Source organism: Drosophila montana, unplaced genomic scaffold (genome assembly GCF_035044405.1).
Source record: "Drosophila montana isolate Dmon_TW-CO22-7 unplaced genomic scaffold, ASM3504440v1 contig_3216_1, whole genome shotgun sequence".
NCBI lineage: Eukaryota > Metazoa > Arthropoda > Insecta > Diptera > Drosophilidae > Drosophila > Drosophila montana.
This window is the reverse complement of record NW_026998096.1, coordinates 1,227,890-1,372,068: the sequence shown is the minus strand read 5'-3', so window position 1 is coordinate 1,372,068 and position 144,179 is coordinate 1,227,890. Positions and strand designations below refer to the sequence as shown.

Below are 144,179 nucleotides of genomic sequence, written 5' to 3'. Positions count from 1 at the left end.
CTTGCTGGTAAATTGCAACATGACCTGAGGCCGCCGTCGAGTCTGAGGTTAATTTCGCAAAATTGTCGAGTCAACGAGTAGCTGGTAGCTGCCCGAGGCTCTGGAGGTTGGGGAAGCTGATTCGACTAGGATGGGGTCTCATGTGGAGCTGCTAAAATAGTTCAAAGTGTATGCAAATGTGAGGCATTGTGTGGTTTTGCCGGAAGGAGACCGAAAGGGAAGGAAGGAGATGCAGTCGCGCTGGTCATCTTGTGGATGGCTGTCCATTGTGCGATTTTAATCACTCTGAAAGCGTCGACAAAAAAGTCAACTAACTAGTTGTTCATGCTAATTGCTGTGGGCGTGGTCGAAGCTGAAAACCTCAAAAGGTACAATTAATACAATTGGGAGATGCCGTTTCTTCCCCTATCATAAAAGTTAAGCATGAGTTTATTTGTACTTATGATAAAAATAATCTTTTTGATTTGTTGTTACTTAAAAATTGAAAAGAAATTCTAGTTGTGAAAATATTTTTAATGAAAAGCCCAAATTATTTTATGCAAATTTCGGGCAAGTCAAATAAGAAGAAAAGAAAGCGGTTATCGAATATGAAATACCCTTGCTGAGATAATAGTTTAAGAATATAAATTTAATTTTAAGAAGATTGTTCGTATTTTAGCTACATTGGGAGCTAAATTTAACTTCTAGTTTGTGAGTTTTTTCAAATAATTAAGTATTTAATGTTGATAGGACGCTCTGAATTGAAAAGTTTGGCAACATCAATTTTGGATCTTTAGTTCCGATTCCGCCATTAGAAATTTCTGCAGTAAAAGCACCATGAACATTATATGAACTAGAATTTGATTAGCCCGATCAGGAATATATATACTTTATATGCTTGACAATGTCGTCTTCCTTTTTGGTAAAAGTCTGGACACTAGTATGCCACTCTCTACTAGGGTATCAAAACAAAAATGTTGCTAGATGGTCTAGTCCCAAACCGATTTTGCACCACTTGGCCAATGCTGCTGGCAATTTGCCTCAGTTTCAGTTTATTAACGCAAATTTATTGCAATTAGCGCTGGGAAATTGCAGCATCAAGTGGGGAGCATCAAAAAAAAAAAAAAGATGAGAATAAGTTTTGGAGGGTGAAAAGTTTTTAATTTAAGCAGAGCTTATTATCAGTTCTGCGCATAGCTTCGAATAGGTGTGGAAGTGATTAAAAAAGTTCTGCCAAACCGATTAGTAATGCAAAGTTATGCGCAAATTTAATTGCATTTGTTGTTTGCATGGACATCAGAAAAATACTAAAAAAAATTCGGTTGGTTTCAACGAACAAATGTGCGCGCAATTCTGGCTTTATTCATACCAAACATACTCGTAAAGTGAAGCTGCAGTAGCACCTTTCAAGAAAAGAAATTGCTCCTCCGAAAACACTAACCATTCAGCCATGAAATTAACAACGCTTTCAAAAATATTGCAAAATGCAAAAATATTGCTCAGGCTTTCAGGCAGTCACGTTGTCGAAGCTCTAGCGAGGACATTTTCAGTTACTTTTCCTATTACTATATATATATTTTAACTTTTTTTGGCGTGGCAGACACAAAGGAGCGACGAGCAACAAATTCGATAGGTATTTAAATGAAAATTATATGCACTTTGGCTCAAGTTAAGTGCAGCACCAAAGATTTATGGTTATTGTGTGTTTGAGTAAGGCTTCGTCGATGAATTGGAAAATATTTGTAGATAGGATTGAGTTGGCGTGCCACTCGGCTGTAATTGACTCCCGATCAGGCGAGGGCAGCGCTCCCTTCCACATTTCAAATGAGATTTCTTATCCCGCTCGCTCACAGCTAGACCAATTAAAATCCAAGCAATGCAATCAACTTGCAGTAATTTTCAAATCATATTTCATATACTCCATACAACATATGTATTTGCTGAAGCTTGCCCACCTCTGTGGCCATTGTGCGGCTGACTGGCAGAAAAATAAACTTGCTGGAGCCACACAACAACACACAAATTGCCTTAGGGTGCACAATTGGAAGATTTGCAGACCGTGGCAGAGGATGCTATCATTTTTTTCAGACAATTTGTAACGCACTGAAGCAAACAGCATTCCTGATCAGGAATATACTCTCAGTCTCAAAGTTTTCCAAATTAAACTTTCCGAAACTTTTACCGCAAGCTCTAGACGAGTTGCCACAGGAGATATTTAATCAAAATTGACTTAAATAAAGTCCAGATTATATAGCTGCAAAATTGCTAAGTTTGTTTAAGAGTATTGAGTATTCGGCTCTTAAAAAATATCTGTTCTCTCTTGCTGTATTTTTTTTACTGGTTTCTCAAGTGCTTTTCATGGCAAATGAAAAATTTGTGCTGCTATTGTGTGTGTGTGTTGGTCTGCGGATCGCAAGCTGCTGCACTCGAGCTCTTTTCATGGCAACATATGCGCAAAAATTGACCACGACCTGGACACTTAGCCAGCCATCGGCACTTGACTTCATAGGTGTACCACCTACGTATATTGTATACTTGAGAGCAAGTAATTGTGCATTAGGCAAAATGGCCCGACTAGAAAATAAATAATCTAAGGTTATATTACTAAGAAATAATTATATATCTAAACTATACTCGTTCTACTTAATCTATGTGTCCTATTGTTGCCTCAATTTGGTTAAGAAATGTAAGGCGCCATCGGAAATTTGTAAAAATACTTGATCTGCATAGTATACGAAAAACAACTTGTAAAAAGTACATTCTCTTTTGTTCACTATAAAATTTCTACACACTGCGATGAATGAGTCGATGCCGACAGACAGACGGACGTACAGATAAGCATAAATTTACAATGCATTCAGTTAATAATATATATATATACTCAAATCTAATAAGCTTACTCTTTCTGGGCTCGCGGAAACCAATTATATGACATTCGAGTATTCAAATTATCATAAAAAAATTATTCTTAATTATTCTCCTTTGTTTTACACTGTGATGCAACACTTTAAGCCTGCTCTTGCTGTAATTCAAGCAACGCAATTCGAAGGCCTTTGAGAACTTGAACAGCTGTCAAAAAACTTGTCTCGCTTCAAATCGAATTAAGTTCAATTACATTTTCTGGGGTCTTTCCGAGCCCCAGTAAGGGGCTAAACTGCTGCTGACGAGCTGTTTCCAGTATTTTTTCTGTTTTGGTGGAAATGGAAATCAACTCACAGAATAGAGGACATGTTACCGAGCATAGTAGACAACTCATCCATTCACCAATTCACACACAAGCACACATTTACAGACACAACACACATGTGTGTAGAATAGGGTGCTCGTGAAAAAAGGTGAGCCAAAGTGTGAAAACATTTTTGATTCATTAAAAATTTAAAAAGTTCAAAGTGTTTTCAGACGAGCTGTGAGCGAGTTGTCTATGGAAATGGAACTGCCAACTCGGTTTTTGCACCGACAGCCGAAACATAAGCAGCTGTGGAGCTTTAGTCACATTTAAACAGGCAGCTGTGTGCCACATTTGGATATTTAAATTTTTAAGGGGCAAAATAGCATCTTGGTGGCGTATAGGGGTTGTAATTAACAGATATATTTTGGGCTATAAGTTTGTCTTTATCTCTATCTGCCCTCTAATACAAAGTCAAGCTCGACTAATCGAAGCTTAGCACTGAACACAGACAGTTAGGGCCTCAGTTCTCAGTCAAAAGCACTACAAAACTTGGAAATCACCGACCACTAAACTAGAGCCAGTAGAAGAACCCCTCAGCAACCATTCACTGTGGTGGCACTTGTCACGCAAATGTGACCGGAAATTGCTTGGCATGAAATGCGCTCAGAAAGGATTTCGAGGGCAAAATTATTAAAACGTTGCTTTTCATTTGTGGCCAAGTACTCACAGAAATTCATGCAAAGGCGAAGACAGCTTGAGCAGCAATTGCAAGACGCCTGTGAGTGAGCCAGAAGGGGGCTGGGTCTGGAACAGGGTCTGGGATAGGAACTTGGCTTTGATCTGCTGTCGAGATTTTCGGCTTGCCTTCAAACGAAGTGCAGCCGAGCGGCAATAAGCACACCTGCGTACATCAAGATGGACGATGTTCCTGCTTTAGACTCGCCCAGTTGTCCTGTCGTCCTGTCGCTCTGTCGCCCTGTCGCCCTGTCGTCTTGTCGTGCTCGATGGGCGTGTAAGCAACGAGTGAGCGAATGAATGGGCGTTGTCACACTCACAGCTCACGGCTCACAGCTCAGCGCTTGCAGCTCGTGTCCTGGAGCTGTCCTTTTTTGGGCTGAATGCTGCCGTCGAATGCATTGAAGCATGTGACAAAACGATAAACACATTGCGGGCGGGTCCTGCCTGCATTGTAATCACTTTGACATTTATGCATATCAAGCAAAAGGCGAAACGACAGTGCCTTCATCAGGCAGGCGAGGTACGAGGGACGAGGACGAGGACGAGGACGAGAAGTACTCTGTCCTGCTTTACGCTCATTCAAATGTAGCATTTTTAATGATGTCCAAATATGATAATATACAACGTTTTGCCATATCTGCTTTCAGTTTCTTTTTATTTTTATGCTGGTCTGATTTTCATTTCATTTTAAATGCAAATGAACTAAATACGCATTTATCGTGTATCTTGACGAGGCATCTCAGTCTCTCGTTCTGTTTTCTGTTAGTAAAATGTAACTTCAAAGCGCTTTTGAAGGAATTATTTGATTCGCAAAGCATTTGTTTAGTCAGTGAAAGTTTTTAATACTTGAAAAAGGTACAAATTTGTTTAGATGGAAAACTGGAAAAAGGAATATATATATTATAATCGGATCCAGTGACTCAGATGTTACCTTAATTTAATAAATTATATTCATACTCTTTATTATGCTTCTTCTATTTATTTCTACCATTGTTACTATCATTAAGACCCTGAAGGTAGAGTTCCTGCTGCAGTCTCTGCCAAATACCAACAAGCAATTTGATGCTGCCGCCCTCTGACAGAGACCGTGTCTAACATAATAAAAGGGCGTTAAAAACAATGTAATGAAATAATTTCCATTGTTAAAATGATAACAATATATCAAGCAGACACTGCCACCAACTCCGATTAGAACAGAAGCTCCAGCTAAATGACATTAACAATGCTGGCAGCATCAGCGACACAAACAACAACAACACCCACAACAACAATAAGAAAAGCGTTCAGCGATGTTGGTTGCGGCTGTCTTGACAGTTTTACTGGGTTGTGGTGGGTGTGAGCTGCAGTTAAAGGCTTGTCTGCGTATGCTGAGAATTGTCTGAAGCACATGTTGGAGCTGACAAAAAACCAATTTGTTATGCGCTGTACAATTTAACGGCTTCTGATTCGGTCAAATTGGGTGGCTGCATCTAGAAAGTGCAGCGCAATGTGGAGCGGCACTAATTGCGCGTCTCTCAATGCCAAACACGTGGAACTTCTTTGGCTTTTTATTGCAAAAGTTTTGCACTCGGCTCAACTCAGTTGAGCGCAAAGCACGAGCCAAGAGTTAAGTCCAAGACCATTTGTACTGCTGTTGTCCAAACTCATTTGGTCTTGTTTATTCATTAATACAGCCCTTCCTGACCCACACGCAGCCAAACGCACACTGACCGCTTAGCGTCTTAGCAGCCAGGCTAATTGCCATTTTCATGGCATTTTACAGTCGCAGCTAGGAGGGAAACGAGCGAACCGGGCATCAAATAAAAGTTAAATTTCTGTATTACGTATACGCCCTGGTTTGTGGTCGGCTATAGAAAACTAATTCTCCGGCGCATTGCTTCCGCAATTAGGCTGGTTGCTTTGTGCTTTTGAAAATCGAGACCCAAACGAACATACAGAGCTCAACTTAGATTATTCTATTTGCCACTATGGATGGTCTTCATTGGCTTTGGTATCGCGTACAGTGGGTGCTCTGGAGTGTGCTTTTATGATCTCGAAGATGTTTATATAGTTTCGAAATATATGAGCTGCACTCTTTATGTTATAAGTAAACTCCATTCAATATTTTTTTTACAAAATAATAAAATACAATTCTATTAAATTAATACCTGCTTAAGATACGCTTAGCTAAAAGCCAGCATTGTTATAAATAAATTCTAATTGGTACTATATACTTCCCATAGTATATTCTTACATGCATGTTTAGTGTCTGTTTCTGCCTACTGTGCGCCATCTGATTTTCTGCTGATTTTAGCGCTTCTGTAATTGGAAAATCGTATATAAAATGAAATCAATCAAGTGTGCCAATGTGCACTATTGCGGATTGTGCTCCGCTTTAGACAGACAACGAGGGTTGGCCTATGCCGCTGCCATTGCCATTGGTATGCTCAACGCCATTTTGTCTAGCTGTTGAAATTAAGAGAAAAAGAAAAGTTTTTTTTTTTTTTGGGTTCTTTATCTCTGACCTCAGTTGATTTCCTTTCCTCATGTTTTTTCTGTTGTTAGTTGCAACTGATGGCGATGGCGTTGGCGTTAAATTAATTTGGCCGCTTTGTTCTTTACCGTACCACATACTCTTACACACACACACACATTTACTCCAACACACAGCTGTTGACGGTCTTTTATAAATATTAATGAACTGCTCGTTAAGGCTACATTTTCTTATCCAATTTATTTTGCATAGTTTCAAATGTTCGACAGTTTAAATCAAAATTAAAGCAGTTGCAGCTCGATTCGATTAGCTGCTCTTATAATTTGTAATTGGTATTGGCAGCTCGTTAGCATTTGTACTCGCACTTATTATCAATACTAGCTAAATTTGGACGGCGGGTCCTGGCAAAGTCACTTATAGAGAGAATATTAACTTTTTAGCGAAGCATGTAACTCATAGATGAAGATATCTCCAAGTTAGTATATAGATATATATTTTTGTTCGATATCAGCAGCTGGTCTCTATTAATTCAGAAAGTCTCTGAATCTGGATTTCATATGAAACTTTCATTCAACTGCTTATTTTCCAAACGTGGTCGTAGCTTTTTCAATTCTTAAGCACGTCACGTAAAGCTATTCAATTTCTCCAATGTGGCGGATTGAATAAAAGGTCCTTGACAATAGGTTTGAGAACAAACGGATGAAAAAGTGACATACAACTATTGTCCCTTATCCATTCATTTTTGACCGTTCCGTAAGTAATTATTATTAGATGATGTGTTCTGAGTTCGAAATTGACGAAACAACTAGCTTTGTTCTAGAACTCCTATTATTTACCTAGATCTTACGACCCTGCTGATAAGTCGTTTTTTATTGCTTTTGGGAAAAGAATATATCAAGTTCTTATAGAGCCTGAGATCGACGCGTTCAAGCAGACAGACGAGCTTTGATCGACTCGGCTGTTGATGCTGTGGTCGGAGACGCCCACACACACTTTTAAAGCATATTCAATGGGTTTGGTGCGTAAAAAAGTTCCTTTTAGGCAGCATAAAAGATGTATTCGAATTTGCATGTAGAAAGAAACTGCTTTTACTTATGGCACGCAAATGTTTTTTAAAACTTTCTGTCAAGTTGACGCATTTTTAATGAAAACAACCCCTTCAAACAGTGAAACAAGGCCAAAATCAACAGCTGACAATGGCTGGCAGCTGCCTATGCAAAAAACTGGTAAAATTGTCTGCAAATTGAAAGCGAAATTTGAGCTCATTTTAATAAAACATATGCGACACTCGTGCGGGGCCATGCAGGACCCACAAGAGCATACTCACAGAAACCGCATTGCTTGCCAATAATTCTTGCACTATCTTAAGAGACCTCATGAAAGAAGTGCATACAAAGCCGCAGTCGCTGTCCCAGCCACTGTGTCTGAGTTATGTGGAGGCACAGCAGCCATAGCACAGAGTTGGCCTCGCCCGCACTCATGCCCGCGAATAGACCAAGTGTGTCCGCAAAGTACACACAAAATTTACCAAAATGTGCAAACGACAGACAACATTGCCAGTGGCACAGTACGAGTATCTGTGTCCTATGCATGTTGCCTGCTTTTAGGCGGCGAGCAGTGCTCGACCAGAAACATTTTGCGGCCAACAAGAATAAAATAAAATAACTTGACTAAAATGCGACAAGAAAATTGTATTTCAACAATGGAAAGCGATTGCGGCGAAAAGTACAATAAAATGTCGCTAAATTAGACATGAAGAGAACCGCAGCCACAGCAGCGGGGCGGAGAGGGACGCAATTGCATGAAATTTGTGGGGTAAGCACTTCCCAATGAGTTCAAGATGAGTTGGATTTTTAAGTACTAACGGAAACGTTGGCCATATACATTAGTATAGCAGAGCCAACTTGCTCTTGTTCCAATTGAAGGTTTTCGAGACGGCTGCCCGGAGAATAAAATAAAATATAGTTATAGTTATTAAATCTAATGACTTCCGCCAAATCCAATTCTATTTCAATCTCAAATTTAATTGAAAAACATCAGATGTACTCTAAGCAGCACCTGTCCACGCAAATTATAGCCAAAGTCACGTGCACGTTTACAAAACACCAATTAGCAATACATTTTCGACAAATATAATATGCAATAAGAAAGTGCAATTCAATTGCCCTTAATCCTATTAGCTGGTGGTGTCCACGGTTCTTAAAAATTATGCGATTATCCTGATATTGCAGCGAGCAAATGAAATCCACGCTTGCCTCTTGAAGTAATATCAAAGCTCCGTTGGTCGAGTGGCTCGCCCTCGAGCAGCATCACAGTCGTCGCAGTTAGACGTGACAATAACAACGGTGACAACGACACAGGTCCAGACCAATAGTCGACATACAACAGAAGAGAGCAACTTTACCCACTTTGTGTGAAATAATGTCTAGGAATTTGCCCGGGTATTTCCCATTCCGTTTGCCTCTCCCCCCCTAAAGTTTAGTGTCAGATAGAAAAGCCTGCCTGCTGGTGAAACTTCTCAGATATTTTCAGCTCACCTGCGCGCAAAGCATTTTCACAGTTCGCTCGTTGCGATTTTAACAATTTTATTAAATTGAATTTATATCATTTACACGCTTGTCGACTTCAAGTCTAACGCGGCGCCGCCTTCACCACGTGCCTATTAATTTCGCGCTTACATTTTATGTGGCATTTGCAGGCTTTCCGACTCGGATATACACGTTCTCGAGTTTTTCCTAGCCATGCGGCCGCTCTGTAAATTTTTGCTTTCATGATTATTGATGCGGGTGAAATTTAATTGGTCGGTTCGAGCCAAATGTATCTGACTGTCATGCTGCCTCTCCGCCTGTTCGTCTGACTGGGCTGGCTAACTGGCTGTCTGGTAGTCTGGCTGTGTGAATAGAATGAGGCTCATCCCGGTAGACCTTTGTACTTTTGACTGCCTGTTTATCAGATCAAATTTAAGCCGGCTAACGAGTTGAAGTTGGCTCTAAGTACACAACACTACTTGGGAAAACCTTTGGTTGAATTGGGAAGAAGCGATTTCTTTTTACTATGCTTAAGTAAATCCACATAACTTGAGAAAATTGAGAAATATATGATCAAAGGAAGTATATTTTACAGATGAGTAAAAGCTCCTTGTGCGAGCTGAATGTTTTTTGAAACCAGCCTCCTGGGGAGAAAAGACTCTTTACAGTTTGAACTGATGTATGCAATTTTTGAATTGTGCATTCTTAAAAACTCGTTATCAGAGATCTGAAAATTCTCCCCTTTTGAGGTTGTGTTAATGAGCAAAACAGGCAGAAGGAAACACTGAAGACCCTATAAAGTATGAATATGCTTGATCAAAATTAACAGTCCAGTCGATCTACTCCTATCCGTATATCAGTCCGTCCACATTTCACCTTTCTCATCTAAAAACTACATATATGATTCATAATATCAAATTTGTTAAGAATTTATGTGCCTGGCCTTCACAAACATCATAAGAAACAATCCTATCGAACATATAGTACATCACAAATTTTTCAATTCACTTAACGTAATGTAATTTCTTAGTTATTGGAAAATTTGGTATATGTTCTCAGTACAACATGGTACTGGTAAAACGCGATATTAAAAGATTTGGTAACTTTTTTGTAAGCAAAACAATTTTGTGACAATTTTTATTTCCTTGCCGAGGATATGATAATTTTACCACGAGGTAAAACAATTATATACATTTATCAGTCATTATCAACAGGCAATATGATATAGCTATATCCGTCTATAGATTTGTTTCATTACAAAATAGTCTCATTTTATTTAAAAAAAAATATTGATTGAATTTTGAAATGTTACAAATCTAGATTCATAAATATTAAATATTTTGACTGATCTCATTTAAAGACAAAATGAAAGCACGCTCTGTGCAAGCCGAGTTTTAAAATATAAATATTAACTGAACTGTAAACCAACTAAAGAGGAAACTCGAGTGTTTTGTCCTAAAAGCGAACACAAACTTTAAACGAAATGCCATGCGTGCCTACGCTAAAAATTTGTTTAAATAAAAAACTTTTCTTATTTCACGCTAAGCGAAAAAGGAGTAAAACCAAAACAGTAGTCAAACAAATAAGTAAAGGAAAACTTTGACGCCGATACAATTTCGTAAAATGTCGAAAACTGTGATTGCACCGCCTCCACCGCACTTGCCCCATTTACAATTCAGAGGGGCGAGCGGGAAGAGAGAGAGAGAGAGAGAGAAAAAAAATACTTTCTTAGCAACCAACTTTGAGTAAAATGTAAATACTTTTTCGGGCAAATATTATCACAATTCCACGCGGCTGCTGCCAGAGATACTAAGTAAACCGTGGGCCACAGAGCTCAGAACGAGAAGTCGACGGAAACGTCTAAAATTGCAATCAGCGAACCCAAAGCGGATCAGGGAATGGGCATCAATATACTGATGCTCCATAATCTGCTCGAAGAGGTTCTCTTTTGTCAAGTGTTTACTGATCAAAATGGCAGCGAACGAAATTTAAGCAAAACACATGCCTGATTAAAGAGCCACAACGCCATTTTGGTTTGGTCGATTAGCCAGAAATTCGTTGCATAATTATCTAAAGCCCTACGCGATGCACACGGCTCGCATAAAAATTCATTGGCCCAATATTTCGCATACGCCGCGTGACGCTCGACAAACTGCAATGCGATAAACTTGAAGTGTCTGCAATGAGGACAACGATAATGGTGGCGATGAGGATGACCACATGGCCATTGGCAAGGACAGCTACATGCGGGAGATGGGCAATGACTAGAACATGCCCGGGATGGACATCGATTACCAATTTGAGACCGGGCTGCAGATGCGGCATTGGGCTGCCGTCTGCCATATTGCGCCTGTCAGTGGTAGGGCCGAGCCATATTAATCTGGTTAATGATGAAACTGAATCAGCATTTTAAACGAGCCACTGCACAATGAAGTGCCTGCCAGGATGACGTTCTCTGTGCTCTCTGCGCTGCTGTGTCGCATAGATGGTCGAGCCTGCAAATAAATTAGCTGTGGCTTTGCCTTGCCTCGGCCATTGGCAATAAAGTTGCGAAAATTTCTCCTTTTTTTTTTGCCCATCCATTCAGTTTTCCGAGCTGAACCTTAACGCAACTCCATACTAGCACATTAAGGACACACAGGATTCGGGCAGTCTTCAACGCTTGGATTTAGTCCCTAGCGACCTTTTCCACACACAACATTTTTTGAATGGTTTCGTTTAGTGGACTCAATTGTGATTTATGGTTATGAGAGGCCCATATAGCTGATGATACAGATGCCATATCTTAATTTGGCGATGGGTCATAATATGTTAATAGTTGTCCCTTTTTTTGTGCGTGAATTTTTCATTAAATTTCGCCAGGATCTTTAAAACAAACAGCTTGTTGAGGCTATATGCCCAAATTGTTGTGGCCCCCGCCATGCACAGAAAAATTGCTCAATTATTCAAACGAATTTCACGCATTTAATTGTGTAAATTTAGCCAGGCATGACATGAACGCCGTCTGGTCACCCCCATGGCCAGCTCCAGGCCCCAGCCCACTTTGTCGCCCGGTTCAGGTTCACATTCAGTTGCAGGGCAACGGCAAACGAGTGGGCTGGCTAACGGTACGTAACGTCATAATCACCCCGAAGCGCACGTAATTGGCCAATCAATTGTGTCATTGTTCGCATTTATAACGCGGCCTAGGCTTGGGCCGGCCGTGATTTATGAGCTGATGTGGGGAATACTGGAACTGAGGCCAGGCCTGGCGCTCATATTGCAAGCGTTGCAAGTGTTAGGCCTAACTGGAAGTTAGTAAAAAGGAGCGAATAATAAGAATGCACGAGTCGCTTCAGATCTTGCACAACAGAAGTTTTTATGCAGTTGTGGGTGTGTTTCTCTCTCTTTTTACCTCTCTTCTTCTTTTTTTTTTTTAATGTAACTTTGTAACAAATGCAGAAAACGAATGACAACTACCGTTTCCGGTACGTGGGGTGGTTGGGATGTTGGTGGTCTCTGCTCGCCGGCTGTCACATCGAAAAATTACATGCCTAGCGCAAAAGTTTTGCCTCTTCATTATTCTAACATCAAGTCGAGCTGGAGCGGCAAGTCGACACGAGTTGCGGTTTGCAATTTTTCTTTGGCTTCCCTTGCCGCATTTTATCCCGATCCCACTCTCGCTCCCGGTCCTGCATTTTAGCACAGTCTGACAAAGTGTGAAACGAGGCAAAAACTTTTTGGGCCGCACATTCTGGCTGTCTCAGACTGGCAAGGCGTGCCAAAAAATTATACACTGCATTTTAATCACAATTCAAATCAACGAAATCATCGTCGTTATTCCAACAGCAGCTGCCGCTTCGAGTTAAAACGCGAACGCCTGTATGTGGAAAATGGAAAAATGCCACTTGAGCAAAACTTTTCTGCAGCTTCACGTAAAGGCGATGCTGCTGTTGTTCCTCATTAACTTGCTGAGCGACAGTTGGTAACAAGGAGTGAGACAAAACTGTCAGCAAAGAGGCATTTGGTGTGGGAGTCTCTGAGTTGTAGAATTAACTGCTTTTTATTTCCCAAACTAGAAATGGAAATACGACCGGTATTTCAAGTGTATTTCCTTTTAAATAACGTCTTAGTTGTCTTTAAGATGATTTCAACAGGTTAAAATAGTCTCACTCTGACCAAAGTTTTATTTTAACAGATGAGTCGATCAATCTACAAGGTTCTTGGAGAATGACTGCAACATTCTAGATGTTATTGGGTTATAAATGTATGTGACAGACATTATTACTTATGACTCCATAAAGTAATAATGTTTTTGATATGAACGAAGAGCCTAATCGATCTAGTCGCAAGTCTACCAGTCCATCGTCCTTCTGCATAAACGCACAGATCCAAGAGTCTTTAACAAAGCAGAGCTAAAGACTTTAAATTGGAAATGTAGATCCTCGCGCTATTTAATTTGTTTATCAGATCATCCCTAGTTTGACAAATACCGAAAGATATCGATTTTTTTCAAACAGTTCTTTGATAAGATATGGGGGATTAAACGGGCTAAATATACTAAATTGTATGTAGATTCTACCCAAGGTATCATGTATTTTAAATACCACCCCGTGCCGTTCACAAAACTAAACAATTTTGGAAGTATAGTCCAGCAATCGGGCTATGAACATTGATGTTATTTAAGAGCAACATTTGTCTACTCTTAAGCTGAATGCAAAGCTTATGACAATTTTGCTTGTGGATGTCTTTTCATACGTTTGAATAGGGTATTACATTTTTTTCATCCCTCCGTATGATTGGCTGAAAATAAAGTTTCTTTTATAAAAAACATTTTTGTTATAATCAGGATCTACCTGAAAAGTCGGTAGAAAATGATATTTTCATAAAAACAACTCATTAGCGAACTCTTGAGAGAAAATCAGATATTGTGAATTTCAACTATGCTAAGCTTGGATTGATTGTAAGATGAAACTTAACACGACATTGAGAAAATGGTCCTAGGGGTATTTAATCTTTGTCACCTCGAATATAGCCTCGCTCTTGTTTTTTTGATATGTTATGTATCTAAGATCTGCACGTCCTTATTTACGGACAGGTATATAGACATTATTATCCATTCATATGAGGACAAGGTATGTGAAGTGAAAATTGAATGGAAGGGTAAAATGCACCGGTCTAATAATAATGTTGCTTTTATAGTCATATCTTTTCGCTCTTCACAGGTAAGTACCTATCAGCGTAATTAAATTGCTCCGGTAAAGTTTACCTTGTAGTTTTCTCACTCTAGCTGCAGCTCGGAGGAGCCGGGCGATAGAAATATGATAAAGTGCCGTTTTTAGAGGCGCCTGCAGTAGCCGGGCAACCAGGACAGACGCAGCCGCTGCCGCCGCAGTCAGGCAACATTTGCCGGCACATAAATTCAAAAAGAGCCGCTATTGCTGCTAACCAAATCTTAATTATAAATCTAAGGAAGCACTTGAAAAAAAAATTACCGCAAGCGCAGTGCGCTGTCCTGCTACCGAGTTGCAAGGGGAAAATGGAAGCACGAAAAAAAAGAACAAAAAAAATGAAGCGAGTACAAAATGAAATGATGATTTAATAGAATGGTCTGCGGGCACCGCCAGCTGGTTGGCTGAGCCGAATGAATGGGCAAGACGAGCCAGCGGAAATGACTCCATAAGCTGCTGCAACCATAAACCGGAAGTTAACAGACTTTTGCTGATGTGGCAGTTTTCGTGCTGCTGCTAGGACAGGACGAGCTGGAACTGTGGGACCTGAGCTGCAGAACGAAGCGGACCCCGGACACGCTCGGCGGGCAGTCTGCGAAATTGTGACAGCGCATGGCCGCAGGATAATCAAATAATTTTTTTCTCCGTTTTTTTTTTTTTTTGCTCATCGTCTTGCCGTCCTTCGCACAATTGCAGGCATCTTTTTTGTGGCTTCGTCCTAAAGGCTCCCGCTGCGCTGCTCTGGCTGGCTCGTTAAATTATTGTGCAACATTGCCACAAAATGCTAATTGCCGCACGATACGATCAAGGCACTGCACAGCCATCTTCATTCCCCATTTTTCACTCTCTGGCAAACAAAAAAAAACTTTTCCAAATTGCAGCTGTCAATGAATTTTACTTGGTTTTGACAGTTTCATTTTCTGCTCCTCTCCGATTTGCTGTCCTGCTCCTCTTATCGCAATGTGTCAAACTATGCTAAATTTTATTTGCTCCCTCCCAATAAATCATCCAAATTCGAGTAAACCAAAAAGTTGATCAAGCTTTTCTGTGCTGCAATACCTAATTAACGATATTCTGTTCTATTCTACTGCCGTTTTGCATTCTGAAAGCATTTTCAATTTTATTTTGCCATCATAAATTTCTGCTGTAATTTTACGGCTATTAAAAATGTTCACGCCATTTATGCAGCGAATAAATGTGCAATTGTTTGCTCAATTTCATTTGTATTTTTTACGCTCGAAAAGTTGTGAAAGCAATAATGAATAAGAAGTAATAATTGTTGACTTTTTAAAGTGTTTTAAAAAGCGACAATAAGTTAAGCATGCGTTAAAAAAATATTCAAATATAAAGGGATTTTTATTCTGTGCAAATATACTTAGCTGTGAACGGAGAGATCCGGGGCAAATATATTTCAGAGCACACGGAGAGATCTCAGAGGAACAATTTTTAATTTTTAAGTTACAATATTATAGTATACTATATATGTGGTAAAATAATTCAATTTTTTTGATTACCGGCTTAGGTATTACTTTCTAACCTATGATCTCACGTTTGTTTATGTAAATAGGTATATGCAAGTAAATAAAAGTTTTTACAGAGCATCTGCCAGTTGACCATTCATTATTGTATAGTGTATGGGCTAATGATTTATGACATTATAATATAATTATAAGATCTATTGTTCGGTTGAATTTTATTGGGTTGTCATCAAATACCTTATGACATTCTGGCGAAACAGAACTCGTTTGGAGCTAAAATATGCCTCGTGAAGCTAGAGTTATTTTAGTTATAGTTTTGATATTCTATGCTACGCAATTAGCCGTTGGTCGTAAGGTAAATTGTATTAAGTTTAGTTTCTAACTATTTATTTTCTTTCTTATACCCCCCCAGGCGTTTAATTCGCTGCACTTTCGCAAGGTTTTCACTAACTTTGGTCGCAAATATGCCTCAAATTATGCGGCACGCATTAGTCCAGATCACATGGCAATTAACATGACATTGGATATAATTCGAAACCTAACTGTTGATCTTTGGCTGAAAGTGAGCATCGCGCAGCGTGAAACGAAAAATACTTATCGAACGATATTTTCCTACAATATGAACCTGTGCAATTTGCTTGGCAAAGGCAAAGGCATCAACGTCTTCCATAGTTGGGTGCAGAACATCTACAGGTATACAAATATGCCTCGCAGCTGTCCGATTCAAGAGGTAAGTTGGAAATTTCTTAATCTGAATTATTGCTAATTAAGTTTCGTTAGGGTAACTATTACTGGAAGAACCTGCGACCCGATAAAGACAGCATTCCCGCTTTCATAATGACCGGTCATTTTCGCATTGATTCCTTATTTTATTTGCGGGACTGGGGCAACGGTATGCTTACGAATACCTCAATGTTTGTGGACATTAAAATGAAGTAGCAATACGTTGGCTTTTTATATGAAAATAAATTTGGTAATAAATCTAATTTTTGTTACCGACGTAAAGAGGATCATGATTTAGTCGGCTTTCTCTTCCAGTGTAGGGAGCTTGGATTTATTGTCCTACTATGGCACCTGAAAACTGCAGCTCCCCACTTCCAAAACTTACTCAAATGTTATTGAAGCAAATCAATTCACACACGAACGGATTATTTTATTTGTATACTTTGAATAAAAAATTGCAAGACTTTATAGTCCAATTGGTTTAGACAATATTGAACATAAACGCATGTTGGCTGCCTAATTTGGCACATTTAAGCCCCATGAATTCTTTATGGCCCCACGGCTATCGCTTCAATCTGATCGCTAACACAATTTTTCACTTCCGATTGAGCAAATCGTTGCACGTGCACTTCGCATAAATAAATTAATGAGCCTCAACCTGGCTCTGGTTGGATTTGTTCCGCACGCGACACGCGCGCTTTTTGTTGCTGGACAAGGATATGGATAAGAATACGGAAACAGACACTAACGGGGACACGGACGCGGACACGGACAGGGGTACGGGCACGGACATGGACATGGACAAGGACATGGACACGCAATTGAATGGCGGACAAGTGCAGCAGTTGTTGCCACTGCTGCTGTTGGCTGCGATTTATGCGAGTGGCAAACTAAGCGCAAAATAATTTAAACACTGACAATAACAGTTGGCCAAAGTATTTCCCTTAACAACTCGCCAAGTTTACCCGGCTCACGACTGGTGCATTCTGCACACTGCAACCGACCATCCACCCGACTCGCCATGCGGCATCCTGGACCCGCACTCGACACGTTCGCACGCGCTGGCAAGTACGCAACGTTTTCAGTGGCTTCTTTTCCTTTTCTGTGCTTTCATTTCCCCTGCTTTCATTTTGCTATCATTGCACTTCCGCTGAAATCAAGGCAAAATCAAAGCGTAATTTCTTGTATTTGTCGCCATCGACAAATGTAGGAAGCGTCGAGCACTGCTATTGAGAAAGTCCCGATCCCATGCACTGCAGGGCTTTCGGGAACATCTTTGAGACAAATAATATTGGGTGTGGCAAACGGGGGTACTCAAGGAAATTGCCATCATTATTGTTGTCGTGCTTTGTGTTAAATAACGTTTAGCGTTTGTTTGGCGTGAAATTGATTTACAGTGTGAAACGCTTTTGCGTTGATTTCTTATGTCCTAACTAAGTAAATGTTAACCGTACTATCAAGCAGAGGTTGTCGCGGCCTTAATACCTTTTATCCAATGAGTGGGATAAAGTTGTTCAAAGGTAGCATTCAATATAGCTTGAAGTTATATATGATTGATCAGGAAGAGTTTTCATTTGTTCCCTGTGTAAATATTGGCATACAATTTCGGTTTATAGAGCATATCTTGGATATTGCAGTAGTAGAATTTTCACTATTTAAATTGTTTAACTTACACCCTGCTGTATTTGTAGGAAGTCATTACCTGAGCTGCCCAAGCAGAATACAATTTCACGTTCTCTCCTTCGCTCTCTCTCTCTCTCTGCAATAAATGGAGCATTAGGCAAATTTTGATTCATGCCGCTTGAACTGAAACAGCCCAATTAGATGCCGCAGCAGGCTTTGAACTAATTAAACAAAGCTTACCTGAATCACTGATTAGCACTAGTCAAGCGGGCAGCTGAGATGGCCGCAGGCGATATCAGACGCAGGGCGTTAAGGAGGAGCCATCATTACATACACGCTATACATAATTATACCAGCGGGAATCATGGCAAGCCGTCTCTCTCACACACTCACAAGCAGCTCTGTTTGTGAGCCTTAGGCGAATCGCTGGAAAATTCTGTGAAAATTATGCCAGGCCGGACCGCCTGGTGAGCCAGTGACAAGTGCAGGTGGGCGGCAATTAGGAAGCGATAAAGTAAAAAGTATACACGCTATCGAGAGGAGGCGGAAGCAGCTACGACGAGAAGTAAAATGGAGTTAAAGAAGCCGTTACCGGCAGCTCCTTTTGCTGTGTGCGACAGCTGCCAAGCGTAGCAGACGAGGACGATGATGACATCGAGGACATTGTAGCTAAATTGAATGTTTTATTTTCGATTTTTTGTTCCATTTTTCTCCATCGATAATCAACAACGTTGCGTGCCACATGTTGCAGCCTTGTACAGGATATTATTATTATTTCTCGTGAGGCTCCTGGCTGCAACGACGCCGGGACTTGGATGGATAATAATAATGTGCGACCTGTAATGATTGCGATAGCAGAAGCGTCTGTTAAAGCCATCTTTTGATTTATTTAGTTCACTCGCTCAGTTGTACAGTATAGAATCAATCGTGAGGGTGATCACTCGATCTTCTGTTTTGGTTTTGTACTTCCCATAAAATAAATAGAGCTTGCCACGGTACTCGCCAGGATATAGAAACTGGTGCGTCATAGTGGAGCCCAATTTCCAATTGTGTAGATAGTAGTAGCCCACCTCCACCGGGCAGTTGTGCATGAAGTTGCCGTTCTCCAGCATGCTCTTGAACCAGCTCTTAAGCAGTCCATCCTTGACATTACTCACTGTGGCACATACATCAAAATGATGGCTAAATATAGTTTGAAAGTTCTTCGCGTTGGCCATTCGCAGTTGGTAGTCAACGTGGGCCTTGAAGCCTCGCTGAATAGGCCTGGCTAATTCCATATCCATGTTAAGGGTTTTATTCGCAATAGTAACGGTGAAGTTCTTGAAATATTTCGTATTGAAAGTATAGTTGCTGGCCAGAAACTCGACATGACGTTCCTGCAGAAATTTTAAAATTTTTAGTATCTCCAAATAGTGGCTATGCGAGACTTACCGCTTGACTAGGATAAACATTTACACATATCACCAAGCCAATTATTAACAATGCTAAACAACAATAAAAGCGCGACGGTAGCATTTTGACACGTACAGCGACCAATTTCTAATAATACGAACAATTGGTAAATTATTCAATATATCCACTCATCTGTTTAAATAACCCAAAAATCAATTAGACACACGCGGCTTCAATGCTTCAACTAATCATTTATTCAGCTCTCTACCGAAACGCTTATCTTAGCATCAGCTCGTTATGAAGCGATCATCGATGCACTTGTTCTTGTCACTGAATTGTGATGAGCTCCGCTCGCTAATGGCCGGCATGTGAGGTGAAGTCATAATCCAAATTTTATTTCACTTTTTAAACTGATTGACCTTCTGCAGATTTACAGCATAACACCATTTTTCTTAGGTGAAACATATCCTAAGGAACATAATCCCAAAGAAACATATTCTGCATACTTGAAATCTAACCGAGCATTCCAACTTTTAATCAAAACTTTCTGTAGAATCATGGCTTAAAGCTAGTTTGCTAAATAGTTTTTTTTTGGAAGGAAATCGTGCCCTAGCTCTTGCTGTCTCTGGGCTTCTATGCTTACTAGTCTCAGTCTTGAGCTGTGCAGAATGTCAGTATTATCGGATTACTTTATCATTATCCTCCAAAGGAATTGGTTGAAAATTGTGTTTGGCATAAAAAATCCAGTTTCGCAAAAAAAATTTTATTTTTATAGTAGTACGGATTAGCCAGAAACTTTTGAGATGCTCGTTCTGGGTTTAAGATCTTTCTTGCTGTGAAAAATGACTCTATACCAAACACAGTTGTCTTATCCTAACTCATCGTTTAGTATAGTATAGTTCGGAAACAAGCGTGTAATACATCGTATGTTGGAGAGTTAGGATAAGTGCTGGCAAGTTATTAGCACAGCCAAGAGAATGATGTTTAATATGAAGTAAAATAGGCTTCAAACGTTTCTAGTATCTGCTGCATAATTATTACATTGGGCCTTACCAATTTGCTTTGCTTGTCTACAAGATTTGTAATAGTAAGAATAATAGTTAACAACAAATTAATTCGTTTTTAATTTTGCATAAGCAGTCAAGTCTATTACGAATTCTTCCTGCTTTGACTTGAGTTTTCCATAGAAAAAGTAAAAAGTGACACGATAGTCGCCCGCGTACAAAACCTGAGGCACCAGTTGTGGATCCACCTTCCAATTGCGCAGAAAATAATGGCCCTCGGGCACTGGGCAGTTGTGCACGAAGTTGCTACGATCCAACATGCTCTGGAACCAGGCCTTGAATATGTTTCTTTTTACCGTAGAAGCAACCCCACAAGTGTCCATTGTGTGGGCAAAGACGCGTTGATATTGTCTGCTTTTGCTCAAACTGATCGAAAAGTCGACGTGTACATTGAAGCCACGGTCAAAAGTCTTTTTGGTGATCATATCGAGGTTGACCGTGTTGTTAACGATGCTCATGGTGAAGTTATCGAAGTACTTTGGGTTGTATTTGCACCCGCCAGATTGGACAATTACGCTAGACTTTATTGAATGAACATAAAGAAGATGTTATTTGTTGATGTACTAAACTATACTCACGGCTTTCGCAACTGGCAGATCGCAGATCGAACATAATAAAATTATGTTAAGGCCGTTTATACAATGTATGAACACTTTCATTCCGATTACAAAATCCAAATGACGTTTCAAATGTTATTTCTCATTAGAAACAAAATGCGGTGCTAATCTAATTTTAATTGATATTCCCAATCAGCATATGATAGTAGTCAGCCTCATGGAAAATGAAACAAATTGTATTTGTTTTAAACAAAACGTAGCTTTCTTTCCAGTCGAACATCTCTAGATTATAGTATGTGGCGCATATATATTAATTGAATATTATGATTTGGTTAATTGATGGTGCGAATGTATTTTTAATCAAGAGGCTTCATATGTCCACACTCATGTCCGATATTCCCGTGTTAATAACTGACAAAATAAAACACGATAAAGATGTATTACACACAGTATGTACCAAAGTATTTATTTTATTTCAACCTCCACCACACAACCAATTACAAAATCCTTACTTTTGCTTTGACCTTTACTCTGAATCATATTAAATTTCAGCCGATAAAAGCCAGGAAGCAAAAATGAAGGAATTTCGAGCTTATGCACTGTATAGTCTTTCATATAGTAGTGTTTCGGTTGAACTGGGCAACGTTTTTCGAAATTGCCATATGCCATAAATGTCGAGATCCATTTTTTCAAAATATTCCTATTTTGCTTGGCCAACATGCTGCACATGTCCAAAGAGTATTGATAAAAACTGTGAAAGGCTTCCGACTTTAGCTTGCGTGTGAAAAGATGCACATTTACGCGCAAGCCCGAGTGTAACGTTCTCAGTAAGTCCATGTCTAGGCTTAGCTTATCCTTTTTTAAAACCAAAGATACATTTCCAAAGTAGTTCGGATTATATTCGTCACAAGTTGGTAAGTTTAAAATCGAAAACGTGGATGTCTAGAAATCGTTTCGATTTTTAAAACTGAGCCTTTTTCATTTTTATATATTTACCATATTGATGTACGGAATAAAGCTTAAAACAATAATAAATCTTATTTGAGCGTTCATTTTTTTGTGGTCTTTTACTGTTTATAAATACTCTGATACAATAAATGAATTCACTAAAAACACAGCATTCATTGACATGAGTTTTGCATAATTATGTGGAAGGCAATTTGGGTAATCTGGAGGTAATAAGAGTAATAATACTTAAATATTTTAGAATTTACCGATTAAGATAAATGTCGAATGGCAAATTTCGTGCACACAAGCAAAATAGCTAGCTTATAACATTGCGTTAATGGCAGCATCAGTACTGTGATTAAACATACTTCATCAAATTTTTTATTTATTATTTTATTATTATGTTAAAACCACAAGAAATTATCAAGATTCGCCAGGATTAAATGAACAGTATTTAGAGAGAATTTTTCAAATTGCATTACAAATGATATTGCTAGCTAAGCAACTCATTAATGCTCTCGTTCCTGATATCAATTTTTAGTTAATATTGTTAGAATGCAATCTTTTTATATTTCTCGACGTTTCTCATTTGTTGCTTTTTTCTTTGTGAATAATAGCAAATCAAATTGACAAATAAAATTGAAAAATTTCTGCTGGACTTCTTGCTCTGTATGATTGCAAGCCATGCACTTAACACAAATGAAATAGAGTTTTGCAGCACGAGCACATCGTGCCACAGAGGGCCACAGAGAACCCCACGGCCCATGCCCATCTCTTTTCAGGTATAAGTACACAATAAGTAATGAATTTATTTTACTTCGATTTCCACCCCACAGCCAATTACAAATTCCATACTTTTATTTTTGTCTTGACTTTGAATCATATTCAATGTTAAGCGATAAAAGCCAGGAAACAAAAATGAAGGAATTTCAAATTCATGAATTTTATAGTCTTTCATATAGTAATGATTTGGTTGGACTGGGCAATGTTTCTCAAAATTTCCATATGCGTAAAATGTAGAAAACCACCTTTTGAAAATATTGCTCTTAAGTTTGGCCAACATCTTACACATGTCTAAAGAATATTGATAGAAACTTCGAAATGCTTCCGACTCTAGCCTACGTGTAAAAAAATACATATTTATGCGCAAGCCCGAATGCAACGTTCTGATTAATTCCATGTCTACGTTTAGTTTACCATTTTCGAAAAGCAAAGAGAAGTTTCCAAAAAAGTTCGGACTATATTCGTCACAGGTTGGTGTTTTTAAAACTAAAAATGTGGATTTCTAAAAATAGTTGGGAATTATACAATTGATCCGTTTTGTATTTGTGTATAGTTACCATATTGGTGTACGGTATAAAGCTTAAAACAATGATAAGCACTTTTGGAACGTTCATTTTTTTATGGTCTCTTGCTGTTTATGGATACTCTGATACAAAAAATGAACTCACCAAAAACACAGCACCCAATGAAGTGTGTGCTGCCCATTTATGTAATGGGCAATTATTTGGGTAATTTTATGGAATAGTAATTATAATATTTAAGCACTTGCCAATTCAGACAAATATGCTAAAACAGATTTCGTGCTGCAAAATTAGTTAGCGATTGCCGTAATGGTAGTTTTAATAATGTGGATATGAAAGTCAAATAATTTTAGTAAATACAAATATGTACGATAGAAAATTCTCCCGGTTTAACATACAAAGTACATTCGGCCTATAAAGCGAGTTAAGAAACGCAATTCCTTTATGTATATTTTTTTTTTCTTTATAGCATAAACCGTAAAACTTCTGCTTTATTATTTTTATAAAAAAATATTTTTCTTGTTCGCAAGAAATTAGCTAAGGAATGCATTATAATACATATGACAGCACTAAGTTTGGTAAGGATATCTTAATACACATAAAAGTTGTTCATACAAGAATCCATGTTCCGAGGGATCATTCCCATGGCACCTTTATGATATATAGTGGTCCGATCTATTACCTGCAACAGATGACGGACCTTTGCAAAGTTTCATAGACAAAGCTTTAGGACTAATCTGCATAGAAACAGAAAGACGACAATGATAGAATGCCCTCTACATGGATATCAAAATCACGCAGATTTCGTTTTCTGATCAACATTTTTGATTGTACAATTTAATACGAGCAACATCGATTACCAAACTGGGCATCAAAAGACTGTGATGCAAGCCTCCCAGTAATACGAAAACGAAATACTTCTTGACAGTAAGGGTCTTCCTGAGTGCCATTTCCGATCCTTAGTGATCGCCACAAGAAATAAGGCAAGTTGTACGAACCCTCAGAAAACAAAAAGGACATCCCAGCTGTATTCCGAGAAAAGTAGAGAGTGCCTAAACTAAAGTCTTTCCTACCAACGTCGCAGAATCTGGTAGGTAGGAGGTCGTATCTTTAAAGGACTTGGATGATCAATAGTCATAGGGAGTTCGGGATATGCAGATTCCATATGTGTAACTCCGTACTGAACGCGGTTTTCGTACACAATATTAATTATTGATAGACCAATCTCTCTGATTGTTGTGCATTAGAGAGGTGAGCTGTGATATGGCTGTTGAGTTCCTTTAAATGTTAAAGCCTAATCGTGAGCGTCATAGTGAAATGCGTCTGCAAGTATGCGGCATTTATTTGCTCAAATGGGCAAACAGAGAGTCAGTCAGTCAGTCGGCTGGCAACGCTCATCCGAAATGCAGTCAACGTGTCTTTGTTTATTTAGCGTAGCACGTTGGAGCCGCATCTCGTATTTATGTACACGAGCCGCACTGCAGAGAACAAATGCACGTAATTCTGCTTACTTCGTAACATTGCAACAATGCACGGGGGCCACCAAAGTATTTTTTAGGATTTTTTTCTCATGCGGTTGCGGTAGTCTGCTGGTCAGACAGCTAGACAGACAGACAGATAGAGAGACAGACAGAGATGATGCGCCGGCGAGCGACCTCTGGCCTTAATCAGAATCGGTCCCGTAAAACTAAGGCGCCATTTTCAATTGTAGTTGCGTCGACATTGACGTCGGGCGTATCCTTGTGAGCAAAGCAAAAAAAGAAATGTTCTGCTTGGTATTTTTGCTAGGTCTGCTTTGCTTTCACTCTGCGCCTGCATATTGCATTTATTTACATAGGCCTGGCTGGTTGCCTGGCTGGATGCCTGACTGGCTGACTTTTGATTTAAAGCTCTTGGCTCCTAACTCAATTCCCTTTCGACTTTGCAGCTGTCATTCCACCAGGTGCTTACGAGTATGTGTGTGCTAGTGTATGGGTATGGGTCTGTGTATGTACGTACGTGTGTGCGTTGCTTTTCCCTTCACATATATTTGCACATGCATTTACGTGCTCTGCCCCTTTGTGCTGTGCAAATAGGCACAGCGGTTGCAGCTTTCAGCCTCCAACATAATCCGTGACCATCATCCAATGTGCGCCCCAGCCTCAGGGTCTGTTCCATGTGACCTTTGTGACTTGAAGCTGAAATTATGTGGGCTGTAGAAAAAAGCAGCAAATGTATGTGGTACACTTTTAAGTTAAAGTAGTCAAGTCTTGCCACTGAAAGCATGTCTAAAATGTCGGTTTCATTAACAAGTGCAAAATAATTGTTGAGGAATATAGCAATCTTTTAATGTTCGTGATGTTTTCTTGTATAAATCAATTAAAAAAAACGTTTTATAGCAGTTTAATAAGCATATAATATAAATAGAAAACAATAATTGAGATGGAGAATATAAAAACCAATATTGTGATAAGACTTTTATGAAATATCGACTGCCAAACTGATTTAGATTGCTTGAGCATACTCGACTCCTCTCAAATGGGAATTGAGGCATCAATTGAATTCTCAAGCACTTGGTGTCCACTGATTGCCCTCCCAAACACAATTCGAAAAATAAAATGCCTATTCGACAATTTTGACCACATTTTTGATTTATCCAGATGGCAGACAGTTGGTTTTATAGATTGCAATATTTTGTGCTCTTTGCTTTATCACTTTTTGTGGCACTCCAATTTCGACGGCAATCAGAAGTGCAACGAAGGAAAATGTTTTCACACTTGGCTCTCTGGCACTGGAGAAATATTTTGCTGGTAAACATGATGACCCCAAAATAAACAAGAAGAATACAACCAAGCCAAGCCAAACCAAGCCGGTCGGGGCACTCGTGCGCGCCAAAGAAGACGTCATAATAATGCCCCAAGTGTTTCCTGGAGTTTGTTGCAGGAGGCAACAGCAGCTGCCTCGCAATCAGAGGCAGGCACCAAGGCAGAGCCGCCTAGAAATATGCAATGCGAAAAATCAACACAGCAAAAGACGACAATGACTATGGCTATGGCGCTGTCGACCTCAATTACCCTCGTTTTGCAATGCGAAAGGGGCTGTACGAAAAAATTAGTACATATTTACAGGCGTTGGCATGAAAATTTGTCACCTAGACGCCTGGGCCGGAGCCTGAGCAGGCAGCAATGCGAATGGCACTGAGCAAACATGTCTCCTTTGTCTGTGTGCGTGTGTCTGCCTCTCTGTGTGCTGCTGTGTGTGAGTGTGTGTTTGTGTGTGTGTCTGCATGTAATTGAGCCTACAGATATGCAACGAATGCAGGTTGTTGCTATTGTAATCGACACTTGGGCGGCGCCCATCGAGGCAAACGCTTGCCGCATCTCGACGTTGCGACTGCGCGCTCTTCGGGGTGCCTCCACCACGGTGAATGCATATTTGTAGGGGCAATGCTGCAGCGCGTCGCTCGGCTGCCTGGAAATGTGCAAAGCTTTGATTGGCCCACCCGAATCGTGCTCATAAAGCTTGCTAGAATGCTGCTGATTGGTCGAGCTCGGCTTAAGGGCAGCTTCCAGTGCGCATGCGGTGAGAGAGCGAGAGAGCCTCAGGGATTTGCTCAGCAAATAGTAAGAGCTGCCCCCTCAGTTATATTACATTTTGTTTATCCTCTTTTGGTCAAGTCTGCCTGGCTGGCTGGCTGGCTGTCTCTCCTATGGTATGTGTGTGTGTGTGTGTGTGCGCGTGTATATGTTACTGTCAGTGATTAAAGTTAAGCGCGTGGTGAAAAACTGTTGGGGAATCCATCCCAGCTTAAGTGGTGGTAGTTTTATATATGTAAATATGTTTGTGTGCGTGTGCGTGTGTATGCCTGTATGCACTAACTGCATGGGAATGCTGGTATCAGTCTGCTTGTATTCGCATTTTTTTTGCGGACTGCGAATTTTTACAATGCGTATCAATTCGTTAAAATGCTTAAGCCCTTCAAGGAACCCTTTCTATTTCTTAACAATTATTTGAAAGCTCTAACGTATTTTGGTTTTTGTTTTATTTGTAGTTTTATCTTTCCATTTAACATAGTTTGATTTTGTTTTGCTGTGAGCAAATAAGCGTTCAATTCGATTTACTTTAGCATTTCATTTTCATACTGACAAATCAACCCCTAAAGTTCTCTTAGGCTTTCGTGTAGACTTTGCTGTCTCGCTCTCTCTAAATATTTACTCTTTGAGAGATGCTTCAGAAAATCTACACAAACTAAATTGGAATTCGGCGCATCTCACCTGTACCCGATAGCTTTTATACACTGCAACAAATTGGCTCAAGCTACACATTTAGCATAATACGTAAGAGTCAATCAAGTTCATAACCTTATAATTTTTATTGAAATATTTCAAATGTTTTTCAAGTGAACGTATGAACGCATTGGGGGCTAAGTTGCCAAACATTGACATACTAATTTTTAGACCACAAATTACTTTCAGTGTATTGTGTGCGGCAAAATGAAAGCTTTCAAGCGAAATGCTGATAGGTTACTGTGGGAGTGTAGAATATCTTATAGGGATGTTTTCACTTGTTGCCATTACTTGTATTGTAGAGGAGAGCTTAACTTGCGGCGAATTCAACCGGGCAACATGTTTGAACTTGCCTCTTCAAGGATGCGCAAAACTATTGTTGTTACAAATGGTTTTTAAAATCGAAACAACAATCAAAGTTGCGTAAAATAGACATAAAAATATTATTTAAAATATAAAAATATTTATTCCATATAATATTAGTCTAAATCGAGAGTTGAAAACAGCTCAATTGAGTTAGGGAGTTGCTCCTCTCATGCGCTACATGTTGCATCCATGAATGCAACACATCTTCATTATTGGTCCAGGCCACGTCGGCTGGTTGCAATCGTCGTCAACTCGTCGTTATTTGCCGAGATTTGCACTTGGCCAAAAACAGTAAGGACAAGCGTATAGTTGTTGGTAACAAAAGCCGCTGTCTGCAGTCCCCTACAACTTGGCCGTCGTCATTTGCCGGCAGCGGCTCGTTGTTGCGCCTCGTGTGCCGACCTACTCTTCGGCGTTGTTCTCTGTCGGCCGTCTCGCGTGTGTCCTCGTGCATTTTGTAAGGTTCGTGCTCGTTGCACATTCGCATGGCGATGCCAAGCAGCAGATTTTTTCGGAATGCGTTAAGGATCAGTTTTGCGCGAAATACGGTTACGAAAGGTTGCTGACGACAAAGAGCCGGCGTCTAAGCAAACATTTTCCAATCTTTCTTTGTGTTTCTGTCTGTATATGAGAGTCTGTTTGCTGGTGTTTCGTGCGTTTGAGAACTTTGTGCTGCATACTTGCGTGCGAATACCATAAGATTGTGAAAGAAAAGTAATATCGCCTAAGCTAACTGAGAACTGACCTAAGTCAAGGCTCTTAGCGCGTTTCTAATAATGTAACTGACCTATGACAAATATAAAATGTGTATGCAAGGACCAAAAGGAAATACCGAACGCATTTAAGAAACATTTGCATATTTTTAGGCGTGTTAAAACGGAAGTTTTACAAAAAAAAAGACCATTTTTCGTTCGAAGAAACGAGGCTGGGTTAAGAATTTTAAAACAAATTGCCATAAAATTAAATAAAGCAATTAAAGTAAAAGACGCATAGAGGAGCGTAGAAAGAACTCTTTAATATCATCACAAAAAACAAATAGTCTATTAGTCGAACTAGTCAAACTAAAATACGTAGTGCGCATAACTATAACTATTCCCTTAAGAATATCATTTGTATTTGAAGTAATTGTATCAAAAAGAACCTTAGCTGTTCTCGAATTTTTTCTACAAAGCCATTCAAAATGACGCAAAGTTTTTGAATCGCTCGCTTAACTGATTATGGTTGTGAAAATATATGAAGAGAGAGAGGAAAAAAGAAAAACTCTAACGGAAGGATTTTACATCTAGCCAGTAACCATTTATGCTTCCCTAATAGTTGTAACAAATGAACTCTTCTGTAGATCGATAATTGCTCTTGCACTACACAAATTAATGTAAATTAATGTTATTTAACAGGTATATACAAATATTTTCATATCAGTATCTTATTAGAGTAACTTAACTTATTTGGACAACAGTTCGTAGTGTTTGCGATATAAGCATTAGAAGTGTGTTATCTAAGAAAACAAATGAAAGTGTAAATGGCGCGCCTCTTAAATAACCCGAAAGTTGATTTAGTCGAAAAGTGTTAAAACAAGTGCAAATATGTTGATTTCAAATTGATTGCAAATTCTCAAGCATATATATTGCAAAAAGATAGCGCTAATGGTAAGTTTGAGAACACAAATTGGCAAGAATATAGAATATAAATTGAAGTATACTTAAGATTTAATGTACAGCTTGAGGCGGTGATCATATTCCAAATACATTCAGTACATAATGTTAGATAATTTTTTATAAATTTTCAGTATTCTCAGTGACCATCATGACTTTTAACTTATTTCTTTGCATGATGTACTGTCAAATTTTCTTCGTACAAAAGTAAAAAATTATGTAACTGTGTTGAATATAATTTTAAGACCCTAAAGTGCAACAATATTGGCGTTTCGTGTTGTGATATTGATTTGCTAGCCTTTGACACTTCAGTGTCAATTAAAATTTGGCGAAATTACTATTTGGCCTACGATTGCAACGTCAGCAAATTTATCAGTCTTGCGACAGTTGCTAGGCAAACGTCAATATCAGCAATTTTAGAGTTGACTACACAGCACATTCTCGACGAGTGAAACTATTTTCCAGGCCGAGTAAGTGATTTTTGCATTGATCCGCCTAAATCGTTGTCGCCCGAGTTGTGCATGTGGCAATGTGGCATATGTGTGTGTGTGTGAGCGTGTCTGTGTGAAGTGAACTGCATGAATGTGCAAGCTTTTCAAGTGTTTTCGAGTGAGACGCATAAATCGCAGACTAAATGACATGCATATTCCTTTCTAGCATTATGTAGCATACTTTGCTGCGTCATTGGTTCAATTGATGAGCCTGCAGATGTTGCTGGCGAACAAAGCTCATTGACAATTGGCAGCATATTTGAAAATCAAATCAACTGCAAACTGATGCAGGTAATTTAAAGTGCATTTGAATGCCTTTGATTTGACTCTTTAAGTGCCATAAAACCAATTTACAATATTCAAAATCGAATCTGTTAAAGCAATTCTTTGGCACACGTCCCATGGTTAAATGTAACAAAAGAGCCCTGCAAGCTGTGGCTGAGGAAATAATCAAAACATTTCATTAAAAGCAACGGCCCAGAGCGAACAGTCCAGCTTAAAAAGCAAACAAGTCCGACAACAAAATGTTGACAAAAAGCGTAAAAATACGAACAGCTCAATAGTGTACAAAATGAAAATCACACAAAATGCAACAACACAGCAACCCAGAAAAAAGAACAAAAAACAAAAAAATTCGCCTGGCCATGCAAATAAATATGCAGTCAAAGGCAATCAAGGCATGTCGCTTCGCTCCTCAGTACGGCCGCAGTTGTCGATATTTGATTTGAAAACATTTCAAAAAATGCAACGAAAATGATTTTGTTTTTTATTTTTATTTTTATTTTTAATGGTCGCAACATTGCTTTAGGCATCCCTCGAAAATAAATAACGCCAGCAGCCCTAACAATTACGATTGGAGTAGACATTTTGTGCCATTGAAAGGATATTTTGTTTCTATGCCCTGTACACATAAAATTATGAAAAGGGGTTGCTCGATATTCGTGATCAGCAATAAAAGGCGATCAAGCTATATCCGACAGCTCATATTGATATTTGATATTATGTCCTAAATTCTCATTTTCCCTCAGTTTGTTTGGAAATTCTTTTATAATTCTTTTTGAAACTAATAATAAAAAATTGCGTTTTATTTATTTCATGTTTTTTAAACTTTTAAATAAAATACATTTTGGAGTAAAAAAAATAAAAGGTCTTTGGGTTTCGATAGATCATTAATTATAAAAATAATGCTAAATTTAATTTTGATTTTTTGGATACTCTCTTAAATATTTTTTTAATGTTGTAATTATAAAGGGTATTCCCTAGTCTAATATTCTTCGCAAAGAATTCTGTTGGTTCGAGTATTAATATGATTTTTGGAAGGTGAAATCTAGTTATTTTAGCAGGAATCGAAATATACATGGATTGGTATTCAAATTGTTTTTACAACAGGGAGTTTAGACATGGAAGAAAACATTTTTGATCTAAAATAATTTATTCATAACATATTTATTTACATATATTTAATATTTTGTACTAAAATTCATTTAATTATTAAATCTAGATAGAACTAAATTCTGAAAAGAAAATTAAAATCCCTTCGTGCTTGAGTTTCGTTCCACTAAGGAAGTATAATGCTCTCTTAAACCCTGAACCCAGTGTAAATAGATTAAATGGAAAAATGTGTACATGTATGAGCTCAATAAAGATCAAATATTTTTGATCAGGAGGTCAAAAGACAAATTGAGTCGATCTGGCAATGTTCTTCTGTCCTTCAGTCTGTCTGTCTGTGAAGCGCATCGATCTTGGTAACTTCGAAAGCTAAAGAGATTTTAACACTATATTCTCGTTTAGCATACGCAGAATGATTTTTTAATTTTTTTTTGAAGTATATCCATGTTGAGACCTGATTTTCTAACGACAGCTCGCGAATTATAAAAGCTATACAACATCTTTTGCAGGGTTTCGTATACTATTAAAATTAAAATTGAATATTTCACTTTTTCGAACTTAACCTCGTACCCCAAAAATGATAAAAATGGCGACATTTTCATAGCTAGAACTTTCTCTTTTGCCATTTACGCTTATTTAAGTGCCATATTCCCAAAAGAAAAGTGCCGTGGGGGTGTGTAAGTGTACTGAAACTTGTTTATTGTTTACTTATTTTATTGTTTATTTACCCACATTTGATGTGGAATATTTGTGGCATTTATTTTTCATATGCTGCTTAAGCACAGAAATTTATAAATTGCTGATCGTGAAAAAAATGTCTACAACAAAAAATAAAATAATTATTAACCCGAACAGTCCGCCAGAGTGAATATATTTTGTATGTTTTGAATAATATCGAAACATTTATGTTTTTATGATCGGTATAAAAAGTTTGATACAAAATTGTTATTCTAGAAACTGTTTTCTTATTTTCTTTTAATCACAACATTAACTAACAACGAAGTTCCTAGTATCGATTTTTTCTTTTATATTTATTCCTGTAATCCATGGAAAATGCTCAATAAGGTATTTCTGAGTTGACATTTCCCGTTGGCTCATCAATATCTCAAATAGCAAATCATTGCTAAACATTTTGTGCTTATTTTTTATTTAAATTCGTTTTTAAATTTTTAAATTTTTAAATAATTTCATTTTTAAATTTTTTGGGCTTTTCGTGGTTTACTTATTAAGATTATACATACCTTTTGCCTTATGTTTCTTTTTTCTTTCTTCGTAATTCGTAATATATAATGTCTGATTTGTAAACTTCCGAGTTTGGTTTTTTACGGCTATTCTAAGTCGAAAATTTTCTTTGAATATAACATACAAATAATGATATTTACGATACGAGCTATATATACAGTGTACACAATTATATCTAGATCAGAATTGGTAAACAATTTTTACTTTAGATTTAAATTTAATTTAATTTAAGTCAAATAAAAATGTCTTTAAAATGCTTGCGATTCTAAAAGTGCTCTTTTATATTTACGATAAATTTACGATTTATTTTTCTTAAGAGGTATGTTGACATGGGAAATACATGTGAGTCTTGGACAATTTACGTAGTGTTAACTTTTATTATGCACACTTGTAGTAATAAGAAAAATCTTGAGATATTTTTGAATTAAACTGGCTTGAATTTTTCTGGCTACTCAAACAAGTATTAGTCATACTGTTTTAGAAAAAAAAGGGAAAGGGAAACTCTCTGAACCAAAACTCAGACCGATCAAGAGTGCCCGTCTCGTTCAGTTGAGCTGGTCTTGCCATTGGTAAAATAAATTGCAGGCGGCGGGGTGTGAGCAGTTTTGGCACGGAAATCGTTTAAGCTTCTGCAGCCATATAAAGTTTAATGAGCCGCAATTAATCGTACATGACAACACTATAAAAACGTTTACGAAAAATTATATCCTTTTTTTCACCGTCGACTTCATAGTCGTTTTTTTTCCGCCCTCTTCTCAATTTGTGTGCTGCTGCCTCGTTTTTGGAATTGTTGTAATTGCTGGTGTCTTTGTTTGGCAGTCTTAGTTCTTGTTGGCATTGTGCGAGTCCTGCCGACTGTGAATGTCCTATCAGGGCACAAGTGCTGGGTGAATGAGTGTAGAAATTTACTGAGGGCTGCATGAAATTTATATCAAAATGCATTAAGTACATACTTAGTGTACAGTTGCCCTCAACTCCCTTTTTATTTGCATATTTAGGATTTTTTGCAAACACCTTTCTGATCAGTAAATTTGTTTAATTTGTCATCGTCGCATTGCAATTGCTTTTCCTAATTAACAATTTAAATAAATCGCGTAACGTTTGCAACGTTTGTTGCACAGTGAATGCAATTTAATTGGAAATTTAATTGCTTTTGTGGTCGGAATGTGCAGTGAGCGCCCTTTTAGCCATCCACCTGGACAGGGATATTTTTTTCTTGTTGTCGTTCTTGTCGTTGTTGTTGTTGTTGTCATTCATTCATATTTGTCGACCTTTTAATTTAGACGTGTCGTCCATTGAAATTTTGCCACCGGTTGCTGCCTGGTTTGGCTTTGTTGTTTTAATTATTTGCGGTTATATTTATTTAAATATTTACCAATTCAATTAGGGTTCCAGGCTTTTTTTCTATGGACAGTAGTATCGTATAATTTATTATTATATTGACGGGCTATTGGCGACACATTTGATGACTTTAATTGACTTTCGGATAGAGATTTTTATTACATTTTTAAAGGTCGTGTCGTTTGAGCGTCGATCCCATACTGACATATGATTTCAATTAATATAATGTCATATCTGACAAATAGTATCTGCAGACATCGCTGAAGGATCTAAAGACGCGACGAGCCAGGCAATAAGTTTGCTGAAAACCTCACAGACGTAAAAGTTTCTTTTTTTTGTTTCGTTTTTGTTAACATTTTTTTCTTACCATCATGAAGCTTCTTTTGGCTGGCTGCGTGCCAATTATAAAAGTGATTTTGCTGTAAGCTACACGTCCCAGGCAGACATAAGACCTCACATACACACGCACACACATGCCACACACACTTCCGTCAACGGGAAGTCATAAGACGTATGAACTTGTCGCCAGCCAGAGCCAGAGCCAAAGCCAAAGCCAACGCCAACGCCAACGTCAGCTCCAAAGTCGAAGTTACTGACGGTTTCTCTGTTTGCTTTTGGGCCAAGAAATGCGATAAATTGAATGACTGACGATGCCGTAAATACTTTTTAGACATGTCCCCGATTGTGGAGAGAAACTCTGCGTCCGACTCTTCGGCGTTGCAAAATCGCTTGGATCAATTTCCTCATGCACTAGACAAATTGCGCGTGGTTAGATTTTTCTTTTATAGTTGTCATTCATTGACAAGGTGCGAATACATATATAAGCTGAGCTTTAACTAAATGCGAATAGCGCAATGCCAAGTAAGTTGCCAAACTCTTGAGAGTTAAACGAAACCCCAGACTGAAATTCATTCCAATTGGGAGCCAGATCAAAATATGAAAATGAACCTATTCTTTTTTTATTATATATGTATATATTTTTTGTATATAACAATATAATATCAATCAGTTCTATGTATGCAACTGTTTGTCCTGACTGACAAACCGACTGACTGACTGATTGGTGAGTAACGCACAGCCCAAAACGTCTTAAAGCTCCACAACAGCAGAAAATGTAGATTCCAAGTTTTGGATGTTGATTCGATGGGGTTCAAACTCATTATGAAATATTTATGTAAAATTAAACATTAGATTGTACACATGCATTCAAGTTTTCCACGGGCGGACTTTGGGTGAAAAAGTTATATTTAAATTAGTCGCTAGTAATGCCCCTTACTTAACCAAATGTCTAAATTTTTTTTTTTAAATTTAGTTCTGGTTGTCTGTAGGAATGGACAAGATAAACCAAATTGGAAAGATTTCGTTTTAATTTTCGAAATTTGCCTCGCTTTCTTCGAATGGGCAAGATAAACCTAAAATTTTGTAACGCTTCGTTTTCAACTGACGTTTCACAAAATTCACAAATCACAAAAATTTTGTGTTTCGCATAAATTCTTGTTTAAAATATTCTAAGAGTTATGTGATGATAAAATTCATTTTTCCCTTTAGTTAAGTCTTAGTTAAGTATATATGCCTGCTTAAGATTCTAGTCAACTAGCGCGCAAACCATTTGAATTAAGGAAAATCCTTTGCATTAACTCGCTTTAGTCGCCAATCCCCGATGGACAGCATTGCGATACTTTTTCCCCCTGACGTGGGCAGTGCACTCATTGAAATGCATGAAAACTTACTCGAGCGTTGTTTGTGTTTGCTTAAAGTCTCGTTTCATAATTTTTGCACAAATTGCGGCTTTTTGGCATCGGGTGCCAACAGGAGCTACAATAACGTGGGCTGGCAACATCAACAGATTTCAAACGCTTTGGCAACTAATAAAAATTGAGCGCGTTGCATATGTGTAAAAATTTACACCACGTCCAATGCGGAAAGGCTGACGGGGCGCTCGGTAGTTAGTTGGTAGGCACGGAGTCTGGCCTGGCCCAGAGCAACGCGCAAACGTTGCGCCAATCCGTTAGCCAGACGCGGGCCAGGGGCGGTCAGCGATGTGCGGTGGGGCATCGAGCAACGGGGGGCATTCGGTGGCCATTTTGTTGCCAACTCGACATATTTCAATCACGTAAATTTATTACGTAAACATTTGCTTTGCTTTTTGCACACAATTATGATGGCCAACTGCAGGAGAAAGCCACAGAAGAGCAGAGCTCGGTTCTCAGACTGCAGCAGCACAATTTCCAATTTTAATCTTTTTACAACCGGGCCGGCAACTGCCTCCTATTGCCTCCACTACAACAGCCGTGGACTTTGGGGCTCATCGCTTCGATGCGAAGCTGGCTTTTACTCTCCCGTAATATTCATAATGGATTTGCCAATATGGTGAACAGTTTTTATTAATGCAGCCAGCCAGGGTTTGGGTGTGGCGAATGGTCAGTAATTTTTCTGCCAGCTTCTTTTCTCTGTGTCTATCAACAGCGGGCGGCAGCTGTTTGTGTGGTCCATGGGCGGAATGTTCAAATGTGTAGTGTGTATGTACATACATATGTCTGTGTCCTTTTTGACCATTTGGCCCAGCGGGTCAAATGGGCCTTTGGCTTTTTGATCTTTAAATGTTTGCACAACGCTTTGATGTTCGTTTGGTGCCCTGCAATCTGCATCTGGTTTTGATTTTTTTTCTACTTCTCATATTGCTGAGTTTTTTACTGCGGCCAATTTGTAACATTTTGCGTATTCCTTGCGAGTTTAAAAGACGCGTGGAAGGGTCAGTGGAAAATGCTAATGAAATTGGCAGTTGTTATTAACAACTTGCAGCGTAAAGAAGAATTCATAATTTAGTAAATAGCTTATTAATATTTATACCCTGAACCCATTATAAATGGGAGAAAAATGTATAACATAATAAGGTTTAATAAATGGAAAACGGATGGCAAAAGAAACCCTGTTAATGCTAGCCAGCACAATAAGCTATCACGAACTAGTCTGTTCAACGTATAAACAAGACCTCTAATTCAATAAAAACAAGTAAGAATATGGTAGTCGACTACAAAATCCCCTGTACCTCTCAATCAATGTAATACTCTGGTTTTATTGCCACACTTAGTATTCTTTAAATAGACGTAACATTTTTGGAAATTATATAGACGCGTTCATACAAACGGACAGGCAGATGGTCAGACAGACGATCATGGCTACATCTACTCAGATCAAGAATGTATAAACGTAATGGGTTTAGACATGCCTTATTTTGTCTGTTACTTACATTTGCAAATCATCATACACTTTATTACCAATTTGCAATCCGTTCAGGGTATGGCAAGAACTAATAGATATCTTCGGCACGCCGAGGAATAAATACCCTCGCAGACATTAAGCTTAGAGGCTTTTGTATGCAAAAAATAGCGAAGCCCGTAGCTAATGAGATTGGTTATGATATCGTGCAAAGCAAAAGAGTTTTCTTTTTCAACTTTAAATTTTATCAAGCTTTATGAAATAGGGTTAAGATGAGTTTGCATAGAATAAAACAGGCGGACAATCACATCGGTTGTTCATACTTATCAAGAGTATATATTCTTGTGGGGTCAGACACGCTCCTTTTATGTGTAATACATTTTGAGACTATATTAATATAAAGTCTCTGCAAATCTTATTTAAGACTATATAAAGCTTCGTTTTTTTCCCCGAAATCGCTTTCGATAATTACAAATCGTGATCATTTATCATCTCTGTTAGCCACTTCAGGTTTTAAAGAAAACTCTAGCAAATCTATGTAAAATATCAGTTGAAACATGTTTCAGCCATTGCTGAAAATCCACTCTGGCGGTGAAAATAGGGGCTAAAGATAGTACGGACAAGTTGAACTAATTCCTCTGCTTGGGCTGGAATACATTTTACAATTTTACAGTTGGATACAGGATATCCTATAATTCTCTAGATCTTCGCAATTTAAATGCTTAGCAATAATCTGGAGTATACCGCCATCAGCTATCACAATTTAAACATTGAATAATGATCAATGGATGGCGCTAAACTTCGTCTCGGGTTGTTGATAAGACAACTTGGGAGTCGGGTGGAAAATTCAGTGCCTGGTTTTGAAATTAAGTGGATTTCTGGCTCGTTGACAGGCAAACTTCGTAATAATCATGTTGAGGCAGAACCGACAGCGATAACAGCGCGGTAATAAGTCAGCCATGACGCGGATGGGATAAACACCTGGCCGCAGGACCAGGGACTTCGCCTTGACAGGGGATGGCAGGACCTGCAGACGGCGCGCTGAAAGTTCTGTGAACGCATTAAAGTAGAATAGGAAATTGAGAGATTGACACTCATGAATGGAAATATTTCTTGTCCCTGCAAATTTGCATAATTATTTTGTCCGCTTAAAGAATTTAATTAAAATATGAACAGAGCCCGAATTAAATTATTGAGTTGCTAAGCGCCTAGCAGAGGCATAGATGGGCGCATATTTAAAAAAGTTTTTAACACTTAAATACTCTGTGAAATACAACTATACAATAAAGAGCCATTGCACACGCCTAAAAGCACACCACGCAGAACTTTGCGTGGTAGTTGCCGCTTACTCGACTCGTAGTCCTGGGCGAAGTCGAAACCGGAGGCGGCGTCGGAGTTGAAGTCGGAGCCGGAGTCAAAAGCGGTGGCGGAGCCGCCAAGCCATATGAACATACAAAATATTCCCTACAAAGGAGTTGATTACACAAAGGAAAATTACGACGAATCATTTCCGCTGCTTGGCTGCTTACACGACCAGCGACTGCTCCACGACGCCGCGGTGCTGGCGGGGCGGAGCGGGCCAGTTGGTAAACGGCTGCAGAAACAAAGCGTTCCATGCGAGACGGCGTTAGTAAAAATCACAAGAGATATGCCAGAAAAAAGGGCAGCCCATATATATTTTTTTCTTCGTTTTGTTTTTATTTTTTAGCTCAAAATTACTAACGAGCAACAACCGACGTGGGCATTGCATACTTTTAGGCGTCGAATATGCAGTTGACGCTCTTGGTTGCCATTCTTAAAGCCCACACGTGACACAGACTTAAATGCTCACATTTATTAAATTGTTTCAACTGTTCAAGTGTTCTATTTATAACTCACTTTTCACGTATTCGCCGCAGGTGAGAAAATTTATACTCTTCAGTTTGATCATAATCCCCAACGGACAACTATATGATCTCAGGCCAGATCTTTAAGGTTAATTGAAGGGTAGAAAAAGAATTTGTTCCCGACAGTTTTCTTTCCATATTCCATCCATTTGGGGATTGTTTTAAATTTGTGCTTCACTATATATCACTAAATTAAAAATATTCTCCAGGAAATACGGTGTCAAGAATTTGTTGTCGATATTTAAAAATAGGATTGAATGAAGATGAAAGTTTCACGCAACTGTTTTTCGCACATATGACCTTGGGTATATTCTTAAAAAGCGAAATTGAAACCTTTCAATTCTTCCTCAACTGCAAATAAGTTCTAATCGATGCTTTTTATTATACAACCCAGCTATTGCTGCCTTATTTCTGGGCTCGAATCTTCACCTATATAAAGCAGTCTGATGCTTTAGCCAGACAACTTTTGGTCACATAAATTATAATTAATTGAAATTCTTTTTCGTCGTGTCTAACAAAAAAATTAGCGAGCATACGCCAAAACAGACAGCACACAACTTTTGCGTGGCCCATAAATTGTTGGTGTCAGGACATTAGCATACGCCAAGGCGCAGACCCGCGACAGCCATCGCAGCCCATTTCAAGGGAAGAAAGCAACGCGGACTTGTAAACGTCAACGATCGTCTAATGTTTCCATGCGTCATAAATTTCATTGAAAAGCGCTTCCGTTGCGCCATTTTGTGGCGGGTAGGTGGGGCCCATTCGTTGGTCGTTTGGTTCGTTGGGTCTTTGGGTCGGTTTACCAGGTATACAAGTAGCTTCGCTTCCACCTGATAGCTGCTGCCTTTGCCGTTGCCTTTAGCTGCTACAAAATGCATAAGGGAAATGAATTGCTTTACGGCCACCGCAGTCCCAGAAGGTTCGAGCGCCGACGGGATACGCTTAAGAAATGTGCAACTGTAAATCAACACCACAACTGACACACACACACAGACACACACACATTGAAATAGTTGTGGGACGGCCATTTTGTAGGCGTTTATAAGCTGTCGAAAGTAGTTAAGCGTTTTTCATAATTTATTTATGGACGATGTTGAATCACATTTAAGCATGTTTCATTTTAAGTGCGCAGTTTATGGCCCAAGCGGCCATAAAGAGGAATTAAGTAGTTGTATTAGTTATGTGTGAGGGTCTGAGTGTGTGTGTGTGTGAGCGGCATACTTTTAGGGTTCTTGGTTATGCAAATTGGGGTTTTCAAGTGTTTAATGTTGGGTCAGAGATAATACGCTCCACTATACGTATTCGCTTCGCATTACACTGAACTTTAAATTTGGGACTTCAGTTCGTGCCACAAAAGTTTCCCCGTTGGAGCTAGCCTCTTAATTGCCACAATGGTAAACTTCATTTACAATTAGAGCCATGTACTTCATCCCAAAGCACTTACTCACCCATTGGTAAACATTTATCCACAACTTTGGTTACTAACACGATTATAACATTTAGTGAAATAAAACTTGCCAAACAACTATGAGAAAGTGCAGCACAGCAGAGCGAAGCAACACAGAGTAGACGATCAAACTCACATACCTAACGACTACCAATTGAAGTTGTTAATGAAATAATTTCTTATAACGGGCGAAGTTTTTGGGAGTGCAGACTATAAACCAAGAAAGTGAAACTCGGCAATTCAGTTCATTTAAGTTCTGTGGCTGCTGATAATTTGGCATAGATTTTACTTACCTGCAGCAACAAATACAAAAAAAAAAATGGCCATTTCTTGACTGAGCGACTTGCCACATTCATAAGGCTAGCTCGAGGAGTGCACGAATTGAAGTTGTGGGTCCTGCAACGCTTTGTGCCTTGCTTCATTATGCGCAACTCGTTTTGTTTGACTTGGCTGCAAAAAGTCTAAACAAATTCTGTGTCTGTGCGCCTCGTCCTCTGGTCCTCTGGCTTGCACTTAACTTGTGTTTTATTGCCACTCAGCCTTCCGCTGTCCATTCGCACTCATCAAAGGGGCGCCCAAGTCTACCCCTGCCCACTCGCTCATTGTGGCCATTGTGCGCTTTGTTTAATGTTATGTAAACTTTTGCCTTGGCTACTTTTTGCCAGTCTCTTTTTTTGGGGGGTCGCTGCTGCTGCTGCTACTGCTTTGTGCATTTCTTGGCCCTGGCCGCACTTCAACTTGTGTTTCTATCTATTCAGCCATTCATTTGGCTGTGTTTTTGCGCCCATTCGTTATGCTTTGTTGTGTTTGCTTGAAGAGCAGTTAAAGCTGCTTAAAGCTAGCCCCCAAATTGAGTCAGAAAATGCCAGAGAATGGCTCTAAAGCATATAGTACTTAGGCCCAGCAAATTTCATATCACGATTTTCCCCGAGATGCTCGGCAAATTCTGCCACGCTGACAAATTTCGCGGTCTGCTAACTTCCCAGCCTCATGATTGATGACTTTTCAATATAGACAGTGATTTTTATATGCTACCAGCCATAACGTGTGCCAAAATGTAAATAAAGTGTGTGTATGTGTGTGCGAGTGTATGGCTGTGTGGGCTTGGGAAAGCAGACACATTGGCGTATCGCTTGGGCAGGCAACGTCCCCCCTTGGAAATCAACTTAAGCACTCAATCGTGGATTACATGCGTTTTATTTATGATTTTCCACGCTGGTATTACAAAATGTTTTGCCATGGTTTCATTTTATTTGCCGTTGATGTTGTTATTGTGCCGGAACATTTTGTATCGGGAGTGGAGTTTATTTGCAGAGTGTTGTTGCCATCGATTCTGGCTTTTGCTTCCTGTTGCCCAATTTTGGCTTGACAATTTTATAAAATTTTTGCCTCAACTTTGTGCTCTCAAACTTTTCTATGCGCAACTTTTTTGCACAACTGGCAACATTTAATTGCTCAGAAAAATACTTTCAAAAAAAGAATAAAATAAATAAATAACAAAAACGAGAAAATATTGTGAATTGTTGTATTTTATTATATTGCTTAAAAAGCAACCATAGACTGCGTGGACTGCAGTTTGAGGGTCTGGCGAACACTTCAACAATTTGTAGTATTTTATATTTTGTTGTCATCGAGTTTCAGTTTAAAACTTTTGGTCATCTATTTGAGGCAAAAGCAAGTGTTGCAGCCCACAATGAGCTTAAATTAAGGCAAATAAACTTTGGGGAAAATGTTAACAGCAAATTAAATAATGAAAAAATGTCGTAAAATATTTGAAGCGTCTACAAAATATTAACTGCAAATAAGATAATGGAATGATAGAAAAAAATACTACAGCATAGAAAGTTTCCTTAAAACTTACAGACTTGTAATTCGATATTTAAATCATTAGTTCATTATTTATTACAAATTTACCTAATTAATTCTTTACCTTCTTATGAACATACATGAATTGATGTCTTATAACTACTTATTATTATATTCTTAGATATCTGTATACACACTATATACTAGCCTGGGCACACACATCCGCACAATTTAGTTGCCTCATCTACTGACGGTAGCTGGTGTTGATTAAAATATTTACACAATTTGTACATTTATTCAAGCACTGCCAAAGGCACATCTCGGTCAGCGCTTTAAGCGTTTTTTTTTTTTGGACAATTAAAGCTGCTATAAGAATATGCCTTTGGAATATGTGTTTATTTTAGCAGTAACTCTGACGCAAATGCGTACAAAAAGAGTTATACTTAAAGCGCATTTAACCTCACACTCGGCCAGGCTGCAAGCTGAACTCAGTTACATGGCTGCTGCCACGCCCCATGCATATGAACGCTGCTTTGTGGGCGCTTTGTGTTTAGAGTGATTCCTTCTTTTGCTCGCCTGCCGATTGCTGATTCTGCTCGGCTCTGGTCTGGTCTGGTTTGGTCTGGTCTGGTGTGTGTTGCTTGCTGTTTGCTTGATGCACTTAATGTAATTAATTTTAATTAAAATCCAACATAATGAGGCGGTCCGAACTGACGCGAACATAGAAAAAATTGCCACAGTAATGAGCAAGTCGCCCGAACAGAATTTGGTTTTTTTTGTTTGGTGCATATCTCTTCGCGCCTGGAGATGCATAGAAAAAATTGTAGCATGCTTTTTAGCGCTGCTGTCCATGGATTAAGCGCAAATAGAAAGCACAGACGAACCACAGGCAGGCGCGCACACACACACACACACACACACACAAATGCATGCCGGCTAGTGTGTGTGTGTGTGTGTGTGTGTGTGTACGTGAAAGTGTGTTTCCGTGTTTGTTTAGCTGCTGGCCCGTAAATTTGCGTTACAACTAGGATGAAGCGTTCGGTAAACATTTTAAAGTTGGCATTTAAATTATGTTGCCGATGTGGCCTCTCTGCTGGTAGCCTTGCTCAGATTCTGCAAGAGTGGGTAGTTGTCCAAAAGGTGGAGCGGATGGAGAGGGAGAAACTTGAAGGATCCTATGTATGTGCGCATACGGCAAAGATATGCAACATAAAAACGTAAACAATTTGAAGTGCAATAAATAAAAGGCTCTCGCTATGACTAAAATACACTTCATAGTTATAAAAACTATCGATTGATAGACATTCGAATTGAATATGTTATATTGGGAAAGGTAGAATTCTATCGCTGAGAGTACTTGAACAAACACATTCGTACAAATATTTGTGAATTAGAATTAGAATTATTTGAAAATTACAGCTAACAGCTAACTTGGGCATGCCGAAAATTATAAATTCCAGTGTGAGAAGTGTTCTACTTTCGATAGATTATTCTTATGGAAGCCTTATAATGCAATGGGCTTTTGTCGATTTAGCTGCACAATTGAATGTTATCTGTACAAGATTGTGCTCGATATATCGGGCTGGAGATAAAATAATTAGTATATCTATCTCTGTCTGTCTGCCGTCGTAAAACAAAATATCATTAAATTTCCTTTGAAATTCCCGCTAAAGTATAGTATATTCAAAAGATTCTCACCATTATCACATGCCATTTTACTTGTAGGCTGAATAAAGCGAAACAAATTCTTTTCACTTTTTACACAATTTACGGCAAGGTAAACTGATTACGACTGCTCGTGCAACACATTTCAGACAGACAATAGACAAGACTTATATATATTTAAGCACACAACCATACACACTGACACACACACTCTCACTCACACGCACACCTTAACAAATCCTTCCACATAAGCTGCATTGGATGCCATGGCAAACTTTGCACGCCCCACAGGAGTATTGACAATGAGAGCTACAACAACACATAAGACTCTGGGCAGGAGGTTTGCTCTTTGGCTGCATTTGCTGCCTTTTAGCCGGCAGCTGTGTTGCACTTTTTGTGCCGCCATTTGCGCTATAAACAAATAAAGTGTTCCTGCTACTCGTATTTTTCTGTGTGGGCCTTCTGCCCAGACGTTGCATTTCTGCCTCCCACACCGATTCACGCGCTGCTGCACAAAGTAAAGTCGGCATTTGTTTGGATCCCTTTGCCCCACCATCAACTATACCACAAATGCGGAGTCTGTCGGCTCGGCTAAGCCCAGTGAAATGGGACGCACCAGATGAATAGAAAAATTCAGCAAGTGTTTTTTGTGCAAATTTAAACAGCTTTGGGCTTGCAGACAATTTAATGTGGTTTCGCTTACGACTAAATCTCTCAACTGCCTTTAAACTGATCCCAAGAAAGCGTGAACTTTTCGAACTCTGGCTTGCGGCAGCTCTCGCTAATCATCAAGCTCAACTAGCTGCCAAAGCAGCCACAGGCTAAGCAAATAAGCAACCAAAACCCCAAAACAAACAGAGCCATAGCCAAGCGGTGATTATGCCAATATGGATAATGCTGTCAATGCGATTTTGCCAAACGTCAACAGAAACACAAAATTTTCGAAAGCTGAGCACCATATTTGTGACACACACACGCACACCATAGACAGTCACACACACACATACACATAGTGGCCAAGAGCGGGCTCAACTTCAGCATCCAGGGAAGCTCCAGCACAGACGCCGCCTAATCACATGCAAAACGCCAGCCCGAAATGGGAACGGGAACGGGAACGAGTTGGTGTACGAAGTCGGGGACGCAGTATGGAACACAAACACCAAACGTCAGCTGAAACTGACAGTGGCGCAGTGTCAACCGGCTGCAGTTTTTGCGGCGCTTGACAAAAGTCAAGAGCCTGGAGGACAAGGGCAGCCCTGGCACTGGCGAGTGCCGTCAGAGGCGGTGGCGGTGGCGGTGGCAGCAGCATAACATTAATTAAGTTTGTAACGACAAATGCCAACACGACAGAGACGTAAACACACACACTCGTACACACACACACACACACACAGATCGTCACACATAAATCAGGCAAGCAAAACGCATACAAATGCACAGCGAAAGCTCAAAGGATGTTTTGGAGCGTGACAAGTGTGTAGGGACGAGAAGAAGGCGGTTAGTTTGATGAGCCAGACGAGGCGGCGAGGCAATGGCAACGACAGCGCTGGCTGCTTGAATGTCATGACGACGTTAATTTTATAAACTCTTCAGCTTTGGTCCCCCTAAAAATCTGCTAGGTACTGCGTGGAAATGAGGCTAAAACTATTTTGCCTTCTGTGTGTGTGTGTTTACAGGGTGTGTAGGCGCCCTTGCTGCTGCATCATTAACACTATTTACTGTCACTTGGTTAAAACTGTTTTATAGCTGAATTTGTATTTTGTTGCCCAGAATGAAATCGGGAAATCACACATGAAACATTTTCCTGAAAGGTTTATTATTAAAGTAGCCAGGCGATGCTTTGCCCTCGGACACCTGAATGACTGATTGACTGCTTGACTGTCTGATTGGTGATCAACGCACATTTTGGTTCCACGCGTGTTTCCGATTTTCAGGAGGTGTATCTCTTAAGATGTAAAGCTTAAAACATAAACTTAAAGTCGATCAGCATTAAATTTTGCTTCATCCCATACAACCTTTAAACCCCCCTTCCACCCAATGGGGTCAATTTTGGGAAAAGGGTGGAAACTGGTGATCAACGCACAGTTTGATTCTGCGCATGTTTGCAAGTTGCAGTTGTATTTTACAAAATAAACATTGTATTTAATAACTTTTCATGTAGACTCGATCAGCAATAAACTCAGCTTTATTCCACACAACCTTTGAACCCCTTCTCCACTCAATGAAGTGAATTGTGGAAAAAGGGTGGAACACCTAATTTCTATTGTATATAAATAGCTTTCAGTATAAGTCCGAGACCGATCGAATAAACGCTTTTTGCAATCGTTTTCCACCAAACTTTCCACAGCGTCTTGCTGTCCACTTACAGTTTTTATTACCACTAACGGGCAGTTGGTCATTCGCCAATCGGTTAGTCACTTAGGACAAACAGTCTAATGCATATTGCTGACAATAAGCTATCTAAATTTACTAAAAGTAAATCTGACAATTTGTTAAAGTCAACTGCTTAGTCAATTATACTTAAACAAGAGCAGTCTTGAGAGCGGCTTGATTGTTTACCCAGTTCATTCGACGCCGTGGCTGCTGTTTGTTGTTTGACTCAATTTAATGAAAATGTTGCAATCTGCAATTTACAAAACTAACACCGGTAAGACTTGAGCATATTTACACGACGCACCTTCGCCATTCGCTTACTTCAATTCCAACTTCAGCCTTAGATTGAACTTGATGCGGGCTCAGTTTTAAGTACACATAAACATTTCCTTTTTACTGAAAGTAAAACAAACGAATGCAAAAGGTTTTTTTTACGCTGAAGTAGCTGGAAAAAGTAAAAATTGTGCCACAGTAGCAGACATTGGAGAGCAAAAATAAACAAGATAAATCTGATGACGATGACGTATAGTCTCGACTGTTTTTTTATATAACAAACTTTTAACAAATTGCGTAAGTAATTTTATTATTTTTATACCCTGGACTCATTGTGTCTACTTTTGGTGCAAATGAATGTTTCAGGCGAAAGGCCTGAATATATATATTCAAGATATATTTTCTTGAAACCATCAACAGCCGAACATATCTAACTATGTGCGCCTGTCTGTCTGTCTGTCCGTCCGTCTGGCCGTATGTATAAACGCGTTAAGCTTGGCCTAAAAAATTGAATTCTATTGCCCAGAGTTATCTACGCAAATCAAATTGGTTTCGAATCTTCGATTACTTGGTTCATTGCCATAGAATCGATCAAAATCGTTATCGAAATCCCGTTTTTTGAACTTATCTCAGAGCTAGAGGCACCAAATTTGATATGTAGTCTACACAGATCCAGAATATTAAACCCTCCCCTATTCTGTCTCTCCTTTTATTGTAAAATATGTGCTTTAACCACTTTTATAGAGATCTGATCGCGCGGGTTAGGGTATCCTCTAGTCGGGCACTTGTTTGCATCGAAAAGAATATAGGTCAGATGGTGTCCTATAGAAAAATAAATAAAAGCTGCCTTTCGCATAAGTTTATTGTATTTTGTGTAAGAAACCTGATATTATGATCCATTTTATTACATTTTCTTATTTCAGATCTTGTTGGACATTGAACTGCTTTAAGCAAACTTCAATTCGTCTTTATGCGCATATCACTAATTTGAAATGATGAGTTATCAGAAGGGTAAGTAGAACGAAAGCATTTTCTGAATATGGCCCCACTAAATCATCTACCTTTCTGAGTATGACATCTACCAAATTGCCTATTTGGACTCAATCAGAAAACCTTCAGGTCACCCACAAATCATACAATCAACTGCCAAATAAAATCTAAGCAAAAATCAAATGCAAACGAAATCAAAAAATTAGTTCGCCATTTTGGGTGCCCCATCAGCCCATGACCCAATCAATTTATAAAAGTCTACTACATTCGGTAGCCATTTTTATGGTATGCTCAGTTTATCTATCGTTTTCTGTGGCCCCTGCAATACAATTTACAGTAAATCAACTAGAAATGAAATTTACGCGGGTCATTCTCAAACAATTTGCTAGCGCATTAACCAACGACAGCAACAAAAGATAAAATGCGTCGAAGCATTAACCGAAAACTTGGCCAGAAAGACGATAGACGACTTGCAGTCGAGAGTATTAACTGTCGAGTAGAGTATCCGACTCTGAATATATCCCGTAATACAGTAATGGGTAACAACAATAGCAGAAAAGAATCTTTTGGGGGATGGTTATTCATACGACCTTTTGCCTAATGAGCTTGCATGAGTCTGCGATTTGTTGCTGCGCTCCATTGAGCTGCCCTGGCATATGATTGGAGGGAGGGCGAGGATTTTGCCAACTAGTTTCGTATATAATTGCCGCCATTCGGAACCAAAATGGCGGCGCAGTGGCTTAGGCCGTGGCTTTCGTTGCAGCCATGCTGTGCCGCGGCGTTCAATTAACTTGTGCGACAATCCAATCAAAAGTGTATTAAAGGCCCGTTTACAGCCGGCACAACGAGGCCATTTGGGCGCTTGTCGATAACAGCAATTACATAAATGTTTTTATGGGCGTCAGCGTAAGGGCGTGGTGACTGTGGCCGCGCCTAACGCAGCGGGCCAACACCAACGGCGATGCGCTTTAATGGCCTCGCCAGCTGCAGCTGCTGCATTGAAGATGATTTTTTTTCTCGCAAAATATCCATTGACAGGCTTTCCAATTAAAGCTTAAATTCAAATTAACACGTATACGCCATGTGGGGCAGAGCTGTATTACTGTGGATTGGCTTAGTAGCGGTATGAGAGAGAAAGAGGGAGTGAGAGAAAGGGGCAGCGAGAGAAAAACGCATGTGGAACAATAAAGATTGCAACGTAACAGAAGAATGGCGTCCAAATAGAAGATATAAATGTTTACTTTCATCTATTGAATTGGGTTCATATTTTATTTTACAATATGCACAATGCAGACATAAAAGTAATATAGAAAAGCTGTAGGGTATTAATAATTGTTACGATATATAGTTAGAATCTTGTACTTGTAATTAAAGCGAGTGCTAGGAATTTAAAACTCAAGGAAATTTAAAAAATATACAAATATCAAATGACTAGAATACAAGTGTATGCCATATTTTTTTCTCTAAACAAAAATCTAGTTGAGTCAGAACTAATTCAAAAGCTGTTGAGAACCCAATGCCTCGCTACACTCTATGGCTTGGACACATTATTTACTTGCAACAATTAAAATAAAGCTGCCCAAGCTAGCTAATGGCAATAAGTTGTAGGAAACTTTGCCCAAGTCGTATTCCAATCTGAATAATGCTAAATAAATTAAGACGCATAGAAAAACAATCATTACAGTTGGCGCACATCGCAATTTCGATTAAAGATCCGCACTCCTTCAGCGCAGAAACAAAAGTAAAACTAACTTTTACTTACTCATTCATAAAGTAAATGGACAACGGGTGGACTTTGGGAGGCGGGGCTAATATATATGGCAGGTCTAGGCTGAATAGGCACGTATGAGATTTCTTATTTACGGTAAAGAGACACACAAAAAATAGCTAAATAGCAAAAACAAGAAAAGAAATTGCAGACAAAATGCCTCACTCCCAGAGCACTAACTGCTGCCCCAGCTACACACTTGGGAGCTAGTCAAGCAGAAAAAGGGCAGGCAACGGGGACACAAAACAAGCGCCAGTAAAAAGGCCAAATATTGAATTGTGCGTAATTTACGATAAAAAGGGGAAAATTGGAAAAGTTTCTGCGCCTCCGCCCACCGTCGACCCATACGGATGTGAGGAAGGCTTCAGGAGCATCTTTTGTCGTTCGCTTATTTATGTAGTTCGTGTCGAGATGGCAACGCACGTGTAGAGTAAAATCAGGTGAGGGGGCCACGGAGAGGGCAGCCTGAGTTTGGGTGCCAACCAAAATATAAATTGTGATTGCCTGAATTTAGGAGCATAAGTATTGTTATGTACGGGTCTGTGTGTGTGTGTCTCCCAAACCAATTGAGGCGTTCTTATTAAATATTACAAGTAGCCAAATAAATAAGATGGGTGCGTAAGCTGTTGCCTGGGATTCTTACATGTAAAACGATAATACAGAAATCGCTTAAACGAGCAGAAGTACGGCGGGGCAATTCGATTATTCTGTTGGCGTGTTTGAGACTGGCAGATATAACTTTAAATATGATAATAGCTTTTATTAATTGGTAGCCTGAAAAAAGAATGAGAATTGTTTCAATTTAATCAACATAATTAAAAACAACTGATTCTTTTTATATATTTTTGTCGATATTTAACTGAATTAATAGCCTCTACTTCAATTTGGTTTCTGTCACAATAGCAATATTTGAGAAATTACTTGATAAACTGCATGTTCCTACCAGATACCCTGTACATAACAAAGTAATTTTTAGCTATACATAAATACAAGCAAACACACGCCACAAAATGTACAATTTTCACAGCGCTTTTTTCTATACAATGAAACATTTTTCACGAACAATTTCTGAATTTATTTTCTGGGATGAGTTGTCGAAAAAAGCTAACTTTGTACACATTTTAATTGGGAAACAGTAAACCAAATTTGACACTATATAATTATGTCTGGATGCATTTGATGCGGACTGACAAAAAAATGGGACTTGTTAGATTAGCTAGTGGAATCGATAAAGAATATTTATATCTAATAGAGTCAGAGCATTTTGTTGCTGCCTGTTACATACATATATGTGCACAAATTCAGTATACTCTCTTTTATTTTTTAGCCATTTTCAATGGGTACTGGGTATAAAAAGCATGTATTAAAATGGTTGTTTCTGCTGCATACAAAATCAGTGTATGACAACGACCTCAACACGTCGCCATTTGGGTAGCCCTATGCCTCGTCTGGCCATACTCAAACAAATGCCATGGGCCGCGGCTGCTGCTGTACACACATGCACATATGTATTAAACTGTGTGTGTGTGCGTGTGTGTGTACGCGCCCAATTGTATGCAACGGCCTTTGTGTCAAATTTTTATGCCATGCATAGCACGCAAACGTGTGCGAATAACGTAGACCCGAAACTACAGACACTCTGCAGCAACAACAACAGTAAAAGCAACAACAGCAACAACAACAACATCAGCAGTAGCTTGCGTAGTAAATTGAAAGACCGAAGACAAAAATGGTAGACATGGTAGGTAGGGCATAGAAGAGTAGCATAGCAGAGCATGTGGAGTCGGCAGAGGAGCACACTGATTCAATTAAATCAGTCCAATTGAAGCAACTGACGAAATGTGTGTGTTGCGTGTGCATGGAATATTTAAGCTGGATGACGTCCTGCAAAAGGACATTTACCGCTTTGGTGCTGCAGTGCCAGTGTTTAAATTTGAGCTTAAAGTCTGATACTAGCCCTCTACCTCGGTTATGGCCACGAAACGGTCATTAGCAACAACTTCATTATCGGAGCAGGGAGGGCTCTGGCCAAATGTTGTCCCGAAAAAGTTGTCGCTTGTCGCATTTTATACAAATAACTGCACATTATGTTTGCGCAACACTTGCGCAATATTTTTTAATGTCTCGACACTTTTTGCCACATGTTGAAATCAGCGAACCGGCCAACAACAACAACAACAAACTGGTCCCATCGGCTGTGACTTCTGTCGGCTATCGTATTAATATCTCAATTTATAGCAATTTATAAAAATATGAAAAACGCCGATAGGCTTCAAAAATGCTGGACGGGGTGCGCGCCAACAAACGTCAGAATGATGCAAATAACATTTAAATGCATATATATATATATGTATATATGTACATATATCTTTTTTTACTTTCCGCTGTTTGCATCGCCAGTTGGAGCTAACGAAGCCAATGGAACCGCCATTGGGAATCGGAATAAAATAATTTAAATGCGGCTTGTCTGTTGCATGTTGTTCGCTTTAAATGTTTTGAGTTTAAAAATTTATATAACAATAGAATTTAGATTTGAAAACAGGGGCTTGTGCACATAAAGAAATTAAAATTTAAACCTTGTATCTCTCCAACTTTTGTTTAGAATTAATACACGTTCTATTGGGGTACGCGAATAGTTAGTTTTTTTCAAGTTTCAATAATTCGTACATTATCTAATTAATCTGAATAAATTTTGTAAATTTTTTTAAACACTCGGTCCCACTGTGCGCTGCCTTCTGCCTTTTGCCTTCGGGCGAGGCAAAACTTTTCAGCATCGAGCATTTTCTGTGTGAAAATCACTCAAAATTGTGTTTAACTAAGCGTAAAAATTATAAGCAAATTAATTTGCAAAATCACAACAACAGCAACAACAATAATAGTTAGTTGGGCGGTTCCAGCAAAACTTTACTGAAACAATCAGGCGAGCAGCCGACACTCCGCTTAGGTCCGTTGGGATCCATCCTTCGTTCTTCCTTCCTTCAACCTTTCAGCCCAAACAACTGACGCGGCGTCTGCAAAGCCAACCAAACGAAACAGAACGCCAACGAGTGGGACGATGGCAGCCGAGGAGTGAGCCGTGGGTTGGAAATAACCGACAATTTATCTGCATAAAAGCGCAGTGTGCAACTTTGATGTAGCCTTCGTCGGGATTGATGGGCGGACCAAACTTTACTGGCAATTAGTAAAAATTTAAGGCTGACCTCATGATTTATAAGGTTCTTGCATGTTAAAGTGCATAAAAACGATGTGAATAATCAGCAATCCGTCCATACTATATGTAGTTAAATTTAAATTTTAACATTCAAATATTTTTGATTCCCTTTAATACTAATTATCTTTTCAAGATTGGAATTAGAATCTATTTAAAACATAGAAAACATAGGATCTGATGTTGATAGGATTTTGCTTATATGCTTGAGGCATAGCGAAGCTCGGAATTGAAAGTATTTCGAAAATATCTGAAAAACAATATTTACAAATTTTATTTGCTGCAAATCATAATATATATTGTAGCTATATGATAACGTGGTTCGATACGGATATTACGCATTCAAGATTGGTTTTTTTAGACTTCATTTCTACGTACTTTTTGACGAACTTTTGTTCTAAAAATTCAGAAAATGTAGAAAAAATATAAAAACAATGTATTGTTATAATCCATTTAAGTTAAAATGACCGAAATTCGTTTTTCCACTCATAATTTTGTTTTTCATATAATTATAATTATGTCTTACATATTTATCTGTACATATTTATCTACATATATGAATGACTGATTGATTGATTGGCACAGCCGAAACCGTAATAGCTGGCAAGCTGAAATTTTCACTGTAGTTACCTTAGGTTATGACTTTTTGTTCATAGTTTGGCCTCTAGATCAATTTGGCCTCTTAATCTGGAAATAATATTCTTGGACAAAATACATGAACGAAAAGTACCCTAAAAAATCCTATATAGACATAGGTCAAAATTTCCCACCTCCATAATTCGGAAAAATCTCATCCGATTTTCACGACGTTTGAGTCTTTGTTCATGGCTTGGCCACTAGATCAATTAGGCATCTAAATCTGGCATTATTCTTCTTTTATTATGAATTTGGAAATGTATGGTCGGCACTTTGTTAAAATGTTTATTGGGTGATTGCGTTTATGTAAAAGTTGCATTAAACGAGGGCGTACTGTATATGGTAGAGTAGTCCGATGCGATATGGGTCTGTTACAAGAAGCATAGTGAAGTTAATAAATATATGTGCTAATAAAACATGGTAGGTTTGGTCATCTTTTCGTTAGACTATGTGATGTAAGTTGAAGGACGGGCTATTAAAAAAATGAGCCCAAACAAAGCCTTATAATGCCCGCTAATCCGTTATACAACTAAATAAGAATTTATAGAATTTATATATAGCTTAGTCTACTGATTTGTAAAGAATTTTTTGACTGGATCACCTGTCCCACATCAAACCCTTGACAATTGCAATTAAAACTTAGAAACATCAATTTGAGTACCAAAATAAATGAACCCACACCTTGATGCTCCGCGGTCGGCCCACAAATCATTGCCATCATTAATTTGCATGCATAACAAAAGGCGTGCAAAGTCACAGCCTGTCTAAAAGGGACCGACAGCTAGCGGCCACAAAGAAGGGAAAGGGGGTTAATGAACTACCCCAAAAAGTGCTTGGTTAATTGCTGTGTCGGAAAAAAGTTTCAAGAATATTTAAGGAAAAATTGCCTATTTTTGGCGAATGTTGTTTTTCAATTTCCAAAAATAAACACGTTATCACGAAGCTTAGCGCTCAGCTCAAGAAATATTTTGAGCCACATGTGGCAACAGCCAACCCAGAATAATAGTCAATAATTTGGTGGGCCTTCAAATGCCTGCGGCCAAGCGGCAAACAATTTCAAATTTATGCTTTAACTTCTCGGCAGGCTCGTTAGAAGCGAGCTGCGAGTAGAGAGCGTACCCCATTTGCATTTATAAATTGTTACCAAAGCAGCTGAAATATTTGACAAGCCAAGGGGCGCGTTTCTTGATGAAACGCCTGCCCCTAGCCACCACGCCTGGCCCGGCTGGGTGGCGGCATTGTCTGCGCTTAATTATGGGCACAAATAAATGTCTTTCATTTGGGTTATGTGGTCCAGTAGAGCGCTCCAGCTGTTGCAGACTTTTAATGAGCTATTGACATTGCTGTGGAGAAGATGCAGACAAGGGGCGAAGATAGCAGCAAGTCAATAAATAACATCGAAAAGCCGTTATAAAGAACTCTCAACGTGCTGCAGCAATGCAAGAAAGATACAGTTTAATCAATTCTGAGGGCTTTTCTGAGTGGCTTGTGTCCCTGGTAACCCCGATTTTCTCACTTTGCCGCATGCCTCGTCTCTAAACCTTACACTCTGAGCTTCACACCACTCCACTGGGGCACATTTAACGCCCCAATAATTAAACTCAATTAATGACCAAATGACCAGTCAACTGCACATCAAAGTTGTTGCATTGCAACGGCAATCAAAGCGACAGCCGATAAAACCCAAACTCCGAGCCAGTCGTTGACTCTGTCAGTCGCTAACAGCTTCATTTGTCTTTGTTAAGTCGTTGCGACAAACTCGTTTTGGAAATCCACTGCACCCACACCCTTAACAGGGCAGTATACCCGCCGAGTCAAAGCAAATAAAACCACATGCTGTGCGGTGCTTATCTTGACAGCAAACATTTACAAAAATACGAAGCCAGGGCCGAGCAGAAACACGTCTTTATCGCAACCAAACACAACAATTTCCAATTTTCCCATTGGCTTGCTCATCGTGGCTCCAAGCGCCCCTTGCCCTTGAGGCGCATCTTTCTTTTTAAATACTCCAGAGGTAGATTAATCATTGGCTTGCACGACTTTTGCCCCATCTAATAAGCCACCTGCTCTGGCCGTTTCTGAGGAGCAACTTCTCCCAAATCCAATTATAATTGCGCTTATCAAAAATAAGTTTTCGATACTTGCTCCCTTTCTGGAGTTTGGCAACCGTTGGAGTCCTTGTTGTCTCCACTTTGACACCGTCGCTGCCAATTTCGCCAATATGGCAATTTAATCCACACAATCGGTTTAAGGCATCACCATTTATCTTTTTGGGGGAGCCTTTTCTGTGTAGATGTACCTGGGTATATTCCTGCTGTGGTTTAAGCTTTTGTGCTGGGGTTTTTCCTTTCCATCCCTGTCAATTAACTCAAGTTTAATTGAAGGTGAAATTGTGTAAAAGAAAAGTTGATGTGGTCATGAAAAAGAGACGATATTTTCGAGTATATTTATATGCAGCAGTATTAGATCGTATATTAAGCAAAGTAAAATGGATGTGAAAATTAGTTGAAAATAAACTGTGGCAAATATGATATCAAATCCCTTAGAGCTTGTCACATTCCACTAATCGAGTTGCAGCTTGTTGCATTTAAATTAAAAATTCCCATCATCCAGCTACGGCTCGTGTAGGCCATACCCGAAGCTTAGCATAATTGGCACTTTCCTCATCTAGCCAAATACCGTCTTCACTATCGTCCCCGAAACAGTTCAATGACAAGCCTTGATTTAATTATACTTAAAATGTACATCCGGACTTTCACGCGGCAAACCACCCACCCCGAAATTGTGAAATAAATGGGAGGACTTCACTTTTCATTTCATTTTAGGCAAATAATAAATTTTCTCTTAAAATTCATTTCATTAAACAATTTCCATGAGCTGCGACATGGACACAAAAGCTGAGGGCCAGCTACGGAAATCTTTTGTTTATGCGCCTGTGCTCCGGCCCTCCTTTCCTCCGTTCCTCCGGTTCTCGTGCCCGTACTCCACCAAATTAAGCAGGCTGACAATTTTCTCTCTAAACTGTATAACAACTTAATGAGCCTGCATAACTCTGCGACAACACTGAGCGTAAAAGACTGTCTCGCATTTTTGGGGCGCGGGACTGATAACAAAAACAAAAAAAAAAGCTCGTAAACTTGGCCCGAAGGCATCGCAGCTCGACAACGATGACTACGACGATGCGTCGCAACGGTAAAAGTCATTATTCAGTGTACTAGAAACTGACTGCAGGCCCCGCCGTTTCAGCCCTACACTGCGTGCAAAAAATAATCAACTTTTCCAGGACTGTGACACGTTGTTACAGCCTGGTGGCAAGTTTCGCGCAAAGTTTTGGGCTCGCCGTGGAGACAACTTCCGTTTGGAAGGAGCAGGAGCACTCGCCTTGGGGCTATGTCGGTCGCATATGGCGTATGCCGTATGGCAATGGCCATATCCTGGCCATGTACTGACTATATCCTGGCCATGCTCCCTTACAAATGACGCATTAATGAAGTGATTTCGCCTTCGTCCTGGGGATTGAATTTTTAGATTTTCTTTTGCCAGCCCACTCCAGCGCTCATTAACTTCCGTTTGAGGGCACCCACTAAACCAACTCCACACTCCACACTCCAACACCAACATCAACCCCAACACTGCCTAAACCTGGGAGCTGTTTGTTGCCTTATGCAAATGCTATTCTTGTTTTTATTTCCCGCGCTGCTGCTGCTACTGCTGTTGCTGCCGTTTTTGTTGTTTTTGGTTTTATAGAAAAACACGCAAAGTAAACAAACTTGGCCCTCCGCGCTCCTTGTACTCGTGCGTCTTATACGACCAGAGTTTGCCAGCTTCCCGGCTTGTTTGTACATATTTTAATTACGCGTTTCTGATTGGAGTAACATTTGACTGAGGCAAGCCCGGAAAGCGTGGAAAGCGTGGAACGCGTGCAAGGCGTTGACAATTGTGCCCAGCTGTCGTCGGTCGTCTGAAGCCCGCAATTTTGGTTGTTCCAAGTGGTTGCCCAAAATTGATATTTGGATTGTGCTGAACGGGCGCCTAAAAGGGAGTACTCTTATATATATGCTTTATTATTATTCTCAAAATGTGTTTGTTTTGGGTGCATAGTTTTAATTTTTTTTCAAATGGTTATTTGTTCTTTTGTACCCACTTTAAAAACAAGCATAATGGAAGATATATAACTACAATGCGTACCCTTTACGCCCATTTTTCACCACGCAGGGGTGGTTTTTCCTCAGAGTGTGAAACATGACTCGAATGAATTCTCATAATGATCTTTGAAAATTAGATCAAAGCGGGTCGGATGCCAAATAAAAAATTCCATAAAACAGTTTTTCGCCAATTTTTCACAGTTAACAGCGTTTTTACACGTTTTCACTTAGGGTGGATTCTCCGGAAAGTGTGAAATTATGTTTCATTAAGATCTTTAAAAAGTTTGTTGAAACCGATTTCCACTCATTTATCACAGCTGTGGGTGGAATTTCACTCACATCACATGAGAAAATACGGACAAAAATTTTCATCTACATTTTTTTTATCGAACTGTATTCTGGCATGCGATGTGTAAGTGCAGAATATTACGGCACTTGAGCACACTTGTTGCCAAGAAATTAGCATTGATTAGGGACAAGTATGTAACATATTATGGTTGAAGGCAATAAACAACATACTAAATAAATTTCTTGGCGCAGAGCTCCATAAAAACAGAAAAGTGGCCACCCAATAAGCAAAACTGTCGACGTATTCATGCGAGCTTGAAATTCCAAAGAGCAAACAAATCTGAGTTGGCTTTTGCACAGTGTGCTACAGTTTTGTACTGAAATTCATATTTTTTTTGGCAGCTGCAGCAGCAAAATGGAAATCAACATTGGCAACATGTTGACTTGACAGACGGAGAGTGAAATTTCCAAGCAATTGACACCCTTTTTCAATCTGCCACTTCAAGCTGAAGTCAACCCTCGACGGCCTCATGGCTTATGAGGGCAATTTCAATAAATTTGAGGCCGCCCACACCGCCCTCTAGAATAGCTGTATACATATACGAATTTTTGCATAACTCGAAATCAGATTATATATTTTTATATTCATTTTTTTTTATTTCGCCAATGTGAGTGATGGGTTAGCTTGGGTTAGGGTGGTTTTTATGGGCTCGCGCGAAAGACTGACTTTTGCAATCAATAAATCGATGTGAAAAGTCATTAACATAAATTACAGCAACAGACAATTAACAATCGACCTCCAATCATCATCAACAATTGGCATAATCCACTCAATGCCCGCGAACTGGCTGCGAAAATTGCCTCGTTTTAAATTGTAAATAAATTTTGATGGCATTAAATATTATAAAGCGCATACATAAGCCAGGAACGTGCACTGTAATGGCATCAGTCCTGTTAATTGTGCGCTTAATTAAATTTTCATGCAGGTGTAATAAATGATTTTCACCCCTGATGTCTAATTAGATTTCCGTTTTTATGAGCTCGTGTCGCTCCCGTCGCATTGTCATTGACCGTTGACTGACATTGTCCTCCATTGTGTCAAATGCCTAAGGCCGTAATTATGTCCGCGCAACTGAACAATTGAAAAGACTGAATAACTGAAAAGCGAGTGACGGAGACCCGTAGACTTTAATATGGGAACACGCCCAGATTTTAAATACATATTTTCGATTCATTTGTAGACTGAACCTTTTAATTTAGATGTTTGAATACTGGGGACTGTAGTACTAGTCCCACTGGTACAACTTTCCCGGAGTGGGAATTTTATTGTTTCGTTTTTGCCGCCCATTCTTGCTGTCTTTGTCAGACTTAGTTTCTGGTTTCTTAGGCTGACTTGGCGGAGCACCCTTGGCAGGTCCCGCTGGCCCCGCTGGCCCTGCTGGTCCCGGTTGGCTCGCTGGCTTTGGAGCAGGTCTTGGAGTCGATCCAGCCTGAGGAGCATTCTTTGCAGCTTCTGCTTCTTTGGCTGCCGCTTCGGCAGCTGCCGCTTCTTTGGCTGCCGCTTCGGCGGCTGCAATAGCTGCCAGTTCCTGTTTCTTCTGCTCAACTAAATCAATGGGCGGCCTCATCTGACGGTGTGCATTCCTTAGATAGTACTGGTTTCCAAATAGTCGAGTTGGAGCTCCTTCCGGAATGTCAGGGTTGCCCTGGCTACGAGGGCTAACGGTGTCCGCGTAGCGATTGTTAGAAACATGTTTGCGGCCCAAAAGAAAGTCGCGTACGAGTTTTAAAAATGGCGAAATTTCACGGTGATTAGGCATTTCCAAATAAAAGATAACGTTTCACGTAAATATATAAATATATAAAATGTTTTACAAATATGTGTGGACTATGACTAAAAGATTTTCAGTAATAAAAAAAATTATGGTTTGTTGAATTTTTGTTTATTGTAACTACAGAACCTCAAAAATGATAAAGCCACAAACGGATTGCCTACTATATCCCGTTAATACCCTTATCGCCTACTAATGCTGTTCCATTTGTAGCGCATATTTTGTGCTTAAACTTGACGAACCATCCTGCCCTAGTCTTCCAGTAATGTCAATTCAATAAGCAGCAATCGCATTTGACTGTCAATCAATTGCGCAACAAATCTGGCGAACCGCGTCAATGAATTTTAATAATGCCACAGAAAAAAACAAAGAAACAAAAGGCACGCAACGGAAATCCAAGGGGAAATGAAGATTGGTGAATGCGAACTTGACTAAATGAAATTTTCGCAGTTTTGCGAGACAAGGCGCAAATGTCCAATTGGAATTAATAAAAACACTTCAATTTCCGATGCCAATCAGTGAATGCAAAATGAAGACCCCACGACAAGGGCGCTTCTGACGTTTCTGACAGCCGCACGCGCCAAGCTTTACTGTACTTTGTTTTCCACGTTTGGTCGTTGACGCCCTCGCATCGCCTAAGCTGTCACTTTGACAGCCCCATGGCCGGAAGTCTGCAAGCCGAACGTGTGAGATGTTTATCAGCTGCGCGAGATCCTTGGAACTCTGCTCACATTTCATCAGATAAGCAGCTTGTCGAGATTTACGAAATCGAGCTGATTATGTCTTTCTGATTGGCACAGACCGGGGCCTGGTCGCGTGTTAAAGGGTGGCCCAGCCCGATACAGCCTGTTTACCTTTTGGATTTTCAATAGCCTGGAGCTGTCGGACGATACATGGCCACGTGGGCGGGGGTTGTTTTTCTGAGCGCTTAGCTCTTGTACTACAAGCGGTACTGGCTATGGGAAATACATAAATCAGCTTGACTCCTCTCTATATTCGATTCTAATTTACGGCGCACGTTGCGCTGAAATCATTTGCGATAAGCCAGCGAATGTAAATATCAGGTTAACAACATTAACATTTCGAGAGCTGCACCAAACGAAAACTGATTTTCATGAGAACAAAACGGGGTTTGAAAGTGCTCAAATCTTGAGTGTGCCTAGGCGAAGGATTGGGCCATTATGAGATACTGATCAAGTATAGTTCTTATGGGAACTGTAAATATATAAAATGGTGCATTGCATGCTAGAGCTCGTAATTCTCAAGTTTGAGCTAGTTGTTCTTACAAGAAGTTTACCTAGAACTGCCCACTTCTAAAACCAAATACGTACACAACTATTTACATGCGTGTACACATATCGAGCTGCATAACTTAGTTGAAGTAATTTAAATACTTAGGCAAAATTAATTTTGCTTGCATTTCTCTTTCTTAAATGAGCCCACACATTTTTCAAAGCGCATCATGTTGCAGCATTGAAGTTAATGTGAATAAAGACGCAATGCTATAAATTAATAAGTATATTTTTTTTTAACAAACCAAATCGCTGAAATCCCCGGAGGGTTGTTCGGAGCGCTGAAAACTGAACTGAGTTTTCTGTATATTGTTTCTGTATTTTATGAAAAATGGCACGCACGACCGGGAAAACCTTAGAGATGACATTCGATGCGCCGCTGTCGTATCCTTAGGAAGGGGTGTGTGGCTTACAGGGTGGTGGTGTTGGTGGCACACATGCGGTTGACGTGTTCTCGAGTTCTGATTTAACTAATTGACACATGTAGCCAAGCATCTGTCTGAAATCAATTCGGGAATTCGGTAATTCGATCCACGATTGGGCAGCAGAACAAACTGTGCCTTCAACATGAGGGCAGAGAAACAGCCATGAAAAGTTCAAGCCAAGCTTTCCGCTGTGTGCTGAGCGTAATTCGATATGTAAACAGTGTCGAAAGGTTGCTTCAAATTTAAAGAAGCAAAGATACTTTGCGAAAAGTAAAAGTAGCGAAGGTCAACATCATCAAAATGTCTGGCTAAACTTGCGGGCAGGACAAACACACATGCCGCATGCCACACGCCCCCGAGCAGGCCGAGGAGTTCCTGCCCGCTGCTGGTGGCCGAAGGCCAAAGAAGCTGCGTCGAAAGAAGCTTGTAGTGAAAATGATAATGTTAAAGTTTACAACTTAAGTCGTCAAAGTCAAACACACTCTAGGGAAATTACAAACACATTCGTGACAAGGATGTGAGGTCGCCCCTGGTCTGGCTCTGCCGTCGGCACTGGCTTCCAGCTGCATGGGGAGGTCAAGAGCTGAGGGTGGCGCCTCGAACGAACTTTTCTGTTATGTGATGAAATGGACTCGCACTAAGTTTACCTGTTCAAATCTTAAGCTCACAATCCGATGTTGAGTTTGTTGTTCTTGCAGTTACTGCCTTTGCGCGCTCTTATGCTTTTACAGCGCTTCGGGGTGGTATTAGTGTAAAGCTCGCCCAGACGCCACTTTTGGTGGCTCAACTTTGAGATACAACAGCACGGCGGCCCCGCTTGTTCTGCTCGGCCATTAGCATAAATAAACGCTCTAAGTACGCCCCATAAAGGTGTAAATGCTTGATATTATTAGCCATGCCGCCAGCCGAGAGAGTCTGGGCGTTGGTCGAGAGTCTGACAAAACCGCCAACGGCCTCAGACGGGGGACTTTTGCTAGCGCTAAAATTTTATGCTGCTCCAACACATAAAATTTGCTCTCAAGTATTTCATAAAATTTTGTTACGCATCAAAATGAGTTGCATGCCGGGATGGACTTGACTTTTGTTGTCTCATCAAATGAAATTTTATTAAATGACCCCCCCAAGTTTTATCTGTGAAATTAGCAGAGCGTGTTGGTGTCTTTAACTCAACTGACGATAATGAAGCTATCCCATCTGGCTGACTTCGCAAATAGGTCAGCTTTAAGCACAAATACATACATAAAGACAATCAAAAGAGTATAGATTCCATGAGGACAACGCTTCCATCCAACGTTATATTTACACATAATCCTGTGACATAAAATAAATGCCCAATTTGTTGCCTCTAGCTTCTGTTTTCCCCATGATCGACGCGTTAATGCTGTAACATACAGTCGCACAATTGTGATATTCCCTATTTTCTTTCAACCGATTTTCAATAGGTAAGGAGTATTAATAATAGCCTCATTAAAATGCGCAAACGTTCTGTTTATGCACCGAAATTGCGTTTGAGTTTCTCTCCATTCAAGTGGCGCTCTATTCAGTTCGCTGCTAAATGCGCAGCCTTTATTCATTTCATGGCCACGTTTATTGTTTTTCAAGTCATTTTCGGCATCTTATCAATTTTACTCACAAAGGCAGCAGCTGGCTGCCACATCTCCTGCTCCTGCTCCTGCTCCAGATCCTGGTCCTCCTCCGCCTCCTTTTGCTGCTGCTGCTGGTCGTGGCAATAAAAGAGTAACCATTGTTTCCGTTCGGCTGTCATTGATAATGGAGACACCAGGAACATTGTCTTTGGGGAACGCCTCCCAGTTGATGGTGGAATACTTGAACTGGCTTCCGTGAAACGTGACTCTCTTATCAATGCGACTTACTTATTTTGAAGACGCAGCCGCCGTCGTTCCCCGGCCAGCTGCCCGTTCCAGGCGCTATCGCAGCGGCAATTAAAATTTGTAGCTATTGGTAAATGGAGACTACAATGGGGAGTTCCAATTCGATTTCGATTGCGCATCGTTTGCAAATCATTTCGCAATTGCCCAGAATTGGAATGGCTTTGGGGCGACTACTTCCGCCTCTTCCCGCCACTCTATGCTTCTTGTTCCCATGCCTTAGGTCTTCCACTCCCCGTCTGCGCCAACGACACGGCCTCATTTTTCACAGTGACAGCGCAATGGGCGTTAATTGCGAGGGTTTGGTTAAGGTTAAGATAAGCGCGCGTGATTTTCCTCCGAATTTTGCACCCAGCGGGCACAAACGCCCATCGTTTGGAGGGGTTGCTCAAATTTTGACTTGTTACCGCCAGCATGGCGGAATTCTTTCTTTCTTTTCTTTTTTTTTTTATCTGCATCTTCAACCATTCAAATGAGTTTTGCCTTTGGGCGTGCCGCTCGTCCTGCGATAAGAGCGCATAGGGCAGGAGGTCAAAGTATATTTTTTGAATTGGCAAAACGTGCTGCAAATGGCTTAATTACGTCTGAAGAGCCAACTTTGATCTTGACTTTTGTAAGGTAAAAAAAAAAAACTCAAGCCGTTGCATGGTCTCAGCTGTGTTCTGAGATAGAAAAGATTGATATTAAAATGAGCAACAATTTTGCCTGACCTGCTTTAAATTTTAAAGAAAATGAAGAATTATATTACGCTTTGAGGGCCTGCTCAATACAATCGAGAGAGTATAAAAAGAATGGCAATGTTAACAAAATGGTTATAGGAATTACACATTTAACACTTTTCACTGAGACACATCCTTTTTCGAATATCAAGAAAGCTGCGTTGACCTCAATCGATTTTATTTCGAATTATATTATCTCATATTTTTTGGCTAGGATCAATTTTTTTTCTACCACAAATAATAGTTGACTTTACGCCCAGGTGTCCGTATGCAGATCCACAATGCCCCAAACCTTGTAGGTATGCATGGAAGGAGGCCAGCATTTAAATGCACATATTTCACAGTAAACATGACTTGACAACATGTCTGCCTTTTTCGCATGGTCTAAATATGTAAACAAATAGTTTCGGCAATTGCCAAGTGGGGCATGTCAGGAGGACATGCGAAGGCCTCACCTCCACATGGGCATACAGGTCAGGTCCAGACCCGGACCCAGACCCAAGCGCATGCCCAACCCACCCGGCGACTGGCTGCATGTTGTGGCATGCGGTTGTGCAACGGCAACAACTTTTGCAACATGCAACCAACGAACCAGACGACTCGACTGCCTCTGCTTGGCTGGCTAAATAAACGAGGCCTTAAATCGAACTTTGTACACGGCTCGGGTCGGTCTGGATTGTTGTGGGTTGTTCCGGGCCAGGGATCGGCAGTCGCCGGGCCACAGGCAGGACCAAAGCCAGGGCAAGGCAGGTAGCTACAATGCTGCCGTCTCGTTTGAGGTTAACATATTTCAAGCCGCCACCCAAGCGGCTCTAACGACAGCCTGCGAGCCCGGCTAACTGCCCGGCCATTTAACATGTTGCCAACATGCGTGGCAATTTTGCAAATTATAAATTTTCCACCTGCGCAATATGCTGCATGCCTGGCCAATTGGGTGCAATCCGGCGCGAGGGATGCACAGCCCACATAACTGTTGTTTAAACTTTTAAGCGCACACGCTTCCTGCCCGCAACAACGACGACAACTATCTGACAATTGATCGTTGTTTCCGCTGCTGCTCGACCCAACTATATTCAACTTGGCTTCTTGCCGCTGTCTGCTAGCTGAAATTAAGTCGACACCGGCGCGGCGCAGCGTGTTGATAGTATTTTAACACAACACAGCACAACATAACAACGCTCGAATATCCTGAAACATGGGCTCTGTAAATACTCCTGGAGCTGTCTGTTGTTTCCGTATTCAAATAGTTGGCAGCACTTTTCCGTGTTAAACACAGCGTATGACGCATGTTTGCCCTCATTCACCACAAAAGTTGTGGCCAAAGTTATTGCACGAGCAAACTCTAGCCATTGTTTAAACAATTTGTTAAACAATATCATAAATAAAAGAGTTGTATGTGTTGATTAATGCTGGGATGTCAGCCATATGATAGTCATATTATATCAGTTTATCGTCTTATATTTTAAATAATTATTTAAAGCATATTTAAGTTCATGGTAAACAATTGAGTGCGGATTCAATCCCAGCTGCATTTTATCGCCTAGATAAATCAATTTGCACACATTTATTTAAATGTTCAATTTGAAATAAATTTAGTGAGAACAAGGTCCATCAATAATTCAACTGGGGCAAGTGACCCCAGTGCAAGAAATTTGCATTGAACAAAACGGAAAATGCGAGCAATTTGCGTAAGAGCAAATTAAATATTGTAACTGTAAAATAAATCTGATATGTATCGAAGCCAAAGTGCAAAGGACAACAGGCAACAGGACAACAGGACAACAGGACAACGGACAGCACACAACGAGACAGCAGGACAGCAAGACAAGAGTCGAGTCGAGTCGAGGATGCTTCCGTCTACCGACTGCATAAACAAGACTGCAGAAAAATATAAACAATATGCAAAACATGATGAAGACGTACAGTAAACGAGCGAACAAGCTCGGCAGGCTGACTCAAAGACTGGGACCTCGGGCGACTGTACCAAATATCAAGTATACGCACCGTGGCTCCGCTCTGGCTACATGACTTTGCATGCCAATGGCAGGCAGAGCGTTGCGTCTGAGTGGGCGGGCTGCGGTGGCAATTTGTAACAAGGTCAACATTTTGAAATATGCTGCCATCAATTTAACATCAAATGGCCATAAATCTTGGGCAGCGGAATATATATTGAATAACAACTGCGAAATAAATATTTAGTATACATAAGCTATATGTCGCATCAACAACAATCCGTACGTCAAATATTGAAAAAAACGCAAGCCAATAAAATTTCGTACCATCCAAAACGAAACAAACTGTGGAGCTCAGAGCGTTTATGTCCCGATTGCGACATCAATTTGCATTAAATGAACGCAACGGCAGCTAAATTAGAGCAAACGTCCCTTTTCAGTTTGATTGACGTTGCATCAATATCAATCGAAAGTCAACAGTGTATCAGACAGTGAATTCTTTATATAAATGTATATCGCATTTAAAAGCATTTTTCCGCTTCTTCATTTAAGTGAGTTTTTCGATTGTTTGTCTTTGCCTTCTGTTTGCACTCGTCGAGACACAAAGACAACGGCAACGAATTTAAAATATTGGACTGAAAATGGAATTCATTAAAAATATCGAAACAATATTTTAAGGTTGGAGCAGGACGCAAGGATAAACAGATTGTCGGTTGATAAGTTATTTTAAAAGTAAAAAGCTTTAAATTCTGGCCATGCACTCGTATATAATTTAAGCTTTTCCAAAAAATGTCTGCAATGAATTTTTATAAACACTTACAAACAAGTAAGAGTGCTCTAGATGGGAGGCTTGACTAGGAGATACTCTAAAATGAAATATGTAGAGCTTAAATATAGAAAACAAAACGTTTCATTGACTCTTTGGATAGGCCAAAAAAAAAGAACTATACGAGATCTTACATAGCTTATTTGTCGTATGTAGCTCATAGAAGCTCTAAGATAAGCTCAAATAAACAGGATTTCAATATTGCAGTCTCATGGGAACAGACAACCTTTTAATGATATAAAATAAAACTTATTTGCACGGGCCATAGGGAGACCAACGTTCCAAATTTCTCTAGTGACAGAGATCTAGCAGACATCGCTAGATGGACTCACCTGTTGATGATGTATATTCGTTTTAAAAATCGGAAACGACTTTTACCAAATGACTTATACTCATAATCATTATTCCAAATTGGTTGGGTCAAGGGAGGTTATTTTGTAATCTTTCCGTTACATTTTTAAAGTCTAGCTCTCAAAACAAAAGAGACATAGTATTGAACCAATGTACAGAAATTCACTTAGTGCATAGAGTAGAAAATTCCCATACTTTCAATTGAACTCCCGAAGTACGTCGCTCTTATTTGACACATTGTGCGGCCAATACATTACATGCCGACATTGTCTCTCTTCATGGAAATCGAATATTTCCATCGCACTGCTCCACTTAAATCCATTCACCAGACTCCCAGACCAAACATTTTTGCGGATCCTTCAGCAATCCGCACACTTAAAATATTTACGCAATCAAAATTAATGCAACTGTCATGTTTTGGCCCCCTCGAAGCGTTAAATGCAAATACACTTTAGAATTGTAGCCGACCGCATCAGGAAGCTGCACGCACCGTTGCTCCTTCTCACACGTATGCCAGCTACATTCCCCTGGCTGATGCATGTTTAAATTTAAACAGTAAAACCAAACTCATTACCAACAACAGGCTGAGTGTCCTGTGTGCTGTGCTGTGTGTCTGTCCGTCGTTGTCAAATTACCAAACTGTCCTTTTGCGTAATTTTGTGGACATTGAAAATCGCTTTGATTGAACCGCATGCCATGCTGGCAACAACAGCAGCAACAACAGCAGCAACAACGGCAGCAACAACGACTGGCGCACTACAATTGCCGCACATAAAACAAACAGACCACGTCCTGGCAGTGTCCTGGCCACATCCAAATCCACTCGCAGTTGCAGCTGTAAATGCGCTCCGCTGCACTTACACGCATCCCAGCTTCAGTTGGATGTGCAAATTGTCGATGCGGATGCCATGCGGATTGGGTATTGGAGAATTAACGATTGCGTATTGGAGGATTGGAGGATTGGGGTATCGGTTTTATGTCGCTTGCGCCCGAATGGAGACGCATTTTACTGCCCTGCTAATCTCCGAGCGATACGTTGCATTCTGCATTAAAAGCGAAACCAAACTCGGACAACTGCCACCCAGCGCACCAAGGGGCAGGGAGGTTTGCCGGCCCAGCGAGTTGACTTTGAAAATCAATTAACAACATCAAACAGACACTGGATGCTGACGTGGACAGCTGTTGGGTGAGGCTCAGGGAACTGCCACCCGCCTCCAATCGACTGCAACAGCCTCTTGCCGCCTCGCAAGTGTGTAAATTGCAACTGTAAATCAAATATGACAGCGCAGGCGATGCAAAATTTCCATGTGTGTCAGTCACATTAATTGTCCACGCCAAGTGGGCGGGTCATATGCCCGCCGAAGGGGGCGTATTTTATTGTTGCGTTAATGAGTGTGCATAGCATCGCCGTGGGCTCAGTCGGCTGGGTGTGAGGCAGGCATAGGACATGGTTTGCTTCTCTTCACAGACACTGACTGCAGTGTGCTGATGTGGCATAAAAATATGTTGCCATACGGCATGTTGCGCAAATTTTAATTAATTATATGTGCAAGTCGCTAGAATAAAGGGCATTAATTGGATATTAATAGCATAAATGACAAATAGTTGGCAGCATTGATTTGATCAGCACATCTGACAATTAAATGTTCAAGAATATGCCAAGCTTTGCTATCAAAACTCAACACTTCAAATCAAAAGCTTGGCCAGTTGGACAGTCGGAAATTCTTGTCGTAGACGGCACAAAGCATTTCCGGTCAATGACCACTCGTTAAAGAAAGCCATTTGCAACTTTCCTAATTAAACAAGCAACAACTTTGTTTAATCAACTTAATCAACTCGAAACGACAAGCTCACACACACACACACACAAACACATACCCAACAAGTATCCATTCCTTTTGCTTAATTCAGACACAAACTAATAAAATTATTTACCCAACAAAAAGTCAACCCTAAACTGCACAATGCAACAAAAAAAAAAAAATGCATGGAAAGTTATGAGCACGTAGATGACATAAAATGTGTTGGATCTGAGATGAGTAGCAGCTGAGCTGGGTTCGCATCATCGCATTTGCATGCAGCTCGCAGCGAACATGACGTGATAATTAACCCAACTGCCTATAACCGCAGCCATGCCCCCAGTCAGGTTTATTCGCAGCCCCTTCCCTCAAATCAGAGACAATTTACAAGATGCAAACATCAAATTTTATGACGTCTAGGCCATAATTATGCGCGATTTGTTGTGTACGCAGGGCTTGTGGATGGATTGGCCCATATAGTTGGTGAGTTGGCTTACCAGCGACACTTTTAATGGGCAATTTATGAGTAGATCTTAAGCGGAGAACTGTCAGGGTTGTAGGCAAAATAGTTGTGGGGCTTGAATATTAATGGTCTCCCCGGCTCATGTCAATAAAAGTTTATGAATTCGTGCAAGATAAGCATCTGAGATGAACTTAAATGGTTTATGGTCGAAGCTTGATATATTGAGGCCAATAATAAGCACTGGTTGTATACTCAGCCAATTCGATCTGAGCATGAGACGACTTTAATATGACTTACTTCAAAAAGTTAGTATTAAAGCTCTTGCTATCGCCTCATTCGATTCTTAATCCTTAGCCGGGTCTTTGTTGTCGAAAAAATGCCTGATGAACAGTGTCAGACTGAAACGCAAACCGCATTATCTCATTCTCTTTCCGCTTATCGCACTGTTTATGTGACTGGGGGGCCATCCCGACATGTCTGCGGTATGTGAAAGCATTTCCCATAAGACCTTTCATTGGTGCAATCTTGCCTGGCCGGCTAGACGCCATTAGATGCCACAAGAAGCTAAGCGTCGAGCTGTTGACTGCTCTGTGGTGATAGCTGAGAATTAATTAAACGCCGAATTAAATTAAAATAAAACCGCAAAGTCGCAAACTGCTTTCAAGTGGGGAGATATAAGGACTATTACGTCTATTAATAATGGCATAAGCGTTTCGAAGATATATTCAGATATACTGTTAAACAGTCAGAGCCCTTTAAAGAAAACTCACCCCTCAGCCCTTTGGGTTTTTTTTTTGCTTGAGCGTTTTGATGGCTCTGTCGCTCCGGCCTCTCTGACTACCATAGCCTTTGACGTCTGCTTCCTCTGCTTTTTTTTGCACTCATCGAAAAGGCACAACAATAAATGCACCCAACCACGACGACAAAAAAAAACGAAGCGAAAACTCCTCTGGTAAAGGCCTCAGGGCGAATGGGCAAAAGGGTGAATGGGTCGAGCGGAAGCACGAAACGAAACAACTGCAGCAAATGCAACTCTGGCTGGGACTTTCCACTTCCGCCTGCCCTAAAAGTTTAAATTCATTTCCGTTAGGGCATAGATTTTTGCGAAAAATTAATTAGAAGTTGCACAAACACGCGACTGGAATCAGTGCTTTTATCTTTGGGTTCGATCCCAAAAGGATACGTTTGTTTTGCCTTTTATTTTCGTCTTTTATTTCATGCCATTTATGTGGCACTTGCCCCATTTGGCAGCACCGGAATAATCTGCGACAATTTGTCGAATACTTGGCAGAGATCAGCTCTTGTAGTTTTTGCTATGGTTCTTAGCGGGAAAACTGATTAGTGTAGTTGCTTTTACTACGGTAAAGTGCTTGTAAGTAAAGTGCTTGTGCCAACCAACTGTTTACCCAAAACGTTTTCCAATTGCTTTTCGTCTTAAGCTCACCTCGCACTTCTCAACCAGTTCTAGAGACACGTTCCTCTTGTCGTTTTGTAGTATGTAATTAGTAGCAATTAATTAAGATTAACATTTGATAGCTTCTATTACGAGTGGGCAACAATGAAACGTGTCCACGCCTTGGCGTCGGGCAGACCAATGTCTACAAGTCTAGTGTGCCGACCAGACAGACAAATTTCCCACATAGGTTGCTGCCACCTGACAGAGATAAATGACTCAGTTTGCACTAAGTACACCACGATTAAATACAGCAGAAAAATAGGAAAAGTATTCTAGGTACCCACTTCCAAGCTGCCGTTTCATATACTCGAACTTGCTTCTACTAATATTTATATGAATTTTTCACGCTGCGCCCCACACTACAGAAAATATTTCTCGAATAATATTGGTTTTTACAGGTATCGAACAAGCACTTTGTGTAGTAAATAGTTCCTAAGATATGCCCTTTAACCTTTTCTTAGAGAGACAGGTTGTAAACATGCGAAGAGTTTTTTGGAGTGTTAAAGAGGAAGAACCAAGATACAGAACGCAGATACGCAAAAATGTTTTCTTGCATAAAATCAATTTTACCCCGATTGCTGGTATAACATATAATATAGTAGCCCGTATAGTATTGGGTACATATAAAACTTAAAGAAACAGAAACACAGGAGTTCCCTAATAAGCAAAATAGCTCGACTTTTGCTCGGTAGTTCGTATTACAGTTTTATTACTCAGTAGTAGCTCAGTAGTTACTGAGCTTGAACTAAATAAGTGCACTTAAAGATGTACTTAAACCTTTGTTCGTTTCGTTTCAGGCTTGAAAGATCCGAATTTGGATAGGCATACCAATAAAGGTAAGCAGGCGGTGTTTTTAATGGTATTTATTTCTTACGTTAATCCAGGGAAAATCAAAAATTTATTAGGGCCCTACTTAAGCCCAAATTGTCTAAATAATTGCAAACCAAAATTTGTTGCTCGGCACAAAGTCAAAGGGCACCACAATAACCCAAGCGAAACCCACACACTCAACCACAATAACTATAAATTCCCAGGCCCCATAGTTCGGGTGGAGAAGCTGACGAAGACACCAACCAGCAGCCTCTTTAAAACGCAATCAAGCTGAAAATTAATTAAAATTTTAAGCGGGATATGAAAATAATGTGCAGCCGAAAGGAATTACACTGGCAAACACGCAAACAAAACAGGAGCAAGATCTCACTGCAGCTCACCCAAAAACGCCCCACCTCCAAACTCTGAACCCCTTTCACCTCACTTGAGGCAGCGTTTAATTTAAAACTCACTTGTTACATTTTTAGACGCTGACTTCGACTTGAACATCCTCTGGATTCCTGCCACAGTCCCGGGCCCGGCCTTAGACCCCGTCGTTGTCCCAGTTGGAAGTCGTCTCGATTTCATTAAAAATGTTTTTATGCTCACATTATCCTTTTACTTTAGCGTCGACTTCACGTCTCGCTGTTTTAGTGAGCAATTTAATTTGACTATGAAACGGCAGCCGCATCCTTGACACTTTCGCTTTTCCGCCGCACCCCACCCTCCCTTTTTCATAGCCCTAGCCCTACCCCTTGCCAATGGCTTGTTTTAAGCAGCTTAAGCTTGTCGTTGACGTCCTCGTTACCCACGGTTGCTGTTGCTGTTAAAGGGCTCATAATTTCACGCTCCGCGCACACACGCGCCCCCCCTCATCGTGCACAGGTGCACCTGTGACTGCCACTCGTTCGTGGCCTTTAAGTGAAGAGTTCCCACTGAATTCTGTGTGCGTGTGTCGACACAATTTTCACCAACAATTTTGCTTCTTTTAGCTTTGAGTTTTCCTGCTTGAGTTGGAGAAGACCTCACTTCAAATCCAATAAACTTAAGTGCGCCGCCGCTGGCGTTGGCCTGGCTTGGCCTGGTCTGAATCTGCTATTGGTCTGTCGCATTGCCACCATTCTGGCTTGTTGGCATTGCATGCCACACGATCCCTTTCTTAATAGTTGCCACTGTTTGAACTACTCTAGCATTGAACTAAATGTTGTATTGGTGACTGACAATCATAAACTGTACGAAGCAAGCTCTCAATAGCTCATTGAAAATTGTACCTGTAGTTACCATTTTTGTTCTACTCTTTTCACTTTTTTCGCCATTTCTGTTGTCGTTCGACTTTGACTTCTTTTGACCCTCCTCCAGTACTCGTAGAATTAAATGAAACTTTCAATTGCAGACAGGAAAAAATCAACGAAACTTCTTGCATGCCTTTTAGCTATTGAAATGGTGGACATTAGCATTCTACATACGTTTGCTTGTATTTATGGGCTTTTAAATGGATTGGCCTGTCCGGCTAATGTGATGAATGGCCGTGTCATTGCACCCTGCAAAAAAGGGCCGTAATTATTCTGTAGTGACAAGACTAGCTCCTTCACCTTTCAGTACTCAGGGCTTATATTTCAGCTGCATAGTATTCCATAGCTAAAAATAAACTCATCTGCTGCTCACACTCTCATTCCCGGCTACATCACTTTAATTCCATAAATCAAATGCCAAGAACACGTTAAGAAGGCCATACGAGCAGCAGGGGAATGGCAGGCTTAAGGTAGACTGCAGACCGCACATATCATAATATTTAACATATTTCACTTAGGCAAACATTTAATCCTGTAACTTGTCTGGTCCTTGGCCTGGGCCTTGCTGGTATCCGCGTCTACCTTCTGGTTGCATGCACGCGGCGGCAACATTTTCATTTCCGTTGGCGTTTTATTTTTATTTCTTATTACACGTTATCAAATAATGAATATCAAATGTAATGCTTATCATTTATTTGCCAAGGCGAGACCCAAATGGATTCGATGGCAGCAACTTCTGCTGAAGCTGACCCAGCCCCAGCTCCTGCCCCAGCTCCAGCCCCATCTCGAGCCCCATCGCCAGCCAGGTGGCAACATATATATTATAATATTTACTTAATTTTCATTTCTAATTTTTCGCCGTGGCATGAGGCATATGAAATTGCTGCCAGACCTTGGCCATGGATAGACAAAGTGGAGGAAAGAAATGCTGCATAATAAGCGAGGCTCATAGCGAAAGTTGTTGTGGGTAAAAGTCAATTGGGGTGTGCGAAGCGAGCATGATTCCTGATGTGCCTTGCAGGTGGTTTAAGCCGGCATCTAAAGCGATAAGCACAGTATTTGAATTTTTAATAAAATGAAATGCGAATCCCTACAAGTTTGGTACGCCCCATTCTTTAATGCATTTGCCACTTGTGCAGATGCTGCTACCAGGAAAAAAAAAAATTATTCAAATTCAGTTCGTGGCTGCCGCCATTTTCCTGTCACTGGCTGTGAAAACTCACAGCTTCCCCAGCTGCTTCTTCGCATATTTCAGCTAATCTTTTGGTCAGCCAGCACTGACACCCACATACCATTGCCTTTTCCATTCCCATTCTCATTCTTATTGCCCATGACCGTCTGTCTCGTGCCTTGTTGTCTATTCGCTTTTTGAAATTCCAATTTGAATGCTTCGTGGTTTTTCCAGCGACCGCCCAGCCCGTCGTGGTTGTCCCTACGATTCAGTGGCTCGAACCAATATTATTTTATTCATGCCATCGTCATCTTATTTGTCTTTTTCGCACTGCTGCCGTTTTCGTTTTCGTCGTCGTCGTTTTCTTTATTGCACTTGAAAAATCGTAATTAGAATTGGTAATGTATTCAAATTAACTTTCATTTCCGTGTATTTGTTTTGCCTTCGCTATTCTTCATCAAGATTTTGCGCTTTTTGTGGGGGCGGACATAGCTCCCACCAGCTACCTGTGCAGCGAAAGCTTTAACTTGACAATTCAGCGATAAGCGAGAAGTGATATTATCTCAATATTGAGTACAAGAAGAACTTAGGCACCCTCATTCCATTTGGCTTCAAACTAAAATTGATTCTTCCTGCTAACATTGGCGTAACCTCTAAGCATAGAACTTCAAGCCAAAATGATCTACTGCAGCGGGTAGGCAGAGAATGAATTACTCGTACCATCTAGTACATACTTTTGCTACCATATTTCAAAATCTTTGTTTGCCCAGCTACGGAAGGAAAAGTTTTGTCGAACAAAAAGTAACTGAACGTGCGGCGGCATTGAAAACGGGAAAAGCTAAGGAAAATGTGAAAGCAAGAAACTGAAACTTTCGCAGGCGAAATCGTAAAGAATTCAACTAATAAAAATCAGCCACTCAAGTGCGAAAAAATCGCGAAAAGCATCATCAAATAATGTGCCACTCAAGCCGAATGCCAAGCGTGTCCAGCTCCATCCCCAGCTCCAGTCCTTATCCAACCGAAAGACAAATAGAAAACAAAAGTAAAATGTAAAAGTGAGTTGAAATAGAACTATGCTACGGGTAGCTGGCGAAAAGTTGCGCCGCCAGCCCGAAACCCCAAAATAATACAAAATTGGCAGGGAATGCAGCCACACGCCCACCAAAACGCCCCCCTTTGGATATACGTCATCAGGCAAACTTCGATGGGTTAGCCGAAGCAATGAAGCGCCATCTGTCTCCTTTTGATAGAGGCGGGGGGATGTGTGGGGCAGTGGGAGGGGTTTGCTGATGCGTTGGCCACATATTTCCGCCGCCACGAAGCGTGCTAGGTATTTACCCAGTTGGTGGAAGCGTGTGTGCGTAGCGGAAAAGCAATTTTCCTTTGTGTCGTGCTCAGGTTTCAGCTCGGATTGTTTTCGTCGTCTACGTTTTCCGAAAGAGTTTTTCGTTCGCGCTGCATTGAGCTGGCAAATTTGTTGCAACAGAAATAAACACTTTATTAAATGCATTGGAATAAACGCTGCCGAAAGAAACTTCTCTTGAGCATTTGTTTTTGTCTACCCCGCACATGTGGATAAGCTGTGGGGATAAAAACTTGTCGGGCTCTTGGCACAAAGTGAATTTGGTGCTAAGCTTCGCTAGAAGATTCATCTGTGCAACGCAGTAAATATAAAAGCAGGAAGACTAAAGAGTCGAGTCATGTTTTGTAAATATTTAATTTTAATTTTTCTACATATCCATAAAAGAAATGTTCTTTCAGTTTCGTATAATGCCGGAGTACATGCCTCAATTCAATCATTTCATCAATTTCACCGAGTATACAAATTATGATTTAAATATTTATTTACTTTTTGCATGAGCCCCCAACCCAAAGCGCCAGACTCTCTGATCCCGCACACTTAGGCACACAACTCACACATCTACACATAATCGAAGCCAGGAATCAAATTATGCTAGAATTGAGATTGATTTTTTATTCAATTTTAATGCGACAAACGAAGGCAGATAAACAGACACCGACACCGACAACAGAATCAACTCTGATGCACACACACGCACACACACTCTCACACATGTCCCATGGCTCTTGGCCCGTGGGCCATTGGCGTCGGTTTCGTTCCTGGGCCCTATATACCCAGTTACAGGGTGCTTCAAATCAGAGTCAAACACGTGGCCATGGCCTCAGCAGCTCCGAATCGGTGGCTGGAGAGAAATTATAACAACGATGGGACACGGGGGAGTGCCACTGGATTAGGTCGCTGCCGGCTGTCCTCATCGTCCTTATGGGGAACTTTTTGAATATTACAACATAAATCGATTAGCTTCCAACAGTCTGCATCACATGTGAGTGTGTGTGCGTATGTGTGTATGCTTCTCTTCACTTTGTGAGTCAGTGTGTGTGTTCGTGTGTGTGTCTTCTCACTGATTGACACTTGAAGTAAAATTTTTTGCTCTCCACTTTTTGCTGTTTGCTGTCGTCCATTGATATGCGTCTGCCACTTGACTTGACAACAGCCAACGATGGCACCGGCGCTTCATCTTCATCTTCAGCTCCAGTTCCAGTTCCAGCTCCGTTTTCAGTGTGTTCTGCCAGCGAACTTGTTTGACAGTGTATTTTGCTACCCAAACCCTCCTATGCTTTTGTCCCACTCTTTATTTTAGATGCCATGCGACGATGGCAGCTCATCAATAGCTCTTCATAATCATACTGGCAAATTGGCTTTCAGTTGGTGCCTTCGGCTTCGGCTCTCCGTTTTTGGCGTGTGTGGTGCAGTGCAGCAGCGACCTCGATTTATAGCATAAATTGGTAGGAAATTAAACATTGAGTGCAAGTCGAAGGGAATTAAGGGCCATATCTAGCTAGGCTTATTAATCGCTCAACTGCCGGAAAAAATTGCTATATGATAATTGTATTATGTCTTGGTCAGGCACAAATTGAATATTGATTTCTGGTGTCAGTGGGTCAAGCTAGCTAACACGGGAAATATCTAGTTACAACAGGTGCGAATAAAATGCGAAATAACACCAAGGCTGCAAGCCGGTTCGAACACATGTGAACCGGACCATGAGCCCGATTTCCGAAGCGGATCGTTTTTTTGTCATGAGCATAAAGGCTTACCATATTGAACATGAAAAGAAGTTCAACTTGTAATATGTTTAGTAGAAGTTACTAAATATTTGAACCAAAACCTGGATTCACGAACCCAGTCAAAGCTGGTTCGATTCCTGAACCGAAACAGCACTAGTTTGTCTGTAAAGAAACAGCAAGCCCGATAGAAACAGTTCTGAAATCGTTTGAACAAACATTTAATATTTGTCCAGCAGATTATCCCATTTCTGGCAGTCGCAAAATTACATTTCAATTTAGATCAGTTCACATCAGCATTAGCAACATGAAGACATCAAGTCATCAACACATCAGCCGAAACTCTCCAATGCAGCCCAAAAAGCATCCAAACAAATCTGCTGAGCAAATATACGCCCAATGGGCTCAACCTCAAAGCAGTCAACAGACAAACTGCAATTAGTGCACACAAAGAGCAAATACGAGCAAATTATTAGGAGAATACGAGCTAAGGGTGGCTTCGTGTTCGATTCTGCAGCTCTCCATCTGTAATTTTACACAAATCAATAGCAATGCGTCGCGAATTCAGTACCGAAAAGGTGTGCGTGTGTGTGTGTGTGACAGACAAATAGAGGGTCTACCTGGGTACAGGGGAAGGAGGTAACCGTCGAAATCAATTGTCTTGACAACAGACATCAGTCCAAATCCTATTGTGCAATATTCAGTCAATTTTTGCACTTTAAAGAAGAAGAAGCCACAGCTCTTTCGGCTTCCTAGTCCAATTAAATGCACAGAAGGGTTCGCTGGGAGATCCATTGCAATTCCGCTTGATTGTTGTAGTCCTTTCGCTTTTTTTGTTTTATATTTTTTTTGTGGCACGCTCTGGTGCGCTACCTGGCCGAGAATTGAGTTTCATGCTTCGCTGAGCAGCAATTTGTTGTCGCAGCAGTTAGCTTTGACTTTATCTCCAAGCCCATCATCATCTCGATCTCCATCTCCATTTCCATCTTTGTTTCCACTTCCATGTCCCTTTTCAGTTATATTTCCATTTGCACTTTCGCTTGGCACATAGCTTTAAGCTTTAACTGAGCACTTTCTCCAAGCATCGTGCAAATTGTTGACATTATTTTCGGCCTCATCATGACCAAGTGTTTTGGCTTTTGTTGTCCCTTTGTGCTCTCCATTCTCTACGCTGCGTGGGAAACTTTCTACGCCAAAGTCAAGTTCTCATCGGCAGCATCCTTGTCGTCCTGCTTGTCCTTCGGCTGGTCGTAATTATCACGCTAATGAATCAAGTGTACTCGCTTGTAACTAATTGATATGAGAAAGTGACATGGCTTTTTATTGTTCCTGGGGGTTGAATCTCCTAAACAACCAGCTCATCTAGTTTCTGGGACCCGCCGGTCATGTGTGTGTACTGAGCCGTACGCATCTGCACGGGAAACTGTGCACGGATGTTTTTTTAGACTTATTTGCATGTGAATCATTTTCTATAGAGCAGCCCCTGCCTGTAAGGTTTCCCCGGCCAAAAACTGTGTTCATATCATACCCATTCGATGCCACAACATCAATATTTATGCAGCTAATCAAGAGCACGCAAAATTAGACTAAAAGGCGTCTCGCAGAATGGAAAGAACAACAAACCAAAATCCAATCAAATCAAAGAGTATTCAGCGGCCAGGCAACTGGGGGAGGGCAAAAGGCGTGATTCAGTGTGAGGGTGGCAAATGGAGAAACTTCATTTGAAATACAAACGCGAATTTGCTTCTGACATTTTCATGGAAATGATGCTTAACTTTTTACTCGTGTAAACTTTGCCTAAATGAATTTTCACGATCTTCTGCCGTTGTGTTTCTTTTTTTTTTCGCTTCCAACTTTTGGGACGCTTTATTTTTATTTTTGTAGCTCATTTTTGGCATATGGCCCTAGGGAGTTAAGAGCTTGTTAAGCGACTTTCTTTCAGGTGTTGGCAATGATTATGACGATGATGACGATGAGTTTGTGCTCTGCGTCCGCTGTTGATTCCAGTTCCCTGGAGAATTTTGTCAGCAATAAATGTGATTGTTTTCGCCAAAGGCACAGCAGTCAAGCATCGTTATTTATATAAACGTTATTTAGCATAAACAACTTTGCTTAAATTGCACAAACTTTGCATAAGCCAGGCGATCTCTACATAGCTGCAATCAATTTCAATTTTAAGCCCTTTACGGCAGGGGCAGCGTTTTTAATTAATCGTCGGATTACCAGGAGCTGCCCAACGGCCACAACGTGGACGTGGTCGCAGTCCTCGAGAGCGATTTACGCTCTAGACTCCAGCTGTCCATTTTTTTCATTATCTGTGCCATTTATTCTATTTTTGTCGCACAACTCAACTAAACGAGCGACAAATTGCCAGAGCCTGTGGCTGCAGCGCGCGCTCGCCCGCTCTTCATCCTCAGCGATGATGAACTTTTATTGTTCCTGGCCGCGCTTAATCCTTTCACGCTTTGTGTCATCAATGCGACGGGTGCGGTAACAGCAATAGCAACAGCAGCAACAGGAACGGCGCCGACCGCACTTCTGATGGATTTTCCGAGCCCACGAATAGTTTGAATCCTCGAATCATGCCATATGGTCCAAGTTGGCACTCTAAAGCCATGGTGATGTGTTGCCCATGGCAAAGAACGCTAAAAAAAGAAGAAAATTGAACTCATTTCGTTTTACTCGCATTGTGGTTTGGTATTTTGCACTGAAAATCTGTTTTGAAAACCAATAAATCTGATTTATTGGCTGCCTGCCAGATATCATCTCCACCCATCAGCCGGACCGATAGCTCCTACTGTCTGGCTGCTGCCAATCGGGGCCCGTCTTCATTTGTGAGCTGAGCGGCGACTGTTTTTCTGTTATGATGTAGTGTTTCGGCTTACAATGAGGTTAGATCTATTGTGTGCTTCCGAATGCAGATGAGTGGATCAGAATTGGCCACAGAAATGATGATGAATCGGCGGGTGTTAATAGTGTCACAGTTGTTTCTTTGTCTCTTCATTGGTTGCATTTGATGTATTTGCTAATCATCAACCAACAATTTCTTTCCCGTTAGGCCCCACTTCAGATCCCACCCCTGCCTGCAGCTGTCCCCAATTATAATCAGAGTCCATCAGCGATAGCCAAAAGCAAAAGTCATAAATTACAGAAGGTGCTAAAAACCACACAAACACAAAAATTGTTAAAAATAATGACACATTTGCCACATCTCCGTTGGGTCATCAGCGAAACCTGCACATAAAAGGCAAGGATGGGTTCGATGGGAGATTGCTGTTGGGGTTGAGGCTGGGATACATGATGTTGCTGTCCATTGGGCAGTAGCCCGACGACATCATCATCATCATCATCATCATCCTCGGCGCTCTCGCAGTCTCGTTAGAGGCGTAAATCTGCGCTGTGGGCGACGTTATTGTAACAATCAACACCCGACGCGTTAAACATATACGAAATGATTACCAGGGAGGGACAAGCAGACCGACGCAGAATCAGAATCAGAGTCCGCATCAGGGTTAGAGGCAGAGGCAAGGGGTGGGAACTTGGCATCGCCTGTAGCGTTTCGATTTTGACCACAGCCATGGCCCATCGGGGTGTTGACAATTCAAACGCAATAATTGCGACTGAGAACCGCACGAGGCTCGACGGGATTCAGAAAAGGTGTGCCCAAGTCCCTCGTCCAGGTCGCGTGTGCGTCTCGCCTTTGGCTCGTTATTTCGTGTTTGACACAATGTCAACTTTGTAATAAGTTTTGCTTTTGCTGGCTGCGCGTAGTAGTACGCATAAAAAATGTTGGTAATGGCAGTTGCAGTTGCTTTGATCTCCCCCCAGCCAGGGGTAGTTTTTGCACCCCGGTTAACGAATGGTCGCGACGCAGTTTTAATGAACCCTCCACGTTTCCTTCGGCAGTGCTTGTTACTGATTTTTGATCCTGTTGCCATTGTGGCCATTGTTCTCGCACTCTCGCATTCATCATTTGCCTTTGAATTCACTTTTTGTCGGGTGTTTATTATTAGCCTGGCAAACACATCCGCACTCGCAGCCGGCGATCTCGAGCTGCCTTTCCCCCCGCTGCCTACCATTGTTGGGCATCTTTCAATGTTGGTTTAATGAGTTGAATATGTCAAATGTCGCCCTGTGCACAAACCATTTGGTATACCCATTGTTGGGTCTGCAGGCAGGGGCAGGCAAATGTAGTCATTAGCATTGGAAATTACGCAAAACATTCGAGAGGAAAAACAGGAATATATTTTACACTTTAACGCGAAGTATTATAACTCAAAGACTTCTCGGAATAATAGAAAGATCTTAACAGTTGGGCGCTTCCTCTAATCATCACACTTCTCATTTAAAGTGCTATCTAATCGCTGTATCTTAGTGTATCTTAGATAGTCATGTGGAAACTTGCTGGGCAGAACGCTGCTTAGCGGGAAATTCGCATAAAACGCATTAGCATTGGGATACTTGAACAGATGTTGCTGCATTTGAAATTCACAAAACTAAAAGCGAGGCGAAAACAAATCCGCAAAGGCAAAACTTGAAAAGACAAAGAGGATTGCTGGGTTGGCCAACACCTTGCCTTGCTGTATCTAGTACTCGTATCTAAGCACTCTGCACGCTGCCAATGACAGTTGGTTGTTGTCACCCTCTGGACAGAAATTCGCACAGCTGAGCGCTGTTAGTGGGCTGAATAATTCCATAGAATGCGACGAATGCAAAGTGCGACAATGCTCCCCAAACGGCTTAGAGGTGCGAGTCGAGGAAGAAGTTAGCAAAGTCTGTCGCGTCTCTAATGCACGTTGGCATTTACATAATTCCCCAGACACGCTGCGGGGCCGAGGGGCACTTGACTCAAGGCAAGCACCCAGAACCAAAATCAGAACCAGAACCAAAACCAAACCGATACCCAGACCCAAAATCAAAATTAGAGCCAGCCCAGCAGTGAACCAAGCCAAATATCAATTACAATCACGCAAACCAAAACACAACACGGACCACTTTAGCTCGGGGACAGCGGCCAGCAATAGAACAACAAGCAAATTAATTGAAATCAATGCAAATGTCCTGGCCCAACCAAGCAACCCTCAAGGGTTGTGTTGTGCTTCGTTCTGGTTTTTCAATTTCAATAGGCAATCGCATTTGTCAGCGGCTTAAGTCCGCGCTCTGGTTTCCACTTTCCAGTTTCCGCTCTCTAGATTTCACAACCCCCCGCCTACCACGGCACAGAAGCCCTGCCACAGTGCCATTGTTGTCAAACATGTCAAAGCAATGGCAAACATTTGGGCTGCTTTTAATTTATCAATGCAAGTTGATTCAGTCTTCTTCTATTTTTTTTTTCTCGCTGCCCGCTTGATCTATGGAATCCATTTCGCGGTTTGCTGAACACATGCAACGCCGCGGCATCCCTGGCATCAGCAGCAGCAGCAGCAGATAACGCGCCGATAATCAATGACAGTGTCCTTTGCGCAGCTCATCCTTTCTGGCACTCAGCGGCCTCTTTGTGTGATAAGTAACTCATTGGCTCGCTGTGTAGCTGGCGGCGTGCTATAGCATTATGTCATTCTGCTTTTGGTGAATCCGCGGTGGCTTTTGTGGCCATCGAGCGCTGCGGGGCATATGGTTTTTGCATTTCCTCGCTTTGCTCTTCAACATATGCCACAAAATGTGCGCATTTAAATCGTAAACGAACAGACTGTAAATTAATGTGCCAATGCATAGATTAGAACGTGGCTTATGGTGGTCTTGTTTTCTGTTTTGAGAAGCTGCCCGTGCCCTAACAAATTCATTGAAGTTAGCAGCACAACTGAACTCAAGCATTAAATTACAGCAAATATAGTACATACCCCAAGATTGTCTGTACCAGCCTGCATTCACAGCATCCAAAAGCGATTTGTATTATCTCAGCAAGTATTGAAAACATTTTGATATGCTCAATTTCCATATCGACTTGACTCTTGCTGCTAAGCATTTAAGATATTTCTTTAAAGGTCAGTTATGCCACAGCTCAATGCCAATTTCCGATACATCAGGAGCCATAAAATCGTTTGCCAGCACGCGTCGCGGTTTAAAAAGCAATGCCAATAAATTTTCACTAGAACGAATTTATTGGTAAATCCCCCAAATGGCAGCGAGGGCTTTTTGACAGGGCTTCAGGCCACGATTCAACTCGTTGACGTTGCGCAAATCGGCGACGCCTCTAAATGTCAATAAAGAACACATTTTGTTGGAAACGCTTTTTATGTCCAAGCCACACAGTCAAGGAAATCAGGCCCAAATAAGAGCATAAAAGTCTGGCAATTGCCAAGTGAGGCGCGCATCGTTTGGCGACAGAATAATGACACAAAATCGCATAATTTGTGCAACAGACGAGCCACGGGCCTCGAGCCACGAGTAACCCCAAAAGGTTAGCCAAGGGTTAGCGCCAACAACAATAACAGCAACAACAACACTAACAAAATGAAAGTCAAGGAAGCGCCTTTCAAATTGCCTGATTTACTAGTCGCTTGGGGCCAACGATTTTCCAGTTCAGAATAAAAGGCATAAAGTATGCTCCAAGGATATGCGAATACATATAGCAATTGCCCACATGTGGTGGCCCGGCCAACTAGCAACAACAAAGAAACAAAAACGAAAAAATATACAACAAAACAAGGAAATAAATATAAAAGTGCTTGGCAATAAAATTTGCGTAAATAGTCCAATTTGCATTGAATGTTGCCTTATTTATTTTTCGACTTTCTGGCCGAACCCCCTCTCCAGAAACGGAACCAAAAATGAATCACACTTTGCCCATTGTTATGCTTTGAAATTCTTGTTGTTGTTATTGTTAGTTGTGCGATTGTGTGTGTGGGTGTGTGTGTGTGTGGCTGTGGGTGTTAGTGAAGTGTAAATTTGGCAAATTTTGTTAAAAGCAAAATATACAAAAATAGCCCAGAGCCCATATACAGCAAAATGACGGGAAATGGAAATGTGCAGACATTTTTCTCTTTTTGAATTATCCACGCCCCATTTTGTGTAAGCAAATGGGCTGAGGCGTCTCCATAGATTGGCCGATAGAGCCAGAGCCAAGCATTGTGCGAAAAATATTTGGCAAGACTTTGTAGCGCAGAATGCTTCCAAGCTAATTATGCGACCCCCTCTTAGATTTTTAATTCTTTACGTGATATGCACGTATTCCAATCGTTCTATTGTTTTTTATCGAAACTTTTGCCAGACGAAAGTGCTTCAAACTTTTCACTTCAAGCCGAATCCAATGAAGCTCAGCAATTAACAATCGGTGCTTAAATTGCTGCCAATAAACAATTAACAAGCTCCCAGCCCCAAAAACGCAACCAACGAAAGTTTATTCCTTTTTTTAAATTATTAAGTGCGCATTCACGAGTCTTTTTTGTATATATAAATCCTAATAGTTATTTATGGATTCGAATATGTAAATTATATGCTATAATTTGAGGCCAACACGCATACTAGAATGTGAGGCCGCACAATCGATTGATGACCACAGAAATTCCTCTGGTTCTATTAGCCATTTAAATAAAGCGACAAAACAATTTAATTTCACACGCACAAAACGCAATTTAATATCGCCCACGAAAATGTTAAGCTAATTACACACACACTTGATGTACATAAATTAAGTGCTCCGATTGAAATAAGTTTTTATACAATATTCAAATTGATCTAATTAAACGTGATTATGTACTTGTCAGTCTAATTGCTCGGCAAAGAGATCGTGCAATTAAGATTTTATTAGTTTAATGAGGAATCCCAATATTGATTGTCTTTTTCATGAAGTATTTCGATTTTTAAGCGTTCTCTATTGCCATTGTCGGCTTGAAAAAGAAGGAAAACCATTTAAGGCAAACATACTCACATACCCACACACACGCCGGAACACATTAACTCATCAAAATTAACTAAGTTATTAGCTCGTTATCTTTCACACTTAATATTTACACAGTTGGCTGCTGAATATACGTGGCACATCAGCTGGTAACCAGTAAAATCCAATCACAATAGGTCAGAGTGCTCTGTGTGAGCATGCCCAACTGGGGAATACCCTCAAAAGTACTAACACACATATATTCTATCCGATTGCAAATTACAAAGTCTACAAAGAATTCACAATAGTCCGGATTGCTGATTGCTTTTCAAGAGTCGATGGCCTAATAACAACGCATTCATACGGGATGGCACGGCCGAAGACAAGATCGACAAATAGAGCGACTCGACTCCTGATGCTGATCAATGGAAAGATTGCTCGTTTTGTCTATAACATACATCGTGACAACTTTATCATAACCTCTGTAGGCACTTTCAGTGGGTAAATAGCATAAAATGAGCCTTGACAAAGTCATAGAAAGGAGGCGTACGGGGCAGTAGGTGGGCTCAGACTGTTGCTGCTTGTTGCTTAAAATTCAAACAATGTGTTGATGCCTTCACACCAACAACACATGCATAATTAATATGCAAAAGAAACAAAAAACAACAACAACAGCATCAGTTGAGGCAGTGGCAGCAACAGCGGCAGAAGGGCAAAACTTTTTGGCCGAACTGGAAAATTGAAAGGGTTAGCATACTTTTCGGGGCGGGATGCGGGCATCGTTAGACGACATTTTGCAGCTCTGCTGCTGCTTCATTATTACAGCTTCCGCGTCAACATCATTTCCGTAAACAGCAACAACTACATTCAAGCACACCAACACACCGACATACACACACACACAGACACTCCCGCAGTTGTTGGCTCTTTCAACGTTTGCTGTTGTTGTTCTTATTGTTGTTATTATTGCCATGCATAATTCATATGTGAAACGCAACAATAGGTGGCAAAGCAAACGAAGCAAAAACATAACCTCAAACCTCGTGAATGGCAGTGAAAATGGTTTAATTGAGGCTCACACAAACACACTCCCACACACTCACAACCACACTCACAACCACACTCACCCACACTCTATACTGGCAGCCCCTCGAAAATTTAAACTCAGACTCATGCTGCTGCCCTCTCAGGGCATTTACATATTTCAATGCATGCAATTAAGCGTGTAAGGGGGTTGGGTGGAGCAGGGGTAGGGGTAGGGATGGCGCCCTCGAGGTGCGGGTGGCGCTGCCAACTGTCATGACATGGCAAAAAGTTTAATTTTTTGTTCAAACTTTTTCGACGTTTGTTTTTTTTTTTCCTTTCTATTTTCCAGATAAATATAGCTTCTAACTTTTGAGTTGGCCTGCTTTTTAACCAAGGAGAGACAGGCTACCCATTTTCTTAATCTTTTTCTCTTTTTGCCCTGTCTTGCAGGAAAATCACGCCATTTTACGGTGAACGGTCTGAGCGCTAATAACACGCTTCAGCAGCAACAGTATAACCTGCAACAGCAGCAGCAGCTGCAGCCAGCGACTGACACACGCAACATCTACAACAATCCTTACAACCCACAGCCCCAACAACAGCAACCACAACAACAACAACAACAACAGCAGCAACAACAACAACAACGCACCGCACACCTATTTAAAGCGCTGGCTGCCTCTGCTGCTGTAAGCGGTAACAATAGCTTGAACCATCCGTACGACTTCTCTAACTCATCCTCATCGTCGAATGCCAACAACGAGCAGCAAGGATCATCATCATCGGAAGCCGATAATGCGTTTCTAACTCATAATAACGGTGAGTTATTAGTTATATATTATTCTATCTACAATACGAAGGACCTTCAAGCTGAAGGATCTAACGAATCAAATGCTTGCGAGAAAGGAAGCGCAATTATAGAAATCATAGAATTCGGCTAGTGGTTCGAGGCAGCTTCCTGCGTTAGGTTTTTTTCTTACAGTAAACCAAAGCTTTATAAATTGAACGAATTTTCGGTTCGATGCGACTTATTTGTTGAAGCAATTAGTTCGGTTTTAGGTTCGGTTGTAAGTGAAAAATTAAAGTTCCTACTCTCAGCTGCTTTAGTTAAAACCTGCAGACTTGGCAACCGGATTTAATTTGATTAGGGTCCTAACAGTTTCCTGACTGCTCTTATATGGCGCATCTTTGACGTTAACTCCCTGGTTACAAATTGAATTGCAGCTCGAGCAATTAAAAGGAAAACTTTGGAGCCTTAAGTAATATTTCCACTCTTGCATAATTTTTACCTCTGCTGGCACAACAAATCAAAAAACTTGCTCACCTGCCTGTTTGGCTGGCAGTTTGCCATAATTTGCACGCAATTTGCATTTCAAGTGGCCAATCCCCCAGACCCCAGACCCCCCGATCTCCGTTCCGGATCCTGCAGGAAGCTCCTCTCAATGCTCAAGTTGGCCACTAGCCTTTCCTTAACCTGCGACTGCCTTCTAATTACAGCACAAAAATGTACTTATGGCTCAGCCTCAACCCAAGTCCCAGTCCTAGCTCCAGATCCAGGCGGGCAAACTTGGCACCCAACGTGGCGGCGGCGGCAGCATGAAATTAATGTGAGAGCTCATAATTTGTTAAGGGAAGCGGATAGAAGACAGAGAGTCTCTCGTTGGGCATGGGAGAGTTTGTTTAGCTGCAAAAAAAAGCAGCTACAAATTACAGGGTAAAACGCTTGGCAAAAGGTGTGGCAAATTGTGGCTAAGATTTATGTGGGTGCTGCACCTTGTTATGGCCGAGCATAATAATGGAGGGCATGCTGAGCATGAAACAGTTAAACTAACTTCTTTATTTGATTCAATTTCAACTTGGAACTGCAATATTGTAAATATTAACATGGTGTCACTTGTGATTCAAATCTGATTTTGACTTCTTTAAACGGAGTATCCTCCCATTGGGTCTTAAGCTGGAAATCTCATATTCAAGTCGCCCGTCGTCACAGGCAGCTTAATGTGCGTGGCCCGAGTAAAGTTTCATTTGGCTTTCTCCTGTTTGGTTGCATTATCAACAAATCATTGGATGGCCGCCCGTTTGGGGTAGCTATAAAATGTGGCAAAGTGCAATTGCCGCACAGGACAATGGCAGACAGGCAAAGACGCCGCCAGTTATGCAGTAAAAATCATTAAAAAATATAAAAATGAAAGCGGCAAGCTAACCAGGCGCTTGTACCTACGTTGCCCTGCCTTGGATGTTGATGAAGCCATGGAAAAAATTGAAAATCCTTGCCAAGCAACGCGTCGGGTAACAAGAAACTAAACGAGCGACCAGCGCCATAAACTTAAATCACGATTAAAAGTGTGATTATCCTTGTGGCGCTACAAATCGCCGCTGCAGCTGACAGAGCACAGAGCAGGCCAGACGTCGGCCACTAGACTGGGACAACAGCGTCCTGGCTGCTGGCTTGTTGTAGCTTGTTTGTTGTTGCAGTTGTCTGATTTTATATCTTTACAACCAGGCGCGGCTGTGGATGAGTAGTCAGAACAATCTCAATCCCCGAGCTAAGGTTGGAGTCTGGGCCCGAGTCCTTGGTTAGCTGTTGCTCTGTTGCCTTTGTTATTCTGTTATGTTTATTATACCCTGCAGCCATTTATAACTATGCAAGAAAGGGTATAACGTTTTTGTGAAAAAGTATGTAATATAGGCTCTTTTATAAAACGTTTTGAATATTATCCCATAACAGAAGTTATACCCAATATTATTTTTCATAGTATCGTGTCATGAACTAACTATATATTAAACTAATTATGAAAAGACTGACAATAGTGTACGTGGCTGAGACAGGTACAGGGTATATACTACGCTGAAACTTTTAACTAGAGGCAACCCATACTTGTTTTGTTTTGGCTTCTGAATGGCCCGGGTATACAGCTCAACTCCAAGACCGTCAGCATGTGTGCACGCACACCACACAACATGTCCTAGTATCAACAGCCAACTATGAGACACACATGCACATATGCATATAGTCTTGTATATGCTTTGCGAAGAAGATAGTTGGCGGCGCTGAGAGTGTTAGACTTCAGACTGCAAAAACAAGTTGAAAATTTAAAGAGAAATCTGGGCAGATCGTCTGCCTAGTATTATAAAAATAGGTAATTGTTTACTTTTTTCTCTGCTTCCTTAGTCGAAGTAACGAAAAGCTTTTTACGCAATCAAAAGTTAAGGAAAGTATTATAAGGATTCGAAGCGATTTCGAACCCTTTTACGCCCCCGTACATTTACTTAACAATGGCAGCTGGAAGCCGAAAAATAGAACTACATTTAAACCGGAATTAAATTCTTTGCCATTGTCCCTTTCTAGGCTGTGTAGAATAAAGCATTATTAGCAGTCGCATTTTAAATAAGTACAAAAAATCAAAGCAAAGCTCCGTGCATATGTCCAGAAAGTCCATCAATTGTTTTGCAAGTCCGGCTGTCGCTACCCTAAGCTGTCAATTGTGCTGCAGACTTTTGCCAATTTAACGAAACCGAAGCCATCGTCCTGTTCCTGCCTCGATTTCAGTGCAAATACAAACAGGCAAATGCAAATAAACAAGGCGTAGAAGGCCTATAAACAAAGGAGCAATCGGTGGTGGACCCTCAACCCCAGACCTTGCTGTCCTGTCCTGTCGGACGGTCGGCTTATCACAATTCACCCATCACACGACCAAGTGGCTGCCCCTCTCTTGCTCTTTCTCTCTCTCTCGCTGCTGTCTGCCCGTCGGATTTAACCCCCCAACATATTCGGGCATTGGACAATTGACTCTCGTATTTCAGTGATGAACTTAACTTATGTCAAAATATGCGATAAGTAATCCTTTTTGGCTGCGACAGTCAGACAGCCCATCCGGCCTGCTCCACTTGTCCATGCACAGTCAATTCGGGCCTAGACCTGGGCCTGTGTAAATATTTTGTTTCTAGTAATAATATCGTCGGGGGGTAAGTTGATGGCCTTACCATTTTTGTACATTTTGTACATTTGTCACGAAATCTAAAACAAAAACTTTATATATATTTTCCTGAGTGTCCGTAATGAATTGTGACAGAACGGACGGATGGACTTATTGACAAGGGGAGTGCTGGAAAGTGGTCAAGGCGTCTTTTGTTTGTCCTTCATTTGGTGCCTGCTGTCAGAAAGTGGATCCAAAAATACCCAATTGATTTATTTTTGTAGTGAAAAACTAAAAAGATTCGCAAATATGAGAGTCAATGGTGGATTTTCTATTAAATAAATTGTTATTTAGACATCATTTTTCCACCTTGCTATAAATTCGTCCATACACATAATTTTTGCTATCGTCATTTCGATATAATTGCGACAATTTCATGCTTCCGCCTTTAGACATATCCTGCATCCTTGCACTGCGTCCAGAGAGACATGTATCTATATTTGACCTGTCTTATCGGTGGCCATCAGCCCCTTGGGCCATCAACCTAAGCCAACCCTAAGGGTTCTGAAAACCCCCAGTTTTACGCCGAGATTCTCAATTAGGATAATCTCCGAATGACTACGCAAATATTGGCAAAATTCGAAAATTCGCTGCAGACATTTTGTCAGACGTTTCGGGCAATGCATTCGACACGAAGTAAGACACTACACGACAGGGTCCTGGTTTCTGGTCCTGTTTGGTTTAGTCTGTGTCCTCCCAACTGTTTACATTGCCTTGTAACTGTTATTGTTGTTGTTGTTGGTGTTGCTGTTGTTGTTTTTGCATTTGTAGAGGCATTGCCGCTTTTCAGATTCGGAGTTTCCAGGCAAATAACATTTTCCGTATTTTCAGATGAAATGCGTCTCTTGGGGCGGCCTGCATGATTGGGCATGGTTGGGTTTTATGCGAAGGGGCGTGCGGATGGGTCAGCTGCCCTCTATTATATGCACATAAAAATAAATTCCAAGACTTTATTATGCCCATGTACTTGTCATTGTCGATGTGTGTGCAATGGACTGTGCTTTCATGGGGGAGGAGTGAAGCCTGCAACAGCAATTGCAGTTGTTTTTGTTCGGCGCCCGGACATGGGTACTGGGGGCTCGGATGTGGGTAATGCAACTGTGAGGACGCATTTAACATTTGTGCACGTGTACGTGTATGCTGCAGTCATATGTTTAATTTTTTGCCAATGCCCAATTGAATAACATTCGAACGCTTCATTGAGTAACATCGTTCCTGTAAACTGCGGAAAGTGCATAACTTTTATTTGGTAAGCCGTTTGATAAAATCCTTGAAGATTATTCCAGCTATTGAATTAAGTTGTGTTGTGTTTTCTTAGTTGCGCATGAACGATTCAAGTAAGAATGGGAATGCTCGACTAGGAGACGCCCAGAACCCAGCGTCAAGTTGTCGCTATAAATATTCCGAATTTCTTTTATATATTTAAACCCCCCCACACACACACTATAAGAAACGTAGTCTTCGTTAACTTTGGTGTTAATCGTTCGATCTTGATGAATATCTCAAGCATTATATATTGCAGACAAAAGAGTTCATATAGCAAAGCTCAAGTATTTATCTCTAAGACTGACTTTTTAACAATTTTAGTTTAAAAGGGGGTCAAATTCTTGTATTTGTGTGTACTAAACAAGAGTCCTCAAAGCAAACTTGCTGATTCAAGATAAAAATCTAATCTGAAAATCGATTTTTGTCTATATTGGTGGGGGAACAAGCCTGAATGCTGACCAAGAATATAGATATTTTATGGGGTCGGAGATGCTTTCCGCGGATTATTACGTGCATTTGCTCAAAACCATTTGAACCCATTTTGATTGGGTTGACGGTATAAAAACACGTAATCTTCGCTGCACTTTAGCTGACTTATGTTGACCCGATTCGCTTTGAGCTGCCCAATCGTGTGTGACTTGCCAAATCAACAGAGTTCATTGGAGCACAACGAAACGCCTACTCCAATCTTACACATACAAGAACCCACTTATTGACACAAACAAAATGCCAGTTTGATGCACTAAAAAGCTTCAAATGGCAGCCGACTTTCGGGCGCTGCTCTACTGGATACCTCCCCAGCAGGTAACAGAAACGTGCCGCCAAGATGGCTGCAGGACGCAAGTTTATCCGCGCAAAAAACAAAGTTAGATACGAGTCAGTAAGCCAAAGATGCTTATTGATAAGCCGAGTAAGTTTTCAAGAAACTGCGCCTGAGTGTCTGCCTTAAGTTTAGCCCATTTGTGTAGAATGCAATTGTAATTTTGTAATGTCGAGTGCGGACTCACAAAGCCCGAGCTTGAGCGCGCCATCTCATCTTCAATTCACATGAATACATTTTGCTCTTAAGTATCCAAGCACTTGAGCATGCCTTTTGGCCGCTGTCAAGTGGGAAGTTGTGGTCAGGCCATTATAACTTATAAGTCGGTCTGCCCACCCTCTGCCCGCTCTTACTGTCGCTCCATCCTGTCGCTCAAGTGGCGGTTGGCATATTTTTGGGCATGCCATTTTCTAAATGAAATTCAAACTGACATCGTATCAATTTAAATCAAATGAAGTGCACTTTTTGTTCAGCCCGGGTGCGCTCGAAATCTGCTGAAATATTGAGTGCATCAGAGCCACAGTTCAGGACAGGCCGGAAAGCAATCGAGCGTGTCCTTTAAGTGCTGAACCAAAAGTGGCATAAACTTTAACATAGTTTTGGCCAGTTTTAGCATAGTTACGTCACACGCCCATATACAAGCTGCAGTTGACATAGTTTTCAGTAGTTGCCTGTAAGCCAGCACGTGCGAAAGCCAGCTCTAGCTTTAGCTGAAGTTCGAGTCGTGTTGCCCAGTTAAAGTTGGCTCTGGTTGAGCTGCAGCTCATTACGTGGCCAGCAGCTTAAATGATGTGACAACTTGCAGACCAAATTAGAATTTGGTGCCAGAAAGGTGTGCACAGAAGTATGCAACAGTACGAGAGCTACCGGCCGGGGGGGCTTAAACGAGAAGGGGATGCAAACACCTGACCAATTTACGACCCCAACTACAGCCGGAAACGATGCCAGCAATTTAATGAGCTGCCATTTATATAAAAAGCAGCAAAGTGGCCAAAGGTGCCCAAATATTTAGCAACATTGCGGATGCAGACAGAGACAGGGACAACCAGAGAGAGAAGGAGAGAGAAAGAGTGTGAGTGTGTGAAAGAGACACAGAGACAGAGAGAGTGAAAGACTCCTAAGGGCACTTGGGGCACGGGTACTCACATGAGTGCTGCTGTGAGTAGCGGGTCCGTGATTCATGCAATTCGCACAGCAGTTGGCCATAAAAATGGCTTAAAATGATCATCATAAACGTTGAGTGAGCAAATATTGCAATAAAAGTAAATGACTGAAGGACGTCGTAAAATATTTATACGTGATGCACACTCTCACACACACACACACACAAACACACGTTGAGGAGCAGTCAACTCTCATGAATATCATAAAAACGGCGAGCAATGCTCAAAAATTAAGGCAACAACTGGAACAAGTTGAGTAAAATGTGCAAAGCAAGCAGAAAATGTATCTTCAGGGGGAGAAAACGAGTGAAATTCTGACCTAATGATGAGTTTTTACTAGCAGGTGAGCAAATTGGAATTAAATACGAACGATGTACCTGCAAGTGTGCTATTAATAAAGAGCTATTAGTAGAAAGTGTACAGTCAATTTATAGTTGTGTTTATAGTAGACTCGCTGTTATAAACTGAACTTTAAGATAGTTGCAGTTAACTCACACCAAAGCTCGTTCACTGAGAAAAGCTGAGCTATAACAGCCGGCAACTATTTGATGCCATAAAACTGTTTACAACAGGGCACGCTTAAATATAATTAACGACTTTCAATGTTTTCCAAATTGAAAAAATCTGAAAATTTGTAATATTTTAGTATCAACGGAAATTGAAATTTATATATAGGAAAAATTATAAAAAAATCATAAGAGGCTCTAAATGTTTGAAATTCCATCGCTCAGCTTGCAGTCGGTCGCTTAAATTCAGAACTTCCTAACATGTTACATGTTATTGAAAGTCGCTTTCTGTCTGCTACCCCAATTACTAGCAGGGGTTGACTGCTGTGCTCCCGCTCAAAGTAAGTGCTCTCTCATTTACTACCCCTTCTGTACTCTCGTCTCTGCTACTTTGCAGAAGTATCGTTAAGTTTTTAACTACCCCTACTGAGGCAGGGGCGGTTAGATAATGTTAAATAACATAAGAATATCTGTAAACGGCTTGATGCTATTTATGTTAAAGTAATGCTATAATAGTGCAGAGCTCATACAGTTATTCGCAAGCTGTAATACGAAGCTTCCAAAAGATTTGTTTTAAGGTAAGCTACAGTTGTAGCTGGCAAGGATTTTTGGATAATTCCTTACATATAGCTTTAACTCCATTAACAAACCAGATTTATAACAGCTTGCTTGCACTATAAATTTTATTTAACATACTGTTAAGAGCTTTTAGCTATAGCTTTAAGCTTTCGACGAACAGTCTAAACATAGCTATAAACTAAGAAGGGGAAACTGACCCTACATTCTGCCCCTATAAAAGAAAGCTTTGCGAAAGCTCTTCGACGAAAGTTCTGCCCCTAAAAGCTTGCTGCAAGCGGAGCGACTTACAAAGGTTGTTGCTCATTAGAGGCATCGGCAGCCATTTACACGTTCTCACACACATACACGCAGACTCGCACGCACACGTACACGATAACGAATTCTCATGCTGCTGCCGCCATTCGGGCTGCATTAGGTGCTGTCCGCTGCTATTTTGGCTTTTGCATAACTTTTATTGTGTGCGGCAGCCAGCCAAACACAGCTGGCGAATTTCGGTTTTGAGAGCAACAGCGAGAGCATTCGGAAGTGAAATCTCGTCTCTGCCGCTGCCAGCGTCGACTGTTGCTCATCTCCGAGTGTATCTGTGCATGTGTGCGTGTGTGTGTGTGTGGGCTTTTGCTTGTCGGCAACGGCAAGCAACGACAGCGGAGACGACGAAGCTGATGCTGAAATGTGGCCGGTAGTCGCATCGTCGCATCAGGCTAACGCCGCCATAACGCATCGCATTCAATGTGGCAAGCGCAACAATGAGCTGCTGCTGCTGTTTCTGCTGCTGCGCCTCTTCGCCGTCGACGTCGTCGCCATCGTCGTCGTCGTTGTCGTCGTCGTCGTTATCGTCGTCAGCGTCGTCGTTGTCGTTGTCGTAGTCGTCATTCTCGTGTCGTGTGTATACAATTTTGCATTAATTTTTGTTGCTGCGGCCAAGTCTTAACTGCAGTTTAGCGTACATTTTCAAACGACGTGCTTCGAAATGCCGTCCAAATGGCCAATATTGCAAGTGCAGTGAATATCAAGTATACGCCGCCAGTTGCAAGCGAACAATGTGTGCTGTCCAATTGCCTATAGGTGCTAAATCATAAAGTCATTTGGCGCCAAAAAACTCTTTTTAAGTAGCCCTCACAGTGCACTAGGCTTGTGTGTGCTTCAGTGACTGTAACAAGTTGGCAAACGAACCGCTCCAAGGAAAACCATAATTTTCATTGGTGTCAGTATGCAACAAGAATTTGGGCCTTTTTCCTAAGCGTTTTACTGGCTACTTGCTGCACATTTGACTAGGGCTTAGTGTGTGTGTGAGTTTGTGTGCGTGTTGAGTGTGTGCTGTGTGTGTGTTGTGTGAGTGTTGTGTGTGAGACTTTTGACATTGAAGGTTTCCAACTATTGCTTTAATTCATTTTCGTTTAACGTTATTTTCTATACTACTGTTACTTTAATTTTCGTTTCCGCACTATGTTGCGTATGCTGAACATTAAGTTTCCCAGATATATTTTGATTTTGAATCAGAAGATTAAATATTAAATTTTAAATTTAAAAGGCAGCAAGTCCTAGGTGATAAGTGTTGCAAAGCTTTCGCTACAAACTTGAATTAATGTTGCGAGATGCGCCTAAATGTAATGTTTAAAGGAATCAGCTAAGTTAACAAAAGCCCAGCGATTAAGCAATCGTATCAGTATCTCAAGCCCGCATCTCTTTCTGGTGATATGCATATGTCGCTCTCCGCTCTTAAAATGCAATACTTTCAATAATATAAGCAGCCGGAGGCGGGTAATAAAGTTGAGTAAGCGCGGATTCGACAGCTGCCACGCTCATAATTCGCGTGCAAATAAGACAAACCCTTGAAACTAAAACTAAGCAGCGAAACTTTCTCAAATAGCCGGCAGCGCCTTTTGTTGCTTGCCTGAACATATCCAAAATTTAAATTAGCAATCAAACAGATAAACAAATAAGCAAATAAACAATCAGCGCCTGCTGATAATGTGTAGGCAAATAGGGCGTGGCCGTGTAGAGTATAGGCGCGATTTAAATCTAAATGCCAAAAACTGATCTGGTTCAAAATAATAACATTAACAAAATCAATTGTATGAAAACTACTTTAAATTTTTGCTGGCCACGCGAGCGGATTTAATCACCCGAAACTACATGAAAATGTCGCCTGTGGCTCGGTTTACGTTTTCTCGTTGGCTGCTGCTACTAAATGTACAATGAAATTGATTGTCCCAAAGGTAAGTGGCTGCAAGTTAATACAAAGCTTAAGATCGTTTAACTGGTAATGTTTATGAGTTAAATATACTCCCTCAAATGTCTATGCGTATGTTTTTGTATATATCCCCCGATGCACCCACACTTGTTGCTCAAATGTATAGCCCACACAGACATATTTATATATCTACACTCGCATGGCCACAGAAAATGAGTTATTTTGTGGAGCATTCTCGCCAGACACTCGTTAAGGCGTTGAATGAAGGCTTTTAACGCATTTGCGAGACCACAAAATGAACGCAGCTATGAGGCCTGCCTGCTGCATTACTTATGAAATGAAATAAATACGAGAAAATGCTGGAAAATATTTAATCAATAATGCGTACACATATTTATAAAAACTGCGAAGAAAAGTTTGCTTTAGAATGCCGACGATTAGTTGCCCTTACACACATGCCGCTTTTTCTTAATGAAGATCAAAATTGTAGACCAATCGTTTCTATGGAGACTACTTTTGGCTACTGGTATACATTTTTCTAATAATTTTGATCGTAATCTATGAGTTTGGCTAAAGCCCAACACGAAACTCTGTCCATCCGTATAATAAAATGATTCGCAAATATCAAATCTCAACTTTACTGCAGAAAGACAGTCTGAGAAATGATGTAAGATGCTTACAGTAAGGGAACGAAAATGGCTTTAACACATACCCCATATGTATTATGACATAGCTGTAATACTAAGTGGAAGGGTATAAAAAAGAAGACCTGGGAAGACTAAAGAGTTTTCCCTATTGTCCTTTCCATTGGCTCTTTGTGTTTTAAACGCTATCTGTTGTGCTGTAAACGCTTACACAATAAATTCGTGAAACCATGCAGCAAAGGCCTGCAGGGACCCGATATATGATAATATACCGCACATGCTATACTGAAATGTTTGTGTATGCGTCTATACCCAAGTTTCTTGTCCATTTCGTATGCAATTTACATATTTTCATTTCTTGTTTTGAAAGGCCTCATGCCATGCATCATGTATCTATTAGTCTGCCCCAACAGAAGCTGTGGCTACTCACTTTAGCACCTCACACAGTTGGGGTGTTAGAACTATTTGAGCTTATTTGCCACATGATGACAGTATATTGGAGATTTGAGTGAGATATACACACAACTCTTAGAAAAGGCTGACACTGATTGAAGAGTTGAAATATGTGCACCAAATGTAAAATGAAGATGATTAAGAACCAGATAATGTATTCTCATTGCGCAATATCAAAACCTTGGTCAATAAAGCTAGACCCTTCTGACTGAATCTACACAGTTATATTAAAAAAAATTAAGAATTTTACTAAGTTTATCATCTTAAATAAAGAATATTATAACACCCTCTAAAAAAAATATTTCAAAAGTAGCTCAACAAATGTTCTTCCATTCCGTTAAACGAGTTTCTTTTATTTGATTATGCAATTATTATAGGAGTTACAGGGAACGTTTTGTTTTTAAGTGAAATATTAAATGAAGTAGTGAGACTCTATAGAACTCTAGCTTTCAGTCTCCACAACGCGCTCGTATAGGCAGACGGACAGGAAGATGGTGTTCAGTATAAAATTGTTAATAGGGATCGGATATGCATCTTTCTGCCTGTTGAACAGATTTTGGAACAACTTCTTTATCACCCCTTCGACCACTTTTTATTGCTTCGCAAATATGAAGCATTGTATTCGATACTCAAAGTATCTTAAATTCTCTTGGTTCAGCTTAGGGCATTGCTGGATCTTCTCCAATTTCAAATTCTTCCTCATAATGCTTCTTTCTTTTCTGTAAATGCTTTGAATTCAATAATAAACGTTGCATACTTGCAGACGAGTGGAGGAGGGACAGTGTCTCTTGGAATTTTTCAATTTCATTTATAGATGTATTTATTTACACACCTACATGCATATATCTATATATTTGTATATACATATAAATACAAAAATATATGTAGCTGCAAGGCATTTGTTGAGCTGCTGAGCTTCTACTATATTCGCTTTACAGAACATATACCTCATGTGTGTATATTTATATATACAACTAGGCGTTTATATACATTATTACATACATACGCTTATAAAAAGATGTATTCATACGCACGCCTAGTGCTAGTCAGGCAAACGAGCAGGAACCACATGCGATTTGCATAGGGAAAAATATCATCAAGTCGCTGGCGGTTAGTTTCCCTGTCTATGTGTGTATGTGCACACTGAAATATATGTGTGTGTGTGCGTGTGTGTCTGTGCACGAATGCGATGTTGCTCTAGTGATTGTCTCTCCTTGTTGCTCGATTCGCCTTTCTTTTGTTTGCTGCTTGCACTCAGCCTGCCGAATGGGCAACAACATTAAAAAAGAATTGTCTAGTTAAACATGCTCGACTGCGAAATACCCTGTGCCCAGTTGACAATAAGATCCACTTAAGTCGAATATAGTATTTGCCGCTTTTTTGACTCATAACCCCTATTTATTTGTAAGACATTCTTGTGCTCGTATGTTTCTTGTAACGTCGATTTCAACGAAGAATAAAGCTGGTCCCTATTTTACAAAATTAGGATATTCAAAGACTTACGCGAGGTGCACATAAAGGTTAAAGTTAAACAACAAATTGAATAAAAGCTACAAAGAAAGAGTTTTGAGCTCATGGACTACCTCCAAAAGAAGATTCGGGTACTTGTATAGCAGATCAAGTTTATCGAAGATGAGCGATATTAAGGATGGTTATGAAAACTAACAAAATCAAATTATACACATTTAAGAAATATTTGATAATTTGTCAAGCTTTGTAAGTCTTTTGAAATAGACCAGTATATTTCAAGTCAACATTCTGATAACCAGCTCAAAGCTAGTACAGGGTATCCCCTAGTCAGTCATACACAGAGAGATAGTAAGAAGGGACAGCAAATGCAAAGCCAACGCAAATGTGCTTTGCGTATGTGTGCTTGTCTGTTTGTGAGTGTGAGTAACTCACACACACACATACGCACACAGTTAAATATACATTTGAATTCCGTTTCAAGTTAGCGGCAACTGCGCAACAAAATAAGCCAACAAAATGTTGAGTGCGGCGACGAGGGAAAGCAGCTTGGAAATTATTTTTAAAGGTAAGAAAAATATGTAAAAATTTATCCTTTCGCACATTGTGCACGTGTAAGTATGAATGTGCTTCTGTGTGTGTGCTCGTGTGTGTGTGTGAAGAAAACGAAAAATAAAAATTGAAAAGCTGGCGGCATAGCCGGCAAGCCGTGGTGGAGGCCAAAGATGCTTACAAAAGGCGCCGTGGAAATAAAATAAAAATGTTAAAATAAAAAGCAGCCGCAGCAGCAGCTGCCGCCAGCAAAAGGATTTGCATGCGTGTATCTTCACGCGTGTGTGTAGGTGCGGACGTTTGTATAGGAACGTGTGCATGTGTGTGTGTACGCCATTTGCCTTTTTGCCAAAGCGGGACGCGGCAATCGGCGCTGGCGACTCTCCCCGGGGAACTATTGTTCTTATTGTTGCCTTGGATATTTTCTACGCTGTTAAGTTGACGTAAAAGGATCTGAGGATCTGCCTGCACTTGCGAGTGGCCCTGCCCCTGTGTCTGTGTCTGTGTGAGTGTGTGGAATGGTACTAAGCCGGAACAAAGCTCAAAATTATGCAACATATTTTTTATTTTCTTTCAGGGCTCCGAGCTGCTTTCTTGCCTCCATTTTCACTCCTTCCCTCGTTTTCTTTCTTTCTTACATATTTATAACGTATTAACGCAGAAGTTGAAGTGCGGAGGCATTTGCCTTGAGGTCTGCCTCGCCACGCACATAATTAAATTACGTACTTTTCATTGAGATGGAATTGAACTGATTATGGAAGCGGAATGCGATTTTATATTTTAATGCCGCTTGCTCAAATGTATATTCACACAATTCTCAATTATGAAAAACGCAAAGCAGTCATTCTCTTGGCCCTATAAAGCAATTTACATTTGTAACTTAAGTATTTCAGTTTATTTCATCTCTTGGAAGGACTATATAGAAATGAAAAGAAGCAGAAAGATGCCTTTATATCTCTAATTTTCGAATACTGTTGCGATTCATGAACAGCTTAACTAAAAGAGGGATGGTTGGGAGAAGAGTCGCAAGATGCAACTCAATTTTACTTTAAAGCTAAATTATTTGATTAACTGTTCAGATCTGACTGAATCTCTAGCGAATCCTATTTATTTTATATTTATTTCCACTTTAATTCGCTAGTTTGTGGTCAGTTTGCCATGATGAAACTTTAAAGTTAATGTCTCGAATTCCAAAACTTCTTTATATTCCTTACAACGTCCGGCTAAAATTGTTCTGTTATGTAGCTAAAACCAAAATGTCCAAAAATTTAATTAAAATTGCCAAAGTTAATTTTGCTGGCACAACAAACACAAAATATTTGCAACTGCAACAGCAACAACTGCAACAACAAGTGAAAGAAGCGTAAAATATCTAAATATTCATCCACATACAACAAGAACCCCAGCCAAGCTCTGCAATTTTTCACTGTTCCTTTTGGAGCAGACACACACACTCACACACACACTGAGGCACACACACTGAGACACACACAGTAAACATGAGAGGGGAAAGCCGGCAAGGAGACGAAAACTTTAGTTTCAGACTCTGCACTGCGTTTTAAAATAAATTTAATTCAATGTCCTTTCATTCATTCATACAATGGACAACGGCACACGTTGCCTGGCATTGTCCTGCATTTCGTTGGTTGCAAGGTGGAACTTTCTATGCGATCCATTCAAGCATCAGTTTTTGACTTTGGCTATTCAATGCTTATTTTTGCAGCTTTCAAAGCCTGCAAAATGAGTGAAAGGAGCCCCGCACCCCCCATCGCCTTCACCTTCCTCAAACTTCTCGATGTATGCAAATTGTTGGCGCCAAAGAAATGACCAAAAGCAAAACTTTTTGACACTTAATGAATTGCCGTAGCAGAGTGGGCCTTTACGCCGAAGGAACTGAATCTGGGATTGCAGATTAGCTGCCAGAAAGTGGAAGTGCTTGGCCAAGTCGCATGTTTAGTATGCACGAATACATATACATATTTGCTTTGACATACTTTTAATTGGGCTTTGCTTAGTGTATGGACCAATGTTAATTTCGAGTAAAATGTTAAATCTCAAACGATTTCACACATAAATTATCACGGCCTTGCAGTATTTAATTAATTAATATTAATAACTTACTTTACGAAACGAGCCCTTAAATCAAGTTCGAGCCTTGGTTTTCAGTTGCTTACAATTTGCAATAGACCAATTCAATTTAAATTATATTCAATTAATTGGTTTTGTTTGTTAAAGAAATAGCTAAATTGTGCATACTTGTCATAACTCCAGTTCAGGTTAAGACTCGACAGTTTCTACTCAACTCTTCCGTATTACCATTCGATTCAAATCGAGTTTGTAGCTTTATATTCATATTTTGTTTGCAATAATTTATTTTAAAGATCTTACACCTGATCATAAAAAAATCCCTGTTCTTCCTCGTACTTTACAGTGACGCATTTTAAGGTCCGATGCAAAGTGCAAGCTGTCTGTGAGCTATATCTTTGCTACACCAGCCCAAAGTTAGAGCCAACCAACTTTCTGGCAATCAAGTTCACATTCATGCTCGGACCCTGCCCGGCTGGAAAACTAACAAAATGTCTAAAGGCATATGGTCGGTCTTGTATGAGGCAATAAAAGACAAAGCGGCGCTCAAGTTGCCAAGCTGCTTAGCATGGAGAGACGAACTTGGCATTCGTTTCGTACAGTTCGTCCCACTTGGCATATGGTCATGCATATTAACAACCTATTTTTATAATGCCAGACGGCGCTGGCTGCCTTCTCCTGCCTCTGTGTCCTGCTGGCCGCAGCACCCGTCTAACTGACCAGAACGGCTTTCACAAATGCCCAGCGCCCATTAGCATGCGATGGGTCCATAGAAGGGGGTTCTGGGGCGTGGAGCAATGAAATCTTAGCAACTGGCCCTCATGACTTACTCAAATGCACATTGGCAGGCGTTGTCGAAAGCAGTTCCAAAAAGGAAATGGGCTTTGCTCGTCGTCACCCTCGCAACTGACATTTTGGCCATGGACTTTGACTTTGGGTCTAAACTGGAAATCGAAGTCGCAGTCGCACTCGTTGGCCGTGGCGGGGGGGGAGGCGGAGACGGAGGCGTAGTCTAAGCTGAAGTAGCTGGGCATTTAAATTCAATCGTCGCATTTCTTATGAGTTTCCTTTTCTTTTTAATTTGCTTGTTCCATTTTTCTTCCTCTTTCCCTCACATCCTAACTCTCTCTCTTTCTCATAGATTTTTTTTTGCCATGGGTGTGTCCACATTATCCAAAACCACACACACACACGACATCACATGTTTGACTAAAATGCTATTTTTCTTTGCTTTGACTTCCGTTTCTGTCGCATTACGTATACATAATATGTGTATAAATGCGTGTGTATCCCTGAGTATGTGTGTGTGTGTGTATGAGCTCTATATGTATATGTTCTGCGGATGTAATAATTGTCAGCAACACTTTGCGTAGTTTAAAGGCAGGCCACACCAAAAGTCGGCAGGCAGGAAATGCCAAAGTGAATTTTATGCTAACACCAGCACGAAACTGCCCCCTCTTCCTCCGACGCCTCTCGCCTCCTTTTTCCTGTCTGTGTGGCCATATGCAAATCGTTTGCCCAATTGAATTTTAAATGTTTTTGTGATGCTTTTTACTGCATAGTGTTGCATAGATTGCGGCGATTGGCATATGAAATGTAATTGGCCATCAATTATTTACCATTACTGATTAAAACTATCCATTATTAGAAGGTGCGAATAAAGCTTTATTAAATCAGTTAACTAAATAATAGATCCCTTTATGTGGCTGTGAGAGAACTATTTGTTTTTTTTGTTGTTATTGAATTCACGCAACATCTTTACTTGTTAGTTCCACGGAGATCAGATAAACGATTTTATTTTTTTTAACTTTTTAAGTTTGCTAAGTTTTCAATTGTTACTTAGCGTGCACTTAAAGGAACTCCATAGGGAAACTCCTTTGGTCAGCTACAGTTATTACTTTCATTAAAAACACTGCTAATTAGCAGTCCTTGATTTAATTCAAAATGAATCCCTTGCTTGCATTTGTGCATGCGGCGTATTTAGTTGATATAATGAACATATTAAATTTCCTAATAAATCAATTTTGGTGGTTCGACGGTTCGAACCACTTTCTCGACTTAAGGTTAGCTTCGTGAACCTGGCTTGCTGCAGTTTTGAGCTCAGGCTTGGTTACCAATATTTCTATAATTTTTTAAATCATTATAAAAAATTAAAATAATAATTCTTGAATATACCAAAAAAAAGCTCAAATATATTAGGTATACGTATTTTTATTAATTATAAATCGCGATTTGTTATGAAAACTATCTTCAGCGCAATGTCAAAAACAAACAAATGTTTTACCAAATAACCCAAGAGCTTCAGCAAAAACTCTAACAAGTATATAGGTATCTAACATAGTATATAGGCCTGACTAAACAATTGCCATGTTCTTCCAGCTCCTAAATGCCGAAACCTATATATAAACACTTAGGCTGTGCGTATTCCTGCCCAAGCTATAAAAAAGCTTTCTTGAAAAACTTTGGTCCGAGCCTTATAATATTTTCAGGTCTGAAATAGAAATGGGGAGATCAATGATTCGAAAGATCAGATCAGTGATTATTAATTAAAAATGAATTGAAAATTATTTATAAAGATTAATAAGCTACAGTCAATTTGAGTTTTTGCCTCTATATCACATCATCGACTAAAATATTATTCTATTTATGTTGCTCCGTCCCAATTAAATCGCAAATTTGCAGCTCCTCTGGGTCGTACATCGAATTACCGACTGCCAAGTACCCAACACACACCAGCCTGTCGCACACACAGGCCAGCAGACAGACTTCTGACACACACAAATGAGCGCATTTAAAAAGCATAAACGCGCGCCACGCCACGGAATCATCAAAGGGGGCAAAAAAGCAGGAGAGTGAATAATAATAAAAATAATGGGCAGGTTGGGGCTAGGACTGGGCGTAGATAAAAATTGCGCAACATGACAGTAAAATGCATATTATGCATAATTAACTGTTTATGCGAATGAGTGACAAGCGAAAGGACATAGACCCGGCAATGCCGACGTGCCAAAGCGCACAGTGCAACGACAGTGGAGCAAGTAGTGGGGCCTATGACAATGCTCATGCTAATGATAATCGAGATAATAACGATGATGATTACGATGATTACGTTCGTTACTGAAAGTGAAACAATGCAAAAGCTGTCGCTCGGCCCTGACTGTCGTCCTGATTGTCCTTTCGTGCCTGGCTTCTGCTAATTTAGACGTTGGCTGCCCTAGCTACCATGGCTTTTAATAATTCACACCCTACAGCCACACAAGGCGAAGAAAAAAAAAAGTGGGTAAAAAAAGGAAAGCATGCTAAAAATGTGAGCAGGAGTTGGGGCGTGGCTGTCAGTGATTTTGTCATTTGGCCAACGTCGCTTTCACTCTGCATACTGTCAATGTGACATGTTTACCATCTGTCTGGGCCTGGTCCTCGCTCCGATCTCATATAACAAAAGGCTTGTTAGAGAAACATCCAATGCACACACTCCCATACAGACGGACTGACAAGACGCATTTCGGTATTGAGATTGAAGGGGTCGAGCAAAACTTTTATGCTCCTCTGATATTTTTGTGGCTTTGATGAAAGCAGCTCCCCGCAACGAGTCGAGTAAACAGCAGCAACAGAAGAGTCTAGAGGCCACCAATACACACATGTAGTTGCATTGTGTGTGTGTGTGTGTGTGTGTGTGTGTGTGTGTGTGTGTGTGATGGACCACGTTTGATGACACGACAGCAGTCATTATTGTCTACGCTGCGTGCGACTTAATAGGTTGACTTTGATAAGCAAGGGCGTTAGGTGAGCTCACCTTGACAAATACCAGCTGACAGACAGGTTTCAATTTGCTAATGCGTTATATTAGTGCTCAGATACGAGTTTGTAAATAGGTAACATAATATATACTCTGCACTCCACACACACACGGCAAATATTTAGCCAAACACAGCAAAACACATGATCTGAGAATGCTGTGCAACGGAATGTGTAATTCTAGCTGTTTACATTTATGAGCTTTACGTGTTTGGCCTGACAAGGGGATAAAAAGCTTTACATGGCCTAGCTGAGCGCCGATTGAAACATTAATTTCATATTAACTCTGATGCTTGAATTGTTTTCTCCACTTAAACCAAAGAGGCTGCATCTCAGCCACAGATTCAAGCGGTCATTTTAACTGGAGGCTGCAGAATGAAATTCTGTTAATTCTAAACCCGGCCCACACCTTAGACATCTGAACTCGTGGAAGCTAATCATATATTGATTTCTTCTACAATTTGTATAAGAATGGCATTAAAACCCATTTTCAATGCACATCTAGTTTAGAAAGCTTAGCGATTGTTGCAAGTGCAGAGTCTTAAACCAATCCGAGAAGCAGCAACAGAAGTAGAACTAATGAGACAGCATCCTCTACATAAAGCTTTTAAGCCCTGACTGAATCGCATTTATTTCTTCCTGAAAAATCACTAATTTAATTCACCTCTCTTCTATGTGTACCACATCTCATTTTATTATAGAAATAGATATCAAAGGAAAGAACATCTGATAACAAATGCAACAGTCAGGCAGAGCTTTGTGCAGAAATATAGTGTGTATATTTCCCAAAAGGATTACAATTTCTATAAAGCTGATCTTATCTTATGCACAGAACTCTTGAGCATTTAACGCAAAGTCAGTCAGTAGAAAGAGTACCTGAGTTAAAGCTAAGATTTTTGTCGAATGGCCACGACTCTTCTGGTTGCACCTTCCCCTCAATAAGGGTCGATGCATAATTAACTAAATGATTCCATGGCAATTGCAAATTGTGCACAACTGCAGCAAACTATTCAATTTCAGTCATGCGCAAATATTTTATTACCCGGACTGGCGCTCAGTCCAAAGAGAGGCAGATACAAAGCAGACACACATACACACACACATACACTCACGTGAGCAGATGCACTCATGCACCCACACATTTGCAGCGAAAGATAGGCAGCCGCAGCAAATTAATTAATAACGAGACCAACAATGACAATTTTCCGCATGGAAAGCGTTGACTTTACAAAATCAACAATAACAACAATATCAAACAGAGACACAAAAGTGAACAAAAGCTAAAATAAAGCAACAACAACGAAAGTGCTTCGATTCCATTAGATAATGATCAATAGCTGGAAGTTATGATGCGGGCCGGGGTGATGTTTTTTTTTTGCTTTTCAGCGGCAATATGTTCATTTCACATTGATCAATATATGGAAGAAGGGTATATGAAAATATATATGCCTATGTCAATATATTCAACACCAGGCTTTATAGATTGACTGCTTGCATCCACTTAGACTACTGAATTCCCTTTCTCATGTTGAGCTAAACATGCCTACTGCTTCATCCACACGCCAATAAATATATATACTCCATATTGAAAAATATTCAGCAGCCACTATGGCTATACCCCAAACCAATTAATAATAGGACCAAAATGATATAAGGGCTATGCAAATATATGCAACAGTAGTAAAGCGTATATATGTTGCTTTAGAAACTCACTAGATCAAGCTATGTTTTTCGTCCTCTCCGTCTTGTCAGCTGTCCAACCGCTCGTTCACCTTTCTATATGTATAAGCTGAACAGCGTGTTGTGGAGCTCAGATCCTATTAGGACACTTATGATTAAACGCCCGATATTTGTTTCGATATTACGATTTTGACCAATTATCTGTATACTTGTTTAGAAGAAAACTCGAATGATTCCAAAGGAACTCCGGCTCTGTGCACGGTGTATCCCCTTGTAAGTCAATCTTAAATAGACTCTTCTCTGTTGTATCCCTTTTGTAACTATTTGACTTGTCGCTGGCTTTTTAATGCTTCACAGCGAGAGGAATGTCTGGCATGGTCTTTGTTGTCGCTGATTATGATACTTTGAAACATGAGTCTCAATTAATTGTTGCATGCCAACAGGGGCGGAAAGTGTTTAAATTTTAAATATGAGGAAATATTTTAAATAGAATTGTCTGAGACAATCTCATCTGTGTCCATGTTTCACCAGTCTGTATGAATGCTTCTCTGTAATGAAATCAGTAGTAGTCGGCTTCTCTTCAGTATATGTGTGTATATCCCATTCACAGAAAAATTCTTGGATCTAGTGAGACAACTAAACTAAGCAGTTCTTTTCAATCAACGTAATTTTAAGTGCCCAAGCAGCTGACAACTGCGAGAGCGGCTTCTCTTGGCCGCAAACCCACCCAAAACGCATTGCGGCGATGGCATTTTTCTTTCTTTTGGCAGCTCTTTGGCGATATCTTTGGAGTTACAGCTGCCGTTTTCAACTGTTGGCTGCAATTTTAATTTAATTTCAAAATGCTTAAAACGCGGCTTTCTTTTGTCTTTTGTTTTTGTAGAATACCATTGCATATGGAATATGAGTGTGTATGTGTGCGTAAATTCCTCTTTGTGGTTAGGCTGAGCTCGCTAACTGGAGAAGCTTCAGTCGTTTCTTCCCTTCCCACAGCAGCTCTTTGCAGCAGAAAAACTGAGCAGAGCAGACGAATAAAAAGGCAGACGGCGACTTTGTTGCATTTGTAAGCAGAGTTGGCAACGTTTGTGCATAAATGATGACTAGAGTGTGTGCGAGGCAGCCGCTCTCATTGTATTTGCCACACGTTGCGCATACGACGCGTTGTCTGAGGAACAACAGAAAAAAATCAACGCACACACAAAGTAAACATGCACAATTATATGTTATGTGTGAGAGTGTGTGTGCAAGTGTGTGTACCGGTCGTCCGGCATGGCAAGCTACTGTTGCCAACCATTGTGATATTTTGGCTGGCACGCTATCAGAGCACACAAGTCCAATGTCAAATATGCGGCTCTCGACGCCGCCGCCGACGCCGACGCTGTCGTCGACGTCGACGCCGCTGTTGGCAAACAAGACAATGAAAATGCTTTTCGTCTGCGTTGACTCTCGGTGTTGGCATTAAAAAAAAAAAAGAGGAAAATAATAAAATAAATGCGCCACACACTCTCACTGGCAGTTCCAGCTCAGAGTTGCTGGCAACGTCATTTTGTCATTCCAGCAAATGCCAGCGAAGTTTGTCGAGGCTTTCGGTTTGTGCCAGTCCCCGACGAACTTAGTCGCCACATGGCAGGAATACAATTGCTTTTATGAAATTAAATTACGACACACATATTTAAACACTCCCATGGGGTGAGTATGAGCAAGATTGGGCGTAAGAGTGTGTGTGTGAGAGCGAGAGTGGGGGCTAGGAGAAGCATCTACTGCAGTCAACAATATAGCTGCAGAGGCTTGAAAGGCTTTCGGAAGTTTCTGCCAGCTGCTGACGAGAGATTCTTTAATGCGTTAATGTTGATTAAAAAAGAATCCTTGAAAGTCTATCAAAAAGTCAGAATAGTCCACTCAAAATGTAAGCAATTTTTATGTGTCATATGCAAGGCAATGCAAAATAAAAACCAAGGACACTTGAAAGAAAACTACATTTGGCTGAAAGCTGCAAAGTTGCACAAAGAATGTATTTCTCATGTTATATAAAAAATAATAATAATATAATTAAAATATGAACTCAGAATGCAATTCATGTTCTTTTGCGCAGTGCATTTTCACACCCTATACGCATAAGAAAGTCAAATCATGTCCAAAATTTGTAGAGTATATCTCAGACGCCATAGAGTATATATTATATACATATACATTAAATATTGTCATGTCTGGACTTCACGATCTACTTTAAAGATCGAGCGGAAAATAAACAAACTGAGAGAGAAGCACTTTGCAGTCGGATACTTATTTTTCTCATTCCTTTGAGGGTATCATGTTCTTCAGCTTGTAAAAATCTGAAAAATAATATAAGAAAAATCAAATTTAATGACATAGAATCAGTGCAAATTATTTACACGGGCAACCTGTTACCCATCCTTTGCAAGCCTCTGCTGAAGTAAATGACAAATTTAATTTAAATTAATCCCCGCTAGTGACTGCCACGCCACTCCCCGCTGCCACTCGCTACCCACCCTCTTTGAGATTCACATCGTCGTCGCCGACATCGTCATCAGCGCATTACAAACAATTCCACTTTAGGCACGCAGCCACAGCAGCTTGTGGTTACACGGCAGGCGCACATAACGAGATTGTGACTACTGGACAATGGGCGTGGCATCTACATGCCGACTTTCACAAACACACTCTAACACACCTAGCAGAGTGGACAAACTGTTTGCAAGCTTAAGACTTGTTTAGCAATTTAGAATTTTTAAATACCTTTTAATTTGCAATCAGCGGTTGATTTGTTTACCAAGGACTTGGACTTGTACATAATATAAAATGCGTCCCTGGTCTTTGCAACATGTGTACAGCGTCTAGACAATAGCCATTCAATGATTCAATAGTTTAATTTCAAATTTCCACACAAATAAGCAAATACTCAGTCAGAGAAGCAAGAGCTCAAGCAAGGACAACAATAAAAGCTTTCTGTTTAGTTTAGTTATTAAATATATCAATTTCCATTTGGAAAATTACGCCACATTCCGGCCTGGCCTTCTGTGCCTATCTGTGTGGGTTTTGTTTATCCAACTAGCAAAGGTGTTTGCTCTTACATATGCCATATCTCTAGCAGCCTTTAACTGTATCTGGATCTGCACAGCGTGCGTAATTAAACAAAAGTTGATAATGTGTTGATTATTTGAAGTATTTATGTAATATACTGTTTTCTCTGCCATTCTTAACGAATGTGCGAACAACGATAAATGATTTTATTGCCGCCTATTTCTAATGGTAATTATTTAATTACTTTTGCATATGCAGCATACTGCACAAGCATTTCAACCCTAGTTATATTTGGTACGTGTCTCGTGACGACACAACGAAAGGCCAGAAAGATATTCACATTAAACAGGCAGCCAGCTTAAAATTGTTGGCATAACTATATTTGACATTAACTAATGCTTAAAACATTTGTACTTACATTAACTATCTGACCAAAGAGAGCTTTCTTTATGACTTATTAAATTCATTTATGTTAGTTATAGTAAAAATAAGCTTCTTCCCCTTTATTTACACAAAGTGTTTCATTTTTGTAACTAGAGCAGTCAGCTTGGCTCCGTTTAATCAAGGTGTCCTGCAACTTACATTTTACAAGACATTTGTAAGTATAAGTATGCTACATATATGCGAAACATTGCTTATAGCGGTTCACTATATCATATAGCTACCATGGGAAAAAACAGTCCAAAAGTAGGTTCTTATATGGCAAAATATTATGTTTTCCAAGACACATTCTCACATATCTGCAAAAGGTAATGTGTAGAAGGGTTTTAAGTCTTCGGCGTATTTGAAGAAATCTTTACGCTCTCGTTTTTTTTTAATTTTCCTGAAATTTAAAAATTTTATTACTAGTTAGTAGTTAATAGTTGGGTTGGAAGCTGATATATTGTGGAACAGAATTTATTTTAAATAAAATCAATTAATTTTCTTCTATTTCTCTTGGTTTGTACTAAAACTTGGCGTGTGGATAAGGCAAAACGAGAAATGACTCAATATTTTCAGCCACTTGCAAGCACGCAATCAGTTTAGGTTTTCAGATGCCAGCCACGAATTTCGAGCTGCATTGTATTGTAATTCAAACCCCCTTACACAGGTCAACTGACAGCAATTGGCGTTCGAAAACAAAAACGGAACGAAAGCTGCAACAACAGCAATAACGAATGCAATTTTCAAATGCCAGGAAGAAAATAGTTTAAGTGCAAAATTTTACGCTTTATCGAATTACCCGCGGGTGCTTTAACTTACTGCCGAACTTTTCGGGGGCAAAAGTTGTGCGGCGCACGCGTTGCACGAACTCCTCTTTGGGGCAAGGGCTGGGGCTGGTGGGTGCGGTTGCAATTTATGATTGTAAGGTGTTGCAATGGAAACTAAGAGCAGTTTTTCGTTTTCTCGGGTAAATTTGTTATATTTTCTTACTGTCAGCCAGACCATTTGTTAAATGAGTTGGCAAAGCTAATCGAAGAGTTATGGACCGGGATGTCGTGCGAACTGGCGAAACTGTGAAACGTTTGAGCCGTTGCATCCACGAACTGCCTTGACCTGCATCCCAGGATGCCGGTTTACCTTTTTACAGCTGCTGCGCTTTGTTTGCCCTTTGCTGGCAACGGGCACAAAACTTATAAATAACGCTAGGCTTTGGGCAAACAATATACTCATGAAGCATACGTCCATGGACCAAGACTCGAACTGGACCAATAAAAAAATAATTTATAACAAAGCGGCCGAAAAGCAGAAAAAAAACGTAAGACGGGCGGACGCGAGCAGCAAAAACGTGCAGCTAAAATTGCCCAAAATGCTAAAGTAAGATTTATGCAAATCGGATGTAAACATTAATCAAACTTTTTTTGCCTGCGAAACTCCCCCAGCAGTTTCTGCCGCCGCTGCTGCTGTTGTTATTGTGGTGTGCGACTGGCAGGCCTAGGAAAAACATGGCATACTTTTGTGGCGCCAGCAGCCAGATTGCACGCTAAGGATTGTGGGTCAGAGATACTCGTGCAATGAGCGGAAACGAAAAGCAAAAAGAAAACTTTCTGTTGCCCGTACGCAAGCCAAAGCCCTTCTTAGGGCACTTTTTTTTTTGGCGTGAACTTCATAAATTACGACGTCATATGCCAAAAATAGTCACACAGCGGAATCTCGTCGTCATTTATATTGAAACGTCAAATCAACAAAACGTGTGTGCTAGCTACTTGGCAGGGAATGCTTCGCATTAAAATGTTGCAACTTAATGCCAATGGGGATCGTATTCTATGTACTGTGGCAAGCAATTCCTACTTCGCCTTGTGCCCAATTGTCAGAGAATGGAGAACTTTTGTATTTTAGTTTAGCCTCCCCACAGGCACTTCATTAAAAATCACTCATGAAGATGAGCAGGAAATGATAAACCAGGGGAATTTGTTTCGCAGGTTGTCGCACTTTGCGCCAACCAGTGTAGTTCATATTAGGGCAATGGTCCTAATAAATATATATTTCAACTCGAAAGGGAACGGTTTCGGCTCCAAGCCGTTTCAATTAACTACAACATGAAGCTGGCGTCGGATCTCGACCAGAACGCTTTGTTATGGATAGTCTAGTGAACTCCTCTGCGGTAGTGGGATGAATGCCAACAGTGTTCAGCAACGTCTTTACAGTGAGACCCGACTTCAGAGCGGCAGCAAATCCTTGAATAACCTCTCCAGCCACAGGCCCTATGTAGTGTAATCCCAAGATTTTCTGATCGCCGGACACTTCGGCCACAGCCTTGAGGTAACAATGACGCACACTCTTCTGCGGTATAAAGAACTCGGTGGGCTTGTAATATGCGTGGAACACCTCGATATTCTCAGCGCCAATCTTTTCGATAGCCATCTCCTCGGACATGCCAACACAAGAGTATTCCAGGGGTGTGAAAACTGTTGTAGCCACATCAGTATAATCCATTAGCTGCGTAGAGCCGGAAAAGAGGCGTCGTGCCAGCAGACGACCCGATAGAATGGCCACGGGGGTAAGCTCAGGCCGGCCGTAGATGATGTCGCCAACAGCAAAGATATGGGGCACGTTGGTGGCCTCCGTATGATCAACAATGATTTTGTCGTTATGTGTCTGGACGCCAGCTGCACCAAGATTCAGATCCTCCGTGAGGCCCTTTCGTCCGATGGCCCACAGGACCGTATCAAAGACATCGCTACCAACCATTTGGGTTGTCGTATTTTGATACTTAACGAGCAGTTTTCCATCTGCCTGCCGCTCTACCGCCTTCGGAATGGTGGTGTTCAAAAAGCGAATACCACGCTCTATCATCATCGCACCCAGAAACTCGGACATCTGACGATCGAAGCCACGCAGAACAATTGAACGCACCATTACGGTGGGATCGTAGCCAAGACCCTTTAGAAAGCAAGCGCACTCCAGGCCCACATACCCAGCGCCCACGACTAGGGTGCGACCGGGTTCCTTCTCATAGCTAAAGATGTCATCGCTGGTGATGCCAAGCTCTGTGGCTCCCGGTATAGGCGGATATCGCGGACGTCCGCCCACAGCAACCACGACGTATTTTGCGGTCAGCTGCTTTCGTTCTCCCTGTTTTTCAATATACTCAATGGTATGTGGATTCACAAACCTGCCAATGGAGTTAACATACTCCACTTTTTTGTCGCGCAAGTCGACGCGCGTTACCCAATTCACAGACTTAATATGATCCTGCACGGACTTGACTAGCTTCTTCCAGTCCGGTTTAATGTTCTGATCGTTGACATTCCAGCCATAGGCCACAGCCTCGTGCACAGCCTCACCCAGCAGCGAGGCCTGATGCATCAGTTTCTTGGGTATGCATCCCACATTCACACAGGTTCCACCCACACCCCATTTGGTGCCCGCGGGCGTAGGTTTGACAAAGTCAAAGCATAGAACGTGGGCCCCATATTCTACGGCCTCCTTGGCGCATGCTAGCCCGCCAGAGCCACCGCCGAGGACCACCAAGTCGTAATCGTATTTGCAATTGGCTGCGCTTGCCGCTGATCTGGCAAAGCGAAAAAAAAGCACAGAACGTGGAAGCCTCGGGTTCCTAAGTGCCTTGAACATCAGCATTTTCAGCGGCAGTATATACTTTTATTATAACTTGATAATTTGTAGCAATAAAGCTTGGAAACTGCCAACTTGACTAGTTTAATTCAGACTGCCCAGAGTCAAGCTTCGCTGCCAACTTGATAGAAATGCAATCGCTTTCTATAACTTCTTGCTAAGGTATGTATCGAGTGGCTCCGCGACTCTATCGATAAGAGCAGCTGAATATTATCGGATCTGTCAGCCTGATTCATTCAACGCGTTCCAGTTCCGAACATGCAAAGCCGTTTTAGAATGTCAAATTAGCTACGCGTCGAAACTTTATCAGTTGTTAAATGTGAAGTTTCTTTTAAATTAATTCTTGAGTTGCTATAAATTTTTTAATATTGTTAAACTTTTTCTAATCGATTTGTTGTGCATTGAGTTTCTACAAAAATGAAATGAAAGAGAAAACATTTGGTCAGAGGCATGATTTGTCATCAGGGTCTTATATCTTCCGTATTTAAATTGTTTTTGTTAGTTTTTGTGCCAAGGTGCAATGGGGACAAATAAATTATAAATTTATTTGCCAAAGCTTTCCATTTTCTCCTCCATTACAGAAGTTATAATATGAATATTTTGTATATATTATTTGTTGTTGTTATTTTTAAAGCTTTTTCAATACAATGCCGATAGAATTGGGCCAAAATCAATATAAATAATGTGTTTGGGTGAGCTTCATTTCTACAGCGAAATTGTGTATGTCAGCAGCAAAAGATTCATTATTTGCAGTTTTAATTAAGGTCAGGCAACTTATCTCATCAGTGCATACGGCTAGTTTACCTTGCTTAAGAATTTATACAACAGGCAGTCTCATATGCAAGCAATTTCGGCTTAGTGGACGAGTCTTTCTTTGCAGCTGATATCACATATATCTAAATCTACCTGTCAATAAGGACAACAAACTCAAGAAAGCAAAAAGTTCTTCGCACCAGTGACCCAGTTGAAGACATCCTTTTTACTACTATCAACTCCGCAGGGGTCTTACTAAAACTCCTGGCTGCTTCGGAACCGGACTCCAAAACGGTGCCAGTCACTGACATAGTCCCAATTCCAATGCTACTTGGAGAGTGTGCGTGGCCGTCAGTCAGTCTTGTCCGCATTCAATTGCAAAATGATTTATATAAGTTGACTTTGTTGGGGCGGACCATCCGATATTGGGAATACAAAATTTTGTGGCACACTGAAGAGCAGTTGATTTACCTCTTTAATGTGCACGCACACTGCGTGGGCTTGCCCTGAAAATATCAGTTAATGGCATATTGGTCACCTTCACTTAAGGTTTTTCATTTGGAGCAGTTTCAAGAAAATCAAGATATCTTAAGCGAATGCTTTGCCCACATGAACATAAAGGCAAAACCTTTGCCATATACATATATAGCAAAATGGCGAAACGTCAGTTCCAATGATTTATGTTTCACCATGGACCATTTAGAATTTCGGCTGGACGTTGGTGAGCAGTGCTCCTTTTCTCAGCATACCCCTTACCGAAAGGCCCGAACCCATCTCCAATCAAGTAAATGGCGCTATGCTCTGCTGCCTGCCGGCCTGACCGACTGCCCTTTGGCTGTCCATGGCTGTCCTAATTTCTAATCTAATATTTTTGCGTAAGAGAAAAAAATGAGACAGAAACAAGCACAGAGAAATTCTTGGCCATGCTTGGTGTCTACTTTGGGTATGATTTACTTTTGCGGTTTGTTTTTGGTGCGTTTAACCGCAAATATTTAATGGATTTATTTCAGGGCTAGGAGCCCTCAGCTGCGATTCATTTGTAAATGTCTGTGGGCCTTTGTGTGTGTGTGTGTGTGGGTTGTGTATGTGTGGGGTGTGTGTGCGTGGGTGTGAGTATTTTCGTATTTTTGGCATATTTATTAGTTGAACCAAACGACCTACAGTTTGTAGTTGTAGTTGCAACGTGTAGTGTAGTGTATTGTCGTCGTTTCCCCAAGGTTAGAGGCAAAGCCTGTGAGTAATTTGTGTGTGGGCCGAACGACCCAGTTAAGTGGACAAACAATATTTTAAGGCGAGTGCCCGTCACCCCGTCCATCGTGGGGTGGAACATCTGCTGCCACCTCCTCCTCATTCGCAATTGGCACCGTGGTGCGCAAGCAGCCGTGTTGCATCTTTATCGAGTCGACGATGAGAATTAGATGAAAGGTGTTCATAAACGCAATGAAACTTATTATAACGGCATACGTTAAGGAGCTTATGTCTTTCAACCACAGCGACCACATCAGCGTCAACTGAAAGGCGAGCACCCGCTCGAATACGAACAGATTCCATATGACTATTAGGGCCACCAAAAAGGCCAGCCATCGATGCTGTAGGGGATGCGTGCCGGGAGTCGGATCAGTTTAATGGGGCAATTGGTAGCTTAAATCACCTGCACAAGACCCGGCAACAGAGCCAATGCATTGATCAAGTAATTCAGATTCAACAGGGCTTTTGGAAACTCGTTATACTCCATGGACGGATCGAAATTCGTTTCCTTGGGTACCAGGTAGTCGCCAATAATCGGTACATAGTGCCAAAGGCTAGCTTGCCCCTTGTGCCCTAAAAAGGTTTGTGTTACTAGGTTTTCCTGATTGGTGTACTTCCTTCATACGCTTACCATCTATACAGCGGTCCACGTATTTGATCATATGGCAGAGGAGTGCATTGTAGAGAAACAGATTAAATGCAGGCGGATAGAGCATGTTATCCGCTTGTTACAATAAAACAACTCGTAGAATTTTTTATAACAGCACTAAGAATAAAATAGCTTAGTCTACTAAATCACTTTCTCAATTTCATATATATTCTTTTTTCTTTTATTTCCAGGTAAGTGGCAATTAAACCTAAATTGACATGCACAACCTAAGCAAACTGAGAACTTGTAAGTAAAGTAAATCGCATCATTTCGCTCACAGAAAGAAACTGTCTGAAGTGTATTTACATAATCGCGAGCAGAACAGTACAAAGCCAGACTGACTGAGGTAAATTTAAATAAACGAATTAATAGCAGAAATTCAACAACAATGATTATTGCCAATAGCAACAGGGCTCAAAAGTTTTATTATGAATTGTAAATGTGCCCCCATCCACTCTACCCACTTCAGAGCCATCTCCTTCGAGTTACGCCAAGGAGACAGTTCGTTGTTGTTGGCGGAATGTGCTGACAATCGTTGGATTGCAGACTCTTGGACAAACAAAACTTGGGCTATCTGGATAATTTAAACTTTAAAATGACCAGCCGGGCCAGCTCGCATCGAGCCTAGGAAACGAAAATTACCCCCGTCCAACTTTGAAAAAGCTGTAAAAATGCAAAAGTTTGCCCAATAAACATTAGGCATAACTTTCCTAGCAAATCTTTTCGCCGACTCACCTTACAATTTTTTAGTCTCCCAACCTGGAGTAGGCATAAACGAAGTACTCCCAATTTTTTTCGCCCTACCTGCCAAGCGACAAGCTTATCAAATTTTTTACAACTTTTTTCGTGTTTTTCCATTACGAAAAATAAAAAATGAAACACATAAAGTTAAATATTGTGGCGGTGAGTTTGTATTCCGAAAACTTGAAAAAGTTGTAATATTTTAAATGTTGTAATATTTGCAAAATCTGTAGCTTTCATTTGAGAATCGCTTAAAGATGTTGTGCCAAAATTAACAAATAGCCAGAAAATATATGAAACGTTAATTAAATTGCGCCCAATTAGTTTGATTCACTCAACGCCCAGGCCAGCAGCCAGTCGGGCAACATCAAAAAGGTGTTGGCTTCGTGCCCGCGGCGATGCTTAGCAAAAGTTAAACAAAGGTCAAGTGCTTCAAATGCCTAATTAACGCCTAATGAGCGTCGGCGTCAGCGTTGATGACAAACTTTCCTAACCAGGGTACAAGAACCTCGGGCAAGGAGTTTAAGTCAAAAGTCAAACAATTACGGATCGAAATACTCAGCGAAATCCATATGACTGCTGCAAGTGTGAGGCAAAATGTATTTCAATTGTGAGCCTGCAGAAAAGCTTTTTAATTGTGAATTTAAGACTGAAGAATTTTTCAGTGAACAATATTTGACATAGATACAAAATACCTGGACAATTGCGAAAGCCTTTTGCTTGTAAGAAAAGGTTCAAAAATGTGTATGAATAACCAGATCATATCAATAATTTGATGAAATTGCCGTACTGTTTGTCGTTGCCCTTAAAATTTATATTTCATGCACAAATATTGAATTAAGTTTCCTTTTAAGCCAGCTTTTCATTAGTTTATGTGTGGTGCGTGTGGTTTGTGTGGTTGTGCGGAAACTGCTCCAACCACACACAAGTGACGTGTGCATACAACTTCTTGACCAAATTGTAAAAAGTCTCCTCAGAGAATTGGCTTCGGTTTGTTTGTCAAGGCATTTCTTTACCTAAATGTATTTGTTTTTTGCCCTCACGGCCGTAAATTTTATTAATTAATTTCAAATAGGTCGATCCCTGGCTGCTGCCTTAAAGCAATTCCACTAAATGATTTTTTGTTGGCCCAAGACTTTGCTTGTTGGCTTTTACTGTGCACATTGAGAACTGTTTGTGTTGACTTACTATTTGTTTATCGCAGTACATCACAGCTTTTGGAAATCTTTTATATAGATATTTTTATAGAGTGCAATCCGATCACATTAAAGATATACGCTACCATTTACCACGAGTTTTCCGAACATCATGGGGGTGAATTTTCAATTAAAAGTGGGAGTTTTATGGGACGGAAATTAGACCTCAGCACATAGTAAAGGGTGCTATATGTTTTTATATGTCTTTAATCAATTTTCACTAATCAACTAATTTAGAACTAAAAAGTTGCACTTAAATTGTTTAAAATTTGCTGATTCTGCTCCACAACCGACGCACCCAGGCAGCCCTTTGGAGCAGAGCAGGCAATAAAAATGCCAATAATTCGAATACGAAACTGCAAATTTGGTCAGCAATGGCCAGAGGCAACGTTTTATGGGTCTGCAGCGAACATCTCGAATCTAAGCGTAAACAGCTCGAAAGTGATTTTAATTGTTGATGAACATCCTGCCAAATTACATGACTTGCCAAACGAGCTGAGGCAATGGCCCCAAGCTCGAATATGCTCAATAATGGTCTAAAAACGATTTGGAGCCTGCATATTTTTCAGTTATGAGGCAACGGTGATAACCATAATTAAAACCAAAGCAACCAACAAAAATTTGTGCATAGACAACGAAACAGACATATCCGCCCCCGCTGTGCCCCCACCATCCCACAACAACTGTTCAAAAACATGGCCGGCGTTTAATATTCCGCAATCATGCGTTGGACACGTTAAACGGTATGTGGTTCTATATGTGTGTGACTGTGACTGTGTGTGTGTGTGTGTATGTGTGCGTGCGTGTAAAAGTGTGTGGTGAAGTGCGAATTACAACACTTCCTGCTGGGTTTGCTTTGGCTTTCTATTATAATCACAAAACTTAACTATGTGAACATTTCTGGTCGATTTTCTAGAGCTCTTTGCTCTACGCTCTACGGCTGCGGCTATGTTCATCCTTATTTTATGTCCTGCAGCTGCTTCATACATTGACATTGCCAACCCGCACACAATTCATCGTATGGAGAAAAACAAACATTTTCGATGAATTTTTGTGCATGTGCACTGCAAAATTGAAATCTAATCAAGTTGAAAAGCCGTACAATGCGTTTAATTGCTCGCAGCTGGCCGAAAACTGTGAGATATTGCGTCAAAGGATTCCTCAGTGCTTCGACCGACTGCGAATATCCAATCATGTACAATTATTTGCACAATCCAAACACAAAATTTTCGCATGCTTCATTCAACTTCGGTTACGACCTTTTAATACAAATTCTTATAGCAACTCAGGCCGCACAGTGGCTGGATATGTTTTTGTTCTTGTCGGTTGATTGATGTGACAGAAGTAGATACCTAGAGTAGTACGCTCCACTTGTTGATGTCCCTTAAATGTTGGCCTAATCGTTTTGCATCTAGTTCGAATCCCGTAAAAATATTTCACCTGCCAGACATGTACCATTTTCAAATGTTCTAGCATACCGTTAGCAGCGTTACAGTGCTTCAAAAGTTTTATTGCATAAATATGTACAGTCAAAAAGATTTTACATGTTTTCATCACCAACCTGTACAACTTTTCCATGTACTTGCCCCCGCTCGTGCACTCGTATTTTAGTCGAGAATTTCGCAGTACAGTTTTGGTAAAAATCTTAGGTTACAGCTCTGACGCAGGTGGAGCTCAAATGCGTTTTACGTGTACCTGTGGCTTTCCAATTCCTACTAAGTAAAACCAACCTGTTCAACACCTAGAAAGATGCAAGCGCAGAGCGCGCCAGCATTTGAGCACGTATGGAGGAAATGCGAATATATTCTGCATAAGTCTATTCGATTATCATGTATACAGCACGATCCTTTTACATTACATAAGCTTATCTTGTTCATTAGATTAATTCCTACCCCATGCCCATTATTTTGCAGAGTTAAATGCTGTCTAAGACCTTAACTTCAACGTTGCCTTTTGGCTGATGCGGGCCACAAAATAATAAATCTTATTAGATGCACAAAATTTGCTTAAAGATCCATAAATGTATTTTACTAGCGCAGCAAAATCCCAAAGAAAAGAGCTTAACTGCCACACACACAGATACACATATATACACATGTGGAGTTGTCGATAAATGTGTGTAGACTCATACGACACACACACACACATATAAATATGAAATACGTATACAATAAATCTAAGCCGATTTAATAAAAGGCATTAAAAAATATCTATTTTTGAAATGAAAAATATTAAATCGGCACGAAGTCAGCAGGAAAATGGCCAGCAGCTTGGCAAAGGATACACACACTCAAGTTGATTGGAAAAGTGCCTGCGCCTGGCCACAAAGGAGGCCAGAAAGAACCCTATAAGCGTCAGTCGCCCAAAATGAACACCCGAACACCCAATGAATGGGAGCAAGCGGATAAAATGAAGCCAGGTCCCTACATCAAACAGGAAAATGAAAACGGAGACAAGGCTAGAACTGACCGCTCACGCATGATTAAAAAGACCGAGTTGGGTCAGGATCGGTTCTGGGGCTGGGCTATTGAGTGCTTAGATACTTGGCCGCACGGGCTTCCTTTCAAGTTGAGTAAATGAGCATTCAAGCGTTTCAGATTATCAATATGCATGAATGGGAAGGGACAGCACAACGAACCGAATGACCGAATTGTACTTAAGTTCAACTTAACAGCCCAGCCCAACAGATGCTCTGGTATAGCCATAGATATGGGCCAGTATGGGGGATATGCGGCGATTATGTGAGGTGGTTGCGTATCGCGTTCTTCGAATGTGGAGCTTGCCTGCCAAATGAAGCGATTTCTCGCTCATTTAAGAAGCAGTGCAAAGGCGGGGCACAACGGAAATTCGTTTGATTGCAAAACCCCGTAGGCTATCTGTCGCCGACTGTTCTGTCGTTATGCAACACTGCCAATACCAACGAGCATGTCGCAAAGACGACAAGTTGATGCGTCTGCTTCTGGATCTGCATCTGCATCTGCAACTGTTGCGGCTGCATCTGTTTGACCCCCTGTGACAGAGCTGAGCAGCTCATAGTTGAGATATTTTTGCTGCTTCTTCCGGCCATGTTGGCGGTATGTGGATGTGCGGGATGTTCGCTTGGCTGCGCTAATGCGCGCCACTTGCAGAATGCTTAAAAACTCAATTAAGTGATGAAGGGCGACGGCAACTGGCAACTGGAAAGCAACGCAGCAGGCACAACACGAAGCCGTCGAGCCTTGGCTGCAGCAGACGCTGCTTAAGCAGCAACAGAATCCGAGTAATATAATTAGTTTAGCTACAAGTGGAGATGGTCTGCTCGACAGTAGTAGACTTGGCAATACCCTATGCTCAGGCTAAAGTGCGTAGATCATAAACATGCGTGGAATCGGGAAATATTTTAATTGTATCTGCAGATGAGCACATGCAAATGCAAATATTTACATGCACATAGTTTGAAGTAAAATATTTAATTTATTATCTGATTTTCATGAGATTTTCAGAATAAGTTAATTCAATATTTATATGCTGACAGTTATGAATACCCTTCTACAAACTAAGTATGTGTAATGAAAACTTTTTGGTTTTTGCAAAGTTCTTGTCTAAGCTTGCCATTTATAAATTTCATGGGTCTGCTCTCCCTACATATGAGGGAAATCTCTCCAACATCAGACTACTATGTCATTAAGTTGCAATTGGTGGTAGCTTGAGTATTTGTTTTTAACGAAACCTAAACCATTCGTATCATTACTTACCTTATCGACATTGGACCTCTCGCTTTCGTTTTCTTTTGTTTAGTTACCAATACAAAAAGTATGACAATATATGCAATATATATTGATGCAATTATACATATTTTTCCGCACAATGTTCGAGTTTCGCATAATTTGTGAAACAATTTTGCAATTTGACACTGTTTCCAAGCGTTTGGCAATTGGTCAATTTCATTTTCATATTGCCGCTGTTTGCGCAAGCCCGTATGCAAATACACAGCCACAACCACATAGAAAACACGCCGGTCACTAATTATGATTGATGCACTTTAAAGTTGTTGGCAAATTATTATTTCCAAAAAGGCGAAAGGAGAACACCCAACGCGAATCCTGTTGCCCCACGCTTAACTCAATTAGTCAACCTGGACAGGCTTCTGCTGCTGTTGCTGCTGCTGCTGCTGCTGACGTTGACGTTGCTATCGGTCCTTCATCCTTTCGTTTGGGCCAACTGTTGCAACGAAATTACCACAAAGTTTTCTGTTTGCTGCATAATTAAAAAGTTTGAAAAGCTTTTGCCGAAACCAGGCAACAGCCAATGTAGAGTAGCTGCCCACGCCGTGCCGAACACTCCTCGAGCTTGCCAGCACTTGTTCTGGTCCTGGCCGACAAGCTATTATAAACCAGCGGTTATGCGGCGGTTGCAGTTTTTGCATGATTGACAACCCAACAGCCCGTACCGAGTCAGGAAGCAGCTCCTGCTTCTGCTCCTGCTCCTGTGACTAATTCCTCTAGCCCAGAACCCGCCATAAAAAGTTTGTCAAGGACATGCCAACGCATGTGCCTTCTCTCAGTTCTCTGTGGATGTGGATGTGTGTGTGTGAACCAGTTTCTGTGCGCGCTCTTCCGTTGGATTCTGTATATATAAATATACAACATTTAACGAGGCTTCTATATTTATTATTTTTTGCACGAAATATTTATATTTTTTCATCCGGCGTTTTTGATGATTAATTTTGCTGCCAAATGAGTGCAAAAATGCTTCATAAAAGTGCAATTAAAACTGCAATTTTGTTTTTTTATATTTTCCTTAACATCAAGCGGGCCAAGGCCGCTGCTAGTATAGAAATTATAATCCACACATAATTAAATATATGAGTTGGTATGTGTTTAATGTTCTTTTACATTATTTATAACTAACCATTAATAATAACTTTATGTGTAATTTTTTGTTTATTTTTATTAATTAATACACTAAGATGATCTTTTCGAAAGCTTCTTCCCAACGGTAAATATATTACTCAAGAACGGGTAGGCAAACCTTTTCTGATCTAGCTTCAGTTGTTCAAGCATATCTTGTCGTTTACACATATTTGGATGTCACATTTCAGCCCTGAAGATAAAGCTGAAGAAATCAACACAAACTTAACTCAACAATGAGTTTTCCATACCGCGTTGCACCGTTTAGGTTTTCGTTGTGTAGGTTTTCAAAGGAACTGCGCAACCGTTTACTTGGACTTCTCACCAGCGATTCTGCTGGTAGCATTTCCCTAATGACAACACATTAGTGTTTAGTTTTGTCTAGAAGTTTTGCCACTATTTATGCTGGTCGCCCCAATAGTTGCTCTTGTTTGTATTGCGGGAAGCGAAAACCCCAAGTGTCAAGTTACGTAGCAATAACAAAAAAAAATTAGGTTCCACCTCTAATTCGAGGTGCGCCAGGTACCTGGCTCATTAATCATTAAAAATACACACAAACAAACGCGAGTGGAATGCAATTTGTTTTATCGTCAGTACAAGCACCACCCCTGTCTGCCCCAGTGAGGCAGATGTACCTCATAACGCACCCTGCACAGATTTTTTAGACACAAGCACAGATACATATACACATGAACATCCATGCCCACACTGTTAAAGACCTGACCGACCGCATGACATTAAACAATTAAAATAATTACGCAAATCTCTCATAGGATTAGTCTCACTTTGGCGTGAGAGTGTTCACTTTTCTGAATACACACTGTAGCTGGTATTATGACTTTGCTATCGAGTTAGCCTGCATATGAGAAACGCTCATAAGGGAACAATCATTCTTTTATGGCTCCATCGAGTTTTACTCACAAGGTAAATGTCGAATAACTTTTTTTTTAATTCCCCTTTGGTTCACATCCGTAAACGTAAAAATTAAGGTATTTAGGAACAGCTGAAACGAGCAAGAACACGAGCGCCACATATGAAATAAAGTTGTCTAAATTTTGGAAAAACAAATTGTCACACATTATTTAAGGGTATACAATTAGGATGCTAGTTATGCCAATGTTTACTCTATCCTCTTCTTTTTTTTTGATATCGCTTGTAACATTTGTTTGTTTGATTGCCTGCCTGTCTGCACATTGCTCTATTTGTTTGTATGCGGTTAGCTTTGGTTGTGTCTGCTCGTGTGTGTGTATCAAATTAATTAAACTTTTAATTGACACGGTATTTGTTAGGTCATTTTCTCTGTGCGTGTCGCTTTTTGGTATTCTATGTTTTGTATTTTAAACATTTTTTACACAGGCTATTTGGATATATTTTATTTTTATTTATTTTTTAAATTTGTAGAATGTTTTCCGCAAAACAATTAAAAATGCGATGTGCTAGAGATATGCTATCAGAGTTTGTAGAGGTATATGTATTATACTTGAATGCTATCTTTATGCATTCTTGACAGGGGAATTTTTACTTATAAATGGGTAGGCGTATATGAACCACGTGATAAATACTTTGCATTCATTCATGAAAATATGAGCCACTTGAAACATATGCTCATAGTTTATATTATAGATGCCTTAATCTTATAATAAAACTCACGAAAAAAGGATGGGAGCATGGCTGAAACATGTAAGTGTTGAGGCTATCAACATGCTTTTCGATCACAACTTAGAAATTTTACAAGGAAAGGGGGCCATCTTCAGGTAGCTTAATCCTTGAACAGGGTAGCTAGGGCAAATTAATCTGGCGAGTCCAGCCACTTTTAAACTAAAGCCAAAGGCTTAACTGCTCTGTGCTCGTATATGTGGTAGAGTTGCGGTCTTGTCTGCGTGCATTATTCGCCTAGGCAACCTGCAAAATGCCTGATAATGGATTATTTCAAGTCATAAATGTAAATGCGGACCCGCATACAACGACTCCCACTGAACACCCATCCAGGCAACTAGCCAAAAGCCCAGCAACAAGCAGCCAGTCTAACAATGGCGGTGAGCAATGCGATGACGCCATTTTGTTGCAACAGTAGCAACAGTTATGGACGCCATAAAAAAGGCAAAGAGCAATGCGGAAACCAGCCAAGGGGTTCTGGCCAGGTGGGTGGGTGGTGCAGGAACGGCAGGTTTTTATGGCCACGGCAAAGTCGCAACAGCGCAACGGCAACAACTGCAGTCAACAAAGACGCGTAAATTATTTTAGATTTACATTTCTGCATTTCATTTGCTCAGCTCGCACACTTAGCCATTCACATTCCTCCCCCACTCGCCCTCCTCGCCACTGAGCCGGGCACTGGGCCCGCTTGTGTCTGCCGTTTGCCACCGGAGGCGTTAAGCAAGACGGCGTGGCACATAATTTATGCAATTTTTATGATTATTCATTATGAGCGCGGATACGCCTGGGAAGCACCATGGGTACCGGGCCTCCATATATAAAAAAAACTATTTATAGTATTAGTATGTTTTTAAGACTTTTGAGAATAAAATTAATGCTTTAATATTGCATTCAAATTTAACTTAAATTATAGAAAAAATATCCCCATTATGTTAGTTCTTTTTCTTCATTTAAAGAATTTGCAACAATTTTTTAATGCAGTTGAAGCCCACTGTTCCGGTTGGGTGGTTGGGCTTGGGCGTCAGGTCCGCACTGCATTTGTTTCATATTTTACGCATATTTCTTTCGCCCAACGGATATGCAACAAAACGTTTGCATATTACCACCCAGATCCAACCCAAACGTCGCTCATATATTTTTCAAGTAATTAGCATTAATTTTGCCAACTGATAATCCCTGCGGCTTATGGCAACCATTGCAATATGAGTCGGTCGTCGCTTTGCGGATTCTCTTTCTGTTGCTTCGCCGTTGCCGGCTCACGTGCTGGCCATGTGGGCGACGAACAAACCGACTCTTGGGCATCCTGGTCCTGGCGTCTGGTGCCTGGTGCCTGGTGCCTGGTCCTTGGTGCCTGGTGCCTGCTGCCTGAGCCTGGACTTGCTATTGGTGCTGGGCTTTATCGCATGGCATTTGCAAGTTGTTGATTGCGTTATGGCTAAAGTTAATAAAGTCATTTGCATCTTGCATTAAGTGGCTCAGTTGCTGCCATTTCTGGTTCCTGGTTAACTGTATGTTGGCACGGGGCCAGCGGAGGCTCTCAGTTTGCTCTACTTTAAGGTAAATTATGATTAAGCCTGTGTAATTAACTTACGAGTATTTGGAAATGTTTGGCATGTGGGTCAGGGAGATAATTCTGCTAATACAGACAAAATGTTAGTGTAAACCCTCTCAACATAAAACCAAAAACAAAATACAGTGAAAATTATCTTTGGCGATCAGCGACCGTCAGCTACACTCTAGAGGAGTTTCTACCTAATGGAGACGGAAGGGGTACGGCTTGATTTACTGTACAGTAAAAACTCTTCTAATGTCAGACACTTATTTTGGTCGAGAATTTTCTATCAGCACAGTAAAAACTCTTCCGCCGGATACTCCTATACCCATCTTGACTGGATATTATCTCGCCAACCATTTTTTCTATGTGTACAATTTACAAACCAATCCACGCTCGTTTGGCGAAACCAATATAGTTTATTTTTCCATGAGTTCAGTGTTTAACTAATTCAAACCAATTAATTATACAACTTGAGAAGCAAGCATAGAAAAGAAAAAAATTATATCCCTTAAAGTGATTTTTCCGGAGCAGCAACTAGCAGCCCGAAGCTGAAGATTTCTTTCGCATTTTCCGAACATAAAATATTCTCTTAACTTCGTACAAGTGGCACCATACAGCAAAGGGGCATTGGAGTAAAACGTCAATCTAATTGAAATTCTAGACAAAATCTTCCGCAAATTACCTTCATTGACAAAAATCTCTAATCCCACGATGCTGGCGAAGCGAAACCTGAAGACAAACTCGAAGGCCACCCCGCGAACGTACAATGCCATGGCAGACCGACAAAACATTGGGCAGAGTGAGAAGGTAGCGACTCTTCCTCGATAAGTTATTGTTTAAAAAGGGTCGAGGAGGGCTTGGCAAGCGGCAAACATACTTGAAATGAAGAGCAGACGACAGCAACCGAAAAAGCAAAACCAGCGCCAAAGAGCCAAAGACGCAGGAAACGGAAGTGCGGCAAAAATGACGCTTGCATTGTGTGTACAATATATGTGTGTATATGTGTTTGTGTGACAATTGGGAGCTCCACCTGCATCCCAATTGGCACACTGCTGCTGAAGACGATTTCGAATGACAGGCAAGTAGCCGAGAAGAAAAAAAGTAAAATAAAATAAAATAAAATAAAATAGGTAAATGCTTTGCGGTTATCGTCTTCATCTTTTTCGTTGCGTCTTTGTCGCTATTGCGCTGAGTATATTGCCATCAGCCACGCCCTCTTGGGCCAGCTCCCCAGGGGCAGAATACATTTTTCATAGCTGCAGCTTTGGCTGCTTTAGCGATTTAATTTAATCAACTGAAAGCGCATTTGCAGCTTTTCCAACCACACACACACTCACACACACGCTGACACACATGAGACCTGCATTTTCATCCCATTTACTACTGCTGATTCTGAAATATCTTGGATTTTGGGCAACGCTGTCATTCAACTTATTGCAAACTCTTTCAGCTAAACCCACCCAGCGCCTCTCTCCAATTTCACAGCTTATCGCCGCTGTCGCACTCTTGGCCGCCTCTTTAATATCTCTTCAGCTTGAACTTTTTGTCATTGATTTTGCGGCTGCTTCTTATAAGAATTTAGTTGTTATTCACACAACAACTAAATTGTATATTAATAATTGTGGCTGCTATGCCTGCATCTAATACAGTGATTTACTGAAATATGTACTGATTAGAACAAATAATTGCGATGCAGCTTTTTTTTATAAAGATTCAATTAAATTAAATCAATTGCTTCACGAAATTAAAATATTCTGCAAATTAAATACCAAAATTAAATAAAGATTTGCAACTAGTTCCATCAACAGTTTTGCCATGTTACAAGAGAGTATAGTAAGCATAAAAATGTCATGAAATGCGAACTTAATAAGCCCACTACGAAAGTGGGAGCGTAATCCAAATCCGTGTCTGTTAAGAGTTTGCCTTCAGCTTAATCAAGGCACAGGCAACAGAAACACCAGGCAGACCTGTATGTAAAATTGTGAAACATGCGTCACACGACGCTTAGATTCACGTTTCCATTCGCTGCAGGCACAGGAAAAGATTCCATACCAATGACAAGAGCTTTTCCCTTTCCACCATCACCCAAACACACACTCGCACCAAACCTAGATGACAGCTCTGTTGTTGACAGTAATAAGCGACTCTCATATCGCCAGACACGCGGAAAACACCAAAAGGTAACACTTTAAAGCAGCAAAGAACTGTGGCCTCCTCTCTTAATGGGGACCGCAATGCATGGTGCAATTCTTCCTGGGAGTTGAGAGCACGCATTCTAGCCCAAGGCTACCAAAGGGTAGAGGAATTATAAGGGTAGACAAGCACTTTATATCATATCCCAGTTATCCTTGTGGGCTTATAATGCGTCTGCTGTACACACTCGTTGATGGCATAAAATTGCTATTTGTAGCCGGGCGTGAAAATTACACGCATTTTGAAGTCTAAATTGACATTAATTCAATACCCTCAGGATAGAAGGCATTAAACTCTTGTTCTTGATATTTGTTAGGGTTGTGTCGTTGTGCGTGTGTCTCGTTGAGTATGAACATTTAAATGTGGTTGGTTCACTCCGCGCAAAGTTTGTCGTAGACGACTAAATGCTGGTGCTAACTTTTTGTTAAACAATTAATTAGCATCGATACGTACGTCGGCTACTAATTGGCAATTGACTCTTAATTCTCGTCGGTGTATAAGCTATCATTCCTGGGCTTATTGACCCAAAAGTTCAGGATGCAGTTACGGCTGAAGCTGATTGCCATATTGATCGCATTTGAAGCCTAACTCAGAAGCCTAACTCAGTTTGGCAATAAAATTTTTATTTGTGTGAATGAGCAGAGATTAAATTTTAAAATTTATATATATCAGTCGGATTCAATCAGCTTTGTAATACTCTAATCATAGTGTTTATTATTAGCTAGGAATAATAATATTAGTTTTCAAATTGAAATAAAGTAATAGCTTTCAAAGATTGAAACACAAGCAGATTCCCTGTATTTTCTATCATATATCAATATATACTTGATTTTTCTGTATTGCTTTTAGTGCACATCTTATTATTTGAAACTTATTGCTAAGCAGCTTCAGTCCGATTCGTTTCGCTAAGGAAACATCGTTTCTGCCGATTTTTCCTTGGTTTGTTTGCATAACTATAACCTAATTTGTTAAAGCTCAACCATAAATTTGGCCAAATGCTGGCAATTTTGGCCAAACACCAAGCTAACTGGCCAAAGAGAACGAACAAACTTGAAGCGATGAAGCTTACTTTGGTCAAAGGCAAATACCACTGATTGTGACAATCAGCGTGACAATAAAATTGGCGGCCAGTTGCGGACGATTGGTATCCGGCCGGGATTTGAGATTAAGATTGAGTCTGGGATCGCTGGGCGACATGCGCTGGGCACAGCTTGTAGCTTTTGAAGAAAAACGATGGGCAGTCAGCTTTAAACTTTGACAATTTCCATGCCAACGAAATGCCAAAAGAATTTTAAAATTCCGACATGTCAACGACAATGTGGAGGCGCTGAAGGGGCGTGGCAACCAAAATGACAGGCCTGTGACACGCACAGACCAACTGTCACACCCGCTGCATATGTGTGTGCGTGTGTGTGTGGGTGGGTGTTTGCGTGGCTAACCCTTGCCAAAGCGAATTTTATAAAATTGTCATGGTAAAAAAAAGCCAAGGAAAGCTAAACAAAAAACAAAACAAAGCAAAGTAGAGCAAAGCTGAAGGCACGCTACGATGATGACTTTCTTTTTGTCCCTTCTTATTTATTTTTTATTTCTTTTTTGTTTATTTATATTTATATATATATATATATATATATTGTTGTTGCTCCCAGTTGCTTGAGGCATTATTGTTGCTGTTGTTGTTGTTCTCGTTGTTGTAGCAGTAACATTATCTAAGCTAACAAATTGTCAACACGTACAAATGCGTTCACTCAAACGTAAACGGGGTAATAACCATTTTTCGTAATAATTTTATGTCATAACAAATCTGGGCTATGCCCGTACGTATAAGCGTTATTTTCTTCTCTCCCCTTTTTTCCTTTTTTTACCTATGCAAGAACAGCGCTCGTCCTGAGGTCCCAGCTGTAACCGCGGCAAAGGACCAAAGCGAAGTCTCAGATAAAAGATGCGATGATGACTATTCAGTGAGATATCTAATTCCCAGCGTCTTAGGCCGAGACGATACGATCGACTTCTTATTGCCAGAAATAGTTATTGAATAGTTTTCTTGAATTGTATTTGATTGAAGTTGTCGAACTTTCATGTGCATTAATTAAGAAGTTCCCCATTCTCTACCGAATCTCAAAAAGTTGTTTCAACTTTTAAAAAGACACCTCAGTAACTCCTCAACTATAGCTTAGAATTGATCTAAGTGACTCATTTGGCCTCCTTCATAGCATTTCTTGAACATTAACTCAAATGTATGCATTTACATTTCGTCGAGCAAATCCTTATTAGCTCCATTAGGATCCCTACAATACAAATGCCTTCAGTCTCTTTTGAGTCCCGTTTGAGTCTACATATAGCTCTAGGTGCACATATACACTGCAGTCAAGTAAAGTCGGCTAAACAATACTCTTTTCACAGTTAGTCAATGTCTTAACACATTCGCAGCTTCCCAATTTTATTAAACTAGCCTCTGAAACTGTGGAGGAATTCCCAGGACCATAATGTACTATCATTTATGTTGTTCATCTAAACATCTAAGAAAGTCGAAACAACAAAGAATATATCTTTAAATTGAATATAATTGAGCAATAATAATGCTACTTTTTCTTTTTTATAATTTGTGAAAAGCACAGGAAAATCAATAGAATAAGCAGTAAAAGCTTTCTAAAGAAGATATACGCGATATATTGATGGACAGATGGGCAGCAATGTGGACAAACCAATACTCTACTATTGATATACAGAATACAAATACGAATGATACCCTACATCCCATACAGCATGAACAGGATGCATACTTTTTTACAACAAATTACACGGCATGTCGTAGTCGACTATAGCCATTTAGTAAATTTATCTTTGTTCAAGGCGAAAACTATGGCTAACATTTCAACGCCAAAAGCGTCAGCCTGCTGCCAGCCAATTCAGGCAGTCGAGCGGCAGTCCCGGATGGTGTCTTTGGCCCACCGCCTCCTAGCAGAGTCCTGGAATACAAAACGCGCCGCTCAACTTAAGAAATAAACTAAACTTGTCACGTAAGCAAAGTTTATGAGCAAAAAGCAAAAGAAAAACTCAGTGATGCCAACAATTTCGCCAGCTCGCCAGCAGCAGTTGCACAGTGGAAACATCTCGTTGGACACGCGCCATGCCCCCAAATCATTTGCAGAGTTGCCCACTTGCCCCGCTGCCTGCTGTTGCCACAAAACTAGAGCAATTGGACGCTTTGACTGCGTTTAACTTTTAGCTGGCTGGATAACTGCAGTCCGGGAGTCTGCTGGCAGCAGTGTTGGGGCGTGGCAATGTCACTGATTGACCAAATGATAGACAGGCGAATAGACGGCGCTGTTCCAGCTTCATAGTGCTTACATCTTGCAGTTTTGGCTTTGACTGCAACTTTCTTTTGCCCATTTAGCACGTCTTAGCATTCGTCGATTCCAATTCTCGCACTCCTTCTCATATTAAAATCCCTGCCCCAACCCTGTCTGCTTTTTAAATATGTATGCAATTTGTATCCTTTGCAGTGGGCATATTGAAAGCGCAATTCGCCGGAATATATATTGTATGCAGCTCTTGCTTTTGTTTTTGGACTTGCTGCAATTAGCGGACTAGCTAATAATTTCATAATTATTCAGGAAAATTGAAAGCTGATTTGACATAAGCAGATTAATGGCAATTGGGTTGGCAATCAAGTTTTCTTTGGAATAGGCTTAATACCTTGATAGCCGAGGAAAAGTGTGCTTGCCAATACACAAAGCATCCTCATGTAGTAACCGTATAAACTAACAAACAAGTTGACGGAACTTTATTAATTGATGCTAATGCCTAGGCGATCTTTTTAATTTACAGCTCAGGTGTAATTGGACCGAGGTGAAGGTACAAAGAATGAAAATCGTTTTCTAGCCCTATGTTGCTGAAGATTTGCAATTGTTATTCCAAGAGATCCCTGTTTAAATTTGATGTATCTTCCATTTATGGGTTTTTGAGATATGCTTTAAAACCAAGTCCAAAAATAGTTTTTTATTGAAATTTCGGAAATGAAAAGATTAAGGGCAAAGCCTGATAAACATGGTTTATATGGTGTGAGAGTAATATACATACTTCATCCACGGTGGGTAGAGAGTAGGACACGTGTAAATTGGGTCATCTCATCGTCCTGATCCAGAATTTATATACTTTATTGTATGTTGGGATATATCAAAATTGCACTTCACGACATAAACTCGTTATCCGCTTAACTCTTAACCAAAGCAAGCACAAAGCCACAATTGCATAACACTTTCTAATTGGAACGGGTATGTTTGCGGTGCCTGGTCGAACCCCTTTGGGCCGCCCACCAGATGCCTCCCAACTCATTAGGGCACGCAAATTTGTCAATGCAAATGCCAAAAGCGGCGCCTAATTGGATTTTTGATAAATGTCATATAGCGACAGCTTGGACAGGGCTTTTAGAAATGTTAATCGGATATATGCATATTATTTGCAAAATGAGCTGGAAATTTGCGCTTATTCATGAAATTAACCAAACTAATTTTGTCTATTAAATGTGCATGCAATAATAACTGATTGACAAGCCGTCCAGTTGGACGTTGAGTCCCCCATTGGGATGACCAAATCCGGCTGCGCTGGTCCCTTATGTCTTTCGCATGTGTCAAAGGGAAATCCGCCAGCAGCCCAGTAAATTTACAGCGATTTGGCTCAGAGGATTCGGGGTTGCCATGGTTTTATTTAAAGGTGGAATCATTAAAGATTAAGAGCTAGAATCGAAACATTTTCCTTTTGTTTTTGTGGCCTTGAAGGTTTCTGGTTATTTTGCAGTACCGAAGATTTGTGCAAATAGATTTTTAATCCCTGGCAAGTGGAGCACGCACATTGCCACAACATGTACTTTATAAGTACACACATGAACATGTATATGTTTATCTAACAACACGTGTCTCTCTTTGAATTTTTTGTACAATGCAGCAATCATTTGGTGCGAGGGTGATTCATTTGGGTTGCCAACAAAATACTTGGCCCTGATTATATTTACTCAGCGGTATATATAAGCTCAACAAACAGTTATGTGCACGCTTGATAAATTTGTGTCTAACTTTATGCAAGCGACTTATCCAACGTCAAACCAACCACTTGGCGGTATCCTGCTAAAAGTGACTAAATTGAAAAATTAACTAAAAAACAGGTCGCAAAAAAATGCTTCCATACAGAAGTTTGTGTACAATTTGAGATCCGATCAATTAAAAACTCTCATATGATAACGTTCACAAGCTATTTTCATATTTAACGCAAAATGAATTTCTGAAGTTACTGTCAGCAACATAAAAAATAACGTTATGCTTTCCAATAAAAGTTAAATCGCAGTTAAGAGCCTCGTAACTAGAAATTATGATGTTTTATATGTTAAGGTATCGTCGTTTTTCTGCCGCATTCTCTTGAGAGGATTCACAGTTGGCCTGCTATTGAACTCGGGTGTGTACCTGAACTCGTAGTTCTCATCGATTCCAACAAAATAGGTCGGTAGTACCCCCCGTCCCTTCACAAAAGTCATACCACGGTAGTCACATTCTATGCCGTATGCGCGCAATATTACGGCAGTCTCTTCGGTTATATGTATGCGTCCAGATACACCGGTGGAATCCATACGTGAGGCCATATTGACTGGATTCCCCCAAATATCATAGTGAACCTGCGAAGCGCCCACAACACCAGCCATTACCTCACCACAGGATATTCCAATGCTCATATCTGCACTGAAAACCCCGCGATCGATAGGAAGCTTCTCATAGACATTTCTGCACATCCAAAGGGTTCGCAATAGATCCAGTGCAAAGGTAGTTAAAACAAATACCACTTCATTTCGAACACCTGGCACAGCGCTCTGCTTTTCAAAGGCCGCAAGAAAGCGTTGTGCACGTGTAACTACAATATTCATTAAAAGTAAAATATTAAGGGAGTTGCTAATGGGATTGCTTACCCTCCTTGATAATAGAGCTGTCATCCTGCCCGTCGATGCGTCCAGAGAAACGTAAATCCAAGCCACAGGCTGCCATATATGTACATCCCACAATTTTGATCTTTTCGACTAAGTAGTCCTTCCTATAATAATACAACTACAGCAAAGATAAAGAGCGTTTGCACTTAGAAATTGAACAGGATTCAAGGCTCTTACGATTTTATCGAATTCGGTTATGATCTCGTTAAGCACCCGTAAGTTGGCCGAGTCTAGTACAAAGTTTTGCAGAGAAGCGAACATGACCGCCACCATTTCGTAGTCCTCATAATAAAGCTCGTGTCTTGCTAGTGAGGTCAGATAGACATTGACTGCATAGTAATAATAAAATTAAAAATGTGAAGAGTTTAGATTTTCAAACGCAGTCCTACCGACATGGGCAGGCAAAATATTTTGCAGAAGAATAGTTATCGATTTATTAGTAATGACCGCATCCTGCTGTTTTTTGAGCAGCTCTAGTCTCCAGCTAAATGCAGCGACAAAATTATTTGGTACAGGACATCGGAATAGGTCAATTACTCACTTGTAGTTGACCTTGCTATTGAACTCGGCTTGTCGCTCCATCAGGTAGAAACTTACTATCGTAATTCCAATTATGTAGGTGTGTGCGTATTCCGATGAGAAGTAGGGATTGGTTGTCTTACTATGATGTATTATGTATTCATATTGAAAAAACATAATGATCACATAAGTAAGCCCTTCCAATACGCTAACTATTATCTTCACCATCAAGGGAATGCGTGTAAATATTACACTCATACCGATAATAAGGCATGCCATGTTGGTGAGCACCCAGGGATGGAAACACATGAATAGATCCGGCTCATAGTGATATAATTTGTTTTCAATGTGCAGCACCTCAAACTCCTCTTGGTCGCAGTCCACCTTAAGAGGGCATGGATTAGGCTACAAGGTTACTACCACGCCAATAAATACACAAAGATACCCACCAGCACCACAGTGATAACCCAGAAATAAGCTATTATCGTGGACATGTAAATACACAATCGGATGATGAGATTACGCTGCATAAACTCCGCAATTCGGAATATTTTACAGGCCCATTTTGAATACTCATGTGAATCTTTCTTGTATCGCCAATAGCACATCTTTTTGAACCACGTGATAAAGAGCGGCACAGTCATCGTTATGAAAACGATGCCGTCTACATAATAATACAAGTTGCCTCTATCATGATAGACTATTTGTATGTAGATCAAGGAGATGCCAATAAACCAAGCTAAAAGTACACTGTATTTTAACATGTAATCGGGTTGCCGCATATAGTTATACTCGAGTCTAGGATCGCGAAAGTGCAAGAAGAAAAAATCGACAATTGGTCGAGATGAATTATTCGTATTCTGTGGCTTCTTCTTTGTTTTCTTCCAAAATCTTATAAAATCAATAATGCTGTGCATGAAATAAGTGCAACTTTAGCCCAAGTACTAGATTAGTTGCAGTAGACTTACTGAAAGGCACCAACCGGCAACTTTCCATATTCAGCTTGTAATTCTCTTTCAATTGATGAGCTCCGTTCTTCTGCGTCTAACTGCGTATAAGAGTGAGATTCAGCGCCTTTTAATCCATAGTCGTCTAATTTAATATCAATTGCCGCAATAAGGAAAGTGTGAATATTATGACTTGCAAGATATGGATCATTAAGGGCCTCCTCTGTTCCGGGAAGAATCTCATAGGTATTATCTAGGATCGATCCGAGCGTTCGTTCGCTGATATGAATGTGGCCCGGCCGGCCGGTCGCTTCCAATTTGCTAGCAATCTTCACATCATTTCCTAATGAAGGTTAGAAATAAAGATAATAAATGTATACACTTGGAACACTTTATAAGATACCAACCCCAAATGTCATACTGCAGCTTAGTAGCTCCAATTACGCCAGCTAGTAGACTGCCCGAATGTACCCCAATACGCATGTCGATGTTCAAATTACGATTTAATCTTAAACATATCAGTTATGCCCCATTTGGGTGAAGTAAGAATCATAGGGTACTAACCGAACTTCGCGAATATGCGCGATCATACAGTGGCCCAGGTCTATGCAACATTTGGCGTGATCCGGATCGGGTCTTGACAGACCTGCCACACAATAGTAGCAGTCACCCAAGAATTTGATGCGTTGCACCTTAAAGTGAGAGGCGGCAACATCAAATCTGCCATACAGATCATGCAGCAAAGTCACCAGTTCATTAACAGTGAGTGTTGTGGTTAGATGGGTGTAGTTGACAACATCTGCATAGAGGATGCTGACCTCGGGATGGTTTTGAATGGCCATGATGCGCTCCTTTACGTTGTGGGTACGATGCCCTCGCCGCTTTATAGCAACACGGCTGCGTATGTCTTCTTGAAAGGGCCGTGCTATTTGAGGCGGCAAAATGCTGTGAAGCAAAAGCTGCTCCTGCTTACGGGCGCTTCTCAGCCCTATTTCCTCCATAACATACTGTTGCCGGTCAAGGAACGATGATCGCACAATGATGTCTGTCATAAATCGAAAAAACAAGCCCAACATGTTAAAGCAAATATAATGTACCACATCTACAGCCATTTGGTTGAATTGGGCAACATTTCTCAATCGGTACAGATGTTTAGTATTTAAATAGGCAAAAAAATAAATAATATACGTTAAAGATACCGAAACTCCAAGAATAAGCGGACCCTTAATAAAGGGTATTGGCATAAACAAATATATACTATATATAACGTATGTGTCATAAAACGAAGCGACATCCCAGTTGTCCGCGGACATATGGTATACATGAAGCATTAGATCTGAGGGAACACTAACATCAGCCTCGATTAGTAGATTGCTTATAGTTTGATACGAACCCACCATAACCATAACTGACGCAGCAATCACCGAGCTTGCGTACATTATCCAAGAATGCTTCCTTATGATCTCTTCATTGAAGTTGATGCTTAGCACTGTAATAATGAGCAATGCAGCTCCTATATAAGAGATAATATCGATTTGAATTATAGTTGTGTCCTGTATGCGTAGAGGGAAATGAGTGCTGTTACGAGAAGAAGCGAGAATTAATTCAAACCTGACATGTCATTAGCAACAGAAAACAGTGAATCAGGGTAACAGCCGAGTGTAAAAATATAAACACACCGATTGAGTTGCATCGAAGACGCTTTTCGTACAAAATATACTCTTTTTCCACACCCACCTCCTTGCATTTTTCCTAATATTTGTATGCAGGTTACAAAAACGGTATAAGAATAAATACGGACTATAAGAGCGGCGTGCAAATACTTTACTTTTAAATAGACACGCTCCCAGACGACTTCTTGGGTAAAATCCAATTTGCAACCTTTTCTGTTTCTCGGTATCATTTTCCTTTACAAAATATACGCACTTAATATTCAAGGAGTGTGTGATATAATAAAATGTTAACTATTCAATATCGGCCCATTTCATGTCAAACAACAACTGTTTGAATAGGATCTCATCTCAGTCTATAACAGTATTTGATTTTCTGAAGTTACTATCTGCAACATAAAAAAGAACGTTATACTTTCCAATACAAGTTAAATCGCATATATTTGTAGTAGTTCGCCAAATTTAATATGTAATCTTCCTAAATTATAATTATAATTTTTTATATGTTAAGGGTCCATTTCATCTGTATCGTCGTTGTTCTGCCGCATTCTCTTGAGAGGATTTACAGGTGGCCTGCTATTGAACTCGGGTGTGTTCTTGAACTCGTAGTTCTCATCGATTCCAACAAAATAGGTCGGTAGTACCCCCCGTCCCTTCACAAAAGTCATACCACGGTAGTCACATTCTATGCCGTATGCGCGCAATATTACGGCAGTCTCTTCGGTTATATGTATGCGTCCAGATACACCGGTGGAATCCATACGTGAGGCCATATTGACTGGATTCCCCCAAATATCATAGTGAACCTGCGAAGCGCCCACAACACCAGCCATTACCTCACCACAGGATATTCCAATGCTCATATCTGCACTGAAAACCCCGCGATCGATAGGAAGCTTCTCATAGACATTTCTGCACATCCAAAGGGTTCGCAATAGATCCAGTGCAAAGGTAGTTAAAACAAATACCACTTCATTTCGAACACCTGGCACAGCGCTCTGCTTTTCAAAGGCCGCAAGAAAGCGTTGTGCACGTGTAACTACAATATTCATTAAAAGTAAAATATTAAGGGAGTTGCTAATGGGATTGCTTACCCTCCTTGATAATAGAGTTGTCATCCTGCCCGTCGATGCGTCCAGAGAAACGTAAATCCAAGCCACAGGCTGCCATATATGTACAGCCCACAATTTTGATCTTTTCGACTAAGTAGTCCTTCCTATAATAATACAACTACAGCAAAGATAAAGAGCGTTTGCACATAGAAATTGAACAGGATTTAAGGCTCTTACGATTTTATCGAATTCGGTTATGATCTCGTTAAGCACCCGTAAGTTCGCCAAGTCTAGTACAAAGTTTTGCAGAGAAGCGAACATGACCGCCACCATTTCGTAGTCCTCATAATAAAGCTCGTGACTTGCTAGTGAGGTCAGATAGATATTTACTGCATAGTAATAATAAAATTAAAAATGTGAAGATTTTAGATTTTCAAACGCAGTCCTACCGACATGGGCAGGCAAAATATTTTGCAGAAGAATAGTTATCGATTTATTAGTAATGACCGCATCCTGCTGTTTTTTGAGCAGCTCTAGTCTCCAGCTAAATGCAGCGACAAAATTATTTGGTACAGGACATCGGAATAGGTCAATTACTCACTTGTAGTTGACCTTGCTATTGAACTCGGCTTGTCGCTCCATCAGGTAGAAACTTACTATCGTAATTCCAATTATGTAGGTGTGTGCGTATTCCGATGAGAAGTAGGGATTGGTTGTCTTACTATGATGTATTATGTATTCAAATTGAAAAAACATAATGATCACATAAGTAAGCCCTTCCAATACGCTAACTATTATCTTCACCATCCAGGGAATGCGTGTAAATATTACACTCATACCGATCATGAGGCACGCCATGTTGGTGAGCACCCAGGGATGAAAACAAATGAAAAGATCCGGCTCATAGTGATATAATTTGTTTTCAATGTGCCGCACCTGGAACTCCTCTTGGTCGCAGTCCACCTAAAGAGGGCATGGATTAGGCTACAAGGTTACTACCACGCCAATAAATACACAAAGATACCCACCAGCACCACAGTGATAACCCCGAAATAAGCTATTACCGTGGACATGTAAATACACAATCGGATGATGAGATTACGCTGCATAAACTCCGCAATTCGGAATATTTTACAGGTCCATTTTGAAAACTCATGTGAATCTTTCTTGTATCGCCAATAGCACATCTTTTTGAACCACGTGATAAAGAGCGGCACAGTCATCGTTATGAAAACGATGCCGTCTACATAATAATACAAGTTGCCTCTATCATGATAGACTATTTGTATGTAGATCAAGGAGATGCCAATAAACCAAGCTAAAAGTACACTGTATTTTAACATGTAATCGGGTTGCCGCATATAGTTATACTCGAGTCTAGGATCGCGAAAGTGCAAGAAGAAAAAATCGACAATTGGTCGAGATGAATTATTCGTATTCTGTGGCTTCTTCTTTGTTTTCTTCCAAAATCTTATAAAATCAATAATGCTGTGCATGAAATAAGTGCAACTTTAGCCCAAGTACTAGATTAGTTGCAGTAGACTTACTGAAAGGCACCAACCGGCAACTTTCCATATTCAGCTTGTAATTCTCTTTTAATTGATGAGCTCCGTTCTTCTTCGGCTAACTGCATATAAGAGTGAGATTCAGCGCCTTTTAATCCATAGTCCTCTAATTTAACATTAATTGCCGCAATAAGGAAAGTGTGAATATTATGACTTGCAAGATATGGATCATTAAGGGCCTCCTCTGTTCCGGGAAGAATCTCATAGGTATTATCTAGGATCGATCCGAGCGTTCGTTCGCTGATATGAATGTGGCCCGGCCGGCCGGTCGCTTCCAATTTGCTAGCAATCTTCACATCATTTCCTAATGAAGGTTAGAAATAAAGATAATAAATGTATACACTTGGAACACTTTATAAGATACCAACCCCAAATGTCATACTGCAGCTTAGTAGCTCCAATTACGCCAGCTAGTAGACTGCCCGAATGTACCCCAATACGCATGTCGATGTTCAAATTACGATTTAATCTTAAACATATCAGTTATGCCACATTTGGGTGAAGTAAGAATCATAGGGTACTAACCGAACTTCGCGAATATGCGCGATCATACAGTGGCCCAGGTCTATGCAACATTTGGCGTGATCCGGATCGGGTCTTGACAGACCTGCCACACAATAGTAGCAGTCACCCAAGAATTTGATGCGTTGTACCTTAAAGTGAGAGGCGGCAACATCAAATCTGCCATACAGATCATGCAGCAAAGTCACCAGTTCATTAACAGTGAGTGTTGTGGTTAGATGGGTGTAGTTGACAACATCTGCATAGAGGATGCTGACCTCGGGATGGTTTTGAATGGCCATGATGCGCTCCTTTACGTTGTGGGTACGATGCCCTCGCCGCTTTCCAGCTGCCGCAACACGGCTGCGTATGTCTTCTTGAAAGGGCCGTGCTATTTGAGGCGGCAAAATGCTGTGAAGCAAAAGCTGCTCCTGCTTACGGGCGCTTCTCAGCCCAATTTCCTCCATAACATACTGTTGCCGGTCAAGGAACGATGATCGCACAATGATGTCTGACATTAATCGAAAAAACAAGCCCAACATGTTAAAGCAAATATAATGTACCACATCTACAGCCATTTGGTTGAATTGGAAAACATTTTTCATTTGGTACAAATGTTTAGCATCTAAAATCGCAAAAAAATAAGTAATATACGATAAAGATACCGAAACTCCTAGAATAAGCGGCCCCTTAATAAAGGGTATTGGCATAAACAAATATATACTATATATAACGTATGTGTCATAAAACGAACCGACATTCCAGTGGTCGGACATATGGTATATATGAAGCATTAGATCTGGGGGAACACTAACATCAGCCTCGATTAGTAGATTGCTTATAGTTTGATACGAACCCACCATAACCATAACTGACGCAGCAATCACCGAGCTTGCGTACATTATCCAAGAATGCTTCCTTATGATCTCTTCATTGAAGTTGATGCTCAGCACTGTAATAATGAGCAATGCAGCTCCTATATAAGAGATAATATCGATTTGAATTATAGTTGTGTCCTGTATGCGTAGAGGGAAATGAGTGCTGTTACAAGAAGAAGCGAGAATTAATTCAAACCTGACATGTCATTAGCAACAGAAAACAGTGAATCAGGGTAACAGCCGAGTGTAAAAATATAAACACACCGATTGAGTTGCATCGAAGACGCTTTTCGTACAAAATATACTCTTTTTCCACACCCACCTCCTTGCATTTTTTCTAATATTTGTATGCAGGTTACAAAAACGGTATAAGAATAAATACGGACTATAAGAGCGGCGTGCAAATACTTTACTTTCAAATAGACACGCTCCCAGACGACTTCTTGGGTAAAATCCAATTTGCAACCTTTTCTGTTTCTCGGTATCATTTTCCTTTACAAAATATACGCTCTTAATATTCAAGGAGTGTGTGATGTAATAAAATGTTGACTATTCAATACAACAACTGTTGGAATTGGAACTCATCTCAGTCTATAAGAGTATTTGTCCTGACGGACTGACTAAATGATTGGCGATCAACACATAGTCCAAATCGTAAGAGCTAGGAAGCTGAATTTCTTACTAAGATTACCTTATGTGATGAAGGTTTTCTGTGTACTATTGACTTTATTGGCCTAACATATCATAAAGCTCACATAGGAATAATCGGTCGGAAATATTGCGTTTGTACATAAACACATAAAACATTGGCTAGCAAGGATATGTAATCTTCGGCGTGCCGAATACAGCCGGTTTATTTTGTTTATAATTACGAGCCAATTTGTGCTCACTTAACGCGTTTGTCTTGCGATTCACAATGTGCCACACCCACCAGTTTTCCTAGGGGGGAGAAAAAATTATATTCCCCAGCCTGTTCCGTTCCAGGACAGAAAGGTACATATGCTTGTGCGGAAGTATGTATCTGGGCATGATAAAAGGAACGAAGAGATTGAGAAAGAGAAAGAGAAACAGAAAGAGAGACAGAGAGAGTTAGGAGCGACAAGTACTTAATGCATTTAATATAAGTCGAAGTGTTGCCTTACCGTTAAGTATGGCGGAAGAGTAGTGTTGCAAAACAGTAGAACGACGGCAGAGTGAAGCAATTTAAATCTCACTAATTACTTGGGCGACAAATTACGCAGCAAGACAGCAGCCCCCACCGAACACACCCACACACACAGACAGAGGCACACACAAGACGGCGTATTTATAAAGATTTTTGCACTTAAAAACAATGAACAGGTGTCGGACTGTTCGCCCCACTAGTCTTCAGCTGGCGTCTTGTTGTTGAAGTTGTCCTCTAAATTGAAAAATTAAGTGTCATTTGGTTGTCTCATGGGTTCGCTATTTTCAGCGTATCCTCCAGACGCTGCCTAGACATATTCTCGGCAGCTGCTACGTAACGCAACTTATTTTGTTGCTTTTTGCCTCAGCTTGAGGTTATCCGGCGGGCGTAGTTTTATTCCGTCTCCAAGCTAGCCTGTGCTTGAGACTAAATAGTTAGGCGCAATTCCCTAGGTGGGAAATGAATAAGATAGATTGAGCAAACGCAGGATATGAGAGGGTGACTAGCTACTATGGGAATCCAGGTATAGGAAGTTATTTTTACAGAATTTAAATATATATATATTGTTGTTCGGGGCTTACATATGACATCCATATATGGTAGTTTATGGCCTTTCCCCATCAGAGCTTATTGATTCTTTTAGACAACCACTCGATTTCACCTGGAAAGTTTAGATCTGTCCGTACTAGGCTCCAAGTTTTAAATTATATTTTAGATAGATATTTGAAAATGATTTTGATGATCGAGGGGGGGGGGGGGAGGGCAATTTTCCTCTTAAAAAATATGTTTGCACTTGAGCTGTCTTATCGGGCATTCTTCACAACGCAGAAGCTCAACTACTCAATACAGTCGAGTATGCAGGCTCGTTGTTCTGTTCAGGAAATTACCTATATAATATGAGAGGTAG

At 40.5% G+C, this 144,179-nt stretch overlaps 7 protein-coding genes and 4 long non-coding RNA genes across 16 annotated transcripts in view; 4 read left to right on the top strand and 7 right to left on the bottom strand.

Annotated features, from left to right (window-relative positions):
- Positions 1-16,518, top strand: part of LOC135432898 (uncharacterized) — an 80,324-nt gene extending 63,806 nt beyond the window's left edge. The window contains exons 2-3 of the mRNA XM_064688785.1: positions 15,988-16,305; positions 16,356-16,518. Of these exons, the coding sequence (XP_064544855.1) occupies positions 16,078-16,305; positions 16,356-16,514 (387 nt within the window). The 5' untranslated portion in view covers positions 15,988-16,077 and the 3' untranslated portion in view covers positions 16,515-16,518. The remainder of the gene's footprint in view (positions 1-15,987; positions 16,306-16,355) is intronic.
- A 2,305-nt stretch (positions 16,519-18,823) lies between these two features.
- Positions 18,824-20,835, bottom strand: LOC135433037 (uncharacterized). Its single transcript, XM_064688968.1, has 2 exons — positions 20,467-20,835; positions 18,824-19,297 (listed from the first exon to the last, which is right to left on the bottom strand). The coding sequence occupies exons 1-2, from the start codon at positions 20,833-20,835 to the stop codon at positions 18,824-18,826; spliced, it is 843 nt and encodes a 280-aa protein (XP_064545038.1).
- An 8,145-nt stretch (positions 20,836-28,980) lies between these two features.
- On the top strand, positions 28,981-87,104 carry LOC135433036 (target of Myb protein 1). Its single transcript, XM_064688967.1, has 4 exons — positions 28,981-29,463; positions 47,525-47,612; positions 86,296-86,664; positions 87,070-87,104. The coding sequence occupies exons 2-4, from the start codon at positions 47,594-47,596 to the stop codon at positions 87,102-87,104; spliced, it is 423 nt and encodes a 140-aa protein (XP_064545037.1). The 5' UTR covers positions 28,981-29,463; positions 47,525-47,593.
- On the top strand, positions 57,614-58,232 carry LOC135432930 (uncharacterized). The gene is made up of 2 exons (XR_010436984.1): positions 57,614-57,827; positions 57,889-58,232. It is a non-coding gene; the product is annotated as an uncharacterized LOC135432930 (long non-coding RNA).
- On the bottom strand, positions 82,272-83,354 carry LOC135432982 (uncharacterized). Of its 2 annotated transcripts, none has more exons than XR_010437003.1 (2): positions 82,841-83,354; positions 82,272-82,689 (listed from the first exon to the last, which is right to left on the bottom strand). It is a non-coding gene; the product is annotated as an uncharacterized LOC135432982 (long non-coding RNA). The 2 variants fall into 2 exon arrangements; XR_010437002.1 differs by having other exon boundaries at positions 82,272-82,770; positions 82,841-82,899.
- Positions 87,105-88,937: 1,833 nt separating the features above from the next.
- LOC135432943 (uncharacterized) lies at positions 88,938-89,998 on the bottom strand. The gene is made up of 2 exons (XR_010436994.1): positions 89,830-89,998; positions 88,938-89,770 (listed from the first exon to the last, which is right to left on the bottom strand). It is a non-coding gene; the product is annotated as an uncharacterized LOC135432943 (long non-coding RNA).
- On the top strand, positions 89,675-91,222 carry LOC135432945 (uncharacterized). Its single transcript, XR_010436995.1, has 4 exons — positions 89,675-89,811; positions 89,897-90,458; positions 90,654-91,071; positions 91,141-91,222. It is a non-coding gene; the product is annotated as an uncharacterized LOC135432945 (long non-coding RNA).
- A 21,236-nt stretch (positions 91,223-112,458) lies between these two features.
- On the bottom strand, positions 112,459-114,218 carry Trxr2 (Thioredoxin reductase 2). Its single transcript, XM_064688862.1, has one exon. It carries the CDS (start codon positions 114,128-114,130, stop codon positions 112,577-112,579), a length of 1,554 nt encoding a protein of 517 aa, XP_064544932.1. The 5' UTR covers positions 114,131-114,218; the 3' UTR covers positions 112,459-112,576.
- A 1,621-nt stretch (positions 114,219-115,839) lies between these two features.
- Positions 115,840-116,925, bottom strand: LOC135432961 (uncharacterized). Its single transcript, XM_064688863.1, has 3 exons — positions 116,757-116,925; positions 116,529-116,698; positions 115,840-116,466 (listed from the first exon to the last, which is right to left on the bottom strand). Exons 1-3 carry the CDS (start codon positions 116,839-116,841, stop codon positions 116,164-116,166), a joined length of 558 nt encoding a protein of 185 aa, XP_064544933.1. The 5' UTR covers positions 116,842-116,925; the 3' UTR covers positions 115,840-116,163.
- A 17,313-nt stretch (positions 116,926-134,238) lies between these two features.
- On the bottom strand, positions 134,239-138,415 carry LOC135432983 (adenylyl cyclase X E-like). 3 transcript variants are annotated; one of them, XM_064688892.1, is made up of 12 exons: positions 138,270-138,415; positions 138,053-138,193; positions 137,835-137,994; positions 137,006-137,777; positions 136,849-136,949; positions 136,463-136,784; positions 135,944-136,403; positions 135,517-135,878; positions 135,365-135,459; positions 135,153-135,304; positions 134,958-135,093; positions 134,239-134,902 (listed from the first exon to the last, which is right to left on the bottom strand). In XM_064688892.1, exons 1-12 carry the CDS (start codon positions 138,342-138,344, stop codon positions 134,367-134,369), a joined length of 3,312 nt encoding a protein of 1,103 aa, XP_064544962.1. In that variant the 5' UTR covers positions 138,345-138,415; the 3' UTR covers positions 134,239-134,366. The 3 variants fall into 3 exon arrangements, with proteins under 3 accessions (XP_064544962.1, XP_064544963.1, XP_064544965.1); XM_064688893.1 differs by having other exon boundaries at positions 137,006-137,486; XM_064688895.1 differs by lacking the exons at positions 138,053-138,193; positions 138,270-138,415 and having other exon boundaries at positions 137,839-137,975.
- Positions 138,416-138,526: 111 nt separating this feature from the next.
- On the bottom strand, positions 138,527-142,676 carry LOC135432975 (adenylyl cyclase X E-like). Of its 3 annotated transcripts, none has more exons than XM_064688882.1 (12): positions 142,521-142,676; positions 142,304-142,444; positions 142,086-142,245; positions 141,254-142,028; positions 141,097-141,197; positions 140,711-141,032; positions 140,192-140,651; positions 139,765-140,126; positions 139,613-139,707; positions 139,401-139,552; positions 139,206-139,341; positions 138,527-139,150 (listed from the first exon to the last, which is right to left on the bottom strand). In XM_064688882.1, the coding sequence occupies exons 1-12, from the start codon at positions 142,593-142,595 to the stop codon at positions 138,618-138,620; spliced, it is 3,312 nt and encodes a 1,103-aa protein (XP_064544952.1). In that variant the 5' UTR covers positions 142,596-142,676; the 3' UTR covers positions 138,527-138,617. The 3 variants fall into 3 exon arrangements, with proteins under 3 accessions (XP_064544952.1, XP_064544953.1, XP_064544955.1); XM_064688883.1 differs by having other exon boundaries at positions 141,254-141,854; XM_064688885.1 differs by lacking the exons at positions 142,304-142,444; positions 142,521-142,676 and having other exon boundaries at positions 142,090-142,109.
- Positions 142,677-144,179: the final 1,503 nt, after the last annotated feature.

Excerpts from the sequence above, each read along its gene's own strand:
- LOC135433037 (XM_064688968.1), bottom strand. The coding sequence starts at position 20,835 with ATGAGCATCGTTAACAACACGGTCAACCTCGATATGATCACCAAAAAG. Across the intron at positions 19,298-20,466 it reads AGTCAAAGCAGGAAGAATTC|GAACGTCATGTCGAGTTTCT; the intron begins GTAATAGACTTG and ends AAATTTCTGCAG.
- LOC135433036 (XM_064688967.1), top strand. Across the intron at positions 86,665-87,069 it reads GTTTCTAACTCATAATAACG|CTCGAGCAATTAAAAGGAAA; the intron begins GTGAGTTATTAG and ends ATTGAATTGCAG.
- Trxr2 (XM_064688862.1), bottom strand. The coding sequence starts at position 114,130 with ATGCTGATGTTCAAGGCACTTAGGAACCCGAGGCTTCCACGTTCTGTG.
- LOC135432961 (XM_064688863.1), bottom strand. The coding sequence starts at position 116,841 with ATGCTCTATCCGCCTGCATTTAATCTGTTTCTCTACAATGCACTCCTC. Across the intron at positions 116,699-116,756 it reads CGTGGACCGCTGTATAGATG|GGCACAAGGGGCAAGCTAGC; the intron begins GTAAGCGTATGA and ends AAACCTTTTTAG. Across the intron at positions 116,467-116,528 it reads TGTTGCCGGGTCTTGTGCAG|CATCGATGGCTGGCCTTTTT; the intron begins GTGATTTAAGCT and ends CATCCCCTACAG.
- LOC135432983 (XM_064688892.1), bottom strand. The coding sequence starts at position 138,344 with ATGATACCGAGAAACAGAAAAGGTTGCAAATTGGATTTTACCCAAGAA. Across the intron at positions 137,778-137,834 it reads GTCAGTTATGGTTATGGTGG|ATCTAATGCTTCATGTATAC; the intron begins GTTCGTATCAAA and ends GTGTTCCCTCAG. Across the intron at positions 135,879-135,943 it reads GGGTTATCACTGTGGTGCTG|GTGGACTGCGACCAAGAGGA; the intron begins GTGGGTATCTTT and ends TGCCCTCTTAAG.
- LOC135432975 (XM_064688882.1), bottom strand. The coding sequence starts at position 142,595 with ATGATACCGAGAAACAGAAAAGGTTGCAAATTGGATTTTACCCAAGAA. Across the intron at positions 142,029-142,085 it reads GTCAGTTATGGTTATGGTGG|ATCTAATGCTTCATATATAC; the intron begins GTTCGTATCAAA and ends GTGTTCCCCCAG. Across the intron at positions 141,033-141,096 it reads GCTGCAGTATGACATTTGGG|GAAATGATGTGAAGATTGCT; the intron begins GTTGGTATCTTA and ends AACCTTCATTAG.